The following is a 144,179-nucleotide window of genomic DNA, read 5'->3' on the forward strand; positions in this document are numbered from 1 at the left end:
AGATGAATCTTTGGACGTGAACCATCACATCTGAGGTCCTGAAGACAGATCTTGAGTTTATAAATGACCAGACACAATTCCAGACCATGAGTTCCCCTGAGCAGCCAGCAATCCCAAAGCAAGGTCCTTTCATTTTCTCTCTTGCTCTCCACAGCTCCTAATCAGTGTTATGGTCACTCATGTTTTTAGGAATGAGCAACATTACAGATGAGCTTTGCTGTTAGGGACAGGAGGTACCTGAACCCTGAGCCTTGCAGAGCCAAGGTTTAATTCCCCACTCTTAAAACCACTAAGTCACTGTTTCTGTGCCTTGGGTTATGCAGAAATTTTCCTGTTTCTCAAGCATTGAACAAGGATATTGCCCTGGAGTCAATGAGACAGTCAGGTATTTGAGATGCTGGACAGAAATATGGATTGCTGCAGTTCACATGAAACAAGAACAGGCAGCAAATTACGTCCAAAGAGTCCTTAATGCACAAATTAACTGGGAGACAAGGTTGCTTTAATTAGTCATCATACAAGGGGAAAAATTAATTACTTGTGCACTTTCTGGCATAATTTTTTTAACAAATTAATTTTTAGCTTTAATAATTAGCATCTAACACAAATTAGATGTATTGTCTGTATGTCTTGGGGTGCTTTATGATGACAGTGTATTCCCTGATGCTCTGCTTTATGCCCCAAAATAGTTGCTGTATCTTTGAGGTGTGTCCAGGGCAGGGATGAGCCCTGGGCTCGTTGTGGGATTTTTTCAAAGCCTCATTCCCCAGGTGTCAGGCTGTGGTGCAGTCTGGGGTTTGCCTGGCTGGCTTGGTTTTGTTAGCCCAGGAGAGAAGTTTTTCCTTTCCCTGACCTTGGAGAAGCTGCAGCAGCAATCCTTTGGCAATTCTACAAGGTGAACTGGACAGCTGGTTTAGTCTGAGACCAGGGAGAGAATCAGGGACCTGAGGGAGAGGGGTCAGTCAGGAGAGAGGGGTCAGTCAGGAGAGAGGGGTCAGTCAGGACAGAGGGGTCAGTCAGGAGAGAGGGGCAGCTCCAACTCAGCCCCAAACTTGGGAAAGCTGAGCCAGGACAGAAAGCAAACCAAGCCCACCTGCTTCATCTGCTGGTGGAGAGGAGTTCAGTGCCAGGGCTTTCATCTGCTTGCCTGAACTGCTGTGTGAAGCTCCTGTTTTTTTGGTTTTTTTTTTTGTGGGAGAGGTCCCCACCATCTTCTATGGCATAGCATGAGCCAGTGTTTTTCCCTGGCATACTCAGTTTTTGTTCTACTTTGTGTGTAGGGGTAAGGACAGTTTAATATCTAGCATTTATTTACATTTTTTTTAGCCATGTCATGTGTGCATTCTCTTTGTTAATAAACTCTTCTTTTTTTCACCCCCATTTTCTTGCACTAGCATTCATTTGGTGTTGGTAGAAGGTGATTCTGGGAGCCCTTTTAGAGGAGACAACTCATTCCAGACTGTCTTCTCCTAAATCTGTCTCTAAACTGAGACACTGTGGTAAGTACTCTTACACTCCAAATGCTGCTATGGGAATAGGCAATGTGCAGTATACTTGTCCAATTAGCATTTTCACAGTCAAATAATCCAAATTATTTAATGAAAAGAAAAATAAAAAAAAAAAAAGAAACCTTACCAATAATGCAGTCATTACATGTGCAAAATCACCTTCTTAACACTGACCCCTTGCCTGTGGTAGTCCTAAATCTCATGTCTCATTCCACTTCATTCCCTCAGCTTTCTCCCTGGCCCCTGCTCCCAGGGGAGGACTGAAAGCTGCCCCAGTCCCCCAGGATTGTGCAGGGGCTGCCTGGGCTGCCAGCCCCTTCCCTGGCAGCATTCCCACAGCAGGAGCTGGGCAAGGGCTCTGGGAGCCCAGGTCACTCCAGACACCCCTGGGACCCACCCTGGGACATCTCCCAGCAGTGACAAGTGGAAGACACTTCCTGGGTGACAATGTAATATTCCTAATTTAAAAGAAATGAAGGGCAGCTACACTGAGTATGACTATTCTGTGCTGACAAACTGACAGAACTGATGGAAAACAGTTTTTTAAAATAGTATAGTCTGTTGAAATAATTGACTTCCTTCTAATTCCCGTTTTGAGAAAATGAACATTACGCATATTCTCATGTATTTCATAAAAGATGAGTGATTTATGAAAGACCTGCCTGTGATGAAGAATTAAAAACATGCAGCCACAGATTCAGATCTTAATTGTATTCTTTGTGTTTCCTAGTAATTCAATAATAAATCTTTCATCTTTTAGTGGTATAGGCTAATGTTAACAGAAAAATAATTTGATTTTCAATAAAGAGGTCAGCTACTCTTCTTTTTCATTTCACCACATCCTGCTCTACCCAAAATAGATGGTAAATATTTCTCACTTTTCTGCAGGTCTCCACCAGCAGTCTATCTAATTCCAGTATTCATATCTGAAAAAGGGCATTACTAGTGCTTGAAATGAACTCACCAAATAAATAATTCTTCTAATATTAAAAATTCACCAGCTATACAATAATTTAGTCTGAGAAATATTAATTTCTCCTTTATATTGTAAATTTAAACCTTATTTTATCCTTGCAAGCCATTCCCATTGACTTGACCATGAGACAACTGGTAAAGCTAGCTCAGACCTTCCAGTAGCAGATACAAAATCATATTTATTGGGTAACAAACTTCACTGATCTTTGTGACATCGGTGGGGTGCAGCCTGAGAAGTGCAGCCTTCCCAAGACAAGGGAATGCAGCTCTACAGAAGCCAAGGAGCACCAGGAGAGACTCAGTGCTGCACTGAGGCATGGCAGAGAGATTGTGGTAAAAGTGATCTCACATGGAAAAATTAAAATTCTTCCTCCTCCTGTCAGGAGGTTCCTGGTAGCTGTACTGTTAGATGTGCCTGCCACTCAGCATCCCATTACTTTTTCCTAACAAAACAAAAAAATCCCCACTGATACAAACACTACAAATAGTAGCAAACTATTGTTTGTTCTTTGAATTAAAACCTCCCCTTTTGTTTAAATCTTTGAGCTGCTTTGCTTAGTCTAGGACAATTCAATAGCTATTTACATACCATTGATTTTCTTCTAAAGATAAAGTCATCAGACCTTTGGATCACAGCCATTTTTCCAAACCTAGATGAATAGAAACCACTGCAAAATTTTTAATAGTTGCTAGATTCCAACTCTGAGATTTTCTTCAGTTGTTGGATTGTCAGAATAAATGCTGAACAAACACTCATGTCTCGTATCATTATATTTACTGTTCAAAATTACTGGTCGATATTTGCTTGCACATTAACTAATAGCACTGACTGTTTCACTGCCCATACAATATTAGAGTTAATAGCAATTGTGATGCTTTGCACCACAATAAAAATTGGCTTCAAAAAATCAATAGATTCCTTATTTTGTATCAGGGAAGAGAGACAAACAATAAATCATGAGTTTTGTGTTGATCATTTAGTCTGACAACATGGTATTCAGGATTTCCTTGAATGATAGTTATGAATCTCTGTAGAGTCAAATTCTAATCTGAAATGCACCTCTGGGTGCCTTTGCTGTTTCTCTTTGGGATCAACTCACTGTGATAATACCTCAACAGATTTTCTGAGGCAAAGTGTATCATACAAGTTTGGAGTTCACCCACCAGTTTTGCCTGGCTGGTGTCATTTGTGGATTGTTCAAGTTAGAGTAAAATGAATTTGATTCATGGTACAGCTTGAACAGGATATCTTACTCTGGTTTGACACAAACAGTATATACATACACAAAAATAGAAAAGGGGTTTACTTAAATGAGCTTCCCTAAATTTCGATTGTGAGTATTCTCAGGCTTTCTCAGAGAAAGGACACTAACATACAAAAATAGAAAAGGGGTTTACTTAAATGAGCTTCCCTAAATTTCAATTGTGAGCATTCTCAGGCTTTCTCAGAGAAAGGACACTCACATACAAAAATAGAAAAGGGGTTTACTTAAATGAGCTTCCCTAAATTTCAATTGTGAGCATTCTCAGGCTTTCTCAAAGGACACTCATGAAGGAAAAGAGACATCCACCAGCACGAATAACCAAGCAGGTATGGCATTCAGGCTGTGATAATAATCTAAAATAAACACAGAAAATGGAGTGGCTTTTTGGAGACTATTTAGACTGAAAAATATTGCTGCTTTTAAGGGAAGAGTTCTCTCAGTTTTATCATAATGACGTGGTACAGAGGTTTTTTTGATATTTCAAACCCATTTTTTTTTTCAGAGCAGATATATTAAGGATCTAGTATCAATAATGCTTTAGCATGACAAATTATCTCCATTCATACTCATGGCAGAATAATCTCTTTTTCTATCTGAACAAATAATGGCTCACTGTAAGACTAAAGCATTGGTTGCATTGTGCAGAGGTTTAATACATCAAAAATTCAGCATGGATAATTGAGAATATTCGTGATTGGTAATCCCCTCAGAACCTCCCCATCAAGGACAGTGTCTCTCCTGCCTGTGTGTGTTTATGTCTGCACTGGTGCTTTGCTTTTAACTCACTCTCTTTATTCCAGAAGCATCTGTTCCAGAATCATGTGCTGCAGTTTTGTACCAGCAAATAATACCTGAAGGATAAATTTAGACCTGAAATACTACAGTCTCTGCTTTGCTGTACAGGTATTTTTGGGTTTATTTAATTGTGTAATTTGCATATAATTTTTTCCTACTTGGCCCTAAAATATCTGAAGGAACATCAGAGATAATGCGTGATGAATTGACCACAACCCCCATTCCCTGTCCCCCTGTGCTGTTGGGGGAGAGGTGGAGAATCAGGAAAAAGTTCAGCCTGGGAAGGGTGGAAGGCTGCTTGGAAGGGGTTTTTAAGAGTTGAGTTTATTCCTTATTGTCCTACTGTGGTTTGATTGATAAAAAATGAAACTATTTTCACCAAGCTAAGCCTGTTTTGCCCCTGTTGGTAACAGGTGAGTGGCACTCCTTGTCCTTAGCTTGACCCATGAGCCTTTTGCTGTATTTTTGCTCCTCTGTCCAGCTGAAAAGGGGAGTGATAGAGTGGCTTTGGTGGGTACCTGATGTCCAGCTGGGGTCAAATCCCCACAAATAGTTATGTTATTCAACCTTATTTCTTCACTTGTTTTTTTTATTTGTTTTTTTTTTTGCCAGATAGAAGACCATGGGCATCTTGGGCTATCAAAGTAATTTAAGAGAAATTACAAGCACAATAACATTTAAAAAGCATGTATAAAAAATATTCAAAAATCCAAGCACTAATAAAATTGAACAATATGGGTAAAAGGACTTTAATGATTTTATTTTAAATGTCAAGCTGTTACTGGGGAAAACAAGCATCGTGACAGGATGCAGATGAGGAGAAGGAATTGAATGACAGAGGTAATTCTGATGGAGAAATGTTAAAATACAAAAATCAGGACAATGGATAAATGAGGTGTTAAAGTAGTGTTTGTGTAAGTGTCTTAGGTGAACTGGGGATTTATATGCAGAGAGAAGGAGACACAAAGGAACACATGGATATGGAGATAACACAAGGGAAGAAGGAGGAATTGTGTAGGAGAATTAAGTGCTAGGATACTGAGAAAGGGTAAGGAATCTGACAGCTGGAATGAACAGAGACAAGAGAAGTCCCTTTTCTGCCTGTGGATTCCTGACACTGGTCCCAGCTGTGTGGCAATTGTGGATGCTGCTGTTGGAGACTGTGGTTTACATTAACACAACAGATTCTCATCACTGGTAAAACAGATTTTGGTGAAGGCTTGAATCCCTTTGCCACACCAGTTTCTAATTGTCTTACTGCTATCATCTAGCCAACATTTCAAACATTTTGTCTGATCATTTTTTCTTTAATATCATTGCCAGACTCACTAATTGGATGCTTTGAACATGCCTTTACTGTGCCCTAAGGTTATTTTATCATACATTTACATTCTTCACCACAACTGATGAAAACAAGCAGAACTTTTAATCTTCACTCCTTTCATGGCATTTCTTTTGCACTGGTGTCAAATAATTAACTTCATCATTTTGAATTACATAATACTGTGGGTCATGATTTCTTACTAATTTTTTTTAACAAAAAATTCTGAATTGTCAATTGCAAGTGCTCAAATTGAATCAGATAAAATCTGCTTTATTTTGCTATCTCATTCTCTCACAAACACAAAATAAAACTGGGAAATAATTTTCAGGAAAATATGTGTGGACCCCTCCTATTACTTCTTGCTAAACAGACCCTGAAATAAAGCCACTTCCCTGATGATATTGTCCAGACTTTTCACTTTATCCCCATGGTCCAGAATCTGGAACTATTAGGGAACAGCTGTGCTATCAAAGCATTCCTGTACAGAGATCTCAAACACATCAAAAATACCAAACTGGAACTCAGTGTTCAGGGAAATTATTCTGAGCAAGTACACCTCAAGCAAGAGCTAAAACTGCATTTTTTATAGAAATGGAGGAATATTCCTATTTTAAAGGACTCCAAAAATTACTAAGAAGTCAGCAAAGTGGGAAGAGAGAGTGGGTAGTAGCACATCCCTAAGGAGGCACTGCATAGTGTGAGTAGCAACTGGACTTAAATGGAACGAAAATTTAAAAAAATAATTAAAAAGGGAACGTGTTCAGTTATTAAGGACATCAATTTTATTTGAATTATATTAATTTTTACCATAGGATTCTGGTGATGGTGGTTAGCAGCAATTCCTTTCACCCTGATGGGCAGGAAAATATTTGTGTATTTCTGGAAGGCACATTGTATGAGGTTAAGGAATCTAGCTTCAAGGAGCCAAATACATGTTGGGTTTTTTTGTTTTTTTTTTCTAATCCATGAAATCCAAAGCACTTAGTAATCAGAAAAAAAAAATTAATAATTGGAATCAAATCAACTTTTTGAGATGGTATCAGTGCATTTGCTGTGTCTTTTCTATCCTTTCTGTTATTTCTACCATATTCTAGAGAAATATGCAATTTGAAATTAATAAAACCAAATCAAGACCTCAGAAAAGCAGAATTTAATGGAGTTCTCCTATGAACAGGTCATTCAGGCAGTGATTTCCTGTAACTGAGCATCTCAATCCCCATATTTAAATTCACAGTTTAGGAAGGACCTCTGGAGGTTTGTTATTCACCCCTCTACTCCAAGCAGTGTCAGCTGCAAGGTCATACAGGTGGCTCAGAGCTTTGTCCAGGGTAGTTGTGAAAACCTCAGGGATGGGGACTGTGAAATCTCTCTGGACAATCTGCTCCATTGCCCACCTGTCCTCAGGCACCAGGTACAGGTCAAACAGGACAGATATATTATCCAGGATAATCCTCATCAATATTCCACTTGTTAATAGCCTATGGTTAGGGCAGGAATAACTGCATCACTCTGCATCAAAGTCAGTTTGGATGACCATCTGGGACATAAAACTGTGATTTTGCACACAAAATTGTGGAGCAAAGTGTCAAAAGCTTTGATAAAGTCAAGGTAAATGGTACTTTTTGAGCACTTCTGCTATGAGGAAAGGCTGTGAGAATTGGGATTGTTCAGCCTGGAACAGAGAAGGTTTTGGGGTGACCTCATTGCAAACTTTCAGTGCCTGAAGGAACCAGCAAGGAAGATGGAGAGAGACTATGTACAAGGGCTTGGAGTGCCAGGACAAGGGGGAATGGCTTCAACTTACAGAGAGTAGGTTTAGATCAGATTTTAAGAAACAATTCTTCCCTGTGAGGGTGGTGAGGCCCTGGCACAGGCTGCCCAGAGAACCTGGGGATGCTCCATCCCTGGGAGTGCTCAAGGCCAGGCTGGATGGGGCTCTGAGCAGCCTGGGATAGAGAAAGGTGTCCCTGCCATGGCAGAGAGCTGGAACTAAGTGATCTTTAGGGTCCCTTCCACCCCAGGCCATTCTATGATTCTATATCTGCTACTCTTCCTTGATTCACAGACCAAGGCATTTTACCTTACAAGGTAATCAGACTGGTTCACCCTTTGTAAACCCATAATTGTTCCCCATCACCACATTCTGCTCTACATACAGAGAAATACATCCCAAAGTAGATTTCTTCACAGGACTGTAGTGCAGCTGAGCAGCCTGCAGTTCCCTGGGTGGATTAAATGGCCATTTTTTGAAATGAATGTGACATTTATCTTCCCCCATCCATCAGAGGCATCCCTGTGATCTCCATGCCCTTTCAAATATGACAGTGGCTTTGCAGGGACCTTGACCAGCTCTGTCATCACCTTTGGATGATTCCATTCCTGTTGGTCAAATTATTCCTGACTTCATCTTCACTCACTGCTGTTTCACAGCTGCACTTAAACCATTTTATTGCACTAAAGTCTTCCTGAATTTTGATGGGACACAGGCAACAATTCATCCTTTAACACTCCTGTATTTCATGCATCTTCTTCCTGTATCATAATGGCTGAGCTGTGAATAGCAGGAAGAGGATTTATGAGAAAGCTGATAGACTTTTTTTAAATAATAGAGTTTGTGGAGGAAAAAGCATTAAAATCTCCTTTCACAACAACATAGTCTTTTTAAAGAGGGTTTCAGAGTACAAGCACTCCAAATTTCTAGCATTCCTACTAAAAAACACATGCACACAAACACTGGAATAAATTAAAAAGGAGAGAAATAACTGTTCAGTGTTATTCTATGATAGGAAGAACAAAATAAGCAATTTATCACCAAATTAGCTACTAGGAGTACCCAGTAGTTAATTCCTTAGTGAGTGAACGTGAGGAGACATGCAGCAATTATTCTACAGAGCCATCTTTAAATAGATCTGAAAAGAATTACTAATGTCTAAAGTGATTTTTTTCCATTTTGTGTAAAGAAATGATTTCTAAGAAATTATATTTCTCAGTACACTGAGATGTTTTATAGAGCCTAAAAGAAAGCTAGGACAGAATAAGAATCTTTTTACACCACTAAGCACAACAACAAGCACCATTCAAGCTGGCAACCTTCAGAGCCCTCTGACAGTCACTACTCTTTCAGAAACTGGGGCTAAGTTAGGAAATTATTCAGATGGCATAATGATCCAAGTATTTCCACTCTGCTCAACACTTCAGAGGTTGAATTTTTGTCTAGAATAAAGTTAAAAATATCAAATATTATACAAATAAAGTGTAAAAGTTGTCCTTTAATGCATTGTTAAATTTAATAATTCTACATCCTTCCTGACACATTGATCTGTTTGACTTATTATGGTGGGGAAATTCAGAGAAATGGAAAGAAACCCCAACAGCAAATTCATGCTAAGTCCACTGTTATCATACAAAGATAAGAATCTTTCCTAAAGAGTCTGTCTACAGTGAGATAGGTTTGCTTTAAAATTTAATATCAACTTTTATGACTGAAAGAAAAAAAACTGAAATAAAACATGAGCATAAAGGAAAGAAATTGTACAAAAAATTACTATAATTATGAACATCAAAGTTATTTATCAAAACTCCATCTTCTTTATGCTAATTATTTTCCCAACAGATTATTCTGAATAGGATGAAGCCATCTCAGTCATGAAAGAAAACTAGTGTTTTCCTGTTCCCTGATAATTAGTCATTCATATTTAGATAGCCTTCATTCACTGCTGCACAGGTGCCTCAACCTTTGCCACACAACGTTGAGCTGTATTTAAAGAAATCCTCTTTGAATACTTGTATAGGAATAATAGAAAACTGCATTAACAGCTTAATCGCCCTGCTCCCTCTGAACAAGAGACCTGTCATGTGAAATTAATCCTTTTTTTTTTATTTTATTTTGTCAGAAACATGCACAAAACAGTTCTGACACTAAAATATGACAAGGTTGTATCAGCAAGCCTGCTTCAGCAGCCCTGCTAATTTAACACCCTATTCAGCAGATATTTAATTTCCGTGGCTGTTGGCCATGAAGTTTCAGTGAACTTCTATGGGTTGGCACCTGCAAAGCTTAATTCCAATTCCATAAACATAAATTCCTGCCTTCCTCATTGCAGATATGTTAACTGCTGACTCTGGCTACAGCTCCCCAGCATGTAATATTCCATATTCCCATAACTATATATAGAAGTCAGCATTACATGTCCATCAGAATTATGGACTTATGTTTGGACAGACCACAAGTAATGACATATTAGTGGGAGGAGAATCAATTAAGAATAATGGAAATACAGGTGTGCTCAGAGGTGTTAAAAGTGAAAAGGTTCCCTGATCAATGTATTCCCATCTGAAAAGATTAGTTACTTAAGGCTACAGGAAGGATATTAGAAAATAAATTCTTTACTGGGAGGATGACCCATCCTTAGAACTGTTCAAGGTGTGACACTGCTCTGAGCAACCTGGTCTAGGAAGGTGTCCCTGCCCTGTCCCAGGGAGTGGAACTAAATAATCTTTACTGCTCCTTCCAAACCAGGCCATTCTGTGATTATGATCTTCCCATGAGATTTGGCAGGATCTGCCAAATGAGAGGTGCTGCTGGGGTCCTACACTGCCTCAGTAATAATGAACCTTACTCTCCCACTGATACTGATTGGTGCATCAAGAGTGGTTTAGGCTAAACAGGGAGTTTACAAAAGATTCAATAAGAGACAAAAATAAATTTTTGGGTCTAGATAAAGGACAGGGAGAGATCACTCATTAACTAATGTCATGACCAAAACAGACTCAACTTGGGGAAATCAATTTAATTTAGTACCAATCAAATTAGGGTAATTAGAAATAAAAGCAAATTTTAAAAAAGCACCTGCCTTCTTCACAGACTCGGGGTCCTCATGGGCTGCAGGTGGATCTCTACCATGGTCCTCCTCTTCTGACTTCAGAGGACTTGCACAGCAGACTTGTTAAACAGTGAGGGAAGGCAGGAGTTAAATAAGCACAGTGTGTAAGGTATGGAGAGAGCAATCATGTTTAAAACAGAAATTCAAGACACTTCATGGGTTTGATGAATAATATAGGTATCATTGAAATAGATATTCCCAGATAAAATGGAATTTGAGGTTCATTATTCTAAATCACTAATGGCTGGAAATTGAATACTCTAACATTATTATTATTATATTAACTTTAATTGGCAATTGAATTTTCCAAAAACCTGCCAATCTTCTTTTGTATGCCCAGTAGCTTGCCTTTATTTCAGATCTCAGCAAGAAATCTCAAACTGCACTGGTTAGCCTGGAAGAGCATCACAGGACTCTGTGATTCCCATAATGGTTAATCTAGGTGAATGCCTCTGTATCCTGGGCATCATGTGACTGCTATTTAGTCAATATCTGTACAGTCAGTCACAGTTTGTAGATGTACCTGCAGTCAAAGTGCATCAATCTCTAGTAAATGTATAGGATATTGTCTTGTTCCATTGGAATATTCTATGTACCTGCTCAGGAACTGCAGCTTTATTAATGAGAATATTAAATTGCACATCCAAGAGACTCTTCAAACGTAAGTGCATGTTCCAGTCCTGACTGCTGTCACTGATTGAGAAATCTGCATTTTGACCAAGGCTCTGTCAGAATTCCAGGGATCTTTGGGCTGGTGAACCTCACTGTGGCTGGGTTCTGCTCTGCAACCTGTGCCCTGACCACAGGTCCTTCTCATACAGCATGAACTCGGGGTTCTCAGCACTAGAAATAAGATTTTATAATTGCTATCATCTTTTTTTTGGGCTACTAATGAATAGTTATCTGCGTTGTGAGTGCATTTCTTATGGGATGTGAAAAGAACTGGCACCTCCTCGGGGCAAAGCAGCTCTTGATCTCCTCAGTGTGCACACAAGAGCTGACCTCTGCCTCTGTGCTGCTAACCTGAGCTGACCTCACTGCAGCTGAAATGTGCTGCATTTGTTTCCAGCCCTCCTACACAGCATGATGAACTCTGACAGTGAATTTCATCTCCACAGCCCACTTCTGAGCAGCACCCACAGTAATAAGGAACTGTGGCAAGGACTGCAGGGGGATATTTTTGGAATCAGGGAAAACCCCTCAATTTTCCATAAGACAATGATATACACTACTGTATGCACCTCAGCAAAAAAATCACAACCAGGCCTTCAGTGTTTTTCTTTTTTTTAACCCTTGGAAAAAGAACAGCATGCTGAAGCTCCATTTTAACTGGTTTTCCTCATTAATTTGGCCTCATTTCACAAATGCAGACTGCTTGTGCCAAGCTTTTATACACTGCTTTTACTTTCTCTCTCCAGTGTGCCAATAAAAGTGTTTTTCATCTGAAGTCTTATATTTATTACTTTCGGTGTCACTTAAAGGAATAAATTTATCATGGAGCAAAGTGCAAGTCAATAAAGTAATGTACATAGATCAGAAAAACTTTTTACCATCTACAGTAGCTAGTATGTTACAGAAAATAGAATTCTTTGAAATATACTGTAAAGTAATATTCTTAACTGTAGTTGTAAATTCCACAGTGAACCAATGAAAGAGTGCTTTTATGCTCTAATAAATGTCAGGTTTAAATATCTTAAGATGCCTTAGCCTGTTTTAACCTCATCCCTATAGAACTGCTCCTTTGAATTAAATAGAAAATACATTTTATCAATTTTTCCTTCAAAAATAATTTAAAAAAACTATTGTAATGAGGACCTCTATATCCTAATAGCCCCAGACTCACTAAAACTATATGATTACATAAAATAATGACCTGGAGGGGAGCTATAGAAGTAAAATAGATATCCACAGCCACTTAAGCTGTGTTTCTTCTCCTGTTCTTCTGGATGGCTCAGCATAAACCAGAATGATCCTTGCTCAGGCCAGAACCTTCCCTTAATGGAGTGATCCTTTGGCTACCTAATGCAATTGGCAGGAAGGTTTCACTTTTTTTTTTTTTTTTGGATGTTTTGCAGGGAATTTGAAAAACCCAGACAGCAAAGGGATCCATTTGGTGGACTTATCTCTGTGTGTGGGCTGAGTGTTTGGCTAGACAACCTTCAGGCTGGCTTCTGTCAAAAATTGTGACGGAACCATCAAGCCATCCATGGGAACAAAATACCATCTGTAGTGGGCATTATGAGCACTAAAAAATAGGCAGATGAACAGGCACACGTGAATATTTGTGAAGTAAACTGCATGGCAGTATGAAAAGCAGAAAAAGCCTTGGTTCTGTGCAAGCCCTGCTCAGCAACAACAAAAAAATCTCTATATTATCTGCTCTGTCCTTAGCACAAACCCAAAACAGCCCCACACCAGCCTCTGTGGGGAAAATGAACTCCACCCCAGCCAAAAATAGCAGAAACCCTTAGAGTTTTCTTTAATATAAGGAATGGTGTGCAAGACTGGGTTATTGCACACAGCTTCTCCCAGACAGGCCATATGGCCCTGCAACACCACACTGATTTCAGGGTTCTGGAGCACTGTGAATTGGTGACTTTCACATTACATTTGCTCAGTTCACATGCAAAACAGTGTTTTGTTTGGATTTTATTACTAGCAGCTCTGTCAGAGCACGCTTAAATCTGAAAGCCAAGCTACTTTTTCCTCCCAGCTCATGCATTTTCCAGTAGAAATGAGGTCTCTGGTGGCCTAACTTCACCCCTGCTCAAACTGGCACTAGTCTTGTCCTTAATAAGGGCCTTAATCTGTGCAATTTTGCAGAAGGTGCAAGAGGAGATTACACATATAAAGGCAAATATGTTATGGCAAAAGAACTGACAACCAGATGTAAATAATTCTCTTTTTGGATTGGCACAACAGCAGGAAATAAAGAGGAAACCACATACCTGGAAACACCTGCTCCATTTAGAGGTGCAACAGGAAGAGTCAGATAAAGTAAAATCAGAAGTCTTTTTCCCTAATTACTTTTCTGACAATTTCAGAGCTACACCAATTTTATGTAGTTTGACTGTGATCTGTGCACATTCATCAGTTTTTTTTTTTTCTAGAATGCTACTGCACCTCTTTTAGTACTGAGTGTATTTTTTGCTGTTATAATTTCTAGTTTTTCTGAACCCAACATTTTTTTCAGATTGATCTTATTTGTGCAATGGCATGCAGCACACAGCCTGTAACTACACTACATAATTGTTTCAAAAAAATAAAATTCTTTTCACTGGTTAACATTATGGTAAAAGTTTAGGTACTGCAGTGACTAAATGTGTAAATATTTAGCATCTGACTTACAAATATTAAATATTGATATTTTGTAATATCGAAGACAATAGACAAACAGAACTATTTTTACTGCCTTATCCACCAGTTGAAGAGATCATCAAGATTTCCAAGTGCTGATGACAGTGACACAGCTCAGAACACTAATTACCAGCCAACCCAAGAGGCAGAAGAAAGGAGACATTTTTCTCTTTGAGGAGAAATGAGGCTGACTAATTTGCAGAAGAAATTTATCACCAGAGAGTGTTCTGCTCTGATGTTCTGCTTTGACTATAGCAGTGAAGCACAATGTCTTAGCAAAGACAACACAGACAAAACACTACTGACAAAATAGAAGCAGATACTCATCAGATCTTTGCTGGAATGATTTGTGCTCATCATCATTATCTGTGCTGCTCAGCTGCTCACAGGCTCTGATCATTGCTGCTACCATCTTTGCTAGGTTGATCCAGAAGGAAATCCTGCCTGCCTTAAAGCAATTGATTCTTTTAAAAGAAAACATTGATAAGTGGTATAAAAGCAGTGCTGTCAGCTTTGCTGATTGGGATCAGAAGTACTGCTAGATACATTCCAGGATGCTGAAAAAGCTAGAAAAGCTTGGCCAAGGTGACAAAATCACCCTTTCTTATCACAGGGCAGGACAAGGGGGAATGTTTTCAAATTTAAAGAGATTAGGTTTAGATTAAATATCAGGAAAAAAAAATCTTCGCTGTGAGGATGGCGAGTGCTGGCACAGTTTGCCCAGAGATGCTGTGGCTGCCCCATCCCTGGAAGAGTTCAAGGCCAGGTTGGATGGGGCTCTGAGCATCTTTAAGGTCCCTTCCAACCCAAGCCATTATCAGTAATTATGGTTGAAATGAAATAGGAGCTTTGGGCAGCATCTCTGAGCAAATGTAAAACAATAAAGAGAAGAGGGAGTCAAAATCTCTCTGCTGAGCACAACAAAGATGTGTAACAGGCTCTCTGGAAATCAGCCTGTGCTGCAGTTCCAGGGCACACCTCACTGTAAGTGAAGTACAGTCTGACCCAGCACCAGCCATGGGAAATCCTGCCCTGTGGCTGGGCACCTTCTGAAGAGCTGCAGCACACATTTCTGAGAAGCAGAAACACATTCTTAAGCCTCATTTCAACCCTTAAGTTCCTGGCTGTGTTCCCTTTGAAAAAACCTAAGGCTCAAAGTCTTCCAGAAAAGGGATACAAATGTTATTTATCAATCTCAGTGTAATTTTAGTTTAACACAGGGTTTGTCCTTCCCATCTTCCTGCAGCTGTCATTGTGTTTAGTCTTTGTCATACTGCTGTCACCTGAAATTTGCCACTGGCAAGAATAGAGACTCAGAAATGGTCATTCTGGGAGAAAAAAAGCTTCACTAATTTTGATTTCCTTAGAAGGTGACTCCACTGCAGAATTCAGCCTCAGGTTAAACACTTTGCTTTCCTTATGAACTAGAAGTAAGGCATTACTGATCAGATCTGAAATGAACACAAATCTCTATATTTATATATTTGCCATGTTCTTTACTGTAATGATTGGTCTTGAGTCTTCTCATTTATACTTCATTTTAGGACTTGCAGGTAGAAAAATTGGACTATTCCTCCAGAGGGAAAATTCTACTCTCTGATCAAGTTTATTTAAATTGTCAAAATTAAATCCACAGCATACAGAGAAGCCTGTGCTCCAGAAAAGCACCTTCCCTAACTCCAGTACTTTTTATGACCATTTAGTTCACCTTTGTTCTCATCCTCTATTTCACAAAGATGACGTGAGTAATGATTATTAAATTAGCACTGGTACCATGAATGCTACAGCAGACTTACAGTATAATTCTCTTCCTCCTTAGGGAATTGATATTTTTATTCACAGCACAAGAAAACCTAGTCTGTGGCCAGAATATTTTTTCCCTGTTTCTGTTTCTTTATTTGGTGTTTTGATGCAATAAATTGATTAGATGGACTAGCCAGTAGTTTCATAATCCTGTTCTGAGCCTACCAGAATTAATTAATGTTCACATAATACTATTCAGGAAGTATGTTTTAAAATGCAGAGTGCTCATTATGATATAATTTTCAAGGATGCCATCCACATGGTATAATTGCCAGCAGTTATAGGGACAGATACTGGCATATTGCAAATGGGCAGCACAGCTCTCAGGTGAGGAGGTGTCCAGGGTGCAATGTGTGATTCTGTGAGAGGTTCTTGTCCCTCATCTGGTCTGATTTCCTCTGCAGCTATCAGTGTTATGTCAGGGGGTGCAGAGGATGGTAAACAGCTCCAGAATGGGTTGGGACCAGTGAAATAGGAAACAGCATTAACTGGCTCCACGTGTCAGGTGTGCTCAGTGCCCAGTCCCAGCATAGTCTGGTCTTCAACACAGTCCTTTGCAAATGACTTAAGACAGTTTTGATCCAATTCCTTTGCTTCAAACAATCCAAAATTAATAAAAAAGGCATGTGAAAGTGTATCTGGAGATTTCTTCAGCAACTTGTTTGCGGCTTGGTAAACATTTCTCAGCATCCACAATAGAACTAACTTGATAGTTACACTTACAGACAGCAAAACTGTGCTCTATGTCCATCCTGTCCTGCTTATTTTTGATACTGCACTTTTACCTGGTCTGTTCCACCACAAAGGAAAACCTCAGATCTTGTTAGTGCACAAACAAAAGCAGCTTTCATCAAGAACTTACTAGCACACCCAAAATTTCTTTAAATTTATTGCCAAGGTCAGTGCTGAAGGGTTTTCTCTCAGTGCAATCTCTCTAAGCCCTAAAAGTCAGCCAGTGATGACTCAAGTCCTTTTTATTACGACAGCCTCACTGGGCTTCTCAAGTTTGTCAGTGATTCAAAGGGGCATTTGAGGTACTCAAACACTACAAAATCCTGAACACTACAAGATTCTGGAATCCATGGCATTCCTTAGTGTCCTGGTTGCAGAGACTGGGCAGAGCTTAATGCCATGTGGGTGGAGCCAAGTGGAAAAGAGCAGGCTTTGGGATGGCCTCATTGCAGCCTTATGGTACCTGAAGGGAGCTTGCAAAAAAGATGGAGAGTGACTATTTACCAGGGGCTGAGTGACAGGACAAGGGGAATTGGCTTCACACTGACAGGGAGTAGGTTTAGATGAGATATTAGGAAGAAGTTCTTTATGTGATGATGCTGAGGCACTGGCACAGGCAGTGTCCAAGGCCAGGTTGGATGGGGCCCTGAGCATCCTGGTCCAGTGGAAGGTGTGCCTGCCCACAACAGGGGAGTTGGAACAAGGATTTTTAAGGTCCCTTCCAATCATTTTACAATTCCATGGGGATTCTATGGCATCAAGGTGACATTTAGAGAATTATATTCTTTGTCAAAATACAAAGTCTTGAAGTTAACCAACATTTATATTCCTTTCCCACTTTTGTTTTGCACCTTGCATCTGCAGTGCTACACATGAATACTGCACACCTGAAGAGCTCTATAGCTCTGAATGCCTGAAGCACATTAACAGCATTGGAATGGGCTAAGGCATACAAATCATTGTTAAAGGAAAAGTGGTTGCCACAGAGCTGGGATAGAGCTAAATGTGATCTTCTGAGGCTATTAAGTTAATGCTGCATCATATCGAACAAAGTAAAGTTAGCCACTGATGATTCATGTCCTTTCCACCACAGCTTAATAAATGGATACAGAAGTTATATTGATTTTCATGGATGAGCAAGTAGATCTGAAATTTGAAAACCTGATGAAATATAAATTATGGAATATGGACCATGTGTGATGATCTCATAACCGAGTGAGAAGTCTATCACTTGAAGAAAGTATACTAAACTGCAAAGGATTATTTTGACACACTATCACAATGTTTGTTTTAATATTTTTTTAATACAGTTTGTCAAGTTTCTTGTGCCCATTGGGGTTCTCTAAAGCCTTGACTCTAGCTGCAGAAAGCTCTGATGTGGAATACCTAGTTTGTCATAAAGTGGAAAGTATTAACAGGAAAACAGCAACGTGAAAAGGGCAACTTCAGTCAATAGCACAGAATGAAGAAATATGAAGAAAAACTAAGTTTTTGTTGTTTTTTTAATGAGAATTTGACAATCACCTTCCAGATTCATTGTGGTTAGAATCATGAAGAAAAAAATAATTTTACCAGATATTTTCTACATAATAGTTTCCTCTGGATTTCAACCATTATGCTTCCACACATTAATGCTGCAAACATTTATTCCTATAAAATCAATTTTCTTTTTCATAACTCAGAAAGGAAACTTCTCAAACTTGAAATCAAAGAGATTTTAACCAAAATTAAGAACTTTTCCTAAGTAACTTTTGCCAGCTTGTACTTGAACTGTGAAAATATTTGGCTTAGTAAAGGCCTGAAGATGGAAGCAGACCCTCTTGGTTTTTTTTCTGTGCTCTACATGGTCAGATAAAAAATATTAAACAGAGGAGTACTGAGCCATCAGAAATGCTACTGTACAGGTTTTTCAGAGGTCAAGAAAGTGCAAAAGTGAATTTAGCATCCTTGTGTTTCTTGATTTCTGCAAATTAGTTTGAAAAGCCAATGAGGAGCTTTTTGAGCCTTTTAAAATAGAGAACATTCTCCTTAAGCTCGTTGCTCCTGTTTCACTGTTTTAATTCTTTTCCCTTTATACCCCTTGAGGATGGCAGTGTAGGGACACTCTAAGAAGCAGTAGTGGGCAATGAATTTTGCCCAGTTTTCATCAGCAATACTTTTTAACTATTAGTTTTATTTTTTAGACAGAATTTTGTCCATGATCTTATTCCCCTTGGCTACAGAGGAATCCATCCCTCTCCAGAGGAACACATCATGAGTCTCAAAACCATCCCAGAAACACCTCCAAGAGGTCATGACAGCCTAGGAACATGTGATAGGTATTTGGGAACACTTCTGTGGCATCATGTCAATCAAGATCAATAAAGCCCCAAAGAGATGCTGAGTTTGTATTATTTGTGGAAAGAGGATTTCAAAGTCTTGGGTCATTCAAGTCAGCAGCAAGCACCTCATGGGCCCCAAGGCAAGAAGGGCAAGTTCTATGACACACATGTGATGAGAATAAGATGCTTTGAGATTTTTCACATTTTGTTTGAAACATCTAGACCAGAAAAACTAGATTTAAGGTGTTCAGATACTCAAGACTTTTGAAATGCAGCTCCTATAACAGACAGCAGAACCTCCCATTCCTAGCTCCTGTGTTTCAAGACAGAAAATAATTTTCATGTGGGTGGAAAACTGAGCAAGAACACTTAAAGAAAGTCAAGAAAACCAAAATTTAAAGTAAAAAATAATTTCCACTCAGATATTCCTACAGCAAAGCTGTTGCAAGTTCTCAAAGATACCTTGTGGTTATATCAATTTCCTTAACATGCTTAGGAGACTGTTAGAAGTAAAGTGCCTTACAGCATATGTAATTTATCTCATACCTTTTTCTGATGTTTTTAACCACTAGACAAGAGCAATTATTTCCTGAGTTAATTCAGTACCAAACATGCCCATAGCCAACTAAGCCCACTAATTCTATCACAGAACCCATCCAACTACTTGGCTGCAATTCCATAGTCCATCTTACTAAAAAACACTCTCAGGTTTTGCATATTAGGCAGTTGGAACAGCCACAAATTCTAAGATGTTTTGCATTTAATGATTTAATCAATTTTGCTCCCTGCTCCCTACAGAGACGAATTGTGTGCAGCAAACATTGGTGGAGTAGAAGCTGGGGCAATAAAGAGGGATAAAAGGGAGGTAAAGCAGTATCCAAAGGAAAAGATTCATCTAGTAAAAGATCATGATGTACTGGAGTTATCTCCATGAGTCGGAAATTTATTTCTAATATGAAGAATAACAAATATTTAAACATGAAAGCAAGAAAAATTGAGGATTAAACAGTATGGTTCTGTTGGGAGATGGATTGATCAATTTGAGTGCAAGAGAGAAGACTAGCCTCATGCAAAAATCCAGGATGAAGGGAAAGCAGAATCTATAAAGAAATAAGAGGAAAATAGCCTGATATCAATATCTTTTGGAAAATAATTCTATGGAGGAATAAGAAAGTAGGAGTTGTCATTTACAGGTGCAAAGATACTTTCCTGCCACTCCTCTGACACCAGTAGGCACACTCATAATCTTTTAATTACTTGTTTAGTTTTATTTCCCCCCAGAAAACCCCAAGTCAACCCAACCAAACAATCCAAACACTCAAAAAAGGCACAAGTAGCTAAACTGGATCATTTGGTTAAAGTTAAGCTAGGAAGATAGGGCAATCTAACATTCTTGATTGTATCTCTAGAACTCTTTAATATCCATCAAAATGATGGATACATGCACCAAATGACATGACCAATGTTCTTTCCAGTTTTATGGCTGGAGTAGCTTGTACAGAACATAGGAATTAGCAGGTTTTTGCATTACTTTGTGACAGATAAAATCATTTTTACAGCACTTGATTATTTTATAGATATCATCACTCTATTTCAGTTGTGGGGAATATTATGCTCTAATATGTACACATGTGTAGAATATGCACCACCATATATGACTATACAATTATATTTATATATATATATGTCTATATAATATATATTCTCTGATACTTGATCCACTTGCATCTCCCTGAAACTAAATGTTAAAAAAAAAATTAGTATTCAAGCCTTTTCTCCTACTGAAGTTAATCCTAATTAATTAACAACTCCAAAAGAACAGGTATTTTGTCTGTATTGTAAGCTTTCAAAGATTAATGAAAAGGTTTTCTGTTTCTGCTTATAGGTATAGTTTAAAATCTCCTGAGCAGTTCTACTACTCTGATGCTTCCGAAGCTAAGCTAATAGACACCAAAGGCTGACTCCATAGTAACTTTTAGTCTTTATTCTTCTATTGCACTGTTACTACTTAATTTTATTTTGCTGATCTATGAAAAGTAACTAGATTTTCTTGCTAGTTAAGTAGTATATTTACCTCACCAAAGTCCTTGTTGGCAGTATTTTGATAAAAAGAGAACCCAAACACATTCAGAGACACTGGCCTTTGCTTGGAAAGATGATCCAAAGAGGTTAAGAGTAATTCTTAATTTTCTCACTTGTGGAACTGTCCATGTGCTGGAAACATTATTGGCAATACTAAGTCAGCAGTTTCACTATATCCACTCCCTAATAACTGAGTTCTACAGCTCACTTGCAAAACTGAAGGCAAGGGTTTGCACATACAGAAGAATGGCCTGGTGCCTCCAAAAGAAATAACAAGCGTTGTAATCAGTTTTCTGTAGCAAATTTACTCCAAGAGGACATGAAGCAATTTCCATCCCATCTCCTCATAGATACTACCTGTCATTTGATGTTCAGCTCTGGAGAGCTGAGGGCATTCCAAGTTTGGAAACTCATAAAGCCATGGGTCAGTTTGTGCAATATAGAGTTTGACAAGAATCATTTTAATGAGCAGATATCCTTAAGGTATGCCACATATTTAAAGTCAGAGAATGCAATGCACAAGCTTATTACACAGAGCTTTTGTTGTACCAAGTGCAGCCAGCACTCTTGAAGTGCCAGTGTTTGTTTTTACTTGGGTTTACTTAAGATAATATCCCTCAGATGTTTGTTTTTGAAGTAGTATCCTGGGTAGTACATCCTCCTGCAATAAAAATAAGCTTTGCCAAATGTTCCTAAGGAACAGAATCTTCTCCTCTTCTATAATGCTATATATTTTCTTCTAGGCTTTTACTAATCCAAGTTTTTGTGTAGGAATTTTTATGTCTTTAATTTCTAGATTTCTTCTTGTGATGCAGATTCCATCAATTTTCTTTCCTTGAAAAAAATCTTCAGCCTTTGAAAGAATGGAAGCTTTACTTCAACAATGTAGTCTCATGAGATTATTCAGTCTTCTCTGTAAAGACGAAGTAAAATCCACTGATTAAACTTTCTAGAGAGGATGATTTTTTGTTATTATTTCATGCATGTTATCCATTCAACTAGCTGATGCAGAGCATTTTATGTGGGTTAACTTTCCCCTTTCCCAAGTGCACTTCAAGAAATTACAGGGATAAAGTGATAGAAAGGAGGAAAACAGAACAATTTAGGAGCAGCAGCATGTTCAGATGGTGTCAGTTGCCAAAGCTCAGTTTTGGACAGAAGCATGAAAGCTTAGTCTTCAGAGTTCCTGGCATCCCTAACATTGATCAAACCTCATCAGGAATGCAAGAACAGTAGTTCTAACTGGCACTCCTGCTTCTGCAAGGTAGGGAGGATCACAAATAGCTTAGCTCATGAAAAGAGATACAAGTATGTGTCTAGAAGAAAATGAATTCTCTTTCCTGCTGAATCAGCCATCTTATTGCTGCAGAGCTGAATTAGCAGCAATTGGCATCTGCAACTGAATTAAGCCCAGCTCTCCAGGAATTAAATCCTGAAGCAGTGAGGAGTTGCTGCCACTGTCACCACCATCTGAAATACTTGTGGGGCCATGGTACTGCTCCCTGCTGAAGGCAGGTCTGTGATGGAGCAGTCCCCTGAGCTGTAAGTAGTGCTGCAAGTGGAAAACCCCACCATTTGCTCAAGACAACAGATCCATGGAGGTCACTGGTTTAGGGTTACATGTTAGATTAGAACAGCAATATGACATTTGGGACAGTTTCTTCCAGCATCACAGTTCACTTGCTTCCAGTCAGAGAACTAGATCATGTTAATAATGAGCCATACTGTCTAGTCTTTTAAATGAAATGCTAAAAGGCCAGTAAACAAGGCAATGTAGAGTATGAATGAAAGGCAATAATCTTGCTATGCTGAGCATTTTCCATAATTGGAATTTTAAAGGTTACATGTGCTTGATCTAACAAGTCTATGCTTGTAGGTTTTGCCTAATTTGCAACTAGGTAGCTGGAATATACTTCTTCACCATCCTATCCTCTTCCTCTTTATCAAGCTGTATTCATACAAGCTACCCATCTTCATTACAGAAAACTTTAGCTTTTAAATTGTCCCAATACACAAAAATCCCAAATGTACACAAATTTAAGGCACTGACTGCTCAGACAGAAAGGCTGACATACAGCTGCCTTGGGACCCAATCATCAGCAGCTGGACCAGAAAGAGCAGGGCAGCAATCTGCTCATCACCTCCTGTGCTTCCAGCAAGGGGCAGCTCTGGGGAGCCTCTGACATGCAGGACTTTAAATAAAGCCAGAGGTGTGGAGTATTTTGTGTAAGAAACATGTTGTGTGTGGGAATGAAGAAGACCAAGGCAGCAAGGGCAGCAGCACCTGACCATTACTCTTCAGCAGTGAAGATTAAGAATTAGGATGATTCCTTCTCATGGAGAGGAATTAAAGAGCTAAGCCACTGGATGTGAAGTCTGTAGTCATCCTTCAGTGTTCTAAGGCTTTAGCTTGCTGTTATACTACAGGCACCTGCAGGGTCTCTGATCTTGGCCTCTGTCCCATCAAATTTTGGTTGAAAAACTTATACACCAGAACATCATGTGGGCTGTCCTTTTCCAGGCCTAAAAGGAGCTCTTTCTTTGTGGAAATATGGACTTCAGTGACAGAAGTTGATTTGATCTGACATCTGCACATGATGATGTCATGAGCTGGGAGGCAATATTAAAATTTCAAGCTATGAGCCTTTTCAAGGCCAGCAAGGAAATGCAGGTCAGAGACCCAGGGATTTCTTTCTTCTCTTTCAGTCCCAGGCCCATTCCAGCCTTATGTGCCAGGCTGGAAGTTCACACAGGGTTGGGAAACACTGATTGCATAGCGCTAATGTAAGCTGACTTTCTGGTGTCAGGCCTCTTGTGTGGAATTTTGGTGTGGCTCTTCAAGAAGGAAAAAGATTTTTTTCCCAGGAAATATATTTCTCCTTGAGATTTTTAAAGTGGTATTGTTATGGCTGGCAAGAGTTGACCAGAAGGGCAGCAGGCAAAACTTGAATCATCAGCTGCTGATATCCAAGTAGAACAGCCTCGGGAGCCACATGAGAGAATCCTGCTCCTGTGCGTTTCTGGAATCTCTTGCTTTGACCTTGTATTTGTGCCTCAGTTGGTCCAGGCTCCATTAGCTCACAGTCCACACAGCTCAGGCAGCAGAGGTGTCAGAATTCACCTCTGCACACTGTCCATTGCACTGTGGGTGTATCCAGACTGATATTGAGCACAGTTTGGTCTGCTTTGACACAACACACAACACACTCTCTTTCACTGCCTCTTCTTCATGTGAAAATCCATCAGTCAGGCTGGCTGTGATGTGAGATGTGAGCTGACCTATCCCAGCTGGGAGGAACAGACTCAAGCAGCTCCTTCTGAGAAGGATCTTGGGGTAATGCTGCCAGCATCAACATTGCCCCTCTCCTGCTTGGAAGAGAGAGGAACACATGTGCCACAAACTCATAACACAAAGCATGGTCAGAGTTTTTGCAAACAAATTCCAGAATTTGATCAGAATATATCAGAAAAGAGGACAAGGTTGTGAAACAAACATTTAATTTCTCTGCTACTCAAATGCTGATTTTAGCTCAGTTTGTTAAAAAGTTCAGACATTGACAAAAGCAAAGACAGAGGAACAAGTAGGACTCCTTGTTCTACTTAAGAAATATTAAGTTTTTTTCCAGAGAATATGAGAGAGAGAAGACATCCCTCCCACTCCACAACTACCTGAGTACTCTCACTTCATCTGATGGTAGACCATGCTGTTTAGGAAACCAGGACTAAACAGCACAGCAGAGTTGCTTTCATGGCATTATGGGGCTTGCAGGACATTATTGAACCTGAACATTGCAGGTTCAGACTTATCAGGAGGAGCAAGAATGAGCTGCAGTTTTATCAGCATCTGCAGAGTTCAGGAGACCAACAGCTGAAGGAAGAGGGTTCAGAGAGGGTAACATTGCAGGATTCTTGCAGAAACACCATCAGAATTATTAAATTGGAATACCAGGGTGAGAAGTACAGGAACAGAATAAGCATTGGTAGAGCCAAGGAAAAGAAGGAAGCTTTGCAATGAAGTGCTAGAAAGAAAACATCTAACTAAGAAAACTACATGACATTCCTTTTGTCTCCACAGCCTTGAACCCTTTCTGTTGATAGCTACAAATGCCTCCAGGGGAAAGAAGAGACAGCAAAACACAACCCACAGCTCAGTTCCACATGGAAAGGGAAGATCCTGAGACTGTCAGGTAATCTCTACAGCTGAGCAGGCCTGAGTCATCAATCTTTATTGGCCACCACATCTTCTTTAAATCACATTTTCTTTTTCAAATGCCTGAAAGCAGTTTAGAAGGAAAGAATGGGTGTGTTTGCCTGGTAGTCATGTTTTAAGAAGCAGAGAAACTTTTTAGGAGAAAAGAAGAACAAAATCAGATTAAACAATCACAAGGGTCACAGCAAGGGGGAAATGTGCAGTGCATCTTTCATGCAGGGGACAAGGCTTATGTAAATAAGCCTTGGTAGCTGTAATACATAGAGAGCCCAGCAGCCAAATGAGGTCCTGTCATCACCTCTGGTATGCAGGGAAAACAGGATAACACTGTGAAAGAGGAATACAATCTTAATACTTTTACTCTCACAAATTTTCTGTGTGGATTTGACAAACACCAATAACCAGGACTTGAGCTCTCATTCAATTCAAGTAAAGGTAGATCGAGTAAAGATATTCACATGATTGTTTTCATCCAAAGATAGAACTTAACCTCCTCCAGTAGAGACCAGCTGCACTTTGAAGCTGGGCATATATCTTAAGAGAATATTGCTACACACTTGTCACTTCCACTGAGAAGAAAGAGAAAGAAAGGGCTAGAAGTTTGATTCAGCTGTGAATTCCACTGAAACATTACTTTTACCCAGAAAGTTAAATTTTCAAATAATGGTTGTTCTCATTTACCTCCTTGCCTTGAATATGTTTTCATAACAAAGCTTTAAAGTTGTCAAAATGTTCATTTTGGCAGTTTGAAACTCAGTTTACCATCTCAGTTTGGGACAGAACTGCTGCTGACTTAGAATTGCTGCTGGTTTGAGAATCAGGCTTAATTAACATGCAGAGTTCCATTACTGATTAGTCTGATCCAAATCCAAGAGATATTAATAAGTTGGGTCTCTAGCCATGAAGATTTTGCTGAGGAACTAGATTTAGTGGGACTTTAACGGGTGAAGGGAAGCATGCTATTTTAGTAGATGCAAGATATCACAGTTAAAGAATATAAAAAATTTATGAACTTAAAATTCTTGTGCTGATACTTAAAAAAAGTCCTGTGGCCTTTAAGAAATCCTGTTGATTGAAACCATTTTTTTTTTTTTTTTAAGCTACTTCTGCTATATGTTACATCTAAATGGATTATAATAGAAGGAAATTCAATTACTTTGGTCCTCCTTGGCAGAACTTGCTGTAGCTGTCAGTCCTGCTGCATTGCACGTCGAGGCACAGTGGCATTTTGTGCTGTGCAATGCAGCACTCTGCAGAAACACCCGAGGCAGTGCTGAATTAGCTGGCTTGGGAGCTGGACAGAAGGAGGTGGGAACACTGCCATGGGAACTGGGGGACCACTGGCCCCAGCTGTGCAAACCACTGATTCACAGTTTGGGAATTTCTAAGCCACACCATATTGTTCAGGGTGGACATAAATTTTTAAGACACTTGAATACCAAATAATAGTACACTTCCATTCTTCTCTCCTGTTCCTCTTTTTTTTTTTTTTTTTCCTTTTGACCTGCATTAAATTTATGGGTGGTTGGTACCTAGGTTAATGCTAAAAGGGGTGAAGGAAGCTTAAAAATTTGCCATCCCCTTCTCCCTCTAGTACACCTCACATTTTCTCAAAAGTTTTTAATATCAGTACTGAACCCTTTTCCATAACTACAGAATCAAAAAAAACCCATTAAAAATATAATGCCATTATAGCCCCAAGAAACTTGGCAGAAGAAGCTGAGTAGCTTAAACCATTTTTGTAAGCCAATGAGATATGAGATTGATGGAGTTCTAGCAAAGTTATCTAATAAATTACCCACGTACGAGCCACTGCTTTCTCCTCCTACTTTCAGTTGTGTACCAGGGCAGCTCCAAAGACTAAACTCATGGGCAAATGACAGAAGGATTTTACATATGAGTGAGAAAACTAGAAAGAAAATATTCATTGATGAGAAAAGATCTCAGAAAATATCTGTAACTCAGATTTTGAACAGCAATTTATGAAAGCAGAGTATAGAGCACTACCACTTTGGGGAATCACAAAGTAGAGGAACCCTTAAGTGCTGCAAAGAGCAACTATTCCAACTTAATGTACTTTTTTTTCCCTTTTAGGTTTATTTGAACATTGATTAGTGATACTGAATAGTAGTCATCTTTTAAAATTGCCTAAATCCAGTCTTTCAAGTGTTCATAAAGCAATGAGAAGCATTTAATGATCATATTTATTCAAAAATTATTTACCTACTTTTTGGGACAACACTCCTCAATATTACCTATCTTCTTCTTCGATTTATTAAATAATTTCACTCAGAATAAGTTTACCATTGAAAAGTACCAAGCCCTGAAATAGTAACATTTTGAAAGCTTTCTGTTCAGATCAACTGTTCTCTTTCCAATTTCTTATTCTCCAGATGAGGAAATAAAAGTTTACAACATGGCAAATTAATGAAGCCAGAGAAAACACAGTCCTCCTTCAAAGAGTGATTTCATGGACATACAAGTTGCTAGGATTTAACCAAAACAGTTCTAAAATTTTAATGCATTGGATGTTATTTATATTCTGAGTACCAGAATCTCGAAATATGTATTGTAAGGCTTCAGTGTTTGAATGCAAGTACTGTATTTGCCAAAATTCTAGATTACCCTGTCACTTCACAGTGCTGTCACTGTGTATACAATTTTGGCTAATAAACCAGCAGCATGTCAGAAAGGTGATGCATAATTTACTAAAGACAGAATTTGTTACATTTCCCTTGCATCCTGCTAATTTCATTGGAAAAGAGGTGGTGTGGATGCCTGGAGCCTTTCTCTGGCTGTGCAAATATACAACTGCTGCCTTTCAAAGTGACTTTAGGGCTTGGTAAGCTAAGAAAATTTGCCAAGGTGTAAGAAAAAGACAGAAGACCTTTTCAGTATCTATGGGTGGTACTGAACATATGATTCCCATCAATTTAAAGGGCTTTGTCCCTTATTATCTATTCATTCTTTCTGAGACAGTAGGAGACTATACACACCAGAAAACTAGTAACATCTTTCTAAATTCTCCCACCTCTTTTGTCTGGACATCACTTGAGATCCAATATTATTTTAAGAAACTTGAACTCCCTCATATTTGCAACATAGGAGAAGGTTAAAAACATATGGATTACCAAAAATGTTTTAAAATTTTCATTGTATTAATTCTAGGTCTGGATGGTGCCTTCTCTTTCTGCATACCATCAGCTTTACATGAAGGAAAGGTTGAATCTCAGATGAAGAATCAAGGAAACTTCTCCATTTCAGAATGCATTTTTCAGTATGATCACAACTCAACTTACCTATAGATGCAGAGAAAAATTAGTTATTACCTGGAAGAATAAATTCACTTGGAAAAAATCTGTATCAGTCAAACAAACAAATAACTGCTATTAAAAGTTGGTAGCAAAATACAGCAGTGCTTGAAATAATAAATAAGCAGCTTCCAATGCTGCTTATGAAGCTCAAGGGTTTGGGTTTGTTTCTTGTTTTTTTAGTAAAAAACTGATCTCAGATGGTTTTAAGGCAGCTAGGAATCCATAAAATGTTTTAAAATCCATAAAAATCTGAGATGTATTGACTTCTAAACCTGGTTATAAACATGCAAAGGGAAAACAATTTAACAATATGCCATACATGATCTTTGAGTTCTGAGAAAGATGAAAATAACTGGCAAACTATCTACTAATTTGCATACAAGATGTCCCTTAAGCACATCTGGAGTGATCTATCCCATTTAAAAGCAAAGCACACAAAGTACACAAGTAATTGCAGAAATTTATTAACTGTATTTGCAGATAAAACCTCAGTGTGACTCTGATGAACAAGCAAGTCTTGAAAGTGGTCCTTTGAAGAGATCAGAGCATTTTCAGTGTAACAGCAATGTGGATTTTACTGCAGTATCTCCTGGGGCCATGAGAAAAGGAGACTTTCCAGTATATACACTCATAGTCTAGTGTGCATATGTCCTTTCGAGGTACACACCTGTATGTATATAAACCCACATTTTCAAGCTGGCAACAGGACATTTCCATTCTTCTTAGGGAAAACATGGACCAGGAAGGTCTACAAAGCCCTTAACAGATATGAAACGGACAGACCTGGGTTTGGATCACTCTCCCAAGCCGCTGGGACAGTGACTAACCTTAAATGACCTGGAAGGGACTGGCTGCCCTGCAGCCTCCAACCTGGAGCGGGAAGAGACTGCACACACCGGGCACCTGTGCCGGTGCTCCTCTGGAGAAGGGGTGGGGACAGGGGCTGGGGCTGGGGCTGGGGCTGGGACAGGGGCTGGGGCTGGGACAGGGACAGGGACAGGGACAGGGACAGGGACAGGGACAGGGGCTGGGACAGGGGCTGGGACAGGGACAGGGGCTGGGACAGGGGCTGGGACAGGGACGGGACAGGGACAGGGACAGGGGCTGGGACAGGGGCTGGGGCTGGGGTTGGGGCTGGAACAGGGACAGGGGCTGGGACAGGGGCTGGGACAGGGACAGGGACAGGGACAGGGACAGGGACAGGGGCAGGGACAGGGACAGGGGCTGGGACAGGGACAGGGACAGGGGCTGGGACAGGGACAGGGGCTGGATCAGCAGCTGGGACAGGGGTTGGGGCTGGAGCAGGGGCTGGGGCTGGGACAGGGGTAAGGGCAGGGGCAGGGACAGGGACAGGGACGGGGACGGGGACGGGGACGGGGACGGGGACAGGGACAGGGAGAGGGGCTGGTGGTGGGGCTGGGGGCGGTGCGGGGGCGGTCCCTCGTTGGGCAAGCAGATAAAGGCAGGGCGGCGGGAGCTGGCGGAGGGCAGCAGCGGAGTTGGGTGTGCGTGTCCCTCGCTCGCCGGCCGGCATCGCCGAGCTCTGAGCGCTTCTCGGAGCCAGCGGGCAGCGGGGCAGCGCCATGGGGGCCGGAGGAGGGCTGGGGCTGGCGGCCGTGCTGGCGGCAGCGGTGCTGTGCGGGCCCGGGGCGCTCTGCGGGCGCGTCCTCAGCGGTGAGTGCGCGGTGCGGGCGGAGCCGGGACAGAGCCGGGACAGAGCCGGGACACAGCCGGGACGGACCCGGGACACAGCCGGGACGGACCCGGGACAGAGCCGGGACAGAGCCGGGACGGACCCCGCTCGCCGAACCACCCTGGCATCGGCGCTGGAGCGGCTCCCGGGCGCACCTGCCCCGCGGCGGAGCGGGGATGCTGCGGGGATGCTGCGGGGATGCTGCGGGGATGCTGCGGGGAGCGCGGGGATGCTGCGGGGAGCGCGGGGATCGCGGGGATGCTGCGGAGAGCGCGGGGATGCTGCGGGGATGCTGCGGGGATGCTGCGGGCTGCGCATCCCGCCGGGCGGGACAGCGCCAGACGGGGCTGCGGGCTCTTGAGGCAGCCTGAGGTCCTGTCCTGCCCCGGTTTCTTGGAGCTGGTTGATGGCCGGAGCGCTCCGGCTGCGTTCGAATTGTTTAAGATCGAGCGTCTTTCCCGACTGTGCGCTATTTGTTGGCAGCTGGACAGGGGTGTTTCTTCTTTGTCTGCGATATTGTTAGGAAGAGAGGGCAAACTTTTTAAGAGTGTGTGGCATAAATAGTTTTGTTGTGTGTGGGTGCATCCACAACTCTCAGAACCGAAAAGAAGACCATACTTTAGAAATGTGTCTAACATTGGAACTTAGGTTTGATTTAAGAGCTGTAGACTCCCACTGTGTGTTTGCAGTATACAGGTGCATAAGCTCAGAAGCCGCTAAATTTAATGAAAATGCTCCTTTTAAGCTTACTTTGGTTCAGACCCTCCAGACTAAAGCTGACAGACTCTCAGAAATGTGTTGCACATGCCTATACATCCATACATTTGCCTGGAAACAAAGATTTGCATACTCCACTCTGCTTGTTAACAAAGTTGTGTGTGTGTATATGTGGGTAAGAAAGTGGCTCTTTATAAACAATGCAAATTATTTGTGTACTATTTTTTCAGGGGCTGTAACAGTAACATATCAACAAAACTGTTTTGTAGGTTGTTTTTTTTTTGTTGCAAACATTCGATTAATGAGCTCAGATAACTTCTTAGTTGCTGAAGGAGGGCAGTCACTGGACCATTTTGATCACGCTCTATTTGAAGCATGTTCTAATGCTACTGCCGGGATGGCTGAGCACAGTATCTTCAGGAAACAATAGCTAAATTTGAACACTTTGAAAAAGCCTGTTTGCCTCCACAGTAACCTGAAATATTTCATCTACCTCTGTTGTACTGTGAATTATACTGCCTTATATGATACATCAAAGCTCTAATTTATGTAACTGCTATGTAATACTGTTATTTTTAAGGAATAGTGAAGATTATCTACGAGATGCATTTGGCATTGGCAGTCTCAGTGCAGGAATCCGTGTGTGGCTGAGGAAACCCATTCCCTTAATCCTCTAGCTGCAGTTTCTGTCTTTAACTGAGTCATGGGAAACTGAAGCCCAGCTTTTAAAGCCATGTGTGGCATGTGTATACTGCTTTGTCAAACTGTTCCTAGATGCACATAAGGCTTTGGGGGTTTTGAGAGGACACAGACTCTGCCCCATGTTTCCTGAAGCATTTCAAAGCACATGATGAGCCTCATGTATTATGCTGATAATTCTTGTCTGGTAGAATACAGGACACGGTTTGAAGTCACTTACAGAAAGAACCATTTATGTACTATGAGTTTATTTGTTGAAGTTGTATTCACTAGATAAAGGTTTCCTAGACAATAACAAACACATTTATTTATTTATGCTGATTGCAGATATTCTTATGTACTGGAAGAACTTTTCCTCCCCTTTCTTTCTCTCAAGGACCACACCCAGATGCTGGCACATGGGTAGGTGTAGTACCAGCAGTAGTTGACATTATTTCAGGCAAGAAACGGTACCACTGAATAATTGGGCAGTGTGTGCTGTCATCTGACTCCCATCTATCTTACCTCTCTCTTGTATAAGAATCAGCAATTTGGACTTAAGCAAGCTTATGTTTGAAATGGAAAAGTCTATATCTTAAAAGACCTATTCTTAAAAAAAATAATGTTTATTTATGCTTCAGTCATGATTAATAATCCAACATAGTAGGAAATTTCACTGCTCTGATTCCAAATAAATATATAGTTCCTATCACTCACCTAAGCTGTTTGTGAGACTGCTTGAGTGCTGGTTGGACCTGGTGGAAAGAATCCCATTGACTGCAGTAAGTTTGCAGCAGACCTAGCAATAATTGCAAATTTGCTCCCTTTTGATCACAGTGCCAAGAGGACAGAGAAGGAAAGGCCTTTTCTGCCTTTTCAAAATGCTATTGTTTTTTTTTAAATAAAGAGCTTCTGTTACCTTTTCCAAGCATGTTAGTTTTCCTAGGATATAATTAAAACTATTTTTGGCATCAAATTATTCGCATTTTGATGTCATTTCTTTGTCATATTTAATTTGGGAAGATTTTAACAGTGATGCAAAATGCTTTTTAATTTTTAATATAGCTAGACAGATGTTTTGTGAGCAGTGCTCACAGCCTCCATATGGAATTATCTAGTGTTGCCAGAGAATTGATTCCTAGAGGAAAAAAACCAAAGCAGGCTCAGGAGAAAGTGCTGAGTCTGCCTTGCTGTTCCATGACATCATAAAGAACATGAAGTGATGATAATGCAGTTTGCAAAGATGCAATTACTTTAAGTATCTATTGGGCAGGAGAGATGCAAGCTAATCTTATTACTAATCATTTAACAGCCTATGTATTAATCATAGATATTATAGCTTAATAACTGCTGTTTGTCTAGTTGTATTTCTATGGCTTTTAAAGTTTTGCTCTTTGCTATTGCTGTGCATCAATAGCAGATTAAATAGTGATGTAGTATTTTAAAGCTGTATATATCTATTTTGGTGCAAAAGTGCTTGGATATATAAAACACTAAATGAGGAAAAACATTTGGTGGGTCAGGAAATTACCAGAGTTGCCCCTAAACTATAGACTTTGTTGCTTCAGATGTCTTTAAGGAAGTGATGTTCATTCATATGGCTTATGATCAGATTTAAGTTCTACATAAAGTACTGCAAAGTAAGAGAATTAAATCAGCATCTTCATGGGTACTGGATTGACTAGAGATAACAAACCCTTTCTCAAAAGATGCATAGTTAATTAAATTGAATTTGCTTGGCCTGCCTATTACACCTGATTTTCTTCTGTTAAAGTATAAGAATTTTCTCTAGATGAAGCCTTCTACTGTAAAGTTTTGGGTTGTTTGTTTTGTTGCTTGTTTTTTTTTTTTTGTGTGTGGACTGTAAATTTCGAAATACATTTGCAGGTCAGAATTTGAAAAGATATAACTTAATAAAAACACTGCCATCTCATCTACATGTACAACAGCTGTGTGTTGAAGACATTTTCTTAGAAGTATCCAGAATTTAATTCCATAATAGAAAAGCTTTTCTTGGATAGGCATGCCTGGATAGTATGAGATCCTTTTGCTCTGTTGAAGGTCTCAGTAATCACTAAAGCTGAGACCTGGAGAAGTGCAGGAGAAGCTGGGCATTGAATTCCCATGGACTCCTTTGTTATTTCCTCTCCTCATCCAGGTGTACTGAGCACTGTCTTCTTGAGGGCAAATCAATGAGCTAGGCTCCTAAAGTGAAAGGAGGTGATGACTTTTGGATGTAATACATGTTTCTACTAAACACACCTTGCCACAAACAAGAAATCCCACAATACCCTGTGGAATGAGAACCCAGTTTTGATGAGACCTCTGATGGTGGAGGAGTCCTTCTGTAGCAGGATTGAAATACTCTAGTGCTTAAATCAGTTTCAAGAGTCAGATTTCTGTATTAAAGGTGGTCCCCCTCTGTCAGCCCTGTAAAGCTTATCTTTTCCATGGGTAAGAGTTGTGCAGGTTGGCCAGGCTGCAGTTCTGTTCAGGGATAAGGAAAGAGACATGGAAAATCCTAGTGATGTGTCTCAGACCAGCATGCTGCTTTCCCAGGAATACAAATTTTTGCTCACAGCATTTTGCTCAAAAATAGAAAGGCATTGCAAAGCTCAACCTCATGGTTGTCAAGTCCCAGTATTCCACTTGCCTAAAGAGCCCAAGAGGAAACACCTACCATGGAGGGAGCTATGGTAAAAAACCTTGTGGAATGGTACAGACAAACTGCTTGCTTTCAAATGGCTTTTCTTGCTCCCAGAGAGAGGAGTCTGGTCTCTGCCCTGGTTTAACTCGTGTTCTGTACCTTGATTTTAAGTCTGTGTAGTTCAGGTGTGATCCTCTGTAGATTAAAGTTCTCAATTGTAAGATGTTTTCAGGGGAACATGCTTTGGTTTATAAAGAGTTCTACACAGTTTTTATTTTTCTGAAAAGATGGTAGATGCTGATGTACAATAGGTAAAATGAAACAATCCTTTGATAGTAATTGCTACACTCTATTCCCATACTCTGGTTACTCACTAGATGGAAGTTGAGTCTCTTGCTGATGCTGTCCCTACTCACACCACTGACAAACAGTGGGACCTTCAGTTCCAAGCAATGTTAAGAAATAATGAATTCTAATTAAAAAATTGGCATGGCTCCAAGCAAATCTGAATGTAGCTGCAGTATCCAGCTAATGACTCTAGGCTCACTTTATAAGAAGGGAAGGAAAAGTTGGTATTTTAAGAGTGGTATTAATTTAATTTAAATTAGGATTTTGAATATACTGCAGATCTGTGCTAACAGATTCTGCTATCTATATTTGTTTCATTCAGTTGTCTACACAGTGAGGTCAGTGAGCCAGTTTAGATATGGACAGTTTATTGGGAAGAGCTAAATTTGGTGAAATGATCCCACACTGTATCTCAAGGACTACAGGTAATGTGAATTAACCAGGAATACTTTACCTCTGAATTTTCTTAGTGTAAGTTATCCTTTGTAATATTCTAACAGATTTCTCCTCCCCTCAAACTTCCCCTCAATTAAGTGAACTGTCACCAATTTTAGGATTCCATGTGGATTGGCTTTTCCCACTTTCTTAGGAGTAGGTGAATGAACAAGGCTTTGCTTGTTGCTTTCTCTTTTAATTGTAATTTTAATTTTAATTTCTCTTTTAATTTTAATTGTGGAACTGCTGCAAAAAGAAAGCACTCTACACTGCTGTACTGAAATGCATAAAGGGTGTTACACCCTAGGAAGATCTTCAACCAAGGAAATTAATATAATTTGCATTCATATGTATTACCTAAATCTATTGCAAATACTTCGGTAACAAATTCATGAAAATAAGCCTACTTTGAAAGAGACATCCAAATTTCATTGAAAATTACTGAGAATGGGTGATGCCTGCCATGAAAAATAATTGAGAAAGAGTATATTTTCTCCCTTCTCCTTTTTTGCTTCATTTAATTGACTTAGAGTGGATCTGTTGAGTGGGAGATGCATGTTGAATATCAGGAAGAGGATCTTCACCCAGAGAGTTGGCTGGGCACTGGAACAGCTCCCCAGGGAAGTGGTCACAGCCCCAAACCTGACAGAGCTCAAGAAGAGTTGGCCAACACTCTTGGACAAATTGTGGGGTTCTTGGGGATGGTTCTGTTCAGGGCCAGCAGTTGGACTTTATGATCCTTGGGGGTTTCTTCCAACTGGCTGATACTCTATGATTCTGTGACCAAAGAGTTATGAACTATTTCCTTCTTGAGGCAAAGATAAGAAATAAGCCATTAGCAGAAACTGCCAAAAGTGCTCACATTTATGGCTAGGAGTAAACCTGTTGAGGGATCTGATGAGTATAAAATTGGGTATTTGTGAAAATATCTGGTGGTTTGGGATGGGAGAAACAGGCTATTCCCCATTCCTTTAGGCTGGCACACATACTTAAGGCATTCAGACTACAATTTTTGTCTATTATGGCTATTCCACAGCAAGTTAACAACAGCTTCTTAGCTCCCATAGTGTGTCTGTCTTTAAAGATTCTGTGATTTCTGTTCTGGGCTTCATGGCTACACAAAAAACTATTGATGAGTAGACTTAATTTGAATTACAGAATTGTTTGGGTTGAAGGGGTGGAAGGGGCCTTAGAGATCATCTCATTCCAACCCCCTGCCATGGGCAGGGACACCTTACACTAGATCAGTTGCTCAGAGCCCCATCCAACCTGGCCTTGAATATTTCCAGGGATGGGGCAGGCACAGATTCTCTGGGCCAGTCTTATCAGTGTTTATGCTTTTTTAATAAACAGTTGAAACTGAGGAGTACTTGGTGTCTTTTTACACTATGATACATAAAAATTTATTGTGTTACTGTGTTTAAAAGAATTAACTGATGTGTCACTGTGTTTATAAGAATGAAACAAACAAAAAACAAAACAAAGCAAACCCACTGCTAACAGCTTCAGTATTAAGGGGGTGTTTTGTCTGGTTGGGTTTTTTTTTTGTTCTGAGGTTTTAAAGCTCTAGGTAAAATAATCCACATACCAGAGCAGACTTGTAGATATTTAATTTTTTCCAACACACGGTATTTTCTCTTGTTTTGAATAAGTTCAAATAGATGCCACTGACACTTGGTTGTTATCATTGGCCTGATTGTGTCCAAGGTTTTCCTTAAAAAGAAAAAAAAAAAAAAAAAAAAAAAAAAAAAAGGGAAGGCAATTGGCAGCTTTAGGGGGTTGTTTTAGCAGCTATGTTGTCACTTTTTTTGGACCCTCAGAGCAGTGCAGCTGTGAGCTGGCCCCTTGGAGAAGGAAGTGGCTGACTGCCATGGCCCATCCTGTGAAATACACCTGTAAAGTTCACATGATCAGAAGAAGGGAAAGTAGTTATTACAGGAAAAGCTAAATGGATCTCATGCTTTAAATTTATGATGTGTTTGATAGCTGAAACCAGAGCTGATGCCAAAATGAAGGTATGTTTCACTTAGAAGAAAGGAAAGCTGTCAGGCCTTTAATGATTTGACCTGAGGGAAAAAAAGAAATACTTTTTGGGAAATACTTTATAGATTTTTTTCTTTTTTTAATGCTGAGTTATGACCTGAATCAGTGGTTAAAACATTTTCATAAAAATGGATATTAATTTTCCAGCTGAAGACACTTACCCTATATTGATTCACATAATTGTAATCCTATGTTTTCCTGCAATGGTAATTATGGAGAGTGAAGTGTTGGTTACCTTCTCATGAGATTTAGACATCAAGCTACTTCTTTACAACTCTTTTACCAATGGCCTGAGATCCCTTCTTTGTGCACCAGGGTTGAGAAGCTAAGTGTAAAAATAAATTTGTGTTGTTTGGGAAATGAGTGAATAAGCCTTTCATAGCTGTGTGAAGATGGCAGATTTCATGCAGGCTGGTATTCCAGTTCCCAGTACATCAAGAACAGGCCTGAAGCATCACATTGCATTTTGAAAATCCAAACAATTTTTTAGTCTGTTGTGGAAAAGACAAATTCTCCCAGCAATTTATTCAATGTAATGAAGAACATTTTGCAGAACAAGGAATCCTCTTGCATCCTCTCAAGACCTAGAACGGTGCAGGTTCTGAGCACACAGATTTTGACAAAGCTCCCCAAAAATAACCTGCTTAGATCAATACTTTTCATAAAGGGTCATATGCATACTCTTAACTACCCATTTTTGTGGCCAGCAGCCTTGCTGCACTGTGCAGGGAAGCTCTCAGGTCCAGTTTTAATGGCACCTGTATTCAGGTATGGCAAAATCCAGGTGTTAGGAATGAGTAACATTTAATATGTAAATGAGCACTGCCAGGTGCTCCTTTCACTGTCTCATTTTTGATTGCTTGATATTTTTTTTTAAAGGTGTAGCTATTATGGGTCTATTGAGGAAGTTGTCATGCAGAAATAAGCCCACTCCCTGTCCCTAAAAGTGCTTAGAAACATGATAGCTAAACTAGTAAAGGCTAACATACAGGTGAAACCTTGTTTTCAGCAATAAATGTACTGAAAATCACTTTTAATGGCAAAAGAAAAAATAAAGACAGGGACTGGACTGGACAAATGCATCTTGTGTAGCTTCATATTCTGCATAACTGTATTAAATCTCTGTATGAATTGTATAATTCAGTAATTTGATTTTACTTAAACTTTATCATCCCTGTGTTTTTTCTCTTTGCAAAAGTTGCATGAATCCTCAAGACAACTAGGATTTGCCTGATGTCTGAGAACTTATTGCATCATCTTTACTAATTCACAAGATATGGGATGGTTAACAGCTAAAGTTACATTATATGGCCTGTGTTTGAGAGGGAATAGAAAAAAAATTCCTATTTATAATTTTAGACTTGCTGGCTATAAATGCATCTATAACTTTTACTTGCCCAAGAATTTAGCAAGAAAGATACTCCATTACAAGAAGAACTTTAAGAATGTCTGATAGATGAGTTTTGCATGTGAGGTTGGGGGCAGCTTCCATTTAGCCACCTTGGACATTCCCTGCATGCCTGTGACTCTGATATGATGCATACAAACTGCTGTGCATATCTGCATGAAGCACAGCTACTGGACAGGCAAATGTGGCCCTCAGGTTTTTTATATAAATCATTAAAAGTGACCTGGAGCCTTTGAAGGTTTTTCACCCTGGGAAATCATTTAAGAAAAAATTATATCATGACAATTTAGGCATAATCCCTAATCCAGAATAAATAAGTAATGACTTTCTCTTCTCTCAGAAGGCTTGGTTATTAGAAGGATTGGAGGAAAAAGTGCCTGCTAAGGTATGGAAGAAATAGCTATGAAGATATCAGTACAGATACAGGCTGGCATGTGATCTGTAGAACAGGTTTTATGTGAATGTCAAATTTATGAGCACGTGAAATTCCTTAATCTGCTCGGGACTGTGAGCTGAGAAACATCAGTGGCTTGAACAGTGACTCAGCTAGAGAATGATGTGTCTTCTGTGTTACAAGCTTTGGGAGAGAAGATGGAAACTTGCTTTTATCATAAATGCAGACAGAATGTAATTATGCAATGTTATCACAGCTTTTTTTCAAAAAAGTAATATGAATCATAAAAAAAATTATATTTGGTGAATGGACGCAAATATGATGCAGTAAAACATCAACAGCAGTAATGTAATAAAGCAAAATATGACCAGCAGCTGAACCCAGACAAAATCTGACTGGATGGTACAAAGACCATCTGACAAGATGCATCAGCTTTGAAACAAAATGTGATTAGGAAAATTTATTACCACTTAGTCTCTTACTGGCCACAATCTGGAGTGCATCACTGGGACTTGGTGTGGAGTGGCCTGTGGCATGGGGGCAGGTGAAAACAAATTGTACCCAGTGTCCTGCATGCTGGTTAGGCATGCCTGTGCTCATGCAAGCTCAAGACCAAGACTAGTCTTACCAACACAGGCAGAGAATATTTTGGTTAATTACCATAGATTTCTGCTTTGCTATTTCATTATCACTTTCACTGAAGACCTTGTGTTTTTATTTGTCACTGTTTTCAGAGGTCTCCATCAGGCATACACTGCTCTGGTTAATGTTAAATATTTCACATTGCTTTTTTCCAACTGCTCTTCTGTGTTTTCTGCTGAATCCATTGCCTTGGGAAGAAAAAAAAAGTCAAAATACAAATACATAATGGAGTTTAGTGCATCAGACTTTGTGCATTCATTTTTGTCTCTCTTCACTCATGCTGTGCACATACAGTGGCTGACCTAATCTAGGTGGATGCTAATGGTTTCAAACCCTGGATTGAAGGTTATCTTGTAAGGTTCAAGAGGAAGAGGAATGGGATTTATCAGCAGGCAGCTTATCTTCTACCTGACTTCTTCAAAGACTCCAGCTAAGTGAGGTGTGTCACTCAGAATGACCTTTGTGCCCCTCATGGGCCTCTGGGGGTTTAGCTTAGTAATCAGCCTGATGCTCTTAGGGAGAGGAGTCTTTGACCTGGGTATTTTATCAGCAGTTTTACTTCTGAATGACACTTTGCTGTAACTTTGATCATGGCAGAAATCAAGGAACCTCTTATTTGTTTAATGAAGCTTGGTTATTAAAACATAATGGAGATATAACTGATTGAAATTACAGCTTGCAATTTGCTTATTTAACTTTTCTTGAAGGAGATTTTTTTTTCACCCTGTACAATTATCTGCAGAAATATTTTAATGAGTAATTTAGTTTAAAAATATCTTTGTTCCAAAGCTGTAATCTAAACATTCTACTATGGACCTTCTGTGAAACACCCGAGATGAAAACTGATCCATATGGATGGAATTGGTAACTAACACTTTCTGGAGCAAATACTGTTCACTTGTTTTCAACAGCTAATGGAATGATGAGACAAAAAAAAAAAAAGATTATTTACATTGCATAGTATCTTAGCATGATTCATTCCACTAGTCTTGCTTACAAATCTAGTTTTTATTCAGTTGTGACAGAAAAATTGGAACTCAATTTATACAGCTGAAATAGCAAAATGTTGCTTTAGAACTAACTGTGGAGTCTGCTGAAAGATGTTAGAATAAGGTAAAATAGCTCATAGTTGATATTTCCATACTTATCTTGTCTCCTGTACAATGTGGTCCATTCTGTCATTTTTCAGTGGTAAATTATTTCTGCTTTGTAGTTCAGAAATTAGTAGTGAGAGAAAAAATGAAGCTTTAAAACCTGACATCTCAGTGTGTTCCGAGAAGAGCACTAAAATGTCACTGATTTGCCAGCTATTAAGGCACAACTGCAGATTTCCATTAACACATTTACCTGCCATCATGGAACTGGTTCAAAGTCCGCTTCAAAAGAAGAAAGAAAAGATTCTGAGTAGGTCACTGCCTAAACACAGGGATTAAATTAACTAGAACAAGAGAAATTCACAGCTTCTTCCAGGAAGCATAGTGCTCTGCCTCACACACTTCATTCACACTGTTTGGGTCTATAGGTCTTAATGCCAATTATTGCTTTGTTTCTTGCTGTTTTCTCTGTTGGTTTCTGAAGGTATATTCTTGCAGAAATGATCAGCCTGTAAAGCAGAATTTTTTTTTTTTTTTTTTTTTTTTTTTTTGCCACAGGTAGAGCAATAAATGAAAGAGCAGTAATTTAGGAGTTGGATTAAAGGCAAATTTTCATTTGTTCAATTCTTTCACTTTGTAAAACTTGATTTTAGAGATACTTAACCCTGCCCAAATGTCTGCAATAACAATGGTATCCTTAAAATTTATTCAGGTGAGTTTAAGGGAAGAAAAAAAGTGTCTTCCACAAAGTTTTGAGATTTTAATTTACAAACCATTTCAGCTAAACCTTTGGGTAGAAATTGGGCCTTCACATCTGTATTCTGATAGCTCCAAGAGGGCTTTGAGTGCACAGTGGTGGCAAGCTGGGCACGTGTTAGGTGCTGCAGTAGCTCTTTGCCATTGTGCATCACAAATTCTTGTCATCCTCCCTGCTGTTCCATACAGTCCCATTGTGCATCACAAACTCTTGTCATCCTCCCTGCTGTTCCATACAGTCCCATTGTGCATCACAAATTCTTGTCACCCTCCCTGCTGTTCCATACAGTCCCATTGTGCATCACAAACTCTTGTCATCCTCCCTGCTGTTCCATACAGTCCCATTGTGCATCACAAATTCTTGTCATCCTCCCTGCTGTTCCATACAGTCCCACCTGGTTTCCTTGGTGTGTGTGATGGAGCTGAGCATTGTTACAGCCTCTGTTCTGGACAAGAATACAGCTCAGCTTATGGACACAAGCCTTGCAGCAGGTCAGAAACAGCACTTGCCATAACTCAGTGGTCTTCAAGGTCTTTGCCAGCCTAAAAGATTCTATGATTTTACTTGACTCTCCATGCAGCAGCTGACTGGCAGATGAGCATCCTGAGATAGCTCAGTTAGGTAGCAAGGATTCATTTCTTCTGCTAGAAGGTTTGACTCAGATTTTGGGAGAGTTATAAAAGAGCAGAGGCTGTGCATGAGAACAGAGAGCAAGGAGAGCACTTCAGCCACCTGAGAAACGTGCAGGGATGGGGAGTGGATTGTGTGTAACAAAGGCAAAGTTGGCTGTTTTCCCATGAGAGGGAGAACAAATCAGGAATTATGATCCATAGTGGTCAGCCTGCTCAGCACAGTTGGTTGAACATTCCTGCATGACTGAAATTGTGACCAGGATTATCTGACACCTGAATTTGCTCATAACTTACTACTTGATGTCAAGGCAAAGAATGTGCACAGAATGAAAGGAATCATGGAAGAGTTTATTTCAGTGGTTGTCTGGGAAAATAAAAAGCACAAGACAGTGGACAAAGCACTCTTCCTAAATATGCATCTACATCTTGAATTAATATTTTGAATCCAATCTTCAGCTACAGGGAAAGCTGTGGTCACTTTTCCTTGGAAGTGATTAGTGTCCTGCATAATTCAGTGCTAGGCTTTGGATGTTTGTGCTGTTATGTACACATGTGTACTCTGGCAATAAGCCATTGTCACTCACCCAGCAGTGAGGGTCAAAATGTTGATCAGCTCCTCCTTCCTTTTCAGTGAGACAGAGCTCCTGGGGAAAATTGATCATGTTAACAAAACTGGAATTTCAGCATTGTAGAGGAAGGGATTTCACATGCAGCTTTCATTCTTGCACTTCCCACTTTGCAACATTTAGACTTACCACTTTATTATCACTTTGTTACTTTGATGATAGCAGTTCTTTTGTTCAAAGAAGTCTTGAGAGGTGCCCATTATTTCATATGTTAAAGGGTCTGTCCCTTGCTGCTTCAGCACCACTGCCCAGCAAGGACTATGGCCCTTGCTACATTTATTGGGAGCAAGGCTCTTAACCTGTATCAATAAAGGGAAATATCAGAAGGAAATCGGGGCATACATTGTGTTGTCAGGATGTTGTCAGAAAAAGTAAAGATTGGTACTCTCTGCTAATCTTGGAGCCTGGTTTTTTCCTTGTCTGTTCCACAAGCTTGTCCTTTTTTTAGACTGTTCTTGTTTTATTTTGGTAGATTAATTACTGATAAGCAACTAAATTTTTAGAAGGTTGTCTGCCAAGGTAAGAATGAGATTAAAAAGATGGTTTTCTTCCTGATAGTCCTTCTCCAGATGAACTTTAATAGGGTATTATAAAATGAAGGTTTCAGAAGTGTTTGTTTGTTTGTTTGTTTGTTTGTTTGTTTGTTTTTTCCCAGTAAATTTACAGGAATTGTAGGAAACCATGGAAAGTTGAGCATAGTATATCCCTACTACCCTTATGATTTAGCTTTCTGCAGCATAAATGATCCCAAAAGATAAGAATTACTTCCAGATTTAGCTAAAAGTGAAGAGCTGATCCTGTTTTTCCATTCCTATATTAATGAATCCTTGATACAATCTGCTTATCCTCTGCAAATACTTGAAACTATGCTCTGTGCAAATACAGAGATGTCTTTATATCAGAGCTTTTGCTGTCTGCTATTGCAAATATCCTACTTATTAAATATGAAAATGAAGCAACACCAATGCAAAAAGTATGAACTTTATTGTGGTTTTTAAGGTTTTTTGTTTCCTTTGATGTTTACTCTTTGTGTATAGAAAAACATTGCCTGGGAAAACTTAAATATAGCTGAAGTTATGTGAAGATGTTGCTGTTTCCCAGTGACAAATAATTATTATTTTTTTTTAAGGTGAAACAGCATAAATCTTGTTCAAGTGTTATTTATATGTGTCACATATCTGGGTTTTCTTAAAAGTGAGACTATTAAAACTCATTGTGGTCTTCAACACCATCAGGAGGGGAAGTGGAGAGGCAGACACTGATCGCTTCTCTCTGTCACCAGTGACAGGACCTGAGGAAATGCTTGAAGCTGAGTCAGGGGAGGTTTAGGTTGGATATCAGGAAGAGGTTCCTCACCCAGAGAGTGGCTGGGCACTGGAACAGCTCCCCAGGGAAGTGGCCACAGCCCCGAACCTGACAGAGCTCAAGAAGCTTTTGGACAATTCTCTCAGACCCATGGTGGGACTCCTGGGCTGTTTTTCACAGGGCTGGGAGTTGGACTCCATGGTCCTCAATGATCCCTTCCAGCTTGGTGTGCTCTGTGATTGTCAATTTTTCCAGTAAAAAAGTGTTGTTGATTTCTAAACAGCCTAGATAATTCCTGATAGTTTTTGTTACTTTGGTATCCTTCAGTCATTCTTACTTAACAAGGTAAATTTTCCTACCTTTCTTCTCCAGTGATAAATTTATACACTGGAAAAACATGATTTTATTTTTTTTGTTTAAGAGATTGTTATATTTAGAAGCCTTCTCCCATCCCTAAATAAACATACTGGAGTTCAGACTTGTGGCTGATAAGTGAGTGTGTTAATTCTTCATCTTGTATATCTTGTATAAATGCTAGAGTCTTAGTAGCTGAAAATGATAATTATTTTTCCTTTTTAGGAAACAGACATATATCTTTCTCAGACAAAGAACTGTAAGGACCAGACTCTCTCCTGTTGTACACCTTTACAGATTGTACTTAGGGACATTGTAGTGAAGAGTGATTATGAGTTCCTCTCATATACAGCCTCTCAAGGTTTACTTAAAAAAAACTTCCAGCTGCTTCTTGCCACTAAACATGTGAATTTGAAACTTTTTTTTAATTGAATAGATTTGATCACACAATAAAAGTGAAGTTGGTCCATTAGTATGAAATAGTCAAGGAAATACCCTCCAAATAGATAAAACAGAGAGGCTGATGGTACAGTCATTAAAGTTGAGAATATTTTTCTAGAACCTATTGGGAATCTTCAGTGTTTTGGAGAACTTCACAGGCAAGATGACATAGATTCCCATGACCTGTGTGCTATTTGAAATTTAAATTGGAGCAAATGATTTCAGTGGTGCCAGTGTTATCACCATGAATCCTCTCAGACAAAATCTCCTGTCCTCCACCTGCACAGACATGATGTGCTGTATTCTCTTCCTGCACCTTTGCTATTCATTCCTGTGCTCTGAGCAGTGCCCTGTTTTTGTTTTTCAGGCCAGAAGGTGTGCTATGGTGCCCTCAAGCACTCCTGTTACAAGTTAGCCTATTTCCAGGACCTCTCCAGACGCGTGGGCTTCCAGGAGGCTCGCCAGGCTTGTGAGATCGATGGTGGGGCTCTGCTGAGCTTGGAGAGTGAAGCTGAGCAGCAGCTAATAGAAAACATGCTGCAAAACCTCACCAAATCAGGCTCTGGGGTTTCTGATGGGGATTTCTGGATTGGGCTGTGGAGAAGTGGCGATGGACTGGCCACGTCGAGTGTTTGCCCTGACCTCTACCAGTGGGCTGATGGAAGCACATCTCCATTCAGGTGAGTGTGAAACTGCTTCTTGGGGAGGTTTCAGGGAAGGGAGGGCAGCCAAGCCTTGCTTGAAGGCATGAAGTTTGTAGCATCTCCCCCTTGACTTCTCCAGATGAAGGATAGCTGACAATCCAGGTTTTGAATTTTGAATCCTGTGACAGGATGGCATCTTGTGGCTTCAGCCTACAAATTTATTTGCTCCCACCCATAGAGTTTGTGTCTGCATGATGTTTAGAGATTGTTCTGTCACTCATAGGGTTCTTCAGGTGTGGTCTGAAAGCAAGCTGGTAAATTCTGCAAGGCTCTGGCCACCTCAAATCAGGGAGCCAGCCACCAAATAAATGATTGTGAGATACTTAGCATAAATTATTCTTTTTGAAAATCCTTTAATTTTCCAATGAAGCCAAAGGCCAGAGTAGCAGCAACTCACAGAACTCAAGACATGGGAACAGATAAGGGTCAATAGGGAGGAAAGCAGAGCAGTAGGGTGTTATTTCTGCAGAGATGCTTTGATCAGAATTTTTTTAAGATTCAGAGATTTTTCAAAGATTAAGTTTGGGCCTTAAACTCCTTTCACAGAAGGGTTGTGGGAAATTCAGGATGTCTTTGAAGAGGATGGGACTGTTTGGGTTGATATTTCTTCATTGATGCAAACTGTTTTCTTTGTCATCCTGGTCAACCTTATCTTCAAAATTTAGAAACTGGTACACAGATGAGCCTTCCTGTGGAAGTGAAGCCTGTGTGGTGATGTATCATCAGCCGACTGCAAACCCTGGTCTGGGAGGGCCATACCTTTATCAATGGAACGATGATAGATGCAACATGAAGCACAATTTTATCTGCAAATATGCCCCAGGTAGGTAAAACTGAAGTTACATTTCACTGGTGGGACATTGTCTTGATTTGTGAGGGAATCTTCAATTATCTTTTGGCCTGTTGTACTGGTTCCTTTGGTGTGTGCCTGAGCTGACCAAAAGGGGATATAATATGTAAATAACAACTATTAAATACATTTTTAATACATTTAAATAAACCTGATTATACCTGATAAGAATGTTTTCAAAGTTAGCTTCTCCATCATGAGTTCCCAGGGTTTTATTTTTTTGATTTATTCCCTTGCTTCACAAAGCGTTTTAATTGTACATTTCTACTTTCTAGGTAGGATGACCAAGACATCTCTTGGTCCTCCTGTAAAAATTACTGTGCTGTCCTTGTAGTTACAGCCCTGCCATTTTATAACAACTTATGTGTGGTGATTGTTTCAAAAATTATGGCTTGAGGAATGAAGTCCAGAACAGCATGAAAAATTTCTGCATTCATGCCTGTAGACTTAGAGATATGAAAAGCAGATGCATGCTAGTTGAGATGGTGACAGGAAAAACAGATCTTAGGCAATTTGGCTGTACTTTCAGACATGACATAAGTTCTGTATATGTCAATAGAGGAAAAGTGAACTATAAACCAGAAAGTGGTGCAAAACCAGAAAGGACGTGAAAAGTAAACTTTCCAGTTTGAGCCTGTGACATTTTCTGTTCTTGGCGGTACTTAAAGTAAATGAAAACGTGGTTTTCAGCAGGATCATGCAAATGTTTTCAAATAATTTTGGTGTGTTTGTTTTTAAAAACTAAGCTAAAAGTTAGAATGCATATGAAATTATGGTTTATTTCATTTAATAATTCATAAAAACTCAAGAAGTGGCCCGCGGGAATCTCATGAGGTTTAACAGGCCAAGTCCAAGGTGCTGCACCTGAGTCAGGGCAGCCCCAGCACCAATCCAGGCTGGGATGAGCAGATCCAGAGCAGCCCTGGAGAAGGAGTTGGGGTGCTGTGGGTGAGGCTGGACATGCCCCGGCCGTGTGCTGGGAGCCCAGAGCCCCCCGTGTGCTGGGCTGCAGCCAGAGCCCCGTGGGCAGCAGGGCAGGGAGGGGATTCTGCCCCTCTGCCCCTCTGCTGAGACCCCACCTGCAGGGCTGCATCCAGCTCTGGGCTCAGCACAGCAAGGACAGGGACCTGCTGGAGCCAGCCCAGAGCAGGCACCGAGGGGAGCAGAGGGATGGAGCAGCTCTGCTGGGAGGAAAGGCTGGAGAGCTGGGATTGCTCAGCCTGGAACAGAGAAGGCTCTGGGGTGACCCCATTGCTGCCTTCCAGTGCCTGAAGGGAGCCCACAGGAAAGGTGGAGAGAGAGTATCTACAGGTGTCTGGAGTGACAGGACAAGGAGAAATGGCTTCACACAGACAGTAGGTTTAGATTAGATATTAGGGAAAAATTCTTGACTGTGAGGGTGGTGAGGCACTGGCATGGGTTGCCCAGGGAAGCTGTGGATGCTCCATCCCTGGGAATGTTCAAGGCCAGGCTGGATGGGACTCTGAGCATCCTGGTCTAGTGGAAGGTGTCCTTGCCCATGGCAGGGGGTTGGAAAAAAGCTGTTCTTTAAAGCCTCTTTCACCTTAAACCATTCTATGATTCTATGAAATCTTACTCTTAGCTGTTTGACCTATATAATTCTGAAGTTTCCTGCCTTCTTTATGCTGATGGTCAAACAGTAATCACTCTCTTTGTAAAGATTTGTCTGTAGAGATCCAGGCTATTTTGTTCCTTTGGTTTTGGTGGATACATAACTTTTTCACTTTCTGGTCTCTTAATGAGGATATTAATGGCAATTGCCTCTGCAAGGAAAATATTAAATATTTGGCAGAGTTGATGCACCAACATATTTTGGTATACTGTCATCCCTTAAATCTGAAATTGTCAGTGAATATCACTACTTTATGATAATCAGTAATCATCATAGACCCTTCAAGAAAATGCAACATATGTAATTTTATCACTTTTAGAACTGTTCAAATTATTTTGAAATAATGTAACAAAATAAAAATGTTTTATGTTGTTAAAAACTGAGCATTTTAATGTCAGAAATTGCAGGCTTTATTAAAAAGGTTTGGTTTCAGGTGTATTTTGAAGCTTTAAAAGCAAACAAATTTAAATTAGATAATTATTCTGTAATAGCAAACTACTTACCATTCTTGTTGAGATGTGATAAAGAATTATTTTTTCTATTGCTTTTACCATCTGAGAAAATGCTAGGTATTTTGGATTGTCAGAAAACAGAGTGATAACAGTAACAATGAAAAGATGTTTATATTTCTTTCTCTAGGTAGAAATGGGTTATTAGTTTATAATGAGGCATATAAGGCAAACAATGTTAGGTAGATTATTATTAGTATTGACATTGTTATGCAGCTAAATACAGTACTACTGAATTGGAGCTATTTATTTTTCAAACTGTTGGAATTGTGCTCTTTAGCAAAAGAGACTTTTCTCCAGAAATGTATTTTTCTGTCACATGGAGGAAAGGAGTAGATGCAAAAATGTTTATAAATAGATACAGGACATTATTTCACCGCCTGAAGAAAGTAACACAGTGTTTGTAGGAAAATTGCATTTATTATCTCAAACCCAGTGAGAGTGACAAATGACCTTGTCCCCCCTCAAATCACTGCAAAGGCTTCACTGTCAGCTCTTAGCAATGCAAAATACTTCCACTTCACCAGGAGTACTCAAGTGCCACATGCACATTGAATTTCAGTTTGTTATCAGAGCATGTTGTTTTTACAACTTTCCTGTCTGTATTCAATATAGGGTGTGTGATACCAGCCACAGGCCAAAGCAGTTGATGAAGTTGCATCTAATTCTATCATCAAGTCCAGGACAGTGCTCATTAGGCAGCCTTGCTCAAGCAGCAACTACATTTCTGGTAGACACTTTTATTTTCCCAAGCCCTCCCTTGACAGCATTTGCTGTTGCAATGTTCAGTCTGGCTTTGGATCATATTGATCATTCAGCAATGTAAAATTTAATTATAGGTTAGTAATTGTGACCACATTTAGTTCCTGTCCAGCTCCTGTAGGTTTGATTATGCAATCAAATTAAAAACTCATCTCCCCCTCTGCTGCAAGAGACAGCAGCTCAGTTCTTTGGGGTATCTTGGCATCTTTCTTTATATAAGGCCAAATTTAGCTATTTTTTACTGGAGTAGGTGAAATAATTGTCTTTATCTAGTAGGGTTTATTGCTGTTTTGATTTCTCCCAGCAGTTTGTATTTATCAAGACACACAGAACTGTAGTCTCATAGCACTATTAAGTTAGTATAACTTTATGATAGAGAGAACTTATTGTTTTAGAACTGTCTGCACAAATATCCAAAGCTTTGGATATTTTAGGCACTTTATTCAGCACAAGAAATTAGGGTGTTCAGAGGCTTAGCCTTTAACCATTAGCCATTAAATCAGGGGCCACCAAGAACTGAAACTGGACTAAACTGTCACCTTCTTCTAAGGAGCAAAAAGTATGAACCAGAGGTGATTTGACACCAGTTTGCAAAGAGTCTTTGGTAAGAAAATGAAATGCTGAAGAATTAAGCAATTATTGTTTGGGGGAACGTGTCTATTTCTGTGATACTGCATGAAAAAAAAAATGGAAACATCTGTTTTATTATGCACACATTTTTCATTCTTCAACAATCAATTTCAAATATTGATTTAACAGATAATGTCTTAGAAAAAGAATTAGGAGACAGAGCAGAGCCAGAATACGGTAAGAAATTTTGACACATTAAATTCCATTGCACTGGTAAATACATAATTATAAGCATAGCATACAAGAACCTCAAAAATTACTCAAGTTTAACAGACACAGTTAAGAACTGGAACACAGGAAAAATGAATTCTTCAGAGAGCAACAGCTACAAATATATGGCTGTTGTTTAGAATAACACTGCTTGTAATTCTTCCTCCAGATATAATTCTAATTTTGTAATAAAATCCTGTTTACATGTATATTTAACAAATCATTAAAATGTTCATTTTCCCAGTATAAATTAAAATGTAATTACTATTAATTTATTTAACAACAAAATGGCCATTATTTTTTACTATTTTCCTAAAGTGTCTGATCTCCTTTTCAGATATTTTTCCAACAGTGCCAGCAGGAAATCCTTATGACACAAGCAAACCAGAAGATCAGTATCATATTATTGCTACTGAAACAGGTAATGTGTTCATATGAAAGTAATGTTCTGCTAAAAATATTAGCAGTGGAATTAAATAAACATTTCAGTTTCCATTTTTGTCAATAGGAAGAAACAATCTGTTTCCCTGGCAAGTGCCCTGAAAATACATGCATTTAAATAACATTTCAGGAGTCTTAGTCCTCTTAGTTACTGTGGAAACAAGTTATTTCCTTGTTTCACCAAATTTAGAATAAACACCGTGTCCATAGCTCCCCCAAGTACCCTGTGCTTTGGAAAAACCACATGCTAAGAGGTGTTCAGTGCTTTGCAGAGATTCCCAGCAGAGGTGACACTTGATATTTGGGAAGTGGATACCCCCTGCCCAGGTTCTGCAATGCCCCTTGCTGCTTCATTCAGCAGTTTATCTGAAAGGAGCCCCGAGGCTCTGGAAGAGTTGTAGCCTGGCTTTCGTTTGAGGATAAGGAGCAGCTCTGGATTTTACAGGATTGCACCATGGGATTAGGGAAAGTGGATGATTTGTTTGTCCACTGGTTGTCTGGATTTGCAGCTTCCTAACTGGTGTTTCCATTACTTGTAACTCCAGGGGAATTATTATTTTGATGAACTGTGGTTTGAAATAACGATACCATTTAATGCAAACTGTGCGAAGATTCTGAAACAAGCACGACCTGAATATTCACATTTATTCTTGCTAGTGAAAAACATTTTCAAAATAGGACAATGGCACATTAAACATGTTTGCTAGTATAAAACATGGGCATATAGTTACTGGGAAGCAGTTCCCTTCTGGAAGTTGCAGACACCATCCTCTGTTGTAGACAGATAAAGGAGTCTCAGCCTGTACCCTTTCCCACTCCTTCTGTGAGGGACCTGCAGAGGAGCACCTTTAGCTCTCATCATTATTCAGAGAGAGGCTATTTTTGTCTTTTAAGGAGAAAGGGAAAATGAGAAAGCCAGTCTCATTCCTCCTGTGGTTCTGCATGGGCAGGGAATCCACATATAAAGACAACTGAGTCTACAGTTAAAATGGACTGTAAAAAAATTAGGCTGTGAAATGTATTCCCTTAAAACACTTGAATTTTGAATTACAAAAATTCATTGGAAAATGGAAATTGGAAAATGCCAGAATTGAAGACCTTAAGATATGTTTTGCACATAACTCAAGTGTTGCTTTATTTTTGATACTGCTGAGTTCTCTTTGGAGCCCTTCCTATAGAAGAAATATATGTCTTGTTTTGTGTAAGTAATATATTCCTGTTATTTTACTCCAGATTTTTACTCACATGGTTAAAAGCATTTAAACATGGGAGACATTAATGGGAGCTTTTGTCTTGTAGGTATAATTCCGAATTTAATTTATGTTGTAATACCCACTATACCACTACTGCTGTTGATACTGGTGGCTTTTGGGACTTGCTGTTTCCAGATGCTTCATAAAAGGTAAAACATACTCATCCATAGTTGTTTTATAATGCAGAATTCATACTTCCATTGGCAAGCTTTTCCTTCTGAAAGACTGCTTACATCTGTCCCCAGATATGCAAATAAGTGCCTTTTCATCTATTAAAATGCAAGTAGTTTACAGCTGTCATAGCTGAACATTCACCTTCAGGCTTTTCCACAGCATGCTGAAATAATTCCAGGTCTCATAGTGTGCTGCTGTTGGGACTCCACCTGTTTCTGAAGAAAGTCTCTTTGGTAGGCAGGGCTGCTGTCAGCACTTTTACTTCACCTCTTTTATTGTGATTACCACCCATAAAGTACCTGGCTGTGGGAAATAGTAGAGGGGTCCCTCACAGATACAGGGTGAGCCCAAGGATTCACTTTCTAACCTAAAGTAAAAATTTGTTCCAAGGACAAACCTTGGCCAGCAGCTGCTTAATCCTGTTCCACTGCACATACCATACAAACAACAGATGGATCACTGGAGCACAAAAATTGAAAATTAAAAGCAAAAACTTGCTTTGTGCCACATGCCAGTGTGACATCCTTTATACATCATGTATGTGCTAAAGAGGATGCATAAAATAAATAGATATGTGTTCACAGCTGTGTCCTATGTACATCAAGCAGATGTACTGCTAAGAAAAAAGGAAATATTTCAGCCTTTGAAATACAATGAACTTTGCTTCATGCTTTAAAATTCTCTGGACTTTTCATTTTTCTCAAAATATGCTATAGATACACAAAGATATGACAGCATATATTTTTTTCTGAACTAGTATTTCTGAAACTTTCAAATATCATTTTCATCCTTTAGTTCAGGAAGTGTTTTCAAGTTAATCTAATCCAGAGGAGTAAACTGAAATATGTTTTATAGAAAAATGCTATTTTGGTAAAATTTCAAGAATAATAAGCCAATTCATAAGCTGTTGTCCCTCTTGAAGAGCAGGCATAACTAAAAGGAATATGATATCACTGGTTTAAGAAATTAAAAAAAAAATCCTCCTTATTTTTAGCCTTTATTTTTTTCTTATGGTTTTTACTGAGTGTTTCCTGCCAATAGCTGTAGTAACTTGCTTCAGGTGAGAAAACACTCCAAATGTGAAGGCTGTTTCTGTCTATATGAGTGAGTGTACAGTGATATTTGCAGTACTTCTTGGTACCATGCCTCATTGAAACAAGTAGCCATAAAGAACAGATGTTATGAGGTCTGCATAACAAACTTGATTGTGTTTTTATTTGATGCATTTTCTATAAAGAGAAGGAAAATTCCAACCTGTCTTGTGACAGGCAAACACAAGCCTGTGAAATGTTATGTATAAAACTCACCAGTGGGGCTGCAGAAGGTTGGAAGCTTAAAGCAAAAAATAGAATAGTAAAAGAATAATATCTATAACAATAGCAATTATATAGTAATGATACTCTGGAACCCATATTACAGTGGCCATGGATTTCTGGGTAAGTATGGTACATCTTTGTACCTTTTTTGGCAGGTCTTCTGAGAAAAGTTTCAGCCCTTGAATACTCCTTGGAAACAGTGAGAGATTCATGGCCCACTGAAATCAATAGAAACAGTAGTGTTGACTTCAGTGGGCTCTGATCAGGCCTTTGATGCTATAGCAGTTCATCCAGAAGTAATTCATCTGAACTTCCAAGACTTCAAAATTGCATGACACAGATATTGGAAATTCACCTTGGAAGCTTGCCCTTTTTTCTGTTAGCTGATTAATTTGATGGATGAAATGATGCAAAAATCGAGGACAAAATGGTTTTGATGCAAAACAGGGGTTTTTTTTTATTGTTTGATATTTTTTTTGTTCCCAGATTGTCCATTTTGAGTTACATCAAAACATTTAATTAAGGAAATTCAACTACTTTAAAAAATAATTCAAATCAAAAAAAGCTATCACCAAAAATGAAATATTTTATCTCTTGAAACAAAACTTTGTTTTTTAAAAAAACATTTTCCTATCTATTTTCAATTTCCAGTCATGACCTGCCTTGCAAACCATTTTAGTTCATCACGAATATGCAGTTCTTGGGCAAAAAACAAATTAAAAAGAGACAATCACTTGGAGTAATCATCTGGACACTGTAGAGCTTTAGGAAAGGGATTCTGTCCTGCTGGGGAAGGAGGGATCCCCAACTTTCCACATGAACCTGACTTCTCATTCTTTTTTAGGCTTCCACAACATGGTGACCTTTCCTCTGAAAGCCACAACCCATGGCCAACCAGGACATGCCTAGCTTGAAAGGTCATGACTAATTTTGCCTGACATTGGGCTCTTGAAGGGTAGTAATGAGGCAGAGCAGCACCTCGTCCCTGTAGCTAGCAGAACTGATCAGCTCATTCATGCTTAGATGCTCTCCCTTTCATTTCTTCCAGGGAAGCAAGGAGAAACTGCTTCAAAGACCCATCTCCATTATCATCTGAATGCCTTGCAGAAAGTTTAAATTCCTACCTGGTATATTTTTCAGTTTCTATGATTGCATTTGATGGTCAGAACACCAATATGCTCATGCTATTTATTGCATCTTACCCTTGTCACTAAAATCTGTTTCCTGAACCAGCTGTGAAAATCAGCGCAGGTTTGCTGAAGATGAGCTCATTTGATACAGCTCAGGTGTTTAGAAATTGTTCCTGCTGTGTGGCAAGGACTCTCCATTCACAGCCTCTCATCATTAATTAAACTGCTTTGCTGGGTTAGTCTGGAAGGAAGCAGTGACTCCATTTCTTTAAGAAGGAAGTGCTGGAACCACTTGGTTCATTGCAATTGCTTTGTTTATAGCATTGTGGCCTGATCTAAATCCACTGAAGCCAAAGGGAGTCTTTTCAATTACTCCAATGGGCTCAGGTACATAATGCATTACTTTGTAGGACTTCAGAGGTAAGTCTGGAGGGACTAAAAACTACTGTAGCATTCAGCACCCTCAAAGCACATTTTAAATCAACTCAGACTCGCTTGCAAATACACACCAGGAAAGGAGTAAAACTGAATGTACAGGACTGTTGGGACTCTTAGGTTTGTTTCCACCTTACAGAGTTATGTAGGGATACTTCTCTGGTTTTTACTTAATCAGGAAAAAGACCCCATGGTGTGAAATATTCTACCCAGAGATTGCAGCATTTTCATTGAAATGCAGCTGCACTGGCTCCTGAAGTGGCTCCTGTTTCAGTGGTCTGCAGTACACTGCCATCTGCCAATCCAAGTGAGGGAAGGTGGTGAATTGTGGCACTTGTAGCCCTGTGGAAAGACTGCCATAAACTTTCAGGGTGCCTCAGAGTGAGCACTTTAGCAGTATTGCAGACAAAGTACTTTTTGGAACTAGTTTTATCTTTTTAGTTGGAAAAAAACCCGCCCAACATAAATCCTACTATTGACAGTTTTGACTGAAAACTGACCCTGAGGAAGCTTTCTACCAGTCATTCATTGCTAGGAGTCTGATTCATGTGCCATCACTTCATTAGATGTCAGGTCAAGCCCTGAGGGGGAGAGGCTGGCTGGCACAGGGGGCACAGTGACCCTGCTGGAGTGATGCACCCAGGGTGGGCAGGGTGTGGTACCCACTGGGGTGGGTGGGCTGCACCTTGGGCATGGATTTAGGGGGTATGTGTGCTCTCCAGACAAGGGAAGTGCTCAGCTCCCACCAGCCCTTCTCTGAAAAAACTACTCTATACAATAGGTGTGGTTGGATGGGAACTGGAAAAAAGTAAATTAAAAATCATACAGGCCAACTCAGTACAGTTCCTGGGAGCAGCACTGCTAAGCAGGGTGGTCTGGTAATTTTGGTGACAGTGCCACTGTGGATGGGGAACCCACATTGTGTTTGAAAGCACCAAATGTGGCCTTGAGATCTGGGGGTGAAACGCTCGGGTCAGATCACAAAGCAAAGAATCAGAACTGCAAAGACACACATGCACTGAAAATAGTTTATATTCTTATTTTTCAGTAAAGGAAGAACAAAAACCAGTCCAAACCAGTCCACACTATGGATTTCAAAGACGCCTAGGAAGGACAGTAGCATGGAGGTATAATGATTTACTGACTGAAAACAAGGCAAAAATAACATTTTGCAATGAGGCTGTATTATAATGTCGTCAAAGAACATTAGCTTGGAATGGCTTGAAAATGCAAAGGATCTACAAGAATGAACTGTAAGCTCCCCCTTGAGGCAAATGTTCAGATCATTTTTATATAATGTTTGTTAATTCAGTAACAAAATATGCCATGCTGAATAAAGGGTATGTGTTTATTTTGCTAAGAGATGTAAGTTAGCTAGTTGTGAGCAATGAAACGAACAGAGCATTTGAAGTTTTTATGGGGAAATATCCACAATGTATGTCAGTTTTAAGACTGTTTGTAGTTAAACAAACTTCCTCTGTTTCTTTTAGTCTCTCATGCCTTGTATTGTAGTCAATGTACAGTAAATGGAACTGACAATTTTACAGTGTAACAATTATTTATCTTTGCATAAAAGTTTGATACAAAACATTTGTTTAGTATTTATTTGCACACTTAACACAGTTTTTGAACCTGGGGAACAAATATTATTTTATTAAATATTAACATGGTTGCTGAGAGAAACAGCCACCATGTTGTGACATCAACCTGATGTGGCAAAATTCAAGGATTCATCAAAGTCCTTTGCTGTATAGAATGAATTAATTTTACCAGGGAATGACTATAAATTTTTGTCATATTGGCCCAAGGTCAACATAAATAACCTGGAAAGTGATACCTCATTAATGCTGGGTCCTTTAAAGGCAGCTATTACTTGTTACTTGAGTAAAATATTTTTCTGATGGAAAAAAAAATCACGGTGGGCAAGAGTTTAAGACTAAAATTGCTGTTTCAGTAAGTCTACATAAAAAAGATATTAAAGGTCATTTAAATATAGCTAATAGTTTCTTAGGAATAATATAATGTTGGAACAAAGAGAAGACAAAGGCTTTTTCTTGGAAGTGTCACTCATAAATTGATTCCAACATTAATAAGACTATTATCTAGAAATGCATTAATTATATTAATTGATGGATAGATTTAGAGGTAACTGTGATGCATTTAAAGCTGTCTCTTAGAGTTATGATTAACATCATTACTGTCCATTCTCTTTGATTCCCTAAGAGCTTTCTGTGCCTTAAGAATGGTTGTTCCAGTCATTAGGAGCAGTTCAGGGTGGTGGCAGCAGCACTCTGGTCAATTTTACTGCCATTGCAGCAAGAGTTCAAGAGGCTGAGTTCAACCTTGCTGGCTTTAACACAGATTCATGACTACCACTGGATGGATGTTGGGGAAAGGCTGAGCAAAGCAGAACTGGGTTGCCTGCACTGTGCTGGCTGATGTTGACCACGTCACTTCAGAGACAGATGTGTCTCAGTTTTTCTGAGTGCAGAATAAATATTTGGAAGTTCAGTGCCATTAATAAAAATTGTGCAATTAGTTGCTAAAGCACTTTTGGAAGTATCTTAAAGCTGCTGTTATGCAGTGGTTTTGCTTCCTTTAAAAAAAAACAAAAACTCCTCCAGTAGCTCGGATTAAATATTGTTATTCATACTTAAAATATTCACAAGGTTTTCTAGTCAGTAAAAATTTCTTTCTTTGCTCAATCCCCAAGTTCAGTTTCCTTTGCATTGAGAAAATACTATGATCCTACACGATCACCAAGACCAGAATTGTTTTACTACTGATGCAAATATTGATTAATTCAGCTGAGGGAAGAGAGGTCTCTTTCTTGAGTTGTGGTAAAAAGACCTTTTTATGGTCTTGAAGGATTAACACTCTTTAATTCAAGGATTAACTATTTCTTCATACTTCCAAAGGACATGTAAAGTTGTCACTATCAATATCATGGTTAGTGGCAGCAGAAGTAGTTTTGAAGCAGCAATTAGGAGAATGAAAATACCTTCAGGATTGTCTTTTACAGAGTGAAAGTGATGGCTGGGCAGGCTTTGGCACAAACTGTCTCAAACTCTGAGTAAAGGCAGATGGGAAGTGGCATTCAGTACTTCTGTTGTAATGTGCTCACATGTTATGTAGAAACAAGAAATATTGACTGTTGGGACAAAATATTTCCATATTTGTCACCATATCCATCCTCTGTTTCAAAGCATCTTGGAACTGACTCAATTGCAAATAATCTGTTCTGCCCAAGTGTTTTAACATAGCATTGACTGTTTTCTCCACAGGTTAATTCTCAGTCAGCTGAGGCCATGGATGTTGACCAAAGGCTAGAATGTGATTGACTAAGGTTATGTTAGTTTTGTCTAGACATAATTAGTTGAAATAAAATGGCTTTTTAAATTAAAGTAGCTTATATGATATATCTTTTTATGCCAGGGTTTATAATAGAATTTTTTCAGTCTGATGAGGCGGTTTATCAATGTATATCTCAAAATACATTTATGCTCTGCATTTTGGGAAGCAAGAAACTGCACACAAATAAAAATATCTTACTGTATTCCTGGGAAGCACATTTTCTAGTGACTGGATCTGCTCTCAGTTGGCTTTTGTATTTCATTAACAGACCAAAACAAATGTACAATAGTGATGCATGGTAAATAATGCAAAAATCAGGTCATATTTTACTTAAGCATTTTAATGTAATTGCTTCATCCAAATCAATTTATACTGATAGCAAAATGCTCTACTTTCCAGAGTAATAGGAGAAAAAATGGTTCACAAGACAAAATTTGCAACTTTAATATTTTAATGTTAAAAAACTGTGTCTTTCATATGAGAGTCTGTGTCTAAAACACCTTCTTACCTTCTCTCTGTCATAATTACATTTATCTGTGTTCTTTGTGATCACAGATGTCTTGATAAAACTACAGATTTTGGTCTGGACCTAGTTCTCTAATGCTTAAAAAGACCTGAAAGCTGTTAGGGACTTTTTTTTTTTTAATCAGAATTCCAACTTCTGCAAGCATTTTATGCCTGCATTTAGGGTTGCAAGAACCAAATCCAGGAGCTTACAGCCATGATACACCTCTCTGTATATGTGTAAATACACTTATACAGCAAGTGAGAATGCATTTTGTAGTTTGGTACTGTGGAATGATAAATACAATAAAGTCCTACACCGGTCTGAAAACAGGAATAAAAAAGTGCATCCTATTATGCTAAGAATTTAAGGCATAGAATTTAAGGCATTTGAACAAGTAAGTAATTATATTTTAATAGAAACTTATTTATAAAAGAGCTCAAGAAGATAAACCCCTTATTTTGGTTTTCATATTCTTTCCCCTATAGAATGCTGTACTGGGATGCCCTGCTGGGTTTTTTTTACAAAGCACAAAATATGTATTAAAAATCACCAGTACAGAAAAAGTATGTAATATAGGAACACTATTATTCATGAGGGAAAGCTGATACTCATTGTTGTCAAATCTTTTTAAACATCACTTTTTCTGAGAAGACGTTGCTGTATTTTGAGTCTGTGGTTGGGTGTGGACAAACATACTTCTCTATAATTGTTTGAATAATTGCCAAACACTTGCCTAGAAAGAAAACTAAAAAGCTCTGTTCAATCAGGTTTTAACTCTATTAATTCCAAACACATTACACAAGAGAGAACTTTTGGCTGGCATTCAGTTTATTCATTAGAAAGCAGCATGATCCATGGTCAGCCTTTCTGCATCATCCATAAACCTCATTCCAGAGCCTTTTTTAATAGGTAAGGCAGAGGAACTCCCATGAGCTCCATTTAAAGAAAGAACTTCATATAAATTAATATAAAATTGCACATTGAAAAATGCAATGTAAAAACATAAGCCAGATAATATTTCACCTGCTATTAGAACTTAATATAAATTAATATAAAATTGCATATTGAAAAATGCAATGTAAAAACATAAGCCAGATAATATTTCACCTGATATTAACAATTGTGGTTCTTTTCCACTACAACATTTACAGTTTGCAAACTTCTTTTTTCTGCCCATGCTTTGTAAAGCCCTCCACTATGCAGTTAATGCACTGATATTCAAAGAGTCTGTTTTCCTAAGATCCTGTATAAAACAAAAATAAAATGATAAAACTATTTATCAACATAATCACAGCATCTCTTTTGAAATATTGTGCTCACTTGGAAATCTGTCTTATTAAAAAACAGAAGTTACCAATGTGTTCCTCACCAAGATTTATGTATTTATTCAGTTTCTCTGTGAGATTGGAGTGGCAGCCTCGTTTACATCATTTTGCAATGTCTTTCAACATCTAAATTCTATTTCTAGAATTAAAAAATATCAAGCTAATAGAGGATGTTTTTGATCCAGTCCACAAACATGGTGACTCGAACATACACTCCTGGTCGCTGGGGGAGTGCACACCCTTCACCAAATGATGTCACACCAACCAAAAACCACTTGTCCCCATCCTCAGATGTCAGAGGGCCACCTGAATCCCCCTGCAGTAACAAATGCAGAAGTTAAAAGTGAACAGTGTCAACTCTGAAGCAGAGCCTGTTAATGATGTTTGTTCATTTTGTTCCTTAATCACAGATGCTCTACCCTTGTATGTCCAGAGCTCCAGGAAGTGAGATAAATATGAATATTTCCATGTGAAAAAAAAAAAAAAAATCTTGAAAGAAAACCTATTTCTTTTTTCTTTATTTTTTAATGATGTGAGCTTAAGCTGGCGTCAGTCCTCCTATAGAGAACATCTGCATAAAGAGGGTTTTTTTTTTTTATCTTATTCCTTTTATGTTCAGCCCTTCATATTTCACAAAGCCTGGGTAAATGTGGAGGATTTTTTTCAGCTGAATATATTCAGCCAAAACACAGTTCTATTTCCAGTCACCCCAGAGTTTTAAGCAGTTTCAAATTTAGAGAACAAAATAACAAGATTGCCAGAAGAGAAGGTGTCCTTTTCTCTCACTTCCTTTTCAATAGTTTAGCAGATTGTATCAGAGACTGAATTTGATTTAGTTTCAGTGGGGATGAGTCAGCCATGGGTATCTTGTTTGGATGAGAAAGAAAACGATGACTTTTTTTACTGTCTATTGAGTTACTTGAACCAGTATTAATTGTGTCTTCTCCAGGCCCTGTGAATGGATCTTTACCAGAGAATTCTGCAAGGACTCAGCCATTAAAATACTTCTGCCCATAACTCTAGGGCATCCCAGAGCACTAAAGGCTGTGACAGCAGCCCAGAGGGGGATGCACTATCAGGATTGCTCATCTTTGCTCATGGCTGGCTGCCCACTGACCACAGTGCTGGTCACTTGTACTCTCTGTCAGCCTCTGGTGCTACACTGGTGTTCAGTGTAAGGTTCAGAAAGAAAAAGGGGAAGAGGAAAACCATGAGGGGAAAGGACATTAGGTTTGAACACAGTCCTTGCTCTAGACTAAAGTCAGGGCATGTGGTGGAGGCTTAGGATGGGAGGGCAAGGCAGTAGGAATTATGTGAGTGCTCCTCATCAGGCTGAAGGAAAGCCAGCCAGTCTCCAAGCCACAGACCCCATATTGCTGGAAGGAAAATCATGTGGCAGCCACCTCTGAGTACATCCTCAAAGAGAAGCAGCAAGTTATAAAGAGAGCTGGAATGGATAAAAACTAAACCCACAGGAGCACATATCAGTGCAGAAAGACTGCCTCTCTGAAATACTGTGGTGTCTGCTTAGAAAGGTCTCCAGAGTCCACAGATTCTGGGGAAAAGCAACTTTGCTCTCTCTCTTTCCCTTAATGATTTCTGAGACTTTGGTCGATTTCGTATTTATTTCTCTGTTCTTTGCATTTCCCTCAGCATATGCTTCTCTCCTTCATGGAATTAATCAGCAGGAATTATACAAAACCCAGTACAGAAAATTTCCAGTCCTTATATTTATCTCCCTTTATGGAAGGTTGTTATGCCAAGATGACACAAAAAAAAAATAAAATTAAACTTGTATCCTGATAAGTTATTAAATGGGAGAAGTACTGTGAGTAGAAATTACATTAATGGACAGGGATTGTTCTGGTTTTCATGACTGGAGGATCAGGGAGCATTTTATTCAGTAACTAGATGAGGTTTATGCCAGCAGTGGAAATGAGTTGCTTCTACTTACCTGGCAGGAATCTATTCCTCCCATGTCATATCCCGCACAGAGCATATTCTCAGTAATGTTGTATTTTGGCATCCATTGCTGGCATTTTTCATTGGAAAGGAGAGGGACCTCTGCTTCTTGCAATACATTTGAAGTGGGACCTGATGAAAATCCAAAGTACATTTACCTGCAGCATTAAATACGTGCATCCTGCTGGGAACACTGATGGTTTTGTTCCTGTTCCAGCATGCTTGGCACGCTCCTGAGCAGCAGGAATCCCTGCCTTACTGCTTATGCCCCTGTAACACAGTCACTGATTAAACAGGGCTTGTTAACTGAATCCTGCCTTTCATTTGTGTAATGGGACTGAATTTGATTATAATTAAATCAAGATTACTAAAATCAATGGCTATGAACTCACTGTGGGGAGATCTAAGGGATGATTAAAGGCTTAGGAACGTGGGTTGTCCAGTGTCTCCTCACTATTCATTGTGTAACTCTGGTTATTTTATTAATTCCTACCCAAAATTTTAAATGCAATTTAATATAGAAGTCAATGCATTCAACTGTGGAAGTGAAATGGAATGTTTACTCTTTCAGAGAGACTCCAAATCTGGAGCATATGACATGCAAACAGAACATACATTTCACACTGCATTCAGTTTCCTTGACTTCTGGGGAAAATAATTTGCACATTGTCAGAAAGTCTAATCTCCCTCTTCCCCCACCCAATATCTGGAACCAAGATGAACATACTTCATGTTGAGAAAAGCAGTCATCATAACTTCCAAGCAGATGTTATGAGCTTTCTTTTTAGCCTAATGAACTTAGATATGCATATTTTCTTCTAATAAGTATGTTATAACTATAATTTTGCTTCAAAGAAGGAATAGTGGCATGGGATAGATTCTAAATTTCCATGTGGAGGAGCAGCTCTCTAAACTATTTGACCTTAGCAACTCCTGTGGAATAGGAATAAGCTTTCCCTCACAGCTACATGCCTGTCAGAATTTTCCAAGCAGATGACCCACCTTCACTACTAATACCTCCCCAGCCAGCAATGGAGCAGTTAATTCCTGGTAAGAACTGTTGATTTTTTTCTGGTAGGCAGATAGGTTGTATGTAATCTGTGAACGAGAAACAAGCAAACAATATCAACCTCTTCTCTGTATTCAGGTTTTTATGAAGTCACACCAGAAAATGTTCATTAATTCAAACCCACTTTTTGGCCAAGATTCCACGAAGTACAGAGTAGACTCCTCACCCCCCTCACATGCTTAGCATTGTTCTGAATCATAGAACAAATGGGAATTAATGGGTCTTTTGGGAAAATAACTCGCCTGTATACTGCACTTTGTGCTGAAGGTGCATCAGAGCAATATCACTGTCTTTTGTTTGCTTCATGTAGTGAGGATTCATGATGATTCTGTCGATGTTGTGACGCGCTGCTGGAGGCTCTGCCAGGTCTGACTGGTCGTACAAGCCAAGAACTGCCTGCCAGAGGGATGGCCTTAGGTGCCTCCTGGAAGGTGCAAGCACAGTATTCACAATTAGGAATGATTAATGAAAGCTTTGACAAATATGTGCCGGATAAAATGCTGATATTTAGCCTCGTGGTAAGTGTCAAATAAATAGAAAAGAGTAGATGTGCTTAGAATTCCAGGAAAGTTTCACTGTCTCAAATCCACGCTGTAGATCTGCATTGCTGATTGTTTTATGGTGAGTTTATCATGCATTATTTAAAATTAATTAAGCAGTGGTGGTGCAGAGGAGGAAAACACATTAACTAAATTACCATGGCTTTTTAAACACTATGAAGAATACTGCTGACTGACCAGCAGGCAATTGATATTGGTCCCAGTTAGGAAATTGTAATGGAATGTCTAAAGAATAAGAGGTCTGAGATGCTGTTGGAAATGCTGCAGCTCACAGACTCAGAAAACTGGTCTCTTAGTTTTCAATCTCAATCAAAAAACATTTGCTAAGACAAAATATGGCACAATCTACCTTTTTTTTTTCTAATCTACACATGCTAATTTGAGGCTGTATTCATATTTGCTGTTTTTTAATCAATTACTTTATGGTTTAAAAAGTACATTTTCAGCCTGATTGTTGGACTAAATTGGTTTCTGCTCATCTTTTGGCTTGACATCAAGAGGTTCTTTTGTTCTAAACTAGGACTGCTCAAGTTAAATGTTCAGAAGGTGTGAAACTGTAAGCTTCAATTTAGGAAAATTCTAGCAAAGGCAAGATGATAAAATAGATTTAGTTGAAAATAGGTGATTCAAGTGAAAAGGAAGTATGGAGACAATAATGGATTTATTGTGTGGAAATTAAGACAGCTTAATCCTTTTCATTTTAGTGTCTTTGTGTGGAATGTAGTTCCTGTCATGCCATGAGGCAGCATTAGGATTTTGGCTCAGTCTCTACTGCCGTACTATTTAGCTATTTGTAGTGGAAGTTCTACTCTGATTTAGAATTTTTGTTTTCCTATTCCAGTTTTCAAATGTCTTTGACAACACTTTTTTTTACTGCAGACATTATGAAAGCAAATCCTAGAAAATATTTCAATATGCATCACTTCCTTGAATGGTACAAATAGCACCATAGAGAGGATATCCAATATTCCCTAATCAATGCATATAAATCAAGATTCATTTCAGTGATGCAGAGTAAATCTTGATCAATCCATGATAATTTACAGGAGGAATGTTTGGTTTAATTTATGGGATATGATGTCACATTTTTATACCACCATTAGGGATTCACGTAATTTATGGAGGCCCACAATGATTATGGATTAAGCACCAATGCTCAGCATTAATACATTTAAAGTGCAATTCCTTATTATTCAGGAAATGCTGCTTGGTTTCCACAATTCTCTGCATTAAAGTGAGGATTTACCAGGAAATAGAGGAACTTCAGCTGAGCCTACAAGTGATTCAAAACACAGTCATTAAACCAGGAGTTGTTAATTTTCCATATCAGTCACAATTTGTTCATAATCTGATTCCTCTTTAGTGAACTTGCACATAGAAGAACATTACCCATAGACACAGTGTGCTGCTGTCACCAGCCACTCATCACTGACAAGGGAAGCTCCACAAACAGGTTGGAAATTAAAATGGAGTGAAACTATCCAAGGCCAAGCCTCTCTTCTGGCATCACTTCCACCTACAATTCTTGTTCCACTATTCTGAGTTGCCAGGTGTTTTCCACAAGCTAAGAGTGAAATAGAATCAAGTAAAATAAAAGATTAAAGGGATGTAACATGTTTTATTAGACTAGTCAATTTTTTTGGAGAAAAAAAAAGGCTTTGTAGAATCTGAACTGCTGTTCAAAAATACTGCAGAAAAAAGTTTGGGTTTTTATAGCTGAAATCAAGATGCAACTGTCTAACTTGGATTTAGATGTTTTCTTTCCTCAGACCTTCTGGAATTTTTATACATTTATTTTATAGATGTTTTCACTACAGATCCATCTCTAGTGTACACTTAACACTGAAATCGAGTGAAAACTAAATTTTCATGTGTTTATATCATTATGAGTATAACATTCATAGTCCATTCCCTAACATTTCCATTCAAGCAATAAACATTTGGTTTTATGGTCTGAACAATTTGATCTCTCTGTGAAATATTCCTGGATTCTGTGTACTTACATTGAATGTTACATTGCAGATGAACCACCAGGTTGTCCAAACAGTGTTCTCTAGAATGAAAGTGCAATTAAATCAGAAATATCTGCACACCAGATAACTCTGATAGTCATATATATGCATACACACACACAGAAATTTCTGCAATCATATGTATAAAAGTACATTAGTTTAGCAGTATCAACCCCTTAAGTATAATAACTAATACTACATTTAAATTATATTTTAATTATAAATAAACAACCTTATATGTTATGCAACTTTAAATGTACATATTCCTCTTCAATGGGAACTTAATTGATTTATATTATGAAAATAAAAGCAGACTCTTCTTGTGTTTTAGGAAAATGGGTCATCTATCCATGACAGATTTGCAATAAAGTTATAGCTGCCTATGGTATTTTTTTCCTACCTTTTGAAATGTTTTCAATACCTTACCACTAGAGATCAGTGTGGCCAAAGAATTTAAGAAGTTAGTTTTATATCCCTGTGTCATTTTACTAAGAAAATAATGCTACTGTAAAATACATAGTTGCATATGCTAGGTTAGAAATTATTTAGCAGAGATATAAAGCCAGAATCTGAAGAGTACAAGACCACAGATCAAAACTACTCAAGCATTTCTAATACCCAGAGGTTTTAATATTATGTTCATAGTCTGTAATGAATCTGAAACACTTGGGACAGTCTATGTGCTAGCAATTCAAATGTGATGCACACAGAAATATGAATGAGAGGAAAATAGAAAACCAAGCTCTGCCAACAACTTGTTTCCAGTGAAAATTTCCACGTTCCATTTCTAAACAGAATAGGTGATAGGATACTTAAAACATGATAGGTAATGATGTATCCCTCACTGTTTGCTCTAAAATTTGATTGCTGTGAGTGAGATGTGACCCAATAATTTCCCAACAGCACAGTGGCACAAGAAATAAAGTGGGAACTGTCACACCCGCCACCTCCCCAGTTAAATCTTCACTATAGTGGGGTGCAAATGAAATATTCTTCTGGCCCTGAATTATCCCACATGGCCATTTTCCATTTCAAGGTAGGCACCTAATTTTAAAGCTGTAATTTAAAAAGTGGAAACCAATTTCTGTGACTTGTGTTCAAATCTGTAACCAGACAAACACCAGGGACAACCAGAAATACATAAACCCCCAGGAAACCAATACAATCTTCTGCATAAACTTCATAGCATCTAAATACCTTTTACCACAATGCCTTCACAGGCTTTCAAAGGGGGTGCTGTCTATTAGGTCTTTGGTCTGTTTCTGTGCTTTCTCATAGGTAGATGCATAATTTACCTGAAAAACCAAAATGTCAGGTTTGTCCCTGTACATTTTCAGTGTGAAGGGAGTTGCCTGTCCCAACACAAGTGCCTACTGGTTGCTTTAGTACAAATTACTTCCTTTGCCTCTGCTTTTTCTTCTGTGTGGAGCTTGCTCCCTGCAGGAGAAGCATTTCCTTGCCTGCACTTGAGCCCAGCAGCTCTCAGCTGCCTCTTGGTCAGCACAGGAGGGGCCAGAAGTGTGCTGAGCATCCTCCCCCGTGCCTCTCTGAGTGTCAGCTGTCAGCAGCATGCCAGGCAGAAATCTGGAGCAGTTCGGATATCTGTGAGCATGATCTTCACTTAGAACTGGCAAAAACAATTGGTCCCTGCGGAATCTGCTCACATATATCTGAGGGGCAGGATTTGGGGCTCTTACAAAGCCATCCTGACAAAAATCACATTACCTAAGGGCACCAGAGAATTCTTTTGCTGTCTCTGTCACTACAGCTTTCAAGCCTTATTACATGTGCCCTCCTTTCTTTCAATGGTGGATGCGCTGGAGTAAAAACTAAAGACAATGTGAGAAATACATTTTATAATTAGATTACCAGTTAATGAATTCAGTTGCTTAAATTATCAAATCTGTGTGATCTTTCTAGCATTCATTATATGTTCAAAAACCATGTGTGAATCTGCAGTAGTGTCACCCTGCAAAAGGATTCCTATCAGCTGTCCAGATGAAACATGGAGGAAGACACCTATTTCTGAAATACAGCTAAGATAAATGAATTTATTCCATTTCCTCCTGCTTTAATCACTTTTAGTGTTTAATAGGTATTAATAGAAGACATCTTTAAATCATTACTGCTCTTCAAGATGTCTTGTGGCAATGCTGGTTCAGACATTCACTAAAGACAAAAAGAAAAATAGCCTCCAATGATATCCCATTAGTTTAAGATACTTTCAGTATCCATGAGAATGATAAATGTTTGGGGTTAACAGAGCATAATTAGAACAAAAAATCTAACACTTAATTTTTTTTCCCTGTAGACAAAATAATAGACCATAGAAAATTAGGAAGTGTCTCTTGCTTTATTACTGTGTGGTATGTTTATAAAGGGAAACTGGAGGAACACGGACTCTTGTTGTCCTCAACATGCTTTCAGTATTTTAGCAATTAGACAGTAATTTTCTGGCTCAGTGTTCTGGTAGAAATCCAGAAAATTTATACAATAAACCCTCTTAAGCAGAAAACAGTAATTGAAGTAATCACAATTCTTCAAATGGATGATGGCAAGCCTTTTTCCTCGGGGGTTGTATTGTAAATCCCACCATTTCCTGAGGATGCAATCCTGGGCTAATATCACATTTTAATTTAATCTACAAGAAAATATCAGTTTGGAGCACCCTTCAGAATCACTTCAGCTTGGACTGAGAAAGGTTAAAATGGAATCAAATGTGTTCTGAGGATCATGCCATCTAATAATTCACTTGTACACGTGGACACAAATCCAGAAATCATTTTCTGAGTGGGGATAGTTTTTTAAAATATAGATACCTGTCTGTGGATGGTTTAAATTAGCAATCCTCAGTGAGTCCAAGGTCAATTTATCAATATATCAAAATAAAGTCAAAGGACTGTCGAGTGTGACTCATCTTATTTAAAGAGATGCCTTGATGGATCACATTTTGGAGTGTTTATTTTACTCCTGATTACACAGCAAACCAACTGTGACAACTACTCTCTAACTATGAGTGAATGTCCCTCCATCTTAATTCTTCTATATTATATATAGGTAGTCTTAATTCTACTATATTATGTACTCATAATTTAGAAATTTCTAGATAAGAAATATTTCGCTAAAAGAGCATATCATTTCCACAGTAAAGGGATGGAGATGTCAGTTAGGATTTGAGCTATATATTATTGCATAAATAACCACCACCATCCTTAAAGACATGGTTTGTGTAAGTAAGAAACCTCACTGTACCCACCTTTCTGTAAAAATGAGGCTGTGGTTACTTCCTTTGGTGATGGTGACAAATGGGCCATCTCCTGTGAATGATACAGCTGATGACATGTTTGCATCCCTGGGACAAAAAAACACATACTTATTTTTAGATATACACCCTGTTCCACCAGTGGAGCAATACTTGGGAAATTATTATGCTGAGAGAAAAAAAACAACAGCTTTTTAATTTTTTTTTCTTCTCCTCCAATAATGACCCTTTAGCAGGAGATTTTTGAAGCTTGAAACTCATTTGGATTAAAGTGTGAGTCACTTATTTCCAGTCTTGCATCTTATTCTAAGATTTCTAATGATACAATATGCTGAAAGAGATATTATTTAGTTCATTTGGCAGCAGTAAATATTAATTTCAGCTTTTCTGTGCCACAATGAAGGGTTTGAAATACCAGTTCTTAAATGTTGGAACTAGAACTTAGTATGCCAAACAGGGCAGTAATAGGGTACCTTGTGAGGGGTGCACTTACACTTGTGTTATACTGTCTGGGAAAGAAATGAAATTGTATTTTGTATCATGAAGAATCTAATGAAGTAAAAAAAAAAGCTAATTTTTATCTCATAGATCTGCTGAAATCAGAGTGGCTGAGGAATAAGTCAATAGTGCCATGTTTGCTATTGAGCAGGAGTGGGGTGTATTCACAGAGTCACAGAATCACAGAACAGTTTGGGTGGCTGGGACCTTTAAAGGTCATGTAGTCAATTTAAAGGCATTATTTAGTCTATTCTTTGACAAAATTTGGGGAGTGTTTTTTTTTTTTTGGTTTTTTTTTTTTTTTGCAGGGGTTTTTTTTTTTTTTTTTTTTGTTTTTGTTTTGCTTTGTGATTGTTTGTTTTGGTTATTTTTTTGTTGTTGTTGTGTTTGTTTGTTGGTTTTTTTTTCTGGTAGCAATGGCTTTTTGAACTAAGAGTTCTATGTACTATTGGTGAGACAAATTGTTTTGACATTTAGAAACCATATCCAGATTTATTTTATAGTCCATTCTGCATCATGTACTTGGTGATACTTCCTATGACCAGTTTGGAACATATATCTGTGAAACATATGTGCATTCCCTTGAGGAAGCATGAGGAAAAAAGATAACTGTGGTTAGACTGCATAATGTTTTGGGGGATGGCAGCCTCCCATCTGGCCCTTTAGCCTGACATCTCAGGAGCAAGAACAGAACCATTTGTTTAATGCACAGGCAGCACCTGCACTGTGTCTTCTCTTCAAATGCAGTAAACCTCACTCTCCTGGGAAGTATAAAATCTGGAATCTGCCTCAAAATCTGCTGTGTGTGAAATAAAGAGCTGTTCAACAAGCTGCTGTGCCACCAGGAGAGTTGTACAATCCACCTGCTGGAAAAGGCATTACTGCTGCATTTCTCAGCCTGGAAGTGCCTTTTAGACAATCTGAGAGAGCAGCAAAGTGCCAAGCCAGGTAGGCAGAGTCAAATTCTATGATGAAGAACTTTGCTGAGATGAGCAAAGTATTCTCAGGAACTCATTTCCTTCTGAAAAATGTTGCAAGTTCATGAAAAAAAAAAATTGAATTAAGGGTTTCAGAGCAAAGCCTAAGCTCTCACTCTTGTTGGAGTTTTAGGTGTGACAAAATTGCCAGGTCTACCCTCATTCCTGGGTGCAATTCAGCAAAGCCCCAGCTGGCTCTGGTCCCAGGGAAACAGGATTGTTTTGCCTCTGCCCAATGGAATGGTGAAAAGCTCAGTGTGTGCTTTTCTTGGTTCCAGGAAATAAGATGCTGACAACAGATTTTAGCAGTGCTGTCAGATGCACAAAGCTACAAGTGCAAGCTGAGCAAAAGATTATTTTCAGGTTTCTCCAGAGCATCAATTTGTTCATCTTGCACCCCAGACTCATTAAGAAGATTTGTAAATTATTTGCCTACAGTGTATTTTGTGGATACACAATCAGCATGTCCCAAGACTGGCTTCTTGATTGGTAGAAGTCACAGATGCAACAGTCACATATTTAAAAAATGGAGGCAAAAGGATTCCCACATTAGATTTATTAGAACCTGTGAGGAACTTTGCACTTTTTAGCCCAGATACATAAATAATCAGGAAATAATACAGGACTCCTATCAGCTCAGCCCTTTTTTATAAATTAAACAACAAGTGAGACTAGCAAATGTGTAAGCAATTAATAGTAAAATTAAATTGTCCTAGATGAACTTTAGCCTGTCTTTCTAATAAAGCATGATTCTAGGTTGTAATTCAGTGTGGGAGCATGAGCTACAGCCTGCTCAGGACCTGTTATTGAGAACATCCATTTAGTAACAAATATTGTGACACTTATTAACAAATACACTGCTACAGGGAAAGCAGAATAGTGTGATGCTCACATGAGTTACATATATATACAGATACATATATACATATATATATATATATATATATATATACCTATTAGTGTATCAATACATACATATAGAGACATATATGAGAATTTTGTCCTATGCTGTAACTGCAGTAGCACCCACATTACAAAAATGTGATACCAGTGAGATTTAAAAATCTTTTTTCTTGACAATGGGCATATGTAATAAACCAATAAATTGAATTCACAAGAAATAACTAGGAAGCTTAATAGCAACTCTTTTAGTAAGTGCACCTTAGTAGTTTATAGAGACAACCTGAAAGATATTGCTGCAGAATGTTGTAGGGACAAAAGCATTAAGTATTTTTTAAAAGGTAGAATACCATGGAAGGCAAATTTTTTTCAAACCTATCAAATATGTCAATTAAATCAATAGAGCACAAAATTACTTCTGTCCAGAAGGGAAAGGAGGCAGGGCAGGGGGAGAAAGAATCAGAGGAAGAAGACCACTGGCCACTCTAAAAAACAAGGTATTTGACCAGAAGCACATTTAAACAGTTTGTATGTTCTTACATGCATGCATACATAAATTACAGTCAGGACTTGTGAATGTGGCTACTTGATATTTATGCAAACTCATTACATAACCAAAGGAAAAAAGTAAAAAACCTGAGAAACCAGCAAACATTCATTCAAGCATTTCTGAAGTAACACTTGAATATTTTTCTAAGTCATTCTAATTCTGTGATTGATAAAATTAATTTATCAGAAGGGGATTTGTAGGCATCTTTTTTTGGTCAGAGACCAGAATAATGAATTGCAAGCTTAGAATTTAATTTGATTATTAGTTGGATGAGTGACATTCCCTAAAAACCTCAGCACTGCAGGAAAGCTAGTTATTATTCAGTGGATGGCAGTGGAGTAGCACATGAGGTGAGTAAGGCAAAATTTAGGCCATAAATTTTACCACAGATTGAAAAGTACAACACCCTGCACTCAACAATTCCCATGTGTCCCCTGGAATTTCTTCTGAACAGTGACTAAAGCCAATTCTATTTTTCTGTCATATCCTTCCCTACTCCATCCCTACTCTAAGTCTACATTGAAAGTCCATTTCCTGTCCCAACAGCTCAGATCTAATGATGGGTATGAAATGCATTGGGAGCCCAGTAGCAGAATATCCAGTTGATTATCTCTGATTGGAATGAGCAGCAGCACTAAGCTGCTGCTGGCTCCCAGTTTACCCTTGAGCCCTCCTTTTGAAAGTGAAGATGAAAATGATGACATAAAGTGATAAAAGAGTGATGCATCCACAACACTCTCCCAGTGTTCTCCAATATGTATCCTCATGCCCAGCCTGCCATGTTCAGAGTCATCAATCCTGTACTGAATGTCACCAGCACAGGGTTTGCACACGTTCAAACTGGTTGGCACACCAAGCACTCCACTTGACAGAGACACATACTTTTGCCATTTTTTTGGAGAGTACACCAGTAAAATGAGGAGGAACATGCCAACATACACTCAACAAATCTACAAACAAGTTACAAAGGACAATGAATATTCATCACTCACCCCAACCCCAGCAGCTGGCAAACACTGTCTGAAATCTCTCGGCTCCAACCATCAGCACATGCCAGATGCCACGACTCCCCCATCCTGGCCTGCACCAGCCCTTCAGTGCTCACAGAGCCATTGAGTAACCTCACTGGAGAATGGAAAGGGCAGGAGCATTTTAGATGGGTGGCAAACCACTTTCCTCCCTGACCCCAAGAAAATAGAAGTGTAATATAAAGACATTTGTTACTGCCAATGAAGAACACAAAAAGAGTTAAAATGCATTGCAGAGGTGATAAACCCAGAATTTCCACAAATTTTTGTTCCTACAGGAAGGAAATGCTATTATTATCTCCTATATTTCTGCCATGGGAGAGTTTCATATCTTGTATTTTGCAAAGGTCTCAGAAATAGACAATAAACAGTACATTTTTCATGAACTCTAAACAATGCATTTTTTTCTGAGTCAGCATTATATAATTCCCAAATAATGTGTGAAGCTTTAGCTCCATGATACTCAGTAATACTTGACTGGAATTAAGGTTAAAATGAGTGTTGACAAAAACCCAAAACAAACAAACAAACAAACAAACAAAACCAACCAATCAACCAGACAGAGTTCCAGTTCCAGTTCCAATTGCTATGAGTTTTCACTGTTTTCATTGCAGTTTCAGTTAAAACATTCCCACTAATAATAAAAGCTCACTGAAAACCAGTCCTTCTATAAAAACTTTTCCCAAAAGAAAATATTCAGAACAAAAATTCAGAAACTTGTTATCATATTGGTAAAAACTCCTTTGCTATTGGCATAGTGACTAAGGAAGTTGGGCTGTAAAGCCAACAGAATGTCATGTATGCACAAGTATATAAAATAAGAATTTTTAAATATAATATTAAATTTATATATAATGTCAACAGAGTCTCATATATGTCTTAGCACCTACAGCTGCATTTCAGGTAGATGACAGGTATTGCCATGGTGAAGTAGAGAAAAGCATGCAATGAATTGACATTTATAGGTTACCAAAACATTTTAAAAAAATAAATCTTAATTGTGCAAAATACCTTTTTTCCACCAAAATGCTTTCACAAAGAGTACCCACCATAGTAAATAAAAAAATTAGATTTTTAGAAATGCCTCTGTGACATCTGGAGTGCGTGAATGAAAGAGGTGATATACAGTGATCAATTAATGGCAAATCTTAGATTAAATTAAATTGATTTTTTGAGCTTCATAAACATCTTGTAATTATATGCACTGCAAGGTGTCTCTAAATTACTTTTGACACCCCTCTTTTTGGGAGAACTTGAATTATAACTCCTTTTCCTTTCTCCTCATCAGATCTATGTTCTTCTCCAAATACATTGTTGGTAAGGAATAATAAAGGATTCAACAACTGCGTAATTCAGATATCATATAGTTTAGAATTCTGGCATTTGTCTGCAGTCCCTGGAAGTTTCAGAAGTTGGGGGATTTGACAATACAGTTTTTCTGGTTCAAATTGCCACTTCTGATAAATTGGTTTCAGGAAAATGAACAAGGCTCTTGGACAGTGGAAAGACTCACTGTGAGAGTTTCTAATTGAATTTTCCTTTTGTTTTAAGACATAGATTGATTTAGCCAAAATTTGGATTAAATGGGTTTTTGGAAACACATCTTCCAGGCTTTTCATGTGAGGTAATTTGTTATGAAGCAATAAATAATCAGTGGCAAAATAAATCTTTGGGAAAATGTACATTGTGTTAATCACAAGTGATGGTTACCTTGTTCAGATCTTCTTCAGCAATGACTGGAAAAAAATTCAAGTTTTCTTTGCTTAAGGGGAAACTGAAGTGAGTTTTATTCCACACATTTTAAAGGAAGAATGTGTTTGCAACAAAATAGCCAATGGCACTAATTTGAGGAGTGAATCTGTGTCTTCAAACATCTATATAGCTGCATGTATTTACATATGCCATGTATATTTTTATGTATATGCATGTAAAAAATATTGAAATCAATGGACTGTCAGCACAAACCTAAAAACATATCTGATGCCTATCAGAGCTCTTTAAAACAGAGGAACTGTGCTAAGCTTAAAGACCACTTTTAAATCCTCTCTTGGTTCTCCAAAGCAGATTGTCAGAACGAGCAGTTTAACTGCTGTGCTGGGCCAAACACGATTTTAGCATTGGTCTTAAATTTAAATTATTGTTTTAGATAATCTCATTTCCCTGCTATGTGAAATGAATTGATAAACTGTGCACATGCATTTTGGAAAGAACCACTTTACCAGAGCTGTGCCATCCATTCAGCCTATGCAGTCCAGGTGGGTGGAAGGGTGCCACGTGTCACAGTTTGGCTTTGCACCCAAAAAACTATTTGGGAATTTCCACCAAGGACACGTGTATTCTCTACCCTGCACTGCAGAATTTATACTGCTGTGATTAATTACAGCATTAATTACAACAAAACCAAGTAGAATTTGGAAATACGAAATGGATGTGGAAGAAAAGCATATCTTGAATTTCCATTTAATTTTGAGGCCAGTATAAAAAACTACAGTTTTCAGCACAGAGGAGCTTCCCAACTTTTTGAGTTCTTCACCAGATTCCACATACTATCTGGGAAAAGTTACTCTTTTCCTGGCACTGACAAACCCAATGAGATCCTGCTGTGCAAATTGGAATGACCTGCAGGCATCTGCAGCATCCTACACTAGCTGAGGTCCTGTGGCTGTTTTCCTAGGAAATTCCTACCAAATGTGCATGGCTTGGGCTCAATACCAGGAAACATTTCTTCACCAAAAGGGTTGTCAGGCATGTCAACCTGGAAAGTTGTGGAGTCACCATCCCTGTAAGGATTTAAAAGACATGCAGCACTGGGGGACATGGTTTATCAGTGAGCTTGGCAGTGCTGGATTAAGGGTTGGACTCAATGATCTTAACAGTTTTTCCCAACCTAAATGATTCTATGATTTCTTTGTATCAAGGAAATCTTACTGCACTTTGCTTCATCAGAGCCATCTTCACACTGAGGTACATTGTCACACAGGTTGTGCAGTGGGATGCATTTCCCATCACCACACTGATGCTCATCAACTGTGCAAGCCCCTGAAGGGAAACAAGAGAGGAAAATTAATCTTCAGTTGTGAGGATGGTTGATGTTCACAGGAGAGCTTACAGTTCACCTGAAGAAAACTGTGTAGATAGTATGAATTTCCATTTTAATCCATCTTTCATTCAAAATAAAGATAATTTTCAAATAAATAGAAGCTAATTAAGAATAAAATCTGTGGTACTCTGCCTTGTAGCTTCTGCTCTGGTTAGAGTTGCTCAGTTAGAAGTGTTCTTCCATTGCAAATGATAAATATGGGAGTGAAAAGCTAATCCTGTCAAAATGTGACTAATGATTTCATTTTTTAAATGTTCAGCATTTTCACAAATTTTAGAGACCTAAACTCTGTCAAGTCAAGCATATGAGCAAAGAGGCAATGAGAGCTGAGTCTCCTTCTGAAACCTGTTTGTTAGAAAAGATGGAAGAGACAAAAGTAAATGGAATAAATGAGGAAAGCATTCATAAAAGAAGGATCAAGCTACTTCAGAATCAGTTATACAATAAAAGCAAATAAGGGAGAGAGTAAATGTAAAGTTATAATTCTTTCTGTGACCAAAGTGTATTTTTAATGGCTTCATTTGTATTACAGTAAATATAAAGTCATAAACTTTTAAATTCCATCAAAAAATTGTTTCTTTTACCTTCCTGGACTTACTGACAGAAATACTTAATTATCTAGAAGTCTTATATAAGGTTTGAACTAGATTTTCACACATTCAATGTCCAAAACTAATGACAGATATTCCACAGAATTTAGTCCTTAATTGACAGTGGTTTTTCTATATTGTATACTGCCAACAATTATTTCTGTTCAAATAAATCTTACTTTAAAAAAAATATTTTATAGAAAAAATAAAATATAGAGAAAAATCTGCTTTTCTTCTAAAGCTAATTTATTTGCTGACAATCCTTTTATCCCTAGACCTTCATGCTAATGATATTAGTCTTTGTCCTTTGCCTGCCAAGATCATGAAGAAGCATAATTATTTTGCAAATGGAACTTTTTTAATATATTTAACCAGAACTGGCAATGGCCACTCTGAGAATTCTGCCTTGCTAAGCTTAATTTTCATTTTACAAAATATGGGCAAGGCTGGCCCAGCAAAGATGCTGAACCAGCTTTAAAAAAAAAAGGCAGAGAGTTTTTGGACTGAACGAATGTGATAGAGAAAGCAGAACAAGAAGCAGAAAAGTTGTCATATGGAAATATAAACTAACATCTCAGTCTTGCACAGTGGGATTAAACAGAGTTAATTTTACAAATGTATACCAAAGGTGAAGATTTTAAAAAACATTAAGAAAGTAATATTTTTGCTACTGTGAAGCCATAAAAAATCTACCCTGATTAAATAAGCTGGGGGAAACTTGCCATTTCTGAGAGTTAAAGTGAGAAAAAGAACCTAGATCCTTGCTGACTTCCTCTTCAGGTAACTGAATGTACTTCACACATCTCTCAATACATACTGCTTTTTCTTTCTCTTTTTTCCTGTCAGACTTCCACAGAAGTAATACAAAGCCTCTAATTAATTCAGTTAAGATTGGCCTAGAGATAGAATAATTAGTGGTCCTGCTAAGCATACTACTTTTCCATGTAATTTGCATTATGCTTCATTTTGCATATTTTGGAGAGTTGATTGCTGAATTATGAGTGACAAGTCTAACTGCAGTCCCCAAGAAAATCAAGAGCTTTTCAGAAGGGATCTGGCTGGAACCAAAACCACTTCTGTGTAAATATTTAAGACTAGTTTTTCCAGATTATTCACACACTGGAGACCAAATTTTTAAAGATACAAGAATGACCATATTGCAAATATTGATCAGAGTTACCACATATACTTTTCTCTTCTAGTGCATGTTATCAATAGTAAATATTTTACAAATGCATTTAAACATAATTTAATGACACCCTGAAATAATTTACAAAGGGATGTTTTCTCGTGGGGTTTTTATAGGGAATAGTTAGTATTTGCCCTCTTAACATCTGAAAATATTTTGATCCAAGTACCAAGTATCACAGAGTTGCACTTGATATAGCCATTGCCCCAATTACACTAAGGAACAAACTCATCACTTTTCTTTTCTTGCCAGGAAATATAAAGTACAGAGGAGTAACCAGCCTTTTTCTCTCTAACATTTGCATTTTTCTACTGAGCAAGTGCTGAGAGTCACTTTGCACTCTCCACATTTTCTGAAATATATTTGGCCTGTGGTACAACTTCTTAAATACAAAAGTTCAGCTGCTTACTTAGATGGTAGCCAGTAGTAAAGTTTGCAAGAAATCCCTTTCCTGTTGAAGACTTGTCTGTCTGGAGGATCACTGTCATCTGGTTTGTTGTAGAGAAGACATCTGGCAGTGGGCCTTTCCCTGTGTAGACAGCTATTCACCAGGAAAACATGAGCACATTCAACCTGTTTTGTTCATTTGCATTTCAAAATGTTTTGGGTTCAAAAAGTGAATACTGCAACCATAGGGATGTAGCTGCTCCCCCAAACTTAATTGTTATCAGACTGCCATGGTCAGACCCCAACACCAGATTTGACCCCAAAACTAATCAGCATAGAACAATAATAAGTTTCACCTAAGAGATTATCCATTTGTCCACACATAGAAACATTCTGATTTACTGAGAAGTTAATTTCACACAGATTGCATGGAGAGCTGAGTGTGTGTAAATGTTTTGGAAACCTGATGTCACATAGAATACGCTTTCTCAATTTTTCCTCTGAATTTCTGAGGCCCAAAAATTGTGAATGAAATGAGAGGAATTTAATTTCCTTGATATTGTATCCATCAGTTTGCTCCAGCTGTCTGATTACATTCATTTTAGTACCCACTGCTGCTACTTGCCCAAAAGTAAGGAATCTGGTCCTCTGCCATCTCTGACTTCAACCACATCATAAATACTTTCCAGATCAAAATCCTGAAAATGAAGCTGGATGTTTTTTCCATTTTCAGCATTCAGATACCACACACCTGGAAAATAGTTACACACACACACAAAAATCACCTTTTCAGTAGTTACATTTGCTGTGCCATTTTCATGTTGAAGGGCTTTGGGAGGAAAAATAAAATTCCCCTAAATTTTTAATAATCACCCAAGAAATTAAAAAGTTTAAATCTTGTATTTAAAAGCTGTCAAGATCCAAAATTCTATAATTTCTCATTCTTAAAACATTTTTTAAAACTAATTTTAGGCTTCTATGATATAGATACATATGTTTTTAATCATTCATGTCAGCTGTGAATTTCCCCAAAGTAATAAAGCTCATTCTTTTCTGACTGTGACAATGTGACAAATAGTCTTGTCACTTAAGTCTCATTTGATAGTAAGATAACTTTTATAATCAGTCACAGAAACCTGTCTTTCAAGTTAAAACAACTCTTTGCTTCTGTTTAGCCTATACTATCTCATATTTAATCTAAGGGTAGATGCTGTGGAAATCCTGGCAAGAAAGTGAAAAAAATATATATTTTCATGGAGTGAAAAGTATTTTCTCACTAGTAGGAATCTCATTTGGGAACTTGTGAAATGAATCCTGGAAATGTGAGCCATGTCTCAAGCGGAACAGAAACACAAAATGACAACTCTTATGATTACAATCCCAGTACAATTTCCCAGGACTGAAGGAATAAGAAATTAAAATTTCATTAGGAAGTAATGACAAAGCTCTCTTCCTTGCTTTATCCATCAAGAAGACATACTGGACCACCTTGAAGCATTCACTTTTTCCAGCTCAAGTTTAATCTAAATTGAGTAACGTCAGTAGAATAACAATGTCTTCTCACTAGAATGTTTAGAAACACTCAGTAGAGAGAGGATTCTTTACAAAATGCATGCACATCTGAGCTATTTAACAGCAGAAGTGATGATATTAACCTGGCAAATGCACCAGGTTATGGTAAAATGGGAACTTTCATCACCTTATGTGGTGCTACATTGACATAAAGACATTTGACATAATAGGCAGGATGGAATTGGCCTGTCTGGCCCCATTCCATTGATTATGCTTGTCTTCATCCCATTTTAATCAGCTGGCACATGGTTCCTTAGCTTCCTCTCAGTACTATATAGAATGCAGTTAGAAGATCCCACTGTATATACCTTAGATTATTTTTTTTATTTTTATTATTGCTTGACAGCATCTGTTGGAAAAACAGATTTAGTATCTCTATTTTTATATGATTAAACTTCTCCTGAAGATTTGGAAAAGAATGACTTACAAGAAGCTAGGTTAGGGTAATTGTTTGGAAAGTTTGCAGAGCTGAATGTACTGTTTGGCTCCCAGAGTTCAACTGGCCCTCCACAGTCAGCTGAAAAAAAAGACATTTCAAGAATATAATTAACCTGCTGTCTTAACTTTTTAATGTGTGGTAACAATGATAAATCTAAAGCTCTTTTTGTCATCTAGCAAGTAAATTTTCAGAAAAAAAACCATAAACCCCTTATACCGTTTGTTTCCTTCAGGACCCCAAAATCTTTAACAGCCAAATGGCTAAAACAGTCATTTGCCTTTTCCTTAAAACAACTGCTCTAGTAGGAAAGACCTTTGCCATAAAGATTTATATGTACTTACAGGTAAAAATTAATAAAATCTCTGTAAAAGCAAATATTATAGATATGTGTACACACATATACATGTACTCACAACGTGGACATGTGGACACAGCTAACTGTACTTTATATAGTCAATATTCTGTATCAATATATAATTTTGATACAGAATAGATTACATCACAAATTTGTCAGCTTTGTGTTCAAAAAACTTTACTTGATACTAAGAAATATTATTTATATTTTTCATTTTAGCCATCAGATTGACTGAATGAACCATGAGAATGAACTTTGGTGATATCCCACTTTTGTTGCTCACAATTACTTCACTCAAAAATCAATAGTGGTCCTCCACTTGCTTCAGGAAATAGCAGTTAAGGCAATACAGCTTTATCTTCTTTATTTTGGTGGGGGATTTTTTGGTATTTTATTCCTTGAATTAAAATTGCTGTTTTATTGGGGTTTTTTTGTTTGTTTGTTTTTTGGGGTTTTTGTTTGTTTGTTTGTTTCGGTTCTTTTTTTTTTTTTTTTCTTTTTTTTTTTTTTTTTTTTTCTTTTTTTTTTAATCTTGGACTTTGGCTAAGCTTTAACTCTCTCCTCCCCACCCCTTATGGATCAAATGTCTGACAGCACCTCACACTGTAAGCCCCTTGGTTGGGGATTCCATAATCTACAAGTCCTACAAAGTCTGACTATCGAATCTCACTGAGAGAAAGCTCAAAAAAAACAAAAAACAAACAAACAAAACAAAACAAAACAATACAAAAAAAAAAAAAAAAAAAAAAAAAAACCAAAAAAACAAGCAACCAAACCCCCCCCCAAACCAAGAAAAACCTGAACTCTCTCACAACAGACATTTTCTAGAACTTTCTATTTCATTGAATCACTCCTGGCAAGAAAAGCTGAACTCTCAGGAAGGAAAAGGAACTGTTAACAATCTCACTCGACTAATAACTATATTATGCTTCAGCCATATGGCTCACAATGAGGATTATTTTCTATAAATACCATGAACAACAGATAAAGATTACATTGTTTTTTTTAAATGGAATATTACGGCATGTGAAATTTTATCTGGTGTTTAATACATGTAAGGTACATTAGTGGTGATCTTTGGCTAGCATGGAAAAACAGGAGAAGAAATTGAGTTTATTCACATCTTGAAATAATGTTTTAAAAATGTTTTAAAAATTTCTAGTGATCTTTAAACATAAATTCTTATGGAGTTATTCATGCAGCTGTTATTCATTAGAGAACCAAATTGTAATCACAGCCAACAATCTTGGTTGAGCACAACAGATGATTTTCTCAACTTTAGAAATGATAGACCTGTATCTCTGTGCTTTGGCCTAAACTGCAGTTCCTATTGATATACCTTAAGTGTGGAATGTACACTGTCTTTTCCACACTGTTGTTTTTGTTAAAGGACAGATTATAAATTAACATAAAGATGAAAGGAATCTTTGTTTTACATGAAAGTATAATGTGATGGTCTTGTGCAAAAGACAAAAGCAAATCCTGATTACCTAGCCACCATAAAAAATATCCTTTTTTATGTTTCAGGGAGTTTTTGTGGCACTGTGAATGATGCCAATGACTTGTACTGAAGCTCTAGTTCTAGTAAAAGAAATTGACTCAGCTCAAATTCTTTTATGTCTTGTTTATGGACGTGACATTAGTGTTAGTAAGCTTGCACACATTCATCAAAGCAATTTCATACTTCTTTGAAGATGATTGATCAAATTCACTCTTTTTTTAATCAGGTTCCAGATAACATGTTGTAGCATGTCCCAACAAAATTACAAAAACAAGTTATTTTTTCCCCAGCAACAGCTCAGACTGTCCTTTTGTATCATGGATCTCTTTAATCTCTTTCGCAAGGAGTTTCAAGCCATATTACCAAGTCCTTCTTTTGAATGTTAAAATGTTATGACCATGCTTTGGGTAGAGATCTATAGTTTGATATTCCTTTGGTATTTTAAAGAAGCACTCAGCTGCTATTTACCAATACTCATCAGTCTGGTGCCAACTTGTGAGGTGTGTTTACCCACAGCACCTGAAGGTTAGCTGGAGGGGGCAGGCATCAGCATCTCTCCACAAAATTACTTTAATAAAAACTGCTATTGAATTCCAAAACTCATTTTGAGAAACTACGACTGAAATTACTACTGTTATTAAAATTTAATTTTGCTGACAGACACGCCTTGTTGAACTTTACCTCCCCGTGTCTCATGATGGAGCTCTAAAACTACATTTTACTCTTACATTTAGAAGTTGTTTTTTTTTTTCTTATCTGTCCTGATGCAGTAAATTTGGAGGTGACAGATTTGAGAGAATAATAATATTAGTGTACTGTGTTTCAACATGAATACAATGCAAACATTGTCAGTCAGAACAGTCTTACAATTATTTTAATTTTAGACCATTTTTATTTACTGTATGTTGCCAAGAGAGAAACCAGCTGTGCTTTGAAAGGCACTGTAAATATAATAAGAGGCACTCCTTGAACATGCTCAGTGTTTGTTTTAATGATTTGAAGATATGCCTGAATAAGGCTTTTGTAGAAATATTTTTCCAAAATTTCATCCTCATTCAGAATAAATTGCAAAGATATCATCAGATAGTTTAAAGATTTTTCCATAAGCTCTATTTATATTTCTATTGGGTTTTGCTTTGAATGTGCTTGGACTTGTTGAACATCATATACAATCTTTCTTCTCTCTTTTATAAAAGTTATCCAGATTTATAAGGACAGTTACAGGTATTTTCTCTGTTTCTTGCTGTGAGATTTTCCTGCTTAGCTTTGTGAGCCTGGAATGTTTTGAGGAAGGTTAAACCTCTCTGCTTTCCTCTAAAACACTCTGCAGCTGGAAGGGTCTGGATCAAGCTGTGCAACCTGTCTGGAGAGGCATGGAACTCACTCTTTGTGTGCTATCCCAAAGATAAATTCATAATGCTGATGGGAGTTTTTTATAAAATTCTGACCCACTAAAACACAAACACAGCAATAGGAAATCAGCAGTGATTTAGTGTTTACTTACTAGGAACTAAAGGGGTGGTAGCAGCAGTTGGCCTCAGAGTTGGCTCCACATAATTGTTATCATTGCACTTTCCTTTTGTCAGGCCAATGTCATCCACGGCAATATCACTGGGACCACGCCTTTTAAAGGCATCAAAAATAACCTGAAATCAGGAAAAAAAAATAGAATTTTATAATTTCATGAACCATTTTCAGCTTCCTGTGCTGTACCAGTCTGTCTTTTCTTGAACGCTCTTATTTCCATTGTAATTTATGCTGGTGTTACACTCAGGGGAAGGCATTGAGGATGAGACAGAATTCCTCACAAAACAGAAGAGCACTATGCAAACTGAGTGGATCACTCTAAGGAATGTAGTAGCTTCTTTATTTAAATGATGAACACGATTTAAAACTATTCAATAAGTTTTCTTTATATATAAATTCATGCTATTTTAAAAACAATTCTGCATTGCTCATGAGCCCAAACTTCTCCTGAACTAATGGCACAAAAAAACTAAAATTAATCTCATTTGTTCTTTATCATTCTTTAATAACCACATATTTAAAGTAATCTTGCAAGCAAGGAATTAGTGCTGGTGAAATACAGTTAGGTACAGCAATCTTCTTGAGATCATATGTGGTTACATATTTCATGGAAATCTGATGCAGCCAGGTCACAAATGGATTTATTTCCTCAGATGTTAAATGCATCTTTCTAGCAGTGCTTGCCAGAAATCAATCAAAACTACTGTAGCAGGGCAAACCATGCCAAATACCTATAAAAAGAAATTGTTTTCAAAAGAGAGATGCTGAAAGAATTGTCTGGAATAAATCTCCTCCTTTTGTTTACAAATAAATCAGTAGTTAATCATGTGGTATCAAAACCACTTCCATGTGCAGCACACTTTCAGTGGGTTAATCTGTAAGTAATTAGTGAAAACACTGATTCACAATCTAAAGCAATTTAAATTTAAATCTTCTCATGGCTAAGTGTTTCACATCACCCTCACTATTGAGATTTTATATTTATATATTTATAGCAGATTTTGAGAGGCTTTGAGCACTCTTGTTCTCTGGAAAGCTCCCATGATAACATTCATTGCTCCTCGACAATGATCAGGTTTTCTCTTTTCTGAAATATTACTAAATTCCAGAGTAGGGAAAAGGGGCTGTGAGAAATCAAATGGGGATTCCAATCTTCTGCATGCTAACATTTATTTGATGGCAGGCATTGTTAAATGATAATAAGTATTATCTTCGGAACAGTGGGATTTTGGGTTCATTTCACAGAAAACTCTGATATCAGTTTAGTTAAAATAAATGACAAAAAAAAAAAAAAAATGTGGCTTAACAAACCTGAAAATCAGATGTCTCATTTAAAGTTACTTGTCCATAATTCCAGTTGTTTCCATAGTTTCCTTCTTTCTGGAAAATGATCTTTTCCTGACCATGCTCATCACTTATGCTAACTCTCAAACGGTAAACATTGCTCCCATACATGAAATACCTAGAAGAGAAATTATTGTTATTGGTATTATTACAATAGAGTCAAATTCCATGAAAGAATTTCACTCTTTTTATTTTATAATGTTTTATGAAATTAGGATTAATTTGAAGAAAGCATGAAAGTAATATTAAGTGTATGTTTAAATTACACCTAGAATTATAGAGCCCTAGTAAAGCTCCACAACAAAAAACATTTCAGGGATTCTTAATACCATACAGAAATGGATATTAGTCACAGGGTGAAAAAGAAAGTACATTATAGCAAACTGCAAAAAGCAAATATGAAGCTGTTAAATTTCAGGCCCAGAATTGAGACTGATTGTGGAAATCCAAACAGAACCAGGCTGGCATGCTGAATGGGATTAATATATAAAAGAAAGCACTTTGGGTATATTCTTAAGCAAAACACAGGTTTAGGAATGATGTGACAATACCAAAAGCTTAGACAATACAGATCTGAAGGGACCAAAGGCAAACTCAGAATCCGGACTCGCTCTTCTATGAATCCAAGTCCGATGGGTGTGGAAATATAAAATCCTGCAAGATAATGATCACACTTTAGCCTGGACAGAAGAACTTCCTTTTTTACTTTTTTACTTATTGAATTAGAGTTTTTACATTTAAAATAACATCAACAACTGATAATGCTACATGATTTGGAAGATTCACAACCCAGTAAAAGTGAGTGATTACCCCAAGTTATATTCATCAATCAATGACATTAAATTGAACTTTTAAACCTCTTGGATTCTCCTCAGAACTAGACAAGCAATGGCAAACTAGTCCTTTTCAAGTCAGCAGGAACCCTGCCTTATATTCAGTGAAGGCAGCAATTCTCCTGGGTTTATACAAATGTCTTCCTGTTTGATATAACTTGTGATTTTGCAGAAGAATTTCCTGACATTTCGTTATTTGTATCCACAATGTGAAATATGGATTGGGTGTTGAGAGGGTGAGAGAATGACTATGGGAATATTTTATAACAAGGTTGGGCATTATAAACGAACAAAACTCCCCTTTATTTGTGAAATTGAGTTTGTAGCTTTTTCTGAGAAAATTTGTTGCAGTTGGAAAGGTGACCTTCTTCTTGCTGTGAGGCCAGGCCAGAGAAGCAATGGGATTTGTCATAAGAAATGCAAACTTAGGTAGCTTTAAAATAAAATTGTTTCTCTATTCAAATAATGGGTGTAATCTCACATTTTCTTCTATCTGTCTGTCTGTCTGTCTATCTGTCTATCTATCTATCATCTCATACATATATATGCAAATATATTAATAGAATTTTCAAATCAATATAATTATAATGATATGAAATAATTTATATGCACTGTATTCTGTTATTTATACTTCCAGATTATCAAGTTTTTTTCATGTGGGAGGCTAAAATTCCTGAATAATAATCTGAAATCTGAACCAGGTCTTCAATTTCCTCTATTGACTTTGAGAGCATGCACTAAAGTATACATGATACCTGACTTAAGGAAAAAAGTTCTTCATATAATCAAAGGGACAGTTCTCCTTTTCATCACTTCCCTAAGAATTCAGAATCAATTTTTGAATGTATATTAAGGTCTTTGCTTTTCAAAAGCAGAAAAAAACAAAAAAGAAGAGTTTCACTGAATGTTATAGCTTGATATTAATGATGCAATTTACTCAAAATACAGGTCACAGAAATTTAAATATGCAACACAATAGTAGCATTGCACATAGGAACATTACATATGTCAGCTTAGACTTAGCACAAGAAACAGAGAATACTTAAAATAGATTAACATTTTTGAGAGAGAGAAATCATTGTCAAGTGTTTTATTAAACAAATTTTTCATTATTTCATCTGATTTGCATTCTAGGAGTCAAGTAGGAAGACAAAACTGTTCTGAAGATTGTTTAGAAAATATGCATTTACTCAGAGAGGTGTGAATAATTTCTGTCTGATAAAGTGCAGAATACTATTTTTCTTTTCTCAGGAGTAACTTCTTTCAGAATAATTTGCAATTTTTCCACTTATTTGTCACTGAATAAGTTTTATGTAAATCTTGCATAGAATACATATAACCAATGCAAAATCCAATTTGTATTTTATCTAGTTTTAGCTGGACTGAGAAAGCTGAAAAAGTTATTGTTGCCTTTGTTATGGAGTCTAATTCTGGTATAAGGATTCATGATACACTCAAAATCCAATTCCTATCAGTGTTGTCTCTTTAAATGAATTCCACTTTTGATATGACCACACTTCCAATTAAGTTATTTAACTGTTACAGTTACTGGAGTGTTTGTGTGCTTGGCACACTTGGTCTGTTTGCTGTGCTGTAACTGGGGACAGAGATGTGCCCTGTAAACTGTAGGTCAACTTTATTTAAATCAAAATTATTTTGTGACAACCATGAGGATGCCAGCAGTAGAGAGGGATGAAACAGAAGTTATTTGCCTAATAATGCAATTGTACTTTTTTCCCCTCAAGTTCAACAACCAGGTTTTGACCTATAACATTTTTGTCCCATACAAATTCCTTTCTCAGATAAGGCATTTGGGTGTAATAATAGCATTGAAATTTTTAGTACCTCACACTTAAATAATTTTACTTTTTTTTTTTTTTTTCTTTTAGTTTTGGTATACTTCACAAGGTGGCAATCAGTAGCATAAAACATTTTGTCTGGTAGCCCTAATATTTTTTTGGCAGAATAATATGGCATCCTAGTAATACCACTATGAAGAATCCATAATACAGTGATATAAGCTAAATCAAGTTTTTCCTTTAATCTTCAAGCCACTTTTTTGATCTTACCTGACAAGTTGCCAAATGTATGATCAAATTCAGGACCACTCATCAAGGGAAAGGTAGAACCCTGAACTCTTTCCCAGTCTGAATCATCATCTAAATCTTGTATCCAGAAACAAAAGCCGTCTTCAAAAGTGCAATTGATTTTCTCATAATCTGTGAATTAGAACTTCTAGTAAATAAAAGATGACAGAGATGGTAAGTATTTTCTCAGAATTACACAGGAATGTAAAAGTTTAAATATATTTGTAAATCAGCCCACAGTGACTGAATTCTCTCTTTATGCAATACAACAAAATTACTCAAATAAATGTGTTGTTTATAGTTGTTAACAAAACCCTATTTTTGAAGGGTAGCCCTACATACTCTTGCACTCATTCACCAACCTTCATTTCTGATTCTTCCTTTCCTCTTTACTTTGCCAAGGCCTGGATTGCTCCAGCAGAAAGGGCTCACCATTGGAGCAGAGTGCTGTGCTCCATGGCCCAGGGATGCCTCTTTCTTTCTTTCTTCTTTCTCATTTGCTCCTCCTTTGCCCACATGGCTTTGCTGCAGCATCCTCATCACTTTTGTTCTCATGATATTTCATGGTGCCTTGAAATGCAGGTCAGGCAGGGCTTCTACTTGACAAGAACTTGGTGGCTCTCTGGATGCTTCCTGCAGCATTTCCCATCCCAGCCACATTCCCTGTTCACCTCCTGCTCCAAATTTAGCAGCTAAAGAAACCTCACTTATCCAATTACCAAATTATGAGTCATAGTGCTGCATTTTGTTACTGTAGATTCACCTCATCCAGACTTTTCCTACTTTTACCCTACTGCTACATACAGGCTTCTAAACCTGTGAATGGCTTCATTGAAATAATTTATTTGATCTTCAAACCAGTATGAAATTTTTCAAAGTGGAGCTAGTTTTTGGACTGAGACCAGAAAATGCTGCTTCAATTTCTACCTCCACTTCCTCAAACTGAAAATGTAAATTCACAAAAATTTTGGGATAAAAAAGAAAAAAAAAAATCAAGCACATGCAGACACATACACACAGAGAACACTTACTGTTTAGTTCACTTGCATTAAATGCAGTGTATGTCGCATTAAAGCCATTATAATTCTCAGAATAATCAGACACAAACTGTGCTGTAGCCTCATGAGAAAAAATGTAAATTGTTTCAAGATTGGTCCCTGATAGAGAAGCTGAAAAAAAAATAAAAAGCCATACAGTCAGAGAGAAAATAATCAAATGCACATTAAAATTTCCAGTGTTGTCACAAAACCACAGTGGATTAGTTTATTGAGTTTTAAGAAATGGTTTTCCTGTTTTACTGTGATCCTGCTACAATAGCTTCAAACCCTTGAAGCATTTAGTTGTTTGGCTGACATATAAATATTTTGCATATTCCATCTCTCATATTCACCAATATGGACATTAACTAGTATTTTACCATTTCTCATTCCCATTCTCCACCTATTTCCAAAAATAAGGAAAAACAATAATATACCTTGCTGACTATGTCTATCTTCAGTATGTTTTTCTCCTCTGATAGAATTTAGCTGTATAGGTTGAGTCTTGTGAAAAATGGGTTCAATCTCAGTTTTCAGAGTAGAATGCAGAGACTGAGATAAAGTATCAGCAGTATTCCAAGAGGAAAACAATGCCATATTTGTAAAGATTTCCAGGAAATTCCGTAGCACTTCTCCGACCTGTTCCTTTTATGTTACTGTGTGTGATATCACAGCAACTTCTGACAATATATTTCCAATGAAACATGGACCCCACAAGACCATGAGGCTGATGAAATTATCAAGATCTTTCAAATAAAATCTTAAAAAAATAAGTAGAAATTTCATAATGTATAAGGGTTTTATCTGGTCAAATTAAAGGGCAGACAGGTATATTGAGATTAATTGTCTAAGAGGGTAACTTTACACAGATCCAGTCTTCCTCTTAAACATACATGTGCAACTTTTGATACCTCAAAATGCTTATTTTACCACTTAGATTTTATTAATGGAAAAGCATTATTAGTTGAAAAATAAACTTACCTCTCAAAACCTTGTTTTGTCCTAAACCTTCACAAATACTCAATATGTCTGCATATTGTTGTGTTTCAAAAGAAGTGAAGTTCAGTTTAATGGACAACCCTTGAGGCACTCTGAGGCAACGAGAGAAACAAAAACCTGAAAATCTATTCTTTGGCTTCAGTAAAGTCATTGAAGTAATTGAGTGCTTGAATGATAAGTTCAGAAAAAACATGAAATTGTATTACTCAAGATTACTAATCAAGATGATCTATTAATCTAACTTTTAGTTTGTAAAATTGCCAAAGGAATTAAACATAAACCTTTTATAACAGTGTGTGCACACCTTTATGCACTGGAGTTAAGTGTATTCTGGAAACTGAATGTTCTGAATTCTAGAATGTGATAATCAGTTCTAGAAGTTTTTTTTTTTTTTTTTTTTTTTTATGGTTTTGGCTGGGCTTTGCTGTCCTCAGCATCTCATTGAACTGCAATCACTTTTTCATACATGTCACTCCGAGATATCTCACTGCTCAGGTAGATTTCCCAAAACCAGAGGAATAGTATCAAGATATCAATAGAACAGCAAGATATCAAAATCTCTCTCCTAAAAGACCAAAACACTGTCTTTTATGACAAAAACAGGATTTCCATGCAGATTTGCTAATCTCAAACCCACTCTTTGGGACATTGTTATAAATCCAAACCATCACACACAAAGATTAATGACAGAAGTCACTTGAAATAAAGTGTAAAAATTCTTGTCCTTATTTTGTTACAGTTATGCTCTATGAGTAATCTGTATTTAATTTGTTCTTCCATTTCCTTTCCACTAGATACATATTCTAAAACATTACTATCACTACCAGCTCAGCTACCACTATGTGTTTTTGTTTTTTTAATTGAGAGACTCAAGGAAAATAAGGTTTCAACAGCAATATGCTGATGCTTATCAGTAATGATTAGTAGAGAAGTGAAAATTTAGATATATTGCCTTTTAAATTGATGTTATTTTATATTTCTCTAGAGGAAAGAAATAGCCTTGGTTTGAGAAGAGTAAAACATATATTTGAAAGGTTCAGGAAGCTGAACTTCCAGGGAAATATTGAACATATTTCTTTCTAGAAGGAGAAGAGATTGGATCTTCATTTGGAGTTAAATGGCATGAAAATGAAAAAGCTCTTCCTAAAGGTAATGGGGAAGTATTTCTAGACAAAGGCAGGCACAAGAAAAATCTAATCTCTGATGTATTATAAGTTGCCTTTCAATACATTTTATAGGGATGATAAAAAATGTAGATTGCTGGAAAACCCAAAAGGTTCCCTCATGGAAACAACTCTGTTTGAAAGAAAGACAAAATTTCAGTGCCACTTTGAATTTCTTAGGCCTTTACTCTCAGTGTTGCCAGATTTTTTTAAAGCAGGTAAGTGAAGAATAAATTCAGAGAGTTGTTTTTGTCATTTTTCAATCTGTAATTACAAATATCTGCAGAACCTCTACCATAATACTTGGAATTTCTCATTATTCTCTCCAACATGAAGTTTTTATTAGCTACATACCTATAGAAATCTACCTAATACAATGCTTCTTGCAGCTATAGCAGCACTTGGAGGAACCTGAACAATTCAGAAGGAAGGAGGGGTCTTGGGCCATGTTTATTTACTGTGCTCAAATTCTGCAATGCCATGAAATGAGGAACAGGGCAGACATATTCTGAAGGAAAAAAATATTGTTCTTTTCCTGGGACACACCTGTATTTTAAAGCCAGGTGCTGTCAGTAATTACTGGTGTACAGTACCACTGAAGATGAGAAGGAAAAAATGTACTAAACAGAAGGAGAACCAGGATTTCAAGGTGAAGATGAAAGTTCTAAAAAAAAAATCAAAACCTAACACTTTCAAAAGTGCCTTTGGAATGAGAAGTCCAAACCTTTTCCAATTTTAAAGGCAATTTCTTATCTCCTTTGAAATCTTCTGCCAAATTAATACTTCTCAGAATCAAAGAACAAGTATTATTACACAGAATTGTACCATAATAAGAATTACTGCATTTCAAAACAGTAAGTTCTGAATTGGCAGTCATAGGAGGGATTTTTAGGACTGTCTAACTTGTGATCATTTAATTTTTTTTAGATATATACTTTTGGATGAGTTTTATCATACAGTGTGGCTATCTTTTTTTCTCCCTGGCCAGAGAACTGGACCTAGAGAGTCAAAATCAAGCAGTTGTCTCTGTCTGTAGATATATATTCCTGATTTTTAAAAAACCCTAAAATTCCACCTCTTGTGCTAAGGCTTAATAGGCATTTGGTGCTATGATATTAAACTATAACCATACAATTCTAAAACATATTCCTAAATTACATAGGTACACAGGTACTCTTAACTCACAGATGAAACCTTTACACCTAAATGACAAGGGAATTCTTGAAAATTCTTTCTGGTAAGGAAGACTTACATCATATAAATCCATTACCTGAAGAGTACTATGCAATATAACCCTTTGAAAAAAATTAAAAAATCTTGCAATCATTTAATTATTTTGAGTTATGTGATTTCTTTTGAACTTACACTTGTGTTCTTCTGGAAGTATATAGCACACAAGATTTCCCAAAATTGTACCTAAGAACTTTTGTAAGTGAAAAAAATTATTGATATATTTATGGAGCTCATGCATGAGGTTTTAAAAGAAAAGTTACATAAAAAAGAAGGAGAAAATGGTATTACATATTTTCTGTGCTGGTGCATTTGGGAATAAAAGCAAATGGCACAAGAAACAGGAAACAAGATCACCTCATAATCAAAAAAATTTTAGGTATGAAATTATTGGAAAATGGCTTACACTATTATCCATTGGCAAACAATGTTTTCATTATATGGCTCTGGATAATTCATGGAGTGAAAAAACCCAGAGGAACCAGTCAACATGAATTTTCCATCACAAACTGCAGCTGTAAAGATATAATGAAGAACATTTGTCAGAATGACATTTGAAAAACAAAATCAGAGCCAAAATGTGGGTGACCCTGGATATTGGTTTACATGGATTACCTTGGAACTGCTTTGTAAGCAACAATAGGAAGACAAAGTAAAATACACTTCAACTTATTCCCATTTCTAATTCTTATCACTATTTGATCTCAAAGTACTATATCAGAAGAAAAACACTACAGAAATTAGACACAATCCAACTTAGACACTTTCAAATTAGACACAATCCAACTAATCCAAACTAGTTTAAACCAATCCAAATAATTCAAAACCAGCAACAGGATTTAGCTCATTCAATTCTTTCTTTCATTTTGCTCTATACCTTTACAAGGAAACAGAATCTTGCCTTATCAGTTTTTATCTACAACTACTTTAAATCAGAAAACTGTGTTTGTACTACCATAGACAATTTAATATCATGTGAATAAAAGCAAAAGGGGATATGGTTGACTATTGTCTCTACTTTTATGAGCTTCCTAGATATTACTGACTACTCGAAGAGATGAGTGGATCTTCCAAGTTTCCTGCCAGCTATCGAATTCATTCAGCTGAGGTAAATGTCATTTATCATCATCTATTTTTGCAAAGGGCTTTTATTATTTTTGTTTCCTTGGTGTTGGTATTCCATTCTATGAAAGTTCTTCACTTTAAAATAAAAGCTAAAAAAAAAAAAGGCATTTTTAAGCCTCAGCAAGTTGGAAATGATAATTCATGTAGGGATTTTTTATTTCAGAAAATATGGAAGAACTGCTGAAGGTTTTTCTTCATCTCTTGAACATTTTGTTAGGAATTTGTCTAGTGATGTTCTCTTAAAAGGCAGTGAGTAAATTCAAACAGGACAGCAAGACTCTAGAAAAGGTCCTTAGGTGTCATCCAAGAAACAGCCAGTGCTTCACATGTCAGGAATGAGCAGGAACAGAGCAGGGACTGGTCTCTCCCCAGAGAACCTCCCAGTGCTTTCTCCTTGCAGGGAGAAAGCAGCTGTGGTCAAAGATGGGCAGGGGCATGGAAGTTATTCCATTCTGCCTCTTCCTGGAGCCCAAAGAAAAGCTGCAGTTCTCCTAAGGAGACAGAACATATCTTTTGCAGGAACCACTTCCACTCTTTTCCCAGCATGTATCTTGCTGCCCACTTCTATTTACTAATGCTCCATACATGGGACTTCATCCTATTGGCCTTGAATACGAGAGAGAAGCTCCCAAACTGCTCAGATCAAGCCCACACATTTCACTTGACAGGACCTTTCTCTGCCAAAGGCCAGTTCATTACTTTCTGATTAATCTCTCTCAGTGCTGTGCTGATGCTGTGAGGTGGGCAATCACAAAATGATAGTCTAGACATGTAATAACTGCAAAGAGTCTGCAGAAAGCCCTCCTGGGATCAGCCTCCAGTCTCCTTCCTCTCCCATCCGTGCCACGTGGATGCTTTACAGCAATGCCAGGCATTATTAGTAGCTCTGTTCAGACTTCACATTTCTCCAGAGACCCTTTCAGTGAAATTGCTAGCTGTACTTTTGTGAAGCCTTTTGTTACTGCACTGCATTGCAGAGTCAGAAAGAAACCTTTCAAGATAATTTTAATCAATAAAACAAACAAACAAACAAAAAAAAGGGTTGGTTTGCCTGAATCTCTTCTGAGAATCTGAGATTTTACTGAATTATTTCTAATGCAGGAAAGAGATTACTAAAATTCACTTTTTAATCCTATATTTTTAAACCAATGACATTATAAAATCAGAAATAATAGAATAATTATCAAGATGAAAAACAAACTAAGTTTTTTAGAGGACAGCAACTCTTTTGTGTGCGAGAGCACTTGTAGCATGAATTATGAATTTGTCATGAATCTCATTGTGAAACTCTGAAGAACTTCTGAAAATCTAAGCAATTTTAGCTTTCATGTGACCACATTAAGTTTCTCTAGGAATGGAAAAAAAGTGAAACATTAAAGATGTAAAGCAGGTATCCCAAGGGTGCATCCAGTTTCTTACCCCTCATTCCACTGCTAAAATCTGCTAAGAAACTTAAACACATATAATTAGAGAAGCTCTGAGGTTTTGGATAGAAAAGAATGAAAATGTAGTATAAGAAGCATGGATCAACAATTTGTCTTGCAGCCAGAACTTCTCTAAGGTTAGGAGCCAAAAGAGCTGCACGAGGAGTAACTGAGCAAATTAGTTGGAAATACCAGGAATCAGTGAACAGGGACGAATTATCCACCTCTCTGGATGTAACTACAGCTGTTTTCCCTACACTGTCTATTTTCACTCTTATTAATATTAATTTAATACTTTTATTTTTACTTTTATTATTTTATTTGTACTTATTTATTTTATTTACTGCCTTTCTTAAGTATGCACATTCCTGAAATTTTCAGCTCAGTTGTGCTGAAACGAGGAATAATCCTCTCTTACAAAGGGGAAAACATTCACAAACTATATTTGGCAGAGACCTGGGGAGATGTGCAAATCACATCCAAAAGCCATGTCCCTAAGAGTCTATGCCTCAGCAGAAAAGCTCCACTCAAACACAATTCATAACCTAAACCACCTCACAGCTGAGTCTACACAGCTTTGATTTCAAGTATTTGAGCTTCTTTTTGTCTGTTTCTGCCAATATATAATAGAAATTAAATTCTGTCATATGCAACAGGTATGAATGTAATATCTTCAATAAAATATGGATGAAACTTGTAAATTCAGACCTAGTCAGGACAGGGACCTGCTGGAGTGAGTCCAGAGGAGGCACCAAGGTGATCAGAGGGATGGAGCAGCTCTGCTGGGAGGAAAGGCTGGGAGAATTGCAATTATTCAGCTTGGAGAAAAGAAGGCTTTGGGGTGACATAATTGTGGCCTTTCTCTGAAGGGTCCCTACAAGAGAGATGGAGGGAGTCTATTTACAAGGGCCTGGAGTGACAGGACAAGGAGAAAAGGATCCAAATTGACAGAGAATAGGTTTAGATCAGATATTAGGAAAAACTTCTGGATCAAGTTGCTCAGAGATTGTAGGGATGTCCCATCCCTGGAAGTGCTCAAGGCCAGGTTGGATGGAGCTCTGAGCAACCTGGGATAGAGCAAGGTGTCCCTGTACCTGGCATCTGGTTGGAATGAGATGATCTTTAGGGTCCCTTCCAAGCCAGACCATTCTGTGATGTTATGATGGTAAGTAAAAAGCATTCATGTTATCACATGTATAATATTACTTTATGAATATCAGGGTCTATATTTTTTTTATTTAACAATACCTTAAAAAAAAAAAAAAATGTTGGGTTACCTAATGCTTTCCATGGAACTAAGGTCTAGCTGAACCTCAGGATCTTTTGATTTCCTCAGCTATAGAAGAACCAGTTCAGAGACAATAATTATTATGATCTAGCTAGATGCAGCTGTTATGATAAGCAGACATTTTGATGTACTTCAGAGGATATACTACAGTAGTATACTGAAGTATACTACATATGAATATTTTCCTCAAAATGTTTAGCCAAGTCTCCCTTCTGAGCTGAGAAAAAATGGTCAGAAAAAAATGTAGGTAAAGGGCAGAGAATCTGCAATTCTCTTTTCTTTTTTTTTTTTTTCTGAAGAAAATTACACATGACAGAGAGGTTCAGCCTGTCACAAGCCTTCAGGATCAAGCTTTCAGGTTCTTTGAAAACATAATTGGTCTTTTACTTGCTTGTTTGTTTTTAGAGCCCATCATTTCACGTTTCTGAAAGCTTGAGGCAGACTGCCCTCACTGTGCTCCTCTTCTCACAGCAGAATGGAAAGAAGCTTTCCAGAATTCTAGCACCAAATTCTATTTTTAAAACAAACAAACAAACAAACAAACAAACAAACAAACAAGCAAACAGAACATTCGGGGGGGTAATTGCTCCCAGTACCCCTAAAATATTTGCAATAGTCTCTTTGTGAGACACCTTGACAGACTTTTAACTGAGAGCTGAGGCTGTGGAGAGCACTGCAGGCAGCACTAACCCACATGCCTCCCCAGCAAAACTGCAGAGGAGCTTGGCATGGAGCACTGCAGTCAAACCCCTTGGTACAAAAAGTTTCTTGGGGAAATCAGGAAGTCAGATGGAATCATGGAGGAGAATCACTCAGGTTAGAAAAGACCTCCAAGGTCACTGAATTCAGCCTTGTCAACCAGAGCATGGCCAGTGGTTTCCTGAACACCTCCGAGGATGGTGACTCCACACCTGCCTGGGCAGCCCATTCCAATGCTGCACAAACATTTCTGTGAATAAATCCTCCCTGATTCCCCCTGAATGTCCCCTGGCACAGCTTGAGGCTCTTTTCTTCATCCTGCCCCTGGCTGCCGGGAGCAGAGCCTGAGCTCACCTGCTCCACCCTGCTGTCAGGGAGCTGCACAGGGTGAGGAGGGGCCCCTGAGCATCCTTTTCTCCTTGCTGAGGCCTCCCAGCTCCTCACATGGCTTGTTCTCCAATTTCATTGCCCTTCCCTGGACCCTCTCCAGCCCCTCAGTGTCCTTCTTGCAGTGAGGTGCCCAGAAATGGACACAGCACTCAAAGGTAAGACAAAGGCAAACAAACTGACTTGCCCTGCAGGATAAAAACTCTTTATGCTAAACAACAGTGGAGTTTCAGGCCAGGAGTTTCACAGAATCACAGATGGGCTGAGGTTGAATGGGACCTGTGGAGGTCATCTTGTCTGAGCATTGTTTGATATCACTGATGCAAATCTTCATGTTAAATTTCTATATTATTTTGTAATTTACATATTATGTTATTAATATTCCTATAGTAAGCAACAAATTATGTAACTTTATATTAAAATAAAAAGACTAATATTTCATTATTTATTCAGCATATTCTTAATTTTTGAGAATTTTACAGAACATTGTTTCCTCTTGCAAGCTAAAGATTATAAAAATCACTCTTATTATTTTTAGTAGAATTAATTTGGACTTCGCTGTGCAGTTTATTGCCCACAAACTATTTATAAACTACTGACACTTTTAAGCATGTTTAAAAACACTGATTTACAGGAGTTTACATTCTTACCACATCTCTTTTCAGATTCATCTGAACCATCTGGGCAGTTCAAGACTCCATCACAAAAGAAATCTTCACTAATACAGGTTACACCATCAGCACAGAGTTCAGCAGGTGGCAAACACTCAGCTGGAATAACAAAGATGAGAGCAATAACAGCACAACAATAATGGAGTCTCACAAAGGAAAATTGACTTACCTCTGGTTGCTTTACCACAAATCAAATCAACTACTCTATTGTGTTTTACAAAACTGCATTTTTAGAAGTCTGGAATGAAATATCACATACTAAAAAGATGAATTTGGCACAGAATAGAGAGACTTCTCAGAAGTTAAATATTTTTTGAAGCTAAGTTTGAAGTAAGGCTGGAAGAAAATGTCTGTGAATTCCTTTGTTTTTGCCTTTACTCATACTACTTTATGTAATATAATAAATTACATTTTCCAATTTCTTATGTTCAAATAATATGAGAAAACTGTACTTTGCTTTAAATAACAGTCAAAGAATCTCTGGGTTTAGGTAAATACAATTTAATTTATTACTTTAACATATCACACTCTTGCACCTCATCATGCTAAGGAATCTGATTTTTTAACCAGCATATCCTAAAAAAAAAGAGTCTTTGAGACTAGATTCTGAAACAACAGAATTATCAGAAATCATATAATTTTTATATTTAAAAATTAAATGTGTAAGTTAAGAGTAAATTTCTGTTAGAAGAATACATGAGAAGATCCTTGAAATTATAGATCTTGCTAATAGTCTTTTTCTAGAGCATAAATATTCATCTATAGCAAACAAACACTTTTAGTCGTTAGAGGGCTTTGGTCTTAGACATCTGCCTAATTCAAGTAGGTCCTTTAATTAAGGTGAACAGAAACATGCAGCTAAAATAAGCTTTGGAGAAATACTAATTTAAAAATTCTTAAAATTGCATTAACTCTATAGAACTATTCATACAGTTCCTTGTCTCTATTTCAATAAATGCTTACAGAAAAAGGTCAACATTTCTGATTCAAGAAAGAAAAATAATAATGTGTAAAATTTCATATTTTTCATTTTTTTTCCCATAGAGCTTTTAGTTCTGTAATCAGATTAAGTATGATATTGCATTGTGTGTCCCAGACTGGCATTGGTATGGATGTATTGTAGCATTTCAAAGTGCTTTACAAAACACTCTCAGTGTTGGCAGGGCAAATGTTATCAAGACAAAAAATTTGCCATTTTGCATCCAACTGGAAATTAAAATGGACCAAACATACTCCAGTAAAGTGTTGGAGGTGACACAGGGTCAGTGAATGAATTTCCACAGACAAACAGAGAGAAAACTGTGCATTCTAGAGCCAGAGCAAAAATTCCAACCAATAACCCAGGAAGAGATTTTTGCACAAGCCCATCAGGCAAGAAATCATTGTTTAGATGCAGCGTGATCAATTCTTGGGTTATTCAACTCAGAAAACTAAACAGCACTGCCACCTCCTGGAATGCAAGAAATCAACTTTTCCTGCTAAAACATTCTGACTTCCCTTTAAATGCAAATTATCCTGAAGTGTGCTGTAAGTGCTATATTCAATTAAATGAAAGTTGAACATATTAGACTGCTTGTGGATATCATATGTATGTCACCATGTAAAAGGCTGGAGGATGTTTTCAAAGATTCAAACATCTTCAGCTTTCTGTCCATTGGAAGTCATACTTTGCAATCAGTCTTCTTATTTTACTTTATTTCCCTTATAAAAGTCAATAAATAATATGGAAAAAAAAGAGCAGCTAGTGTTAGTGTCAATGTGTGCATCAAGATGCATAATGCTGAATTTTTGTAGCATGTAAAGGCTTAGAATTCTCTTCCCTTTGAAGAAATCTTCTTGGCCTAAGGCAAATCTTCATATCCTGAATTTTCAGGAATGGAACACAAGGATTGAATGCTGTGAGGAGAGGCACATGACAGTGCAAATTTGCAATCTCAGATTGCTCTATGTAACCTCCTCCACACACACAGAGTTACTCACCCACTGTTGCTGAGGACTTGCTTGTGGTGAGTAGTCCTGGACAAACAAAACTCAGAGTTAAAAGTCTACTTCTTTTTCTCTGGGAGCACGTCTGTGGTTGCTTGGGCAGAATTAAGCAGCAGTTAATCTGCTTTTATATCTGCATTATTTGCTCCCCACACTCCAGGTAAGGATGTGGTAGTGCCAGCTTTAGTGGCTTGATCCTGAAGCTCAAGTGTCACAATAAACATAAGAAAAAAATTATGTGAAACACCAAGTGTTCCAAGAATTTCAAAAGATTTCCTTCCACCTTCCCCCCACTAAATAGGAGCAATGCTCTCTTGTCTTCCCTTGTAGAAGTTCTGACCTGAAGTTGGTGTCAGGGAACTTGTAATTGAACTCGTGGGATCTGTTGAAACAAGAAAAGTTATGACAATTTCAACATTTGGAATTTGGCTTGGTCCTGAAGCTCAAGTGTCACAATAAACATAAGAAAAAAATTATGTGAAACACCCAAGTGTTCCAATAACTTCAAAAGATTTCTTTCCTCCTTCCACCTCCTCCCCACTAAATAGGAGCAATGCTCTCTTGTCTTCCCCTGTAAAATTTCTGACCTGAAGTTGGTGTCAGGGAATTTGTAATTAAACTCACTGGATCTGTTGAAACAAGAAAAGTTATGACAACTTCAAGGTTTGTACTAAAAGGTAAATGTACATTTTTGACAAATAGCACTGCTCTACAAATCAGTTAGGTGCTTCAAACCAATCTAGTATTTGTCTATTTACATACAGATGTATATATGCATGCTTGTATGTGTAAATATTTACACATGAGCAAATACCTAGATAAATAAGCACATTTATATTAGTGATTGTAAACTGCAAATCATTCTGGAAAAATGGAATGTGTATTTGTGATTGCTCCAACAGAAGTTCCACTTCATTGAGGATGCACCTGGTGTTTCCAGCTCCCAAGCAGTCTTTTTTCTTTTCCTCTCTGAATTTGCTTTAGCATCCCTGTTTACTACTTTTACTTTCTAAATTAAGACTCAAATATGTGAGTAGGATGATGATGTCTTTGGATGAAAACAATGCCCATGTCACTGCAGGTACTGGATCCTGTACCTCAGTTTATAAGGTGAAGGGCCCCAAGGAATAAAGTAGAAGATGCAGTAAGGCTTTCTCTATAGTTTGTCACCCACCAGTTTTGTGGGCAGAAGTTGCTGACCACTGGCCATCACCAACTTACATTTGTTAGATATTCCTGCTCTCCCAGTCCTAGTGCACAGACTTGCAGGAGGATTTCCCACCAATTTTTGATCAAAGCATGCTTATTATCAAATACAATTGAGCTAAACTAGGCTGTTCAGGTTTGTATCAGCAAATTTAGGGACATAGTTTCTTTGGCAGAGAGAGATAAGAGCAGGGAATAGATGGACTGTTCTCACAGCTACTGCAGAGAAAAAAATCTTAATCCATACCATCACAGGTTTTCCAATAGTTGTACACACACACACACACACGCCAACATATCTGTCTATACATTTTCTAAGGGATAACCAATTTAGAAAGAATTAAATGTTCCAAGACATAAAACATAGATGCATGCAGGAGTAAACAGTTCTAAGAAAACAGTTATCAGGGAGCTACATCTTGAAGACTATTGAAAAATTGTGGTTGCTATAGACGTTCCCCAAAGCAGTGACAGCAGTGAGATAAGCACAATTACTTGCAAATCTCACTAAAGTAACAGGTTGAGAGGGCAAAGGATGTTTTTAGGGTCAGCAGAGCCATAACCCCGCATCCTGCAAGTGTAAATGTATCCAGTATGGCAAAAAGTTGGTATATCATAACATTTGGAGTGAAACAGAAAGAACAAGGAAATAGACAATATTAACAAAAATACAAAAATTACTTCAAGCAGACCCAAAGCCAAGGGAGAAGAAATTCACACCAGGAATATTGTTGCCATTCCAGCCTTGGGTACTAACCATTCCCAACCCTCTTCCCCTTTCCTTATGAACTTCCCTCAATCTCCAAAATTTTGCTCGAGGATGATTAGCAACATTGAACTTAGGACCAGGGGAGAATTAAGACAGAATACCAGAGGAAGGGACAGATAGGGGAAAAAAACTGGATGTTGGCAGTTTAAACTGTATCTTTGGGAATAGACTATGGTACTTGCACACTTTGGACTATACACCTTAGCAAGCTTGTAACCAGATTAATAATAACTCTTTCATTGTGGCTGTAATTAGAATATCAGTAAATATTTGTCTACTCTATTATAAGGGCAGATGTTCAGCTTCTGGTCTGGTGCCCTGCCCTGGAGAGTTTGCATGAGATAATTTGCATGCAGTTTGTATATGACTACCTGCACCTAGTGCTATAAAGCACTTACTGTATTGTTTATCTCTCTGGCTGACTTTTGGCAAGTTTGTGAGACCAAGGAGTTTTGTCTGCTTCATGTCTTATCATTGTAAAACTTCCAGGAATAGAGGAAGGAAAATCTGTCTGTCAACATTGCTTAGTAAATCAATAACCACAGCATGAGAGTGGAACTTCCCAGCCTGATCTACCTCCCTAAATCTGCAAAAACTTCAGCTTGCAGCTCAGCTGGACCCAGCTTTTTGTTTGATACCCTAATTAAGCTCCTATGGATTTTGTACAGACTTCAGATCAGTGGCTGCTTTCTCAAAGAGTCAGAAATGGTGAAAGCAGCTAATTATCACTGAGTGAACCTGGCAATCAAGCCCCAGCTGCAGCCAGGGCAGCTTTACTAAGCTGTGTGAGCTGAACAGCAAGTCTTATCTTCCTTCATCTTGTATTGGTAACAAAATCAGTGCCTGTTTTGTGAAAGATACTGACCTGAAGAGGTTAAAGGCAGCATTGTAGTAGGATTTTCAGCAGCTACTGGAAGAAAGCAAGTTCACTGTAAACTTCTTTTATAGCACAGTGTCTACTTTTAGATGACAGAAATAAAGTTTAAAAAGAAATAAGCTGTGACTATTTCTCATTGAATTACTGTCAGTGTCCTGCTTGCCTCATCCTGTTCCAAATCTTTTCTCAAACTGCATGATCTTCCCAAGGAGGAAAGATCCCAAAAATGAGTTGAGTTTATGAGGTTTCAAAGCCACTGCAGTTCCTTTCAATCCTCATTCCCTTCTGATTGTATTGCATATAGAATATCTTCAGCTGGGAAATCTCTCTCCAGGCTTTTTATTCTATAGAGATTTTCAGAGCACCTGTGTCTTAGAGAACAGTATTTAGAAGAGATGAATGAGTTAAAATTAACCTGGGATAGTTTACTTTTAATCACTGTGAAAACTCATTTCAAGCAAGTCACACCTGTGTGACAGCTCTTTCCCTCTCTGAAATAGGAATGTCTCTGGCAGAACATACTGATATACATATGCAAAAGTGCCACATACGATTGTGATTGTTAATTAGTTACCATTATTTTATTGAAGCACTCCTGGTGGAATGGACAAGTGATATCTCATGTGAAAAGAGGCATTTAAATGTTTCACAGAAGTAAAATTTTGACTACTTCAAAGTTCATCAATGGATGAACCTTTTAATATGCTCTTCATTATTTTTTTGGTGGCATTTTTGAAGTATAATGAGTAATCAATTTTCACGGTGTTGTGAAGTAATTTGGAATAAACAAGTAGTAAAGAGAACTAAATATGCCCAGACTCTGAATTTTGCCTTTGAATACTTGAAGTACTTAGCAAAAACACAGCTTTTAGTATAGAGAAAAAGACATAGCACATCAGATTCCCACTCCTCAGTTTCTATTTAATAGTAATTCCAGCAGGTCTTCAAATGTCAGCTAATCACTTTCTACTTCAAAGAATTCAGAGTGTTTTTTAACCTCATCCTCAGTGAAGGGCTGTTTTGAAGCTTTATTCATGTAAAAAAAAAAAAAGGGATTCCCATTGATCTTGAAGGACTTCCATTTGGGCTTTGATAAATTTTCTAGTACCTACATGAAATACCTGTATGTTTGCAGAATTTAAAGCTACCTAGTCCTTAAAGCACTTTTCCTTTCCCCCCCCCACTTACATTTATCTAAGCTCTGCAGGAATTTGGACTCAGCTCCCTGGGTGCACTTTTCCCCAAGCAGTTTCTTTTTCTTCCTGACATATTTTCAATAAATGAATCTATACTCACTGTGAATCTGAACCTTTTTCTTATTCTTTAGCAGAACAAAATTACAACTGTATTTGCTTATGAAACAACACTCTTGGTGCTTAATTGCTTTAATTAGAGGGCTAAAAATTTACAAATATTATGCTTCATAAGAGGTGAAAATGAATGGTTTTCACTGGGAAATCACTGCTTTGACCTTTACTCCCTCCTTAGGGAATGTACACAAAGCTGGCTGGTACTTTCTAATAGAAGAGGTTGTAAATTGTTCTTTCAGCTGCCACTGAAGGTTTTGTAATGGGGAGGGCACCCGAGACAAAAAGTAACAATCCAATTGCTGTCTGGGAGCCAAAGCTTTCATTCCTGCTACCTGTAGTTCTCAAGGATTTGTAGAATCAAAAAGCAACAAAAAACTCAAACAAAACAACTTACTAATATTACCTGTGACTTGTATGCTGTTCACATCGATTTTCAAAGTCTTGGTAGGATTAGGGTTATTTGCAATGACACCCAAAACCAGCTCATTTTTCACTTTCTCAACTGTTACCATCTGGTTAAAATAAAGGGTGAGGATCACAACCACACTAGCAATACAAAACAGAGAAGTTAGTTATTCAGGTTGATGAAATAAATCTGCTATATGACTTATCATCTAAACAATATTTCATTCTAACACTGGTTCCATTGGCAGATTGTTTTTTAAATATTGGCTGGCAAAGATGACATAAAGAAACAACTCTTAGTCATCAGGTAAGTTTGAACCTTGGAGAAATTTTGTTCTCTCTTTATCTACTCTTACTTGAATGGTTGGGAAAAAAATAAAAAGACAAATTCCATTGCTGCAGTGGAGCTGATCTTGAGGAAAACTAAAAAAGTAGCTATATTGTTGTTCAACAGGACCATTAGTTTTATCCCTGAGATACTGAAGGTGAACCCTGAAGTATTATGAAAATTTTATAATACTTTCATGGGATGAAATATAATACAAAGTGGCCAGTTCTATAAAGCAAATGCCATCTGTGAATTCTGCTTTTTTGCAGATCTGCTATGTGATTGCCTGGATTCTTACAAGGAAACAGTGATGGCTGAAAATAGAGGCATTTAGAAATTGTGGTTAAACTGCATTTAACTCCTATGAATTTTATCCTGTGTGTTTTCTGTATGCTCTCTCCCATCTCTTCTTGACACTTTTATGAAGCTTTATGCTTGTAGCTAGAGTAAGGTAATATTGGAGTATGAGACTTGCCAAAGATAAAGGTTTTCTCTTTCACTTAAACTTAGGTGTAAACTTTTTTATCCTTAAACTATCCATTTGCAACTAACTCAGTAGTGCTCTTTGTAAGGCATGATTAATCCTGTCGTTTTGCTGAGCATAGTTTGTAGTTTGCAATATGTAGGAAAAAATCTCCTTCTTGCATATTTCTGATAACCTCTGAGCCATGCTGAGCAAACAAAAGTTTTTATTGCTGTCCTTGTGACTCAGCAGCAGGGTTTCAAGGGTGAAATACCAAGCAGATTGCCTGAAGGGGTAAAGACTTTTTAAATGAAAAGAAAGTAATGTCTGAGACAAAGTTCTTCACAGCACAAATGAAGACAAATGCTTGCTGAAGTCTTAAAAGCCAGATCCAACGTTCACAAACATCAGATTTTCCATGATTTCTGCGTCAAGATACAGGAGTGGAATGAGTTTTACCCAACACACTTATTTACAGTGCAGATATCTAGATTCCCATTGTAGTTGATAGAAAAAGACAAGCTGCTCTTGGTATAATTGGTGTTCTCCTAAAACAAGGCATCTAAATTGACCAGATGAGAAAACTGAAAACCCAGCATTGACAAACAGTCTTGAGCAAACAGCTCAGAGATGTCTCCACCTTTAATGCCCAAATTTTGATGAAAATAGTCCCTTTTTTTGTGCAGAAACCAAATTTCCTGGCTGGTTCTACCTTCACAAAGACAACACTTTAGAAATGGCCTAAGCCTGCTGCTGTGTAGTCCATTCCCTTAACCTTATATAATTCTTCTTAAAGTGATCATACTCTGCTTTCTAGCTGGTTAGGGTTATGTCCTCACTATTCCAACCAAAAGATTGCTTCAACTCAGATCTGTTTTCCATTACTTACTGATATTTATGGTCAGCTAATATCCCAATATCTTGCTTTGTTGTTTTGGTTTTTTTTGTTTTTTTATTTTTTATTTTTTTTTTCAATGACAATCATTCAAAGAAACTAAACTCCTCTGCATATTTATTGGCTTTATGTATTTACATTGGTATCACAAGAACATGTGGCAGCACAGAACTATTGATCTGTTTTAATGTAATGTGTACTTTAATTTTCTGGACTCACCTATGAGACAGCCAATGATACCATTCCTTTCTCAGGATTCTTCTAGTGCTGCTAGAGTCTTAATCTTTTGCCCTCTGTGTTGTTCTTGCTTATCACAGTGTGCCATCAGACTTCTCTTGATTTAAAACATGAGTTTCTGGTAATGACACGAGATCTGATCCCAGCTGAAGCAGTTTTACACAAGCAAATTCAGCACAAACCTATATCTTCTCCATTCTAGATAGTTTCTTACCTATCTCACTCTTCCATTTTTCTTTCTAAATTGACCGTCCCAGGGACTATCTTTTTTTTTCTTCATCTAATCCTAAAGGCAGTTTTTAGAGAAAAGATATATCTTGAAGCTTCATCCTGTTTAGAGGGCCTTATCCAAATTCTAGAAACGTTTGGGGTTTTTGTTTTGTTTTTAAATCTGTTTACAGTCAACAGAAGAGCTGTTTAAATTAATAGCATTGTCTCTTGCCCATATTTTAAGTAAATTTTTAAAAAACAATTACCCAGTCTCTGACATCAAATTGTCACGATCATCTTCAGATTTCCTGAAAAAAAAAAATAAAAATCAACGATAATTAAAAAAAAAAGGAAAACCACAACCATTGAGAATTCCCATTGGGATTAGAATATTTTGGACAGGATGGGTCCTGGAACTGTTTAATAGTGGGTCTTAGGGCTCAGCCTTACTGGTTTGGTCAAGGCATGGACGCACATCAGCTTGAGAAGGAAATTTGCCCAAGGAAACACAGTGGTGTCAAACTGAGCACAGTAGCACTTGGAAGGTGTGAAAGGCATAATACAAGAGGTTCCCAAGGATGTTTTGAAAATCAAGGTAAGTACTTCTGAGAGAAATAGCTAAGTGAGGACTTTAAACATTTATTTTCAAAGTTAAATTAAGCTGTACTTACCTGAACTGGGAAATTTCACATCTCTTGAATTTGTATTTCAGATCACTTTCATGAAAGATATTTTGCATCTAGATGAAAAAGAGAAATCTTTAATCAACATAGGAATTAAAAATACACACATTCTCATGCTATAATCATGGTTTTAGTACTAAATAACTTTTGCTAGACTGCATAAGAAGGCATTTTTTTGATGATTCACTGATTTTCTCAAAGAAGGAATATAATGAGTTCTGACCAGGCTTAGGACCTGAAATATCTCTTTTTTTGGAAAGAAAATAAACATCAACAGCAGTTAATGTTATGGAATTATTGTACCTGCAAATATTCTTGAATTAACCACAAGCTCATAGGTTCTTACCAATTTTTCAACATCAAAGGCAAGGACTTTGAAATCAGCTGATGAACTGTTTTGTAAGGTTGGAATGAAAGATGTGCCAGAGACTATTTTAAATGTTCCCATATAGTCACGAGTATTCACATCTGCTTCAGCTGGATAATTAAAAATAAAGATGTTTCAATTATATAGAAATAAATGAAAAATATTACATTAGATTTTATTTCACACAGATCCTCAATACAATAACTTCTAAGGTTTTTTTTTTCATGACTTTGCAATCAGAGATGTTCTGCCTAGTCCTGAGTTTAAAGAAAATACAGACTTTTTTTGAAGTTTACAACAGTTACAACTGTAATCATATTTTTATGAATACTATTTGCTCTTAGTTCTCAGTACTTTAAATTTTATTTAGATGCTGTTTTCCAGCAACACTGCAAGTGCATAAAGGATACAATTATATGCCAAATTATGTCTAACATGAGACAGAGATACACGGGAAGGCAAATACTGTTGTATGGATATGTTGAAAGCTTGTATTTAAAACAATTGAAAATCTGTTTAAAAAACATTTCTAAATAGCAAAAACCTTTTTAAATTATATCAACTATAATTTAAAATAATTTACAATTGTATTTGTACATGGATAAATTTTTGCCTTTTTATCTTCTGAGAACAAAGTAATTTAGTTAAAGCCTGTCTGTAGATTCAATAATACACCTTTTTATTTTACTGGAGCATGATAGCATTCTGGTAATAAGGTGAGAAAGTCAGTAAGTGGTGCAGTTTTTAAAATCTGGAAACAAAAAGATGGCAACTGAAGGAACAAACAATATTCTGACAAAACAGTTTTGGCTGGTTGGTTGTTTTTTTACATAAATCTTAGTCTTCATGAAAATTTAGTCATCAAAATGAAATAGTATGGATTTTTGGTTAATGAAAGCAGGAAATTCATCGACATAAAAGCAGAATATTTCTTCAGCCACAAAAATCACTTTGAGGCTCTCTCTGGTAGCTCCAGATCCCTCACATGTGTTGGAGCCACAAACTGAATGCAGTCCTCCAGGTGTGGCCTTCCCAGTTCACTTATATCCACAAGATTCCTTAACCAAAATTTTAATTCCATTTGAAATTCATGAACTATTGATATTTTAATTTAGTCTGCTTTGAGTATCAGTAGCTTCTTCCATCACATTCCAAGCCCTGGATAAAGACTAAGAGTGACTTTACCTGAGCTTTACATGGGGCTGGCAGCTGACTGTCTGATGCAGGAGCTCTCTCACACCAATAAATGACTTAAAAATATGATTTAAATAAAAAATAATAGATTCCAAGGGATGGCCTTCACAGACTCTAGGGGCTTATTGGTATTTCAGTGGGTTATTTGTCTTCTGACTCAAAACTCATACATGGAGAAAAGGCAAAATTTCACAGTTTTCCATATTGCCTTCCCTAGTTGATGAGTATATTGGAGTAACCAAAGCTTTATAGCTTGGATTGCATCTTAGGGATCTTTCTCAAAGCCTAAACCATGAAAATTATTTTATATGGCTTCAGAGCATAATTCCAATCCTTGTTTTTTTCCCTTATTTTGTTCATATCAGTTTTCAGGAGAGGAAAACACATACAATAAAACCTAAAACACCACTTCTCCTGCCCCCAGCATTAAAAGCATAAAATTACAATTGCAAGAACACTGTATTAAAAGTCTAAGTAATTCCTAAAGGTCTGTAGCTGAAGGTTGGCTACTTACCTCGTTCCAACTCCTGGACTGATAACCAAGAAAGCACAAGCAGTCCAACACAAACACACACAAAAATTGCAAGCAGAGTAGCAAAGAAAACCTCATAGCTGCTAAGAGGAACATATTTATCAGATGATTTTTTTAGCTTCATTTCTGTCTCAAAGACTTCTGTGAATTAAGGACTGACAAAAGACACAGCCTGAGAAGGAGGTTAATGACCCACATGAGCAGATATTTATAGGAGATGCTTGTAAATTAATTACACCATAAAACTTCACTGTCACAGGTTTTTACAGCATTCCTGAACAGTCATAATCATGCACATGATAGGCAAATAAGAAGAAAAGACATCCACTCAGAGGGGAAGCACTGAAGATTGTCTTGGATAAAAGAAAACCCACAGAAATGTAAGGTTAGTCACTAGATTCCCCCTATTTATTGTAATTTGATATTTTTAAGTGACAATGTAAAATATTGTTGCCAAATTTATTATTTATATAATTTATATAATTTTATTTTTCTAATTCCTCACAAGGGCAATTAAGAGGATGGTGAAAGCTGTATCTTTCCTCATTCTGCTTAAAAAGTTCCTTTATAAGTAATTTTATTTATTAGGGAAGTACTGGGAAACAAATTGTTTAGCAGTGTGCCGTAGCTCAGCAACAGTAATTCAGCAGCACAAATTTAATTTTGTGTAAGCCATGGTTCTTTGACCACAGAACTGGAGAACTAATCAGAGAAGACATTATGAAATGCATGCTTCTTTTGTATTTTCTTGCCAGGCATAAATGTGCCATGGGATGCAAGTCCTTTTTAAAGTTAAAGCACTGTGAAAGTCCAGAGCTGCAGCCTTAGTAGAGCAAGAATATATTAAACAGGCATTATAGGAAACAGTACAACCATTTGGTAATAAATTTAATTTGTCAAAACTTTTGAGCTTCATAAAAGTAAAGTCATACTAGTTCTATGTTTTGTGCCCTGGGAGTTACTATTTTTGTGGTATGTCACTCTTGTGGAGAATCTGGGCACACCAGCCAAATTCCTTCCTGTCAAAGGAAAGGGAAAGTTCTGAGTCAATCCTTGGAAGAGAAAAGCTCTACCTATCCATTGATTGACAGAAATTGAGGTAATATAAATTGGGAAAAAATGAGAAAGTCTTGAAATGAGACTCTTGGATGAAATAGCAGTTCTCTGTCCAGTCTTTGAGAACTGTGGTATTTGAAAGGATTGCCACATACCTGATTGGATATAAAACACTAAATCACAATCAAAATCTTGTCCTGACAGTAAGATCCTCCATTTAGTGTAATATCATACCATAATGAAAGCAATATGCTAGCATTTCATTCTTATAAGAAGAAATAACTATTTACTTAAACAAAAGTTTATAAAACAAAATTCACTGCAGCTTAATCATACTGTACTGCCCTTACAGAGCAAGAGCAAACTGAGAATGTATCTTGCAGATGGATGAGATCTCTGGGTCATCATGCTAGATAGAGCAGGAATTGCTTCTTTATATATTGTGTATCACAGACACACACATATATGAATACAAATGTGTGTAGATATAGATGTATATTTATGACCAGATATCATTTGTAGTGCTGAGCACTGCTGAACTGTGGCACAGTAGTGTCTTTGTAACTTTTTGTGCTTTCTCAGAAATAATTTTAGTATCCCTCATTTCAAGGGGTTTAGGTTTCTACATCTTTCTGGACACTGATTCTATCACACAAATTGACAATGCCTCTAAAAAATTCACTTTGCTCAGCTGCACAGATTAGGTTATCCCACACCTGGCAGAGCTGTGCCATTACAGGGAGTAGGGGAAGAATGTGAAGAGGAAGGAGTGACAGAGAGCTGTTATGGACTGACCACAAGCCCTCAGTCCCCATCTCCCTGCACCACTTGGGAATAGTTAAAAATTACTTTTGCCCTGCTCTGTTGAGGGAACTGAGGAATCTTCTGGGTGGGCATCTGGCAGCCAGGCAAGGTTAAGTCACTGCAATTAACCATGCTGCCTGAAACAATACTAGTTTACTCCTCTCCTATTCCTAATCAAATATTTATTATCACAAATCCGAGGAGTTTTGTGCAGATGGACTTTGGGTTCCTCTGTCGTATTTTGCATAATTTCACTATTTGTATCATTGACACTATATTTCACTAATAAAAGACAAACACTCCTACCCAGAGATGCTACTGCATTTTAAATTCTGAATTTATGTTCTAACAGTGAAAAGATTAGCCCGGAGGAGTCAGAACTGTGGCCACTTACAGTTCACACACACTGATTGCAGTCTGGCCAAAGATATAAGTTAACATGGGTAGTCACAAGTTGGAGTTGGGACTCCTACAAATGAACTCATTTGTTAAACAATTTTATCTGGCCATAGTAGCAATAATTAATTGGCAAGCCCTGGGCATTGAGCTGACAGTAACTAAAAGTGAGTTTCTGCATTAATCTGTTTACAAAATATTATACTCTGTACTAGTATGAGCTGGTTATAAAACAACATAAGAACCCATGTTTCCACATTTTTCATTTGTAAACTTTCAATTTGAGGGGAGCAGCATTTATCAGTGTGCAAATACTTGCTTGCCATCAGTCAGGAATTACAGAAGCAGAGTGGTTTATGCTGGAAGGGACCTATGGAAGCATCTGGTCCCATCTCCTGCTCGAGACAGGGTAAATTGAAATGAGATCAGGCTGCTCAGGGCCATGCCAAGGCAAGATCTGAATAGTGCCAAGGTGGAAGACTCCACAAACACCATGCATGGGGATTTTCTTCCCCCCTCTGTGTCTTATTGGACTATCAGCTGCTGCAATTTGTGTTTGCTGCCTCTTGGACTTTCCCTTTGCAATTCTGAGAAGAGTCAATTTGCCTTCTCTGCTGTCATTTCTTAGATATCTGAAGGCAGCAATTAGACAATCCCTATCAGCTTGTCAGCCTGTCAGTACTGGGACACTGAGTTACTTCACCCCAGGTGCTGGACTTGGGACTTGCTGACCCTGGTTGAACATTATGAAGTTTATTCCAGGCTGTTTCTACGCCTCTTAATGACAAGCACATCCTGTGACTGCAAACTGCCCTCTAGACATCAACTTCACTTGTTTCTACTTTTATTCCTCATTTAATTACTTTTCTTTCTCATTCTTCTTCTGTTGTCTTTGTTGATTTTTTTATTCTTTTTGTTAGCATAATTCTAAAATTTCACTTTAATTTTCTCTTTGTATTGATAGAACTCTTGAAAGTTGGTTTGCTACATGAATAAAGTGATGAAATTGTATGATCCATTCAGGAAAAGAGTGAGCATTAGCCACTTTTACTAACAGATTACTACATCTACTGTTGTGGATATTCACAGGTCATGGGCACCCTGCAGCAAAGAAATTAATCACCTAAGTAAATAATGCAAAATTAAAAATAACAATGGAGATTACTCAGTTGAAAGTAATAAAATCAGTTGCATGTTATTTTCTAAACTCTAGTTTTATGATGCTACTTAGGAACTATATGATAAAATAATACAATATGATTTAAAAATACTTTAAATTATATAAAGGCAAATACTCTATTAATGTGATAAAACCCAGAGAAAGATGACAACTTATTTAATATTGATAGTCAAAGGTTTTATAATTATTACTATAGCCATAAAAGCAAAACATCAGGTTAGCCAATTTTAAAGACATTTTTAAGGCCATTGACAGGGCAGAAATCTAACAGATTCAAAATTTAGGTCATTTGTACTGCACCCATATCTGCAGCTCCACAGGTTTTGTAGCCTTATTGGGCAGCTTTTATTTCTTTGCTTGTTCAGTCTCCAGCACAGAGTGAAAAGACTGCTGACAAGAGGAGAGGGAATGTTGTGCTCAGATAATTCATCTAATACCCAGACTATCACAAACATGCTTAAACCCTGACATTGCATTAATAACTAGCTCTCTGTGGGAAAATGTTTTGTCACCCCCACAGACTTGCCCTGCCCTATCAAAATGAAATGAAAATCAGCTTTCTTATGGCAAGTCTTTTCAGATGTCTAGAGTGCTTTTGCCTTTTCCCTATGCAGACTTCTAGAGAGGGAGATAGAAAACCAAGGCAAAAAATCTGCTGTGAAAGGGCAGAAATGGATTATGAGCTATTGTCACTTCTGCATCAAAAGAAGTTTAAAATGGAGATCACATAGAAGGACAACTTCTCAGTACTCAGAATCATAGACTGGTCTGGGGTGAAAGGGAACTTAAAGATCATCTCATTGCAACCTTCCTGCCATGGACAGGGACACCTTCCACTAGACCAGGTTGCTCAGAGCCCCAGCCTGTGCCAGTGTCTCACACCCCCAAAGTAAAGAATTTCTTCTTAATATCTAATCCAAACCTACTCTCTTCCAGTTTGAAGCCATTTCTCCTCATCCTGTCACTCCAGGTACTTGTAAATAGTCTCTCTTCACCTTTTCTTGTCTCCTTTCAGGTACTGTTTCTCTGAAATTTAAGTACTTTAAAATTCCCAGGTCCTCTTGCTAAATATCTGTCTCTTTTAGGCCAACTCATATTTAAACTGATCTCTTTTCTTTTTCTGAAAAACCCTAACCATAGATATCTCCATAACAGAAGTAAGAAATGCCTAAGGAGCAATAATTACCTCTATTGCTGACTTATACAATAAATAATACAAAAGTAGCTTGTCCATGACCCTTTGGAATTATTTTGGAAATCTGTATGTGAAATCCAATCTAGTTTTATGAAACATTTGTTCTCCTGTGTATCTGTGTTATGGATGTAACTTTGTTAACTGAGATTCTGAAGGGCAGACCATAAGAAACAAACCCTCAAATTTCTCCATCATTATACTTTGGTTGCCACCTCATGTGGTTACTTCTTTGTTGTCCATGTCAGGCAGAGCAAAGGAAAATCAGATAGGTGGGTCAGAAACAGATTACTCAAAATAAAGGGAGAGGATAGAAGGAAGAAAATCTGAAATCCTGGCAATTCACTCCCAAACAGCACACAAAATGAGGTGAGAGCTGAGGCCAGAGAAACTGTCAAAGAGAACTGATAAGCATTTACCTAGTGCTCAGTGTGTCAAGTGTGAGCATAAGCTTACTCTCTAAATACACATATTCCAAAGCATATTGGCAGCATTTTTTTGATGTTAAAAATAATCTATACATCCTTCCAAAAACATTCAGCCTCAGCCCTGCTCCTTTCCTTTTGAAATCTGTAGTGCAGCTTTCAATAAAAGCTGAGCCTGACTTGAAAAAGCAGATTTATATCAGAGCAGAATCCTTTGAAAAATCCCACTTTACACCTAACATAACAGCAAGACAACAATTATGTGTGGGTTTAGAAGAAAGGTATGACAAAGAAACTATTGTACTTGATCTTAAAAGATTCCCCAAACCAGGTAATACAAGTATCTCAAGGTAGAGCACTAAATGATTTGGTCACTCCTTTTTTTTTGCCTCTTTACATGACCCTCAAAATAACAAAAGGTAATTTATATTCTTTTAGATACATGTGGAGAGATATTCAGGCCAGACCTCTATGATAATCCATTGATCTTCTTGCACCAAATTTACTTTTCACATTGGATGTTTGACAAGATGATAAATAAACAAAGTGATGTACAATTGGTTTCTTATTTTTATTTTTAACACAATAATCCTTTTAGCAGTAGCTGACAAGTAACACAGAAGGATGAGGAAAATGCTGTTGGATTTTGAAAGCAACTAAGCATGTAATTACTTTCTCAAAGATTCAAATACCTGGGCTCCTCTATTTGGACAGGAGTCCAAATTTTGGTCATTTTGTTCAAGTTGTTTCTCATTACCCATTGTAGGTACAACAAAGAGAACACCTTTTATTTCAAAATTCTTTAAATGCTCCCAAGATACTGAATGGAAAAATGTTTTATAACTCTCTGTTGTTGAATCTATCAACAACTTCTTTATTTTAATGGCTATCTAAATTGGGGAAAAATACCTGATATCAAACTCATCAGCACACAGGAAATACTAGCAATGATATTTGAAATTTTATGGCTTTTTTAGTCTATTACAAGCCTTCAGACTCAATTTGTCTTCATTTAAAAATTGGAAGTGCCAATGAAAAACCAATGAGAACTGGAAAACTGAGACAGAGGGCTAGACAGCATGGAAGGATTTACATCCCAATGTAAATCAACCCTGACAGATTTCATATGCTTTGGAGGAAAAAGAAACAAACAAATGAAAACAAAAAGAGAAAATACTTGCTCTTTTAAGTCAGTCTGAAACATGGGAAAAGCATAGAAATTATTAGAAATAGATCAAATGGAATGATGCCAAAAATCAAGCCTTACAAATCCCTTAGAGAAGTGACCAATATTTCAGATTTCATATATTTTTTACTCTTGAAGGAAGGGACAGGCAATGAGAATGAAATGGCTCAGTGTAATTCTACAAAATTATTTTAAAGCTTGCAAATATATCTGCATTTTAGCTTGTATTCATCTATAACTATACAATTACACAAGAGTTTTAACATTTCCAGCTAACACATATATCAATTATTTCAATAGAAAAGTCAAAACCCTGCAAGCATTATATTGCTCATTCACCCCCTCATTTTCTCATAACTTTGCAGAAATAATACATTTGGAATCAATTTAAAATTATGTCTTGTTAAGTACAAGACCAGCAGATGGATTTGAGATCTCTCTTTTTTCTCATTTACATGTAGAATTGATGAAAGATTGCAGAAGTGGAACCAAGTAGGAAATTCTATTGCTAAAAAAGGCTGCATTCCCTCTCTCATACCTCTGTCAATTCTTCAAAATATAAATAGAAAATTAAGCAGTTTCAGTCACAAAAAACTAAACTTGAATTTAAAATTATAAGATTTCCCTGTTACAACCAACTGGAAAAAATCCATATATATTTAGTATTAGACTTATTGTCTTGGGGACAAAAGCTTGTAGCACAGTGTGCTAGTCTGCTGTAAATTTGAAAGTCTTTGTTCTGGAAGAACAAGGTCTCTTAAGTCTAACAAGTTTATAGAGATTTGAGTTGACAGAGCAACACAGATATAACATTCAGAATATGCAAATGCTGAATGAGTCTCACATATTTTATAACAAATATAAAGTTTCTGTTTCTTTCCCAGAAGTAAGAAAGAATAATCATGATAGATGACTGCTTCTAAATGAACAAAAATGACAATTTAAATTGGTTTATTTCAACTCGGTTTTTTTCTTATTTCATAAGTAAAATCTTTTCCTACCCTATAGCACATGTCTGACTTTCTTCCATGAGCTTAGAGTTTCATATGGGGACATTAATAACCTGAATTTTTCTTCTGTCCCCCAGTAATATTTGTTTTACTAGTTATCTTTGAGATTTTATCTTTGAGACCAAGTTTACCCAAGAGAAAAATGAGATCATTAATAATAAACTCAGATTGTGTAGTCACGCATATTTTTGCAGCATTAAAAAAAAAAAAAAAAAAAAAAAAAAAAAAAAAAAAAAAAAAAAAAAAAAAAAAAAGTATGTGGAGGCTGAAAACAGCATAATCTCCCACAAAAATGATTTTCACTGCAGTCACATGTGAACACATGAACAATGAAACACATGAACAAAAAAAAAGAAAATTAGCTCCACCCCAGCTGGACACAGTACAATAGATAAAAAGAATATTACTTAATCAAATGATACAATTTAGTGAGTAAATAAATATTAATCATAATGAAGATATGATAACCACTACATCTCATTCAATGATATGAAGCTTTCAGATTGGTGACAGTTGGTGACACTAAATGACAAGGTAAAGAGAGGAAAAAAAGAAAAGGTGAAGGTGATTTTTCAAATACTTGCCACTATTTAGGTAACAGAGAATTTTAACCTCCAGGGAAAGAAACTCTTAACTAACAGCTCAATTCTGAAAAGTTGAAAGAAAATATGAATCCCTGCATTAACAAAACTCACAGTCAGGCCAATATTGTTAAAAATCACACTCCTTGCTTGATCTGCCACCCTTTTGGAAATAATACATTCAATATCAGGAGGCAGCCACTGTGTTTATTGTTAAATCTTTTTCTCTGCACAGTGTTCCTATTCTAACTCAGACAAATAAAACAGTTTTCTTTTTCCATGTTAGAAAACAAGTTGTTTAGTTCTCATTGATCAGGTTTTATACTACTGCATGAACCGCTGGGATTTCTGCTTTGTGCAGGATTTACACAGACCATCCCTTCTGTTTAACTTTCACAGTCATGTTCCACTGTGCATTGAAGCCAATATTCCAAAATTTTAACAGATATTTATAGAATATCCACTGGGCTCAGTGAACAGCATACCAGCAGTCATAATTTTGGGACCTGTTGGAAATAAAATAGCAGTCTATTTTCAAATACCTTAAGATATATCTTTCTAAAAGCTCTCTTTCATAAGGAGTGGTTACTGTACACAGATTTTAAGCTCCTGGTACCTCAAAATAACTTTTTCAAGAACTTCTGAAAGTTTCTGAGTTAGTGGAAGATGTTTCTGTCCACTGCAGAGGGTTGGAACTAGATGAACTGTAAGGGCCCTTCCAATCCAGGCCATTCTGATTCTGTGATACTGTGTAATAGAATATCAGACTGTGTAAATGTGAGTGGGAAATGGCTTTTTCCAGCTGTATGACGTCCTTCTATTGGCTATGTGCAGTTTAGGCAAAGCCCATACAATCTGTACCCCTAACAGATTTCTCTGAGTCACACAACCTTTTCTGCTTTCTAAGCCCATTCTGGGTTCTCTAAAGGAGAGGGTTTTTTGCCACTAGGCTGTATCAGATTAAAATGGTGCTCCTTGAGCTGGCTCAGCTAAGCCTGACATGACTGAGAGGGGTGAGAGCATTAACCCTTCACTCCACACCACAGAGCTGCTCACAGAACATGGCATGTGCCTCATGCTGCCTAACAGCATCAAAGCAAATCCAGGCAGGTGAGCCAGGGGATTGTGGTGCTGATGAAGACACACCTAGGTCAAGTACTGTGGATAAGGGAGACAAATCCAGGATCTATATTCAGGCTCAATTCAGTGGATTACATATGGAACCAGAGTCTGGCAGCCCTGCAAACACCCTGAGTCATTTTCTGCTTCCTTGACCTTAGACATCAAGGTAGGCAAAGTGACTAAACTAGTTAGAGATTTTTTTTATTTTTTCCTAAAAATTTAAAGAGGGTTTCCTAGCTAAGAACTGAAAGTTTCAGTCCTGAAAAGCTTTCAATTCTTAAAAAAAGGGGAGTTTTAGAAAAAATCAGTTTCCTGGTTTGGAGTCAATACAAAATTCTAGCTAAATGAAAAGCTGAGGAAAAAAAAGCCTCCTGCTTTTGTGTTTTTGTGGGATTTTTGGCCTCTGTGTTGTTCTCATCCAGACTTGGGTTTTTTGCCTGGTTATTTCTTAGTGTCCAATGGGAAACATCAAGGTGGCTGATGCATCAACTTTCACTATCTGCAAACCAAGAAGGAGAAAAAGAAAAAAGGACCAATTTCATGGCACAAAGAGTCTAAAGGGATAGTGCAGGGAAAAGGTTTCAAATGCTGCTACCTGCAGCCAGAAATGGATCTTTAATGGGAGATAAAAGCTGATCATGTCCCTAAAGTAAAATAAACCAAAGGATGACAGCAAAGGTATTCATAGGGAGTGAAAGGAAAGTGCTTTGCTTTGGAAGCAGGCCATAAGGAAAAGTGCAGCTAAGGATAATTCATTTTACAATCTTCCCCAGGCTGTATTAGTCCTCTTGCAATTTTGGAGAATAATAGAACTAAAATGTTCTTTCCTGGAGCAGTGAGTTCAGCTTCATTAGGTCTTTTTTTCCATATATTGGAATTTAGATAGCAGGGAGATATGTCCCTTTCATCACCCAAAATGGACAGATACAGATCATTAAGCTGCCTCTTCTAATATCTGCAAGTATCAGCTAAGCTTAGGGATGTAGTGCATGTTTCTCCAGAAACAGCCCACCATTTTTTTAGGAATTGTGTCAACTAACTCTTATAAATCCAGCTGTTCATAGCTGGAAGTTGATGCTAACAGGTCTGATCCAAAGCTCACTCAAATTGAGACTCTCACTGACATCACCATTGCAGCCATCACTGGTTGTAGAGGAAACCCCAGGACATCTCAGAATAGTGATTATATTTATAAAAAAATAGGAAATATCATACTTGCATTTTGATCTTACTGCACTACATATTTATAGTAGTTAAATAAAACTGAAATTAAATGTAAGTATCTCAGATTTCAGTAGTATTTTAAATCTATATTCAAATACAGCTTTTAAAAATATATATTTAATTAAGGAACAATGTTTAAAAGTAATCTTCTAACAAACTGTAATATATATATATATATATATATCTCATTGAGTTATTGCATTTATAAAAGAGTCAGCTTAGTTTTAAACCCTTCTCAGCATATAAAAAGAAGCTAAGCCACATTTTAAGTCCCTACATTATTTCAACTAATAACTCCACTTGAAATCCAGTGAAGTTTAGTCCCACATTTTAATAAGTGTTTAGGTGAGATGGTGATGATCTTGAGAATGGTTTTAAAATCATTTGCATGCTCATGAATACTAAACAAATTAATTGTTGAGGGAAACATATTGCTGCAGCAGTTGGAAAATCAACAGGAGAAAATTAAACCTGATGCATAATTTTAAAACTGATTCAGTAATGTATGGAAACTCATCTTAAAGCTAGCACAGAGCTGGTAAGTCAAGTCAGCCTCAAACTGAAATAAAAAGTCCTCCCTCTGAGGAATGCCTGTTGAGCCAGAGAGATTATCCTAGGGTAGAAAATTAGTTGGAGCATGAAAAATAAATTTTTAAGGAAAGATGTGCCAACAAATCCAGCAAAGCAGCAAATGTTGTTGCTTTATCAGAAATTTCAGCTGTGTTCATATGGTTAGAGAAGTGACTATTGCAAGTGAGGGTCAAGGCCTTAGCTCAAATATGGGTGCAAAAGCCCAGGTTAGAGAGTATTTAGTATTAAACACATGCTTTCAGCTAATTGGATCTGAGGAAATTTTTCTTAAGGTACTTAAAAGCCCCCAAGCATCTCTCTAAATTAATCTTAAAATACTGGTGTTAAAGGACTTTAGAAGGACTTTCACCATGTAATTTATCTAGAAAAAAAATTAAAAAAAAAATAGCTGGCTGAAACCCCCAAATCCCCAAATCCACTAGTACAAGTATGCTTATGTATTCCCAGGCCAAATGTCTGGAAAAGACTGGAAAAAAAGTACTCCAGCTCCTTGTAAGCATTCCAAATGACACATGGATGTTAGGAAAACATAGAAGTTAGAACATGGACATTTTAAAAACAATTCACTCAGAACAATCTAATTAAAAAAAAAATTTCCCTGTGAGGGTGGTGAGGCCCTGGCACAGGCTGCCCAGAGAAGCTGTGGCTGCCCCATCCCTGGAAATGTTCAAGGCCAGGTTGGATGGGGCTCTGAGCAACCTGGAATAGTGAGAGGCATCTTTAAGGTCCTTTTCAACCCAAATCGGTCCAGAATTTTATGATAGCAAAGGTTTTATATTGGCTCAGTCAAATGTTTTGACTTAAGCAGACTTCTGATTCTGTCTTATATACAAATTTATCAGAAGGAAGTTTTGCAAGGTGAATTCAAAGCTTTTGAAATCTTATTCTCAGAAAGCTGCTATCAGTAGTTTGGTACCTGGAAGGAAGTCTGTGAAAGGGTTTCATAACAATTATATTCCAGCAGAAACAGCTGCTTACCAACATTATTTCTATGCAAACTTAGTTGTATTTATGCAAATTTAAAACATACACATTTTATTCCCTTGCTGTTTCTGATTAAATTCAAATAGAAACATTTTTGCTGTTGATTTGAGTTAGTCTTTGTTGTGATCTGTCCAATAACAAACAGATGAAGATCTCAAGAAGGAGAATATTTTATTCTAATCAGATTAATGACAAGTGTTCATTCAGGGTTGAAAATTTAAAACACTGAATGAGACATGAAGGAAGCAAACTCACCTTTACTGACAATATGTCCAAAGACAAAAGTACTCCCCTTCTATTTTACAGTGATTTCTAATCTTGCATAGAAGTATTTTACAGATGTAAAAAAAAAAAAAAAAAGAAGCAAAAAACAGGACAAAAAACCACAATGCCCACCCCCCTAAACCCTCCAGAAATAAAAGGGTTTTCATTATTCATATTTGGACCTTACCTTGCAAGTTTCAATCCAAGCACGTATGTTTTGCTGGGGGTACAGTTTTAGGCACAGTTTTTTTGAGTATTTCAAGATCTGGAAGAAAACTGATCTTCCCTCTGTGAAGGATCAGTCTGCCCACCGGAGGGCAGTGCTGCTCTCCCCAAATCCCTAGTTTTTCCTCCTTTATTTGGAAGGAAAAAAGGACACGGATTAGAAGCCAGGGTCTCAGGGTGCATCGCTGCAGAGTGCAACTGCACTGCTGCTCTTAGTGTTGCACTGACAGCTCAGGGTAGGGAAAACACACGGAAACATTCCCAGAGTTATGTTCTGGATGGAGTTAACAAACCACTGAAACCGTGCACACATGGAAGCTTTGTGTTGGTGCTTCCACAATTTACAGTTTCACCCTGATTTGACAATAGTCAGCCTATGCAACTTTGATAGAAATTAAAGATCTCAGTTGATTTACATTAAAAAGAAAGAATTTAACAATAATCTCTATTTCTGAATACGGCAGCCTTGATTTCCTACTCCAGAGAGATATTTTTGCTGATTTGTTATTATGGTTACAGTTATGAAATTTTAGCAAATCACTGCAAACAAACTTTGTTTCTAATAAAAACTGCAGTTACCAGAAATTGTTCTACTTATTCTTCAAGCACTACAATTTGGTGTCTGAGTAATTACCAAAGTAATTTTGTTCTTTCTTTCATTCACTTGGAAACTGATGATCACACAGACTATGCTAGAACAATTCTGCTTCTTGATAAAAAGATTGCCTCTTCCTAAAAACCAGGAAAAACAATGCATTCCAGATGGCTACACAAACTCCTTAGGCATGGATCTTTCAACAACACACACATTTATGACAAATTCTTTATTCAAATCCTAGAAAACACAGTAGCAGAACAACAAAAAATAATTTAGACTATTTTTGCTGAAAACATTCAGTTTAATAAAGACAAAAAAGGAGTAAAAGCTGTTTCTGTTTTTTATTCAGAAAAATTTCAAAAAAATGTTTTTTTATTAGCATTTGTTCTTTCCCTCAGTACTGCACTCATTAAGATGAAATAAGCATTCCTTAGATTCTGCTTTAGCAGTACCTATGTAAATATTGCTATTCAATCAATTTCAGGCATGTGAAGAGGGTACAATGGATTATAATCACTCAGGATTTCAGCACAGAAAAATAAAGCTTCAAAACTCTTTTCTTTGTGTTTACAGAACCCAGAAATATCCCAAAGGATTTCTAAGGTGGTACATCTCCAGCATGGTGGTGATTTTATGCACAATTTACTGTAGTCTTTTCTACAGGATTTCTAAGTCCATCCAAGCTCAACAGCTTGTTGATAGGAACTAAGATTGAATATGTCAAAGGAGATTTATGTGTGGATCATTATTTCTAGGCAGAAGAGAATGATAACTGTCTTGGGGAAAACTCTCATCCAGTCACATGGGTTTCAAAAAAGATACTAATTACAAGAATGAGGATGACCAGTCTGTGAATGATAGTCCTTTTTAGTTAGTTTCTACAGTCTAATTGCCAAATTAGATTTCTTCTTGAAAAATCATTTCTAGAGAGCATTTCCTTAGATAAAGATCAGTGAATCCAGTTTTACTCTGATTACATCTGCCTGTTTCTTGTTTTCCACTAAGTCCTGCTCACATCATCATTTTTTAAAGGATTTGGGTGTGGAATCTGTAACTTTCCTGTTGGATAAAAGAAAGGGTCCCTCTAGATTTGTCAACTCTGTGTTGGCACCACTTGCACATCTCACAAGTGCAGAGACAGATCTGATCTGATATTAAATTAGCACAAGTGTTGCACGGTGATGACAAGGCTCAAAATTCAACTTGGTGCATGTCCCAGAAGTTTTATATTGTCACCTTCCAGCCCCCTCTCCACATCTACAGCTCACTTCTGATAAGATCCCTGTGTCCTCAAATTCACTGATTTTTAGCTCCACAACAAACTCCATTTGGGTGTTTTAATAATGCTGGACCATAATCAGAAGCTATGAGGAGAAAGAAAATTCATAAAGAATTATTCTATTTCATTTTCATACTGATAAATGGTTTTAGACTGACAGATTGCAAATCAAATAATCAGTAAACAGGGAAACTTAGATCACTTCTCTTAACCTTTAAAAAAGAAGCATAGAGAGCTAAATAGCCACAAATCACCTGGAAAATTACCTTGATATCTCAGATATTGTTGACATGGTCAAAAGGAGCATTTGGACAAAAATAAGAGGAAAAAGAGCTGCCAGCTTATAAAGAGCCTCTTTGTAACTAATGCATCTACTTGCACCTTTTTCTAACTCTTCATTTAAATCAGGGTTTAATTTTTCTTGTAATGGAGGCTGGTGAAATCTGCTGTTATATCTGGAGATTCCACATGTAAACTCTTCTACAGTTTCATTTGTACTCATCTTCCCATCTTCATCACTTACTGTAAATGTTGTGCTAAGCCTTGGTTTTGCATCAGGGTTTGCTGTGACTTAAAAATAGGTGACTTAAAAACATTTTTGCTTGTTGCCTTGCACAGACCTGCTGTATGAATAGCACTGAACACCATTAAGAATAAGGTGATGGGTGGAGGGGAGTACACATTAAACATGGAGCCAAGAATTTCCTGTTAGCCTAACAAAAATCTTAACATAAATGCAAATGAAGTAGTAGTTATTAGAGTTACAAAACACTGACACATAGCTCAAAACAGCAAATAAAAAAAACCAACTTACTGACTATAAAAAATTAAGAGCTTTACAGGAAGACTTACAAGTTATCTGTGCCTCTAGATTGTTATGTTCATCTTTTCTACGACTGCTACAGTCAGTTGTGAGAATTTTCTTGAAGCTGAGAGATCTAGAGTGGCACCAGCATACCAAAGACTTTTCAGGAGAAGGATGCTGGTGGTGCTGATGGATTTTCTTTTGCCTCACCTGGCTTTCCTCTGTTCCCAGAGAAAGGGTGGGAGCTGCCAGGAGCTGCATCCTTTCCCTGGAGGCACTTCCAGAGCTGGAGCTCAGAGAGGTTGGGCAGTGGGAACCCATCTCAGCCCTTCTCAGGCCCAGGACAGTGCAAATAAGACTCAGGAGAAAAAAATATTGCTGATAGCTCTAAGCAGGTTACCTGAGGCTGTCCTAAAAATTTTTCTTGGCCTCAGGAAGAAAACAGTCTGTTCCATCTATAAATGATGCCTATTTTGGTTCCTGGGGTAATGGTTAGAATACCAACTCACTCTGATGTTTTCTAGGAACTAGAAGACAAATTAAGGCAACACCAGAGACACTTGAATTTATATTAGAAAGTTGATTTTTTTTCCAAAGATAATAGGAAATAGAAGAATGGGAAAAAAATAATATCCTTTACTAAGTCACACTGTAACTTTAGCAAAGGAGCAGGAACAGCTTCCACAATCAGCCTTCTCCTGACTAAGTGGATCCAGAAGATGTACATGCAGAAAATGATGTTATACCATCTTTTTGAAGAAAGTCTTTGGGAGAGAAAATTTAGCACATAGAGTCAATAATGAATCTAGCAAAATAAATTAACTAAGATTGGAAAAAAAGAATATTGATTTTCAGTTCTCTTATTTAACTTGGGAAAACATTCACTCCCGTTTCTCTTCCTTTTTTACTCCCACCAAAATCATCCAATGAAGAAATCCAAGTAATCCATGTAATCTTTCATCCACATGAATGCAAACAGGTACAAACTGTCTGTAATAAATATTTCTTTCTGAAAGAGTCTTCCAAATAAGGAATATGAAAGATGGACTTTTCTTATAAAGATAAGTAATCAGTCCATGAAGAAAATGCATGTTGTCATAGTCCATAGCAGTAGATGCCTACAGCTCCTCTCACAGAAGTTCTGAGCAGTTATTCAGCAGCTGTAATTCCAATTTTCCTGGGTCAGAATTTCCTGAGCCAGCCATGATACCTCAGTTACAGAATAGTGTATTTGAATGTCTTTGACTTTGAAGAGGCTGGTGATTATGTCACATTTCTTTAGACACTTACAAAGCATTTGAGGCTAAAACAGACCATGCAGGACCCCTAATGTGGTCTAGAGAAGAACAAAATGTCCTGCTGAATTTTTCTTTGAATAAAGAAAACCTTATAATACCCCACAATTCATTTGGCTATTCTGGAAGTTTTGAATTCATGCCTGCATAACTCTTGACTGTTGGCTCAGTTCCTGCTCCAGTTTTGGCCTGACACACTCCTCATGCTGAGACCTAATGGATGAGACCTCGGGTCAAAGACAGAACCATGTGTTGTTGGGATGCAATGCATGGGAAGGAATAGATCCCACTCTGCTCATCCTCTCTTGAAGATATCACCTCCTGCCCTGTGCATAGCAATTGTCTGGAAGTCTCTTCAGAATCCAGTAAGTAATGGATGTGGTACAGATCCAATTTCCAAGATGGAAGGTGTAAATACATTGGCTTAACTTAAGCTTAGCCTTAGGCTGTGCCAGAGAAGATTCAGGTTGGGCATAAGGAGGAATTTCTTCAGTAAAAGGGTTGTTAAACATGGGAATGGGCTGCCCAGGATAGTGGAGTCACAACTCCCTGAAGGTGTTCAAGAAATGACTGAACATGGCACTTGGTGCCAGGGTCTGGATGACAAGGTGGTGATCAGTCAAAGGCTGAACTCAGTGATCTCAGAGGTCTTTTCCAACCATAATGATTGCGAGATTCTTTGAAAAAAGCTTTTGAAGCTGTTCCAGAAGCAGCTGGATCCCAAGGCTTTTGTGCTTCCCAGAGTGATGCAGGGGAGGAAGATGAAGAATGAGTGTTCTCACCATTGTCTAGGGAACCATTTTGCTCATAGACATGTGAGTCTGTACAAAGGCAATTTGAGGAAATATTTGTCTTGTTTGGTTTTATTTTGGCTAATGAGTTCATAAAATAAAGCTTAATTTACAGAGACCATTGTTCCCTAAATTTGAGATATTCAGATGGACTGTGACAATAAAGGACCTCACATGCCTCTGGTGCACACATGGCATTGTGATTAGGACAAATAATAGTACTATGAATGTTCATATTAACTTAATTATTACTTATCATTGCTAGCCATGGGATCAGTAAAGTTGTTAATGACTGCATTCATAGACCAGGTGGAAAAGCAAGATAAGGAGCCCTTGGAACAGCTGCATCCAGGCTGGTACTGCACAAATTTGAGCAAAGGTTGTCATATCATGTTATAAAAGTCTGAGATGGTTCCCAAGCAACCTGTTAAACATGCATATAATGCACTGTGCTCTGTACTGCCTGTAGAGTAAATAAATCTGTCCTTGGCCTAGTGGGATTTTTAAAAAAACCCAACTTTTCCTGCTCATTTACTCAGGTTCAAAGCCTCTGAACAAAGGGGGCAATCCCTTGCAGCCTTAGACCATCCCCCAGCAGTCCTCACCCTTACTTCAGAAAATTCCATAGGCTCATCTCCCCTGTCAGGCTTGGGAAGGCCAGCTTTGAGGATTAACACTCAAATGAGAACTTCCAAAAGTGATCAGCACTTCTGTCCTGTAATGTTGTGAGCTGTCCTGAAAAAGAAGTCTGAACAAATCATACCTCCTCCACCATTTGCAATCTGTTTCCAGTCAAGACCAGCAGCTCAGAGTGAATTTGATATTTTTTGGCCAGGCCTGAGGTATGTATTATTTATGGATATCTTAGACAAGAATTTCTAAAGCAGCCAAATTTAAAAAGAATGTTAGAGCTCTCCCCCAGTACACAGGTTGCTAATGGGATTTCAGAAAGCAGCATGACCTCTCATCACATCAATATTTGATCAGGCAATAAATGTGACTTGCTTAGGAACTCAAGGGTGGCAGAATTCTCAATGTTTATGTTCTGGATGCCAAAATGATAACAAACCATTTTAGAGGGTACTGGTGTCACAGTAGAAGCTATATTGTTCTCTTAGCCCCCACACAAGCTCCATAGAGTGACCTGGGTTGAAAGGAACCTTATAGATCATCCAGTTCCAACCCCCTTCCACTAGATCAGTGTTCTGGCCTTGCACAATGCCAGGATGGAGCAACCACAGCTTTTCTGGTATCTCACAGCACCTTCTATTTAAGTCTGGCATCCATGAACAGCTATATTTTTTCTTTTCTTTCCTCCCACTATGATCCTGGAAGGGGTACCTATTTCTGGAAAGGTTTGTTTTATCTGTGTTAACTGTGACTTAAATCACTGGAATTTTTTTCATCTTTAGTGATTGGTAAAAGTCCCATTGCAGGAATGCTGTGGTAATACAGAAAGAACTCCACAGCTATTAAAAACTTCAGGCCAAGTATGATACTGTCAATAATGACAAACACAAGAAAATGTACAGAAAATGGTACATTTTGGGTTTCTTAAAATATATTGATGGCAAGACATAGATCTTGATACTTTTAAACAACCTGAGTTTCTTGTAGATTGTAGAATAAGGTTGCAGAGGGTGTAAATAGAAACAATTAGACATGAAGAGTCATTAGTTTAGTGACCAAACATTATAGAGATCCTTTGAAGGAAGAATAAAAGGCTGAAATATCTTAAACCCAGAAAAAATACATGAAACTGTTGAGATATCTTTTTCTCCACACTTCAGGATTATTCTCAATTTTCAGGTGTGAACTTTATAGATATTAATATCATAAACAAAGAAGCCCCATGGTACCAGAACTTACCCTCCAAGAGAAATTAAGAGAGAGAATAAACCTTAAGTGATGCATTATTTAAGCACTGACCTGTGCAATGGTTACCACAAGTCTGACAAATAAAAATAGCATAACTTTCTAGGTCACATTTTCAGGGAGGATATTCTGAAATACTGCTCTGTACAATAATATTATGAGTTCAATAGGGATTTCTTCTCCCTTCCTGCCTAATAAACCAATATGAAAACACCATTCCTGCAGTTTCAGCTGGGAATCCAACTGTCTGGACTGTGTTCTTCTCTGTCAGTCCTAATACCTGTGTTTCTATATGTATGTAGACTTGCACTTAAGTAATCCCAACCCATTCAGTGTTACTTTCAGCTGAGAGCACAGAAGGTTAATTAATCATGGAAGGTTAATTTTGCAAGCTGTACTGGGCATCTGAACTGCTTATTGGTCTTTAGCTTCCCTGGCATATCTTTCCCAAAAATATAAAATCAAACCCAATCTCTTCTTAAAGTAAAATGATAGGTGGATCATAATCACTTTTGCTTTGGAACATTTTGGATTGCACCTTATAGACTGGAAAGAAAATAGGATTGACCTAGCTACACAAAAAGCACTGAATATGGGAAAAATTTTGACAGTGGGGAGATAATTACACTTACTGTGTTAGCAACTGTACCAAGTACATCCAAGGTCAAAGAAATTAACAGATTCAGTGGGTTTTGACTTGAGGTCATTCATAATTTTTTCATACACCATAGCAGCACAGCTTTATGTTCAGCAGGGACAGGAAAGGCAGTAAAACAGACAAGTGGCAAGCAGAGGGGGAAAGAAAGTGTGTTGGAGTGAGTTGGCAAATCATAACAGGCATAGAAAACAGTGCTGGGGGATAGAGAATAGGGAAAGGAAAAGACAAGGAAAACTTCTCCTGACCATAGAGACATTGAGCAGCTGTCCATCTTTTGTTTCATTGCAACTAATGGCAGAAGGCTCACAAAAATCACAGGTCAGAAATTCCAAAACTATACCAGTGATGGTAGAGGACAACTAAAACTAACTTATGACTCCTCACCAAAACCTTATTTTGTCACTGTGGCTTCTAACACTGGCCAAAGATATCATGAAGATGCATTTCACATCATGAAGATGGTTTCACATCATGAAAGCATTCAAGGAAATAAAAATTCACAGATATTTTGAAAAGTTTATGGTTTCTCTGCAGTTAATTTTTAATAAATGTACTCCTTTCTAGTTGCACATTTCCCTCTACTTGAGAGGAGAAATTTTTCCTCCTATGTATTACAAAATTGCTAAGATTTATTTATTATCATTATAGTTTCTCAAGGCAGTGTTAGACTCAAGAACAGAATATGCATTAAGAAATGTTTTCTATTTAATATTTTATTTCTCAGAATATCACCTTAGTTTGGGAAATTGGCTTTAATACTACCATCTTAACTAGAAAATGCAGACCTGCACAACTTCCTGGTTTTATTATCCAATGAGCTCTCCTTGGGTACAGGAGTATTTTCCCTAGAGATTTCAATGAATACAGAAGAAATATGTTCTGTGTCAATATAACAGGACAGTCTTAAAAAAAAACCCCAAACCATAGCTAGGCTATAATAGCATCATTATTTTTTTATAAATGGTTAGAAGTCAATTATCAACCACCTAAAGATCTAAAGCACATCTTTGCTTGTCATTCAATTTCAGCAGAGAGAAAGGTTTTCCTATTTGGTTACAGTGTAAATATTTAAAGACATAAAAGGTAAAAAAGTAAATTGCATAGGTATCAAAAGTAAATTGCAGATTCCTCTCCTTTTCTTTTTAAACTATTTTTTCCCAACTGAAGTATCAAAGGCATTGTGGCAAAAAATATGAATTTCATCCTGTGGATGGCACTCCTGGACTGTCAAAAAACTAGTGACTTTTGAGAACTATGCCTTTGATGAAATTTTAAAGGGAAATTCAGATTTGTTTGTTCCATACCCACAATATTCAGAAGGCAAGACTGAAAAAGCCAAGATACTTGTAAAATGACTGCAAATGCTGTTTATTAAATGCAGGTAAGCAGTTTTTATAGCCTCAGCACCCAGCCAAACCATCACAGGTAAGTTCAACAAATACAGTATTTCATCAAATGAATGAGAAACTAAATCTGCTGGGTAAGCAGCAGCAAGACATAATCACAATCCCAGAATGGTTTATGTTGTACATGATTAAAGCAAGAGTCCTGGATCCATCTCTGGGAGGAAAAAGTGAGTGAATTGTCCTTTGAGAGGGTGATAGTTGCACCATGCTTTTTGCTTTCTTTTCCTGGACATCCCGAGATAATTCTCTCAGTCTCTCATGTAGGAAGGATGAAGATGAAAAAAATCATTGGGGTTAATTTGCAGTTATGCATCTTCTATTATTAAGAAGGGAGGCACAAGGAATGCAAGAAAGAATATGTGTGAGTGGCCTTATGTTTGCTCTTTTTTCTGGCTTAGAATAAAATTCCCTTTTCTGTGGGGATGACCAAGGTCCATAGGCTCTTTTGAGAGTTAAGGCCAAGCAAAGTGAAAAGAGGAGGCATTTCCACAAATGAAAATAAGCAATTAATCTGTGAAAGAGTAATTATGTTATAGAGAGAACACTGTTGAACAGAACTCTTTAATTTTGACCAGAAAACTCACAGTAATGACTTCATCCCCACCTGTATTGCTCAGGGGCACTCTCAGAGTAAGGAGTGCAGGAAACACTGGCCACCAAGCAAAATTCAACTCAATGTATTTCATGAAAATCTATTTGTCAAACCTCCTGTGCTTGTAAACTTCTTGCTAAACATAGTTAGATTTAAAAGAAACCCATTTGAAGCTATTTTTTTTTTTCATCTACACACAATTCTCCTTCCTTTTCCCTTTTTCCTAACAGAAACAACAACACACTAAGCACCTGCTGTTATTACTACTGTTGCTACACCCATTCAGGGCTGGCAAAAACAGGTAGTTGTGTTCTGTTAACAGGTTTTCCTATGGATAGTGTGTGGCATCCAGGGGTTACATCCCCCTGGCTCAATCTAACCCCTGTGACAAATGGGATCATTTACAGGACAGTAGACAGACACACACTTGTAGTTGTTTTCTTCACCTAAGAGATAAATTTTAATGCCCTAAACAGAGATAGTCTGTGATCTATATAAGCAATTTGTAAATCAAGAAAATAAGCAGCCAAATAAAATTGTTTGCCCTTTAGTGAGAGATGTCTTATGAAGAGGCAATGCAGAGATATTAATGAGTTAAGAGTCATCTCTGCAAGGAATAGCATAAAACAAATTAATAATTAAGAATTCATGCTGGCAAGAGTTGATCAAGAGTTACATTTTTGTGAGAGCACCATGAGTGAGTACAATAAGCTATCTTGCTGCACAAACCAAACAAAGCTCTCTCTAGAAAACATCAAGCTCCAAGTGGTGTGCATCCTAGATATTACTTCAGGGAAATCCATGCTCAGATGCATGGTTAGTACTAGCCAAATGTACATAGCAGTGATTATTTATTTTAGGTAAGTATCAGTTTACAGGAATGAACAGACTCATTGTAGGTATAACAGTATTTTCTCCAAATTAGAATATGCAGTTAAGCTAAAATACTAGTGCTATACTGCACTTTCATACTTAAAATATAACTTCGCTTCAAATGGCTATTAAGTTTCATTTTTTTAACAAAACATATTTATTGTTCTGAGAAATCCAATTAAGTCAACTGTTCTGAAGAAAATATCTCAAAAGGCAAGATTTTTGTAAACAATGGAAAACATCTTTAAGGAGATATTTTTTCTTCACAGCTAACTTAGCAACCAATTTAAATATATATAGCTCAGCCAGAATTGCTTTACTTAAACACCAAACTCCATTTCACAAGCCATTAATGACATCATAAGAGACAATTTCTCTCAATACCTCTGAGAAATTTCAGCATGCTTCCTTCCATATTACTGCCTGTTCAAACAGATTTTTACTAAAGCATTCAAGGCACCCACATGGATGCAGAAGAAAAATTATTTCCTTGCAAGAAATGTTTGCCAAACCCTTATTCACTTCAGTGCCTCAGCCTATCATTGCTCATTTCAGACCACAAGATTCAACACTTGTCCTTTGAACAAATGACAGCAAATATATTCTCAATAATCAGACTCATTCTGAGCATAGCATTCACTGGTACAAGGGCCAAAAAGAAATTGGCTTAAATAATTTGTTCAGGCGTGGATCTTCAGAGATTTTGTTGTCACTCTGCAGAAGCTACAAGGCACCCCTGGAAAATGGCAGCTGCATCCATTTGTGAATATTCTGTTCAACAGTGTCTGCCCTGCAAGTATTCCAGTGCATTTCAATACACTGCTTGCCAGGTACCAGATTCTGAGCGAGACTCAGCTGCTTCAGCAGAAGAAAGCAGCAATAAGATGGTATAAAATATTGTGACTCTCTTTCTTGATCAGGTCTGTCCATTATTGAACATCCACACACTCAGGCGTAATGAAACTTTCTTGTCACTTTTTTTCCCATAGCACTAAAATTTCACACAGCAATCCACACAATATTTTTTTTTCAGTCTAAGAGGTCTTTGTCCTCACTGAGCTCATGCCCTGAGGTGATCCCTCTGTCAGGACTGAAGTGGGGGCAGTCCAGGACTTTTGTGCTTTCTCAAGAGAGAGAGAAGCAGCTGCCATTGTCAGGGTTATTGTCCATAGCCCATGGCTATTAAAGACAACTGACACCAAGGGAAAGGTGAGTCCAGTCAATGCCTTTATATAATTCATGTGCATGATAAGGAGATTTCCCAGGAAAAGAGGACAGTTGGAGGTAGAGAACATCACTGATTATTACTGCGAATGTGGAGCTCAACCTCTGCTCAGAAAAGCCCTGCTCTCACTTGGAAGGTGAATTAACAGACGTGTTCTTCACCACTTGTGTTCCTCACCACATGAAAAGTCCAGAGCCCATACAAAGGAAACAGATCCACAGAAACTGGAGATTATCTCTTGCTGAGAAAAAAGGAATGAAATAGTGTGTGCAGCTAAAAGCACAAGGAAGGTAGCATTTGAAAACAGCCAGGTGTGTGATAACCAGCAGTAAGATCTGAGTTTGAAGAGAGAGGGAATTTATTTCTGAGTGATAAACTGTAAATATCTTAATCCATTAAAGGTTTGAGACTGTTTGAGAGGGAGCACCAAATAGGTCTGTGATACATCACAGCAGTAAATGGAGATACTGAGACTCTTATGAGAATTTTTTGAGAAGTTCTTACTCTTTCCAGGAAGGCAAAGACAATTTTCCCAGAACAGCCCAGGCCACAAATATTTGGAGAAGTCTAATGACTTTCCACAATGGATGTGTCTCCTCAGTGAACAATGCCAGCACTTCTAATCAGATCAAGCTGAACTGACTGTCAATGGGATGGCAAACCAGCCCTTTGTGATATCCACATGGCTGGGGCAATTTTCCCTGATGCTACTTTAGGGCACTGAGCTGTTAAAGGAAAGTGGTGGTTAAATGCTGTTAACTCCACTTCTCTTGACCTAACAGGGCTGCTTGTCTACAGCTTGCTATACAAGTCAGATGCAACTGTGAATTACCTGCTAAATCTTCTTAATATCCAGATTTTTCCTTCTTCATTGTTTCATCCATTTGAAGTGGATTTATTTCCCTTGCTCACTTTTCTATATTGTGAGCAACAAAATATACAGTTCTACTTCTATTCTTGGTTTAAATTTCCCCCTATCAATAACATTGAGATTAGTAACTAAGTCAGAGAGTGTGGCCTAGATCTGATGGCTTTGTACTTTATTCTGATGCTGCTTTTCTACCTGCTACTGGATGGCAACCTACTTTTGTGTCAGATGTCTTCTGAATTTTGACTGGCACAAATAATTCTAAGAGAAAGGCAGAATTCCACACTTAAAATTAATTTTGGGATTAGAGAATCCTATTCCATACACTACTATATTACTACACTTGCAGAGCAGAAATTCTGCATTCTCAAACAAGCCTGATGGTTGGATCCAAGAGAAAATCAGAGATTTTCACAGGCCACAGATAGCTCTGTGAATTTGTGATAGAGAGAAAGGAAGATAAATGAAAGCAACTGATGAAATGTGACCTTTTTTAGCATGTCCTATTTTATTGTGTTTGGTAGTTATTGAAAAGGAAGTCCACCAGCTAACCAGAGAAAATCTGGAATTGTAAGAATATAGGAAAGTACAGGCCAGCTCATAAGTCAAATTCTGAGGTAAATGCTCACCTTAAACAGCAATTCTCTAGTGATGTGATCCTGTACTGTGAAAAAAAAAAAGGAAAAGTGGGATATTTAACTTCAGAACTTCTAATTGGAAGTTGGAATAATGATGTTGTATAGGCTTCAGCCCCCAGCAGTGTTTGTATTGAAAGAGATGAATGAACAGAGATTATTAATAAAAGGCCACTAAGTAACCAACAATTAGGGAAGGGGCAGCAGGGAACAGCTGTGGGAGTAGGGAATATCTGACCAAAGAAGTGCAGGAAGTGAGGAATAGGTGTCAGAGGAGAAACAGCTCAAACATGCTTAGGTAGGGCACCTGTCAGCACCTTGAGAAGATCAAACCATGAAGGAGGTGAATGATCCATGATAGAAAGAAAGCAACCAGCTGATGTAGCAGCTGCCTCATAATCTCATTGGGGAACTGAACTGTGAAATAGTTCCAGCTACAGAGTGTAAGATAGTTATATTATCTCATGTGTCTACTTTGGGATGTTCTTTTCTTTTTCTATGTTTGATAAAATAAAAGTCAACTAGTTGATACTAGCGAGCAGAGAAAATCAGTTCAGTGAACCCAAAAAGTGTAATTAAATTTTCCTGAAGTTGCAAGATGAGGTCTGAGCTGTCACTAACACACAGCATCCTTGTCCCTTTTTCTGCATATCAATCCTGACAGGTTAGGCATGCTTACAAATGGATGAGTGATTGGGATGGGAGTTAAAAACATGATATATTTTAGGACAAGTTTAAACTGCAGCAAATATTATCCAGCATTGTAGGAACAGGAACCACATAAGAACTAGACCAAAAGAGAGCAGTTGCACCCAATCTTTCTAATCATATGGAGTACAAAGTCTTTAGGATCTGAAGTACCCCTGCTCTGGGCAACAATTTCTTCAACCTACTCCTGGTCACCTTTTTTTTCCTTTAAAGATTTTAGGAGATGATGAGGAGAGGAATGGATGAACTCTTTTAGTGATAACAGCTGGTGTTTAGTTGTCATCCTTCCAAAAGGCCCAGCAGCCTCTCAGTTATATGACCAGGTGCTTGTTCTCAGCATGACAGAAGAGGGGCTGCCAAGCATCCACAAAGGAGAGGGACAGCAGCTGTGAGCAGCTATCATCTTTGGGGGAAAAATAGCTATTAGCAGAGCATAAGGTGTCTTGGAAAAACAGAAAATTAGATCAAGCTGTCCTGATGACAGCCAGCCTATGGAGAACATGGGCTAGACATCCAAAAATGAAGGCAAACTGGAAGTAAACTTTTCCCACTGCACTCTTCAGTGATTTTACAGCCATTTGCAATCCTTATTTTTTATTTTTTTTTTAAAGGGAGTGAATCTAGACCTTTCTAGATAACTCTCACTTGTTACACAGAAATTAAGGTACAAGTATATCTTCCAGGCTTCTTCCCTACATGGTTAATGATCCTTTCTGCTTTCCTAAGCAACATAGTCCAGCTTTCAGGAGCCAGCATGAGTACTACTGATATTTTGATCTATAACTCCAAAATGATGAAACACTTCCCTCATCCACAAGGTGGTTTTCCATTTTTCTGTGATCTTTGGACTTCCACATGGAGAAAAATTGGCATTTCATCCTTTGCTGTCTGGTTCTTGTTCTGCTTGAATTAGGACAGGTTTAAATGACTTGCTATGGAAGCATAATGCTGTTTGCTGTCATCAGGAGAGTAACTCTCCTTAACCTTGCATTTGTGATTTTTATAAAGCCTGCAGTCTGAAGACATATTTGTGCTTGAAATATGTGAAATTTTAAGTTCATCCATGAGTATACCATAACAATTCAGTTTTTGCTGTTCATATCATTCTAGGATTCTCTTCTGCATGTTCCATGTTTCCAGTGTGGGTGTCATTTCATGGGTCATTGTCACACACACACACACACACAGGAGGGAGATATTCCCATAGCTGCATTACTGCCTGATGGTGGAAGAGAAATATAAATTAAAGCTCCCACTTTAATATGTGGAAGACCTACTGCTCTGACTGCTCTTAAAATTACCTGGAAGTCCCTCATGGCAGCAAATGCCATGCAGTTATATAAGCAAAGGCAACCAAAAAAAAACCAAAATGCACACCCAGAGTATCCAAATTAGTTACACTGCCATTAGTCCATTGCTATCTGATTGATTACAACCTGCAAAAATAATTTTGTAGCTGTATAGCCTTCACTCTCACCCTCAAAACCTTGTCTTTTTTTATTGTGTGAAAATTTGTCAAATCCATACCCTGTCTCAAAAGAGTCATTCATTTGTACCAAGGAACTCCACTACTGCACTGCTTTGGAACCACAGTGAGAAGCTTCTGTCCATGCTTTGGACTCCTGAATTTCTAGAAATAACCAGAAATACCCATTACATTTAGATTCCCACACATAGACACAATATATGCAGCACAATGTCAATTCAGTTGTTTGGCTGTGTAGGATAACACTCACACTGAGCCATTAAACTGTTTTTACATTTCATTTAATTGATTGACTAGCCTCAGATCTTCATCAGCAAATGAAAATAACTGAGTATGGACACCAAAAGCAATGACATTTCATCCATGACCTTACATTCCCAGCAACAGCCACTGTTCTATAATACAAGGTGAACCTGAAAAAGAGCCCAGAGTCTCATCTGAAGCATTTAAACCTAGAAAATAACTGCAAACAATGACTGTTAGTAGTTCAAAGTCATTTATGGCCATAGAAAAAGATTTAATGGTCAGGCCATAAAAAGAGGTCATTCTATTGTTTGCATTATCCATACAGATAAGAAAGGCTATATTGGCAGTGGTTTCCAAACAAGCTGCAGTTAGTCAGGCTCTCCTTTATCTACCTCTTGGACTTAGTTAGAAGTTTACTTCAAATCCTTTTATGCTCTTCTACTCATTGAAGGAGCAGGGAGAAAAAAGGGAACCTCCTTAAAAAAAATAGAAAAGAAAATAAAAAAGGGAAAAAAGCATCATATTTTCTTCTCTTGTTCTTTTTTTACTTTAAATCTCATCAGTGCTGCAAGGAGAAAAGTCATCTGTAAATGCTTTGAAAGATGTTGCCACTGTAGCTTTAAAACAAGATAGAAAGAAATCAGTCATCAAACCAGGAGATTATCCTCAAATCTGGAAATACTCCTTGATGTATATTCATTATGAGAAATAGAAAGAAAGCAGGGCAACAATCATATCTAAATGGTCTCAAACAAGCCTAGGAAGCTTTATGTTCAGATGGGAGTCAGGAAAATAAACCAGCTGCTCATTTTTTCTTCCTTTTCGAATTTGAGGAAGAGAATGGATTTTCTCTCAGGAGTACTCCATACACAATTGGAGGCACTAACAGTGACACAAAATAGACATGGAATTCAGGTCTGAACATAAGTTATCACTTTTTCCATGGTTTTTGTTTTGTTGTTGTAATTCTATTTGTTTTGGTTTTAGGAGAAAGTGGAAATTTGCCCTGCTTTCTGAGCAAGCCCAACTTTATCCAGTTAAGACTGGAACAACATTTTAACAAAGAATCAAATTAAATGTTGATAACCCAGTTCAAGGAAAATTCCTATTTTATATCATTTTGCTGAGCATGCAACTATCCAAGGGCTGTGCCTATTACTACAATGTGACTATTACTACTATTACCCAAGCATAGGGAAGAGGACTTGAGGGTAGAAAAAACACTGAACAACAAAGGAAAAAGTTGTTATTTTCAGTTATAAGACAGTTATCCTGACAGAATAATGTACTGAAAATTTGTGGGTTTTGGAGTCACAGATAATTTTGCAGAGATCAGCCTAAAATTTACAAATACCTTGGTAATTTCAGTCTAAAACTATTTCAGGACTAAAGTCTGCCCAGAGTATCTCATGAAGACACTGCAATGCAAAATCCACTGAAGTTTTGTGGGTTCTTTTATAAACCTGAAAGTCTGATTTATTCCCACTAGGGAAACAAAAATGAAAACACAGGACTTGCAAATAAACAAATATTTTAAATTAAGACAGATATTCCCAGTGTGCTACAAGCTAAATTAATAAATACACACAAATTCTCACACCACAAACACCTTCATTTCATCTCTATGTCTATAAAGACAGGCTCTATTTATTTCCATGGATACTTAGCACTACTTGGAAGCCATCATTTAATTACCTCTACAAATCTTCAGCAAAATAAACAGGTGGTAGTGACAAACAATTCATAATCCACCTTGTTTTCACCTAAATTGGAAACTGCATTCTTTTGAATTTAAAACTCAACTCTCTTGGGGTTCACTTCTGCTTGAGCTCTTAAGATATTTACTCTCCTAATAGCTACATGGTTGTAGTGGCTGGGCATGTCTTCTGTCTATTAATCTATATTTAAACATTCAAAAGTAATGGCAGGGACCTGACAAGTTAAGGAGATTAAGATTTAAGGCTAATAATCAGAGAGAGCTTTTATTCCAAGCTTTTTGCTGATAAAGTGAAATGTCTGAAAAAAAGTGCATTACGTTTTGTTTGGCATATGGGAAACAGTGAGACACAGCATTTGAGAGAAGTAATTTTTTGAGTAATTTGAGAGAAACATATATTTTTAAATATTTAAAATTTTGCTAGAGCAGAATCTGATTTATGCATAACAGAAAAAAGATAATATAAAAGTTTTTCAAACTTTCTCAGTAGAAATTCTTTCATCCAAAGCTGGTCTAGCCTGTGAGGTAAACAGATGCCATGCCTGTGTATTCATTTACTTGTGAGAACTTAAGCTCTTGCATTTTAAGAGTCCCCATGAAGCTCTGCATGGTGTAAATAGGTGTGTGTGAACTAAAGCTGGGGGGAAGTTTAAACAAAATCATTTGAGTCCCTTCTGCGTTTCCAAAATAGCTCATGAAGCCTGGAAGACAGGAAAGATCTTCATCTAACAATTTCTCCAAAGGCAGAAGCCTTTTTCTCCTGCTGACTTCACTCTCCCCTTTCTGGAGCAGCCCTTCCCTACATCTTCATGGAGTAGCTGTTCTGCAGTGGGTGAGATCTGCTAGAGGAGGTTTCCTAGAATCACAGAATGGGTTGGGCTGGGAGGGACATAAAAATTATCTCATTTCACCCCTGCTGCCATGGGCATGGACCAGGTTTCTCAGATCCCCATCCAACCTGGCCTGAAACACTTCCATGGATGTGGCATCCACAGGTCCTCAAGAAAACCTGTCCCAGTGCCTCACCATCCTCACAGGGAAGAATTTCTTCCCAATATCTGATCTAAACCTACTCCCTTTCATTTTGAAGCCATTCCCCCTTGTCCTGTCACTCCAGGCCCTTGTAAATTGTCTCTCTCCATCTTTCCTGTGGAGTCCCTTCAGGGGCTGGAAAGCCACAATTAGGTCACCCCAAAGCTTTCTTTTTTCCAAGCTGAACAATCCCAAACCTCTCAGCCCTTCCTCTTCTGATTGCTTTAAAAAAAAATGTGACAGGCAATTACTCTGAAATAAGAATAATCTGTTCTGTAAGAAGTTGTCTATAAAAATACAGCATTACAGAAATCTTGAAAAAGTAAACATTTCTTACCTAATCTGCTCCAGGGAACACCAGGGTCTAGTGGTTTCAACCTCCAAGTAGTTGAGCTGGTATATTGTCATGGTCTAAAGCCTGAAACTCTTTTAGCCACCCTGAGTTGCTGCAGGGTGAGCTCCTTTACACACAGTGTGCCAAGATTTCTTCTTGCAGGCAGGTCTCTGTGAATATGCTCAGTTTTGGACATTTTGGATATATGCTGTGTGGCTGGAACAAAAAAAAAAAAAATGGGGAGAAAAGGTGAGCATTTTTGATTCAGTTTGGGGATAATCCTGTTTTCCATTTCACTTCTCTATCTTCCCTTACCAAGCAGGGGCTTTCTTTTATATTCTGCATTTCAGATATTCAGGCTACTTACAGTTTTTTACAAAGCTGAGTTTCAATTTTAAAAATTTCATTTTGATGGCTGGAAGGAATTAGTCTGCTTGAGTTCAAGTTGTTGTCTATTCAAAAAGAGGGATAGATCACTGTAGTGATCAATACAGCTTTCCTTGTGCAGGCTGATGCCCAGGAGAATGAAGCAAGATGCATTTGAGCCATAAATTTCAAGTTCTTTTCCTAAGAAGCTGGTAATTTTTGGGGTAGGAGACAGGCAAAGGCTTCACATTAGTCATAAGGGAAATTAACGAGTTAGAGTTTTAATGTTGTATAAGGTGTTGTTAAGGAATTATTTGGAAGTTTCTTTATGCTCCCTTTAAGGTTTATACTATACATGTGGGGAAGAAAGAAAAATGTCTTTCCTTTTGTCAGCAGATTTCTTGATGGACTGGGAGGAAGCAAAACCAACTAGAAACAGTAAAGCATAAACTTGATATTTAGCTAACAAAAAAAGGCATTTAATGGGGCAGCATAGCTCATTCTTTATTTTTATTGACCTTGGAGTTACTTAGATTTTTTGCTTTATTTATTTTCATAGAAATAACTCCACTCACTAGTTGTTAATGTACTTTCACTCCCTTCAACCTTGAGGAAAAATACCCAAGAACAAAACTAACATTCATAGCAGCAAAACAAAGGCTGTGCAGCTCCCCAAACCTGCAGCATTCGACTCAGACTGAAAGTGGAGGAATTTACCAGCCCTGGTGGACAAACAGTCATATTTCTTGGGAGGACATATAACTTACTTGCCTGTGGCATTTCTCTAGACTGTGTTCCTGACTAAGGCTTTTCCTGCTGAAAGCATAGTCCATTTTCATTTCTTTTCCCATGAGATCCTATGACTGCTTTACTACTTTCATTTACTACAGTAGTGCTGCATGAACCTCAGTATATTTGATCACAGGAGGTATTTATACACAGGCTTTTATAACACATTGCTCAAGGCTCTTCTCTTTCAAGCTTGTTTCCTCAGTTCCTGAGCTTTTATGAAGTGCTGCTACCATTTAAATAAAATAATTGAAAATATCTCAATGAAACTTTTCAGTGATCCAAACTTTCATTCTCTCAACATTCTCTCTCATGGATTCCTGCAAGAAGCCAGAGAGACTTCTCATCAGAAACTGGAGCAACAGAACAAGGAGGAATGAGAACAAATTTACAGAGAGTAGGGTTGGATCAGATGTCAGGAATGAATTCTTTTCCTGTGAGAGTGGTGAGGCCCTGGCACAGGTGGCCTGGAGAAATTGTGGAAGCCCCATTCCTGGAAGTGCACAAGGTCAGGTTGGATGGAGCTCTGAGCAACCTGGTCTAGTGGAAGGTGTCACTGCCCATGGCAGGGGTTTGGAACTTGAAGATCTTCAAGGTCCCTTCCAACCCAAACCATTCTAGGATCTCACAGCCTCCCTACACCATAGGATCCTCACCAGGAATATCATAGAATCACAGACTGGAGATGAGTCGAGGCACATAATTCAGAATTAAATAAAACTTACATCAAAAGGACAGACAAGAATTCATTCAACTGACAGATGCTGTTATGCTTTCTTTAAAATTCAGTCAGAAAAATGCAGGCACATTCTGTGGAGATCATTTACAATAAATCCATTGTTTCCAGGCATGCTCCACATGTTCAGTACTGTATTGGTGCCTACACATTGAAGACAACCAAAAACCTCAGAGGGATGTCAAGATGAGCTGCACAGCAAATATCATATAGCTGGAAATCCCATATAACCACTCAAAGTCCTTTCATTTTTCTGTCAGAAAGTAAGTTGGGTGATACAGACAAGTTGGAAGCCTGTGACACCTATAAATTAAAAATAGGTTTACAATTTATATTGCCTTGCACTGAATTAAAATCTAAGCATACAAAGATGGCATAAGAGATACTAGGGTATAAATTTGGGGTAAATATTTTACCTAAGTGTGTGAGCAACTAATTGAGGCACACAACAGGCAGGCATAGTCACATGTCAGAGGCATCGAAACTAAAAATAAAAAAATGGTCAGAAAGAGGACAAGTTAAGCATAAAGGATTATTAAAAGGCAGAACTTAATCCAAATACACCAGAAGAATGACTAGCAATGTTAAAACAAAAAAAAAAAACAATAAAAAAAAAAAAAAAAAAACAACAAAAAAAAAAGATAGGGAGGAAAAGAGACATCACATTTTGAAAGAGGGATAACAAAATAGAAAGCATGAGGCAAAGTAAGGAAAAATAGAGAAGAAAGGAGAGACAATCACTTTGCTTTCAACTTCACTTAGTGACATTTTACCAAAAAAACAAATTAATGAAAAAAAGCACCAAATTTCATCTCATAAGAAGTACTTAATGTAAAGAATTTATGGTACACCAAAATATGTCTACAGATTCAACTTGAACTAACTTATCTGCTCAAGGATGGTGAGACATTTTGAAATTTCTTTTGATTTACTATATTTTTCTAGAATTCCCCAGAATTTCAATTGGGCTTTATATGCATCCTCTGTCATAATGGGTAGTAGTATCAACCTGAACTAGTCAAGATTGAGTGAACTTTATAAATTAGAAAGATCTGTACACTGAAGTAGGGAATGTAGGGATTTTCTAAGTAGCTGATAATATGCAGAAGGAAATGCAAGATGCCCCATTTGGAGATGCTGCCATCATTACTGTTTATTATATTAATCAGTGAGCAGGCTGCTCCAGTCACTGCTGAATCCCATGGGTGCAATTCTATTTCATGACAGACTATATTTAAACACTTTGCCTAGTGGCATGGTCTTCCTTTCACATAAATTCACTGTTTGCTACACCAAACTAGACACAGGATCTGCCTGTGGGAAAACAGCAAAATTGGTCTCTAAATACATTGAACAGAAGCTGAAGGAAATATAAACTCAGAGCATGCCAAAATATTTTGTCCCTTGAAGGTAGCAATGATTTATGCAAACCAGTTTACTCTCTGTGTTGCAGGCATCAAGCAAAGCCAGGGCTCTCTAATGAGTTATCAGGAGAGTGGGAGAACAGCTAAATGGGGAATCCTTTTAGTGCTGTCAGTGGTAAATTAGGTCTATCAAGACCACAATAAGAATACACAGAGTAGTCAGTATTAGGTTAATTCCCTTTGTTGACTTGAAAGGTTGGAATTTAGCTGGAAAAAAAAAATAAGGAAAGCTTTTGAGTCTCAATCAGTTTTGTATTTCCAGGTATCTCTCAAATATTTAAAGCAGGGATGCTTTTTCTTTCCACTGCAAAAAGAGGAGTAAAAGGAAGCATATCATCAGTGCCTTTATTATCAGGGCATTTTCATAGGGAACATAAGGAAGAGATTGTCAGGGAAAATTCCATCTGCAACCTTTCTACAGTTTAATTTGAATTAAATTAGTAAAAGTAAATTTTTCTTAATATTTGGAAATATTTTTATCATCCTATCCCTCAAATTGAAGATTTAAATGTAGGTTGAATTCAAAAGTACAGCATTTGTTGTGCCAGCTGATTGCAGCATTTGTGGAAAGCAAAATCATTATCAACCTTCTGTCCAAAAAAAATGTCAAGGACCAATTTTTCCATATTGACCTTCCCATTAAATCCATGACATGCATATGACAAAGACCCAAAAGACCCAAGAGAAGATTTAGAAACATTAATTATATAGGATTTTTTTTTCTTAGATGTTTGGTCAGTGGTGGTGTCTATTTTATTTGAGTTTATTTTGCATCTCTTACAGCACAACCAAACAATCCTGTGGTAGGGATTTAAGTCAACAGAAGCCAAATCTCAGCTTTGAAATTTTCTAATATGGTTTTTGTTCACTCCTGAGACCTTTTATGACGTGGCACAGCTGAGTCAGACCTGGCAACTGTCTTTTAGTTGAGCAGGGAATGTCTCAATCTGTTCTGCC

The 144,179-nt window shown here is 37.6% G+C and overlaps 2 protein-coding genes across 7 annotated transcripts; one reads left to right on the top strand and one right to left on the bottom strand.

Annotated features, from left to right (window-relative positions):
- The first annotated feature begins 30,054 nt into the window (after positions 1–30,054).
- Positions 30,055–59,404, top strand: CHODL (chondrolectin). The gene is made up of 7 exons (XM_056487725.1): positions 30,055–30,243; positions 45,151–45,463; positions 46,153–46,310; positions 50,001–50,048; positions 50,419–50,502; positions 51,822–51,924; positions 55,879–59,404. The coding sequence occupies exons 1-7, from the start codon at positions 30,153–30,155 to the stop codon at positions 55,961–55,963; spliced, it is 882 nt and encodes a 293-aa protein (XP_056343700.1). The 5' UTR covers positions 30,055–30,152; the 3' UTR covers positions 55,964–59,404.
- A 94-nt stretch (positions 59,405–59,498) lies between these two features.
- Positions 59,499–109,427, bottom strand: TMPRSS15 (transmembrane serine protease 15). 6 transcript variants are annotated; one of them, XM_056487678.1, is made up of 29 exons: positions 109,227–109,427; positions 107,498–107,628; positions 107,140–107,207; positions 106,735–106,776; positions 104,334–104,476; positions 102,609–102,650; positions 100,356–100,397; positions 100,106–100,150; positions 99,763–99,801; positions 97,762–97,881; positions 92,595–92,703; positions 89,778–89,887; positions 88,791–88,928; positions 87,742–87,891; positions 85,391–85,493; positions 84,807–84,957; positions 83,473–83,614; positions 80,101–80,190; positions 78,727–78,852; positions 78,124–78,255; positions 75,764–75,874; positions 72,800–72,932; positions 68,877–68,972; positions 65,612–65,661; positions 64,998–65,172; positions 63,291–63,472; positions 62,982–63,077; positions 61,972–62,111; positions 59,499–60,333 (listed from the first exon to the last, which is right to left on the bottom strand). In XM_056487678.1, the coding sequence occupies exons 1-29, from the start codon at positions 109,366–109,368 to the stop codon at positions 60,178–60,180; spliced, it is 3,204 nt and encodes a 1,067-aa protein (XP_056343653.1). In that variant the 5' UTR covers positions 109,369–109,427; the 3' UTR covers positions 59,499–60,177. The 6 variants fall into 6 exon arrangements, with proteins under 6 accessions (XP_056343653.1, XP_056343646.1, XP_056343668.1 ...); XM_056487671.1 differs by having other exon boundaries at positions 102,609–102,653; XM_056487693.1 differs by lacking the exon at positions 102,609–102,650 and having other exon boundaries at positions 109,227–109,409.
- Between the last annotated feature and the right edge of the window lie 34,752 nt (positions 109,428–144,179).

The sequence above is a fragment of the Oenanthe melanoleuca genome, chromosome 1 (assembly GCF_029582105.1).
Source record: "Oenanthe melanoleuca isolate GR-GAL-2019-014 chromosome 1, OMel1.0, whole genome shotgun sequence".
Taxonomy (NCBI): Eukaryota; Metazoa; Chordata; class Aves; order Passeriformes; family Muscicapidae; genus Oenanthe; species Oenanthe melanoleuca.

Coding starts and splice junctions, on each gene's coding strand:
- CHODL (XM_056487725.1), top strand. CDS start 30,153: ATGGGGGCCGGAGGAGGGCTGGGGCTGGCGGCCGTGCTGGCGGCAGCG. Junction 50,049..50,418: donor CAGAGCAGAGCCAGAATACG/GTAAGAAATTTT, acceptor TCTCCTTTTCAG/ATATTTTTCCAACAGTGCCA. Junction 50,503..51,821: donor TATTATTGCTACTGAAACAG/GTAATGTGTTCA, acceptor TTTGTCTTGTAG/GTATAATTCCGAATTTAATT.
- TMPRSS15 (XM_056487671.1), bottom strand. CDS start 109,368: ATGAAGCTAAAAAAATCATCTGATAAATATGTTCCTCTTAGCAGCTAT. Junction 102,654..104,333: donor GAACAGCATACAAGTCACAG/GTAATATTAGTA, acceptor GCTTTCTTCCAG/TAGCTGCTGAAAATCCTACT. Junction 84,958..85,390: donor CTGTATTGTCTAAGCTTTTG/GTATTGTCACAT, acceptor TTTCTCTTCTAG/GTATTTCATGTATGGGAGCA.